Source organism: Notamacropus eugenii, chromosome 2 (assembly GCF_028372415.1).
Source record: "Notamacropus eugenii isolate mMacEug1 chromosome 2, mMacEug1.pri_v2, whole genome shotgun sequence".
NCBI classification, from domain to species: Eukaryota; Metazoa; Chordata; class Mammalia; order Diprotodontia; family Macropodidae; genus Notamacropus; species Notamacropus eugenii.
In genome coordinates, this window is record NC_092873.1 from 78,776,625 (window position 1) to 78,913,288 (window position 136,664).

The following is a 136,664-nucleotide window of genomic DNA, read 5'->3' on the forward strand; positions in this document are numbered from 1 at the left end:
TTCTTGACAAAGCTACTGGAGTGATTTGCTATTTTCTTCTCCAGTTCATTTTACAGATGAAGAAAATGAGGCAAATAGGGATAAGAAATTTGTTCTGCATCACCCAGTTTGAGGTCACATTTGAACTCAGGTCTTTCTGATTCCAGGCCCTATGCTTTATCTACTGTGCTACCAAGTTGCCCACAACAACAATGTTACCTCTGTGAAAATACAAAGTCTTCTATCTCTCATTGAAAGCCCTTCACAGTCTGGTTCAAGTCAGATACATTTCAATTATTCCCCTTCACATACTCTACATTCTAGAAAAACTGACCTCTTTGCTGTTTCCAATATACAACATTCCATCTTCTGCCTCTGTATCTTTGCCCAGACTACATTTCATGTCTGAAAAGCTCTATCTCTGCTTCCTGGGATCCCTAGTTCTACCTTCAAAGGTTGGCCCAAGTGCTACCTCCTACTGAAGGCTTTTCCTGATCTCCTCTTCTTTTAAAGGTTAGTATCTCAAACCTCCCAAATTATTTTCTGTTTTTATACCAATTGTATTATTCATTTACCTGTGTACCTATTGTTTTCCCAAGCTGAATGCAGCAAGCTCCTAGAGGGGACTGTTTTCTGTTAGTCTTTGGATCCTCTGGGCCTAGCAAATGCTTATGGAACATTGTTGTAACTCTAATGATCAAGTTCTGTCCCAAAGAGGGAAAAAATGCACTTCTCACCACTTTTGCCAGGTCTGGGACTATTGAGTGTGAAATATTGTATATACTATCCCTCTTGTCTGACATATTGCTTAGTTTAGCTGAACTACACTTAATACTTATTCTGTCTTTTTTATCCTTTCTGATATAAGAAAATTCTCCAAAAAAAAAAAAAAGATGTCAATAGAAAAATTTAAAGCACCAAAAAATACAAATGAAAATAAATGCCCATTGAATTAAATTGACTCTCAGGTTTCAAACTTGACTGACTAGAAAGATGATGGTGATCTCAACAGAAATAGAGACATATGAAGGAACATTAATGTTAGGATTAGATTATGACCAGACTATAAATTCCATTTCAGATATGCTGAATGTGAGATGCTTTTGAGACATCTAGGTAGAGATGTCCAGCAGGCAGTTAGTAATATCGGATTACTCAAGAGAGAGATTAGGTTTTATGGTTTTGTGATTTGTGTAAAGATAACAACTGAACCTATGAGAACTCACCAAGAAATAGTCTCTAGAGTAAAAAGGGTATCGAGTTCAGAACACCTAAGCTTAGGAGGTGGGCAATGATCCAAGAAAGGTGCCTGAGAAAGCAAGGTAAGAGAGCAGTATGACAGAAGCCAGAGGTTAGTAATGTCAACAATTTCCAAATAATTAAGTAGAATGAGACTGGGTAAAGACCATTGAATTTAGCAGCTGGAGAGAGCAATTTCAGTAGAGTGCTACTAGTTGGAAGCTGGGTTGTAAAGAGTTAAAGAGTGGAGGTAACTGAACATAAATGGCTAGTGCTAGACTTTTGGCTGTGAAAAGGAGACGATAAAGGGAGATAGCTTAAGGACTTGTCAAGATCAAGTGGAAGTTTAAGAATGGAGGACATTTAGAAATATTTATAAACACCAGGGAAGGAGCTATGGAAGATGAGAAAGAGATCAAGGGGGGCGAACAGTTCCCAGAGGAGAGGAACTCATTCAAGGGTCCAAGTAGAATGGGTAGCCTTGGCAAGAAGTGTCACTCTTTCTCAATAACTGAAATAAAGGAGCAAAGAACATAGGATGATGCAGAAGGGTTTTTGAGGTGTAAAATTCAGAGTTCATAGTATTTGATTTCGAAAAGAATAAAACCAACACATAGCAATGTAGGATATAGTTGAGATTTGACAGTTGAGGTTAGATTAAGCACAGTTGTGTGGCTTTCTCCAGAGGCATTCAGCAGCACAGGAGGATTAGTGGAGAAAGAAAGCTGTGGGTTGGGGAAATCTAAGCTTGGGTTTGGCAATATAGGAATAGCAAAAGAACAAAGCAAAGGATTTAATGGTAGAGGATAGCGTCTAGTTGAATTGGTCAATTCATTGTAAATACTAGAAGGAAGAGCAGTCTTCAGGCACAGCAATATGTTGGATTAAAAAAAAACAAGGAGATGGGAGAAACTAAATTTAAAGGTAAAAATGAGGAGTAGGCTTAGGAGTGAGGTAGAGGGATGGAAGGATAAAAGTTTATCATAAAAAAGAGGAATTAAAAATTCTGAATCATGAAGATAGCACAGTTATGGGTGATAATATCAAGACTAGAACTATCTCTGTAGTCAATGAAGTGGAGTAAAGGTATAATTCATAGGAGCTGATGTCGGGAAGCCTCTATAGTGGAGGAAATATCAGCATGTAAGCAAGGTTGTAGCGGTGTTTAGGTTGGCAAGGAAGATCCTGGGCCAGGTCATTCATTCTCCTTTCCTTTCTCTAGAATCTAGGAAATGACTACAATAAAAATCTAAAGTAATTAAAGACGGCTCGAACTTTAAAGAGAGGTTGCTGGCAATGGTGGCAATGCGAGAGTCTGGAAATGTCAGAGAGTGTGGTCATTCTCCATGTCTCAGTGTCACCAAGGGCATGAAAGAGCATCGAGTACCATAGAGGGTTGACAGAGGTACAGAGGCTTCTAGAGGGAGCCAGGTTTGTTAGTTACAGATGAGTGTACACCTGAAGAGCTCTAGACCAAAGGGGGCGTTTGTTAATATTGGAGCAGCGGTTCCTGGGGGTAAAGGAAGTTAACTGTGGAGTGGTAGGGCCGAGGTGGACAAAGGGGAGAGTATCTGGAGCGATATTAGTATCAGTACCTGAGTAAAAGAATTTTGGCTGCAGTAAACATTGACTGAATCACAGGGACAGGAGATGGAAAGGCAGAAGCTGGGAGTTTGCCAGAGATAGGATGGAGGAAGAGTCAGTTTTCAGCAACCCACCCCAAATCTACTGGGTCCTGAGGGTGACTGAGCATTCCACGAAGGGAGCAAGGGACAACTTCTCAGGATGGTCACTCCAAACCCTGAGGCGACAAGGACTGTAGGCAGTGGTTGTCAATCTCTGGAATGAATCCGGTTCCATCTAGCATGATTAATTTAGACAACTTCTGGTTCCTGGTTAACATTCTTCAGCTAACCGATGTTGACTGTCGAGCAGCGTCACTCCAGTCCGAAGGATTTATTTTTTGTTTTTATTTTTTATATTACGAGCTTCGGTGGCAGAGCATTCATTCTCCAGATCCGTCAATACCTCGTGCTCTCGTCTTCCAGGCAGCACCGCCTCGTCTCTAAGCTCCACCCCGAGGATCCCCACACCTGTTCCACGGTCCCAGTCTCCTTTCCCTCCATCTCCTGCGCACAGCTATCAAAGAGAAGTCCCCAGCCCCATTTGGAACGTGCAACCTCTCTCACGCATCCCGCTCCCGACTCCACAAAAGCAGCGCTGGGGTGCCTGGGCAGGGGGAAGGCGGATGGGGAATGGGGACCACGGAGGCGGCCGAAGCTGGGAGGACCAAAGGGGAGTGTCGGGGGCGCCACTCTGCCGGGCGTGGCGCGACTCCGGGAACCGCGTCCGCAGGTAGGGCAACGCGAGCACACAGAACCCAAGCCGCAGCTGCCTCTCCCTCCTCCGTAGCCAAGGACAACGGGGGAACTCGCGGAGCCCCGCCCCTCCCGGGGCCGGCAGGTGGCGGTTGGGGTATGACAGGTCGGTTTGATTTCCCGCGGCGGGTGGAAAGGGATGGAGCGGGGAAGGAAAAGGAGGGGGAGGGGAGAAAAGAAACTACCAGCCAATGGTAGTGGACCCACTGGAGCCACGTGGTCCAGTTCGGTGGGCGGGGCCAAGACAGGGCTACAGTCCTGGGTGCGAGGGAAACGGGCTCACGTGCGAAGCCTGGGGGTGGGACGGGTCGGGATTAGCGCGTGGGCTGGGCTTGTTGGTCCTCTGTAGGCTGGGGGGCGGGGAAGAGGGAGTCTTCACGGAGTCTCTCCTCACACCTCGGCTTGGCTTGGCCTCCGGCAGCGGCGAGGAGCGGGGAGGGGGAGTGGTGCGAGGGAGAGGCTCGGGGCGCGAGGACCGGGCGGGGAGGCGGGGCGCTAGCGGGCCGGGCGAGAGTGGGAGCGCGCGGGCGGGGGGGAGGGGCCGGGGCGGAGGAGGAGGAGGAGGAGGAGGAGGTGGAGGAGGCGGCGGCAACGGAGGCGGTGGGGGCCGGTACCGGACCCGGCGGGATGAGCGAGGCGGAGACGGCGGCAGCTGCCCCGGCGGCGGATGCGGCGGGGGTCGGGGTGGTGTCGCCCGGGGGTGACCTGCAGAAATCCGGCGTTGGAGGTGGCGGGATGGGAGGGGGAGTGGGAGCCGCCCCCGCCCCGCCCCCCGCCGGGATCCCCGCAGCTCCGGGCCCCGCAGCCCCAGGCGCCCCGACGACTGCAGCCCCAGGGACCCCCGCACCCCCCGCCCGGAGCCAGGCGGACAAACCGGTGCTGGGTGAGGGGGCCGGTTCTGGGGGCCTAACACCTGAGGGGGCCACGGGAGGAAGCTCTGGTTGGATGGGTAGAGCTAAGGGTGCAGGTGAATGAGGGGCCAAGGTCAGGAAGAGGCGGCAGCCGGGTGAGCCCAGCCTCGGGGCAAGGCGGAGCCCCATTGAAGGACCCGGGCGAGGCAGCTAGACTCAGGAAGCGCTCGGGGACCTTGTCCCCTAGGTGGGGGACACTGGCAGGGGAGGGGCAGCGTTGACTGTGAGGGAGGTACCTTGGAATTGAACGTGATGAAATTTAGGAGCTCTATGGAGCATGAGGTCGGGTTATTTGGAAGTTCAAAGAAGTAGAATTGGTTGGGGGATAGATTAAGTTCCCTGAAGCTGAGCAGGTGTGGCTGTCCTGCTGAGAATAGTTTAGGAGTGGGGCTGGACTTTGATGTGTGCTCAGAACCGATTGAGCCTAACTCCATCTCTCTTCCCCTGCCCTATTCTCCCTATTTGGACCTCCCCCCTGGCAGCAACCCAAGTTCTGGGCACTGTCAAATGGTTCAACGTCCGAAATGGTTATGGATTCATCAACAGGTACCTAAGGCAGGGAAGGGGTGGGGATGTCCTCTAAAACTGGGCTGACTGTGTGGTTGGAGGATCCATAACTTCATCCAGACCCTTTTTTGAGGCACATGGTTGCCTCAAATGTCAGCTGAAGCTGATTTGAACGTCTTTAACCACTGCACAAATACCACGCCCTTATATGGAAGATGAAGCCTTCCCTAGTTGAGCCCTCTCTTCCCGTTTTATCCTACAGCAGAGAGTTAATTCTCTAGGAATCCACCAACTTGGCTGCAAGTCTGCCACACCCCCTTGGAATTGCCCAGTTGCCTCTTATTTGCCGTGCCTTCGAGGCAGGATAAGTGTGAAGAGCTTTTCCTACTCTCGGAGCGGGGCGGGAAGATCTCCACCTCCCTTCAATTTCCTCTCGGAGGTGTTCCTTTCCCCTCTTCAGTAATCCTTAGAAGGAAAGATTGGCTCAGTATTAATTCTAGGATACACCTTCCTTCCTATCAGGTGGAAACAGGAGGTTATCTACTCCGCCGCCTTTGAAACTTCAGTTAAGACTCTGAATGTTAAATATAAAGGAAAGTCAAAAGTGAGGTCTCCCCCAGTAGGCTCTCCACCAACATCGGCTCCCTGCCCGGTTTGTCTCTCGGGAAGATCCCAGGCAGCCTCTTAGCAGTCTGACCTTTGGCAAACTCAGCTGCTTTAGTGTCTGAAACATCCAGTCTTTGGGAAGGCATTAGAGATAGGGTATGTTAGGATTATGGCAAGGATAGGGGTAGACAATGGATGAGTATTTCTACTTCTTCACTTAAATCTCCCTCCAACTTGTTCTCACCAGGGTTTCCAGTCAAGTGGGAATGTCCTGACCCTAGGAACTGGGATCCATCCACAGATCTGGAGTCAGGGTTGGGGGTAGAGGGGGCCCAGTGGCCTCTTGGTGAGGGTTCCTGGCTCTTTGTCTCCCCTTCCCAAACCTGTTCTGCATCTCCTGTTCCACCTCCCCCACCTTTCTCCCTCCTTCTGCAAGGAAGAAGGAAGGAGGTAGAGTGGAATTTTCCAACCACTTTGAAAAGGGGAGGAGGAACAGCTTCACCCAGCACCACCCAGTTCTTGAGTTGCCCCTGGGTGTAGAAGGTGGGGCAGAAGCAAGCAGAGAGCTGTCCCATTTCTTGGGCGCCTTGGCAGGTTCAAGGTGCCTTTGCCAGTTTCCCACAAGGCTAGTTTTCTCACCTGGGTTCTAGATTTGTGCCCTTCCTCTCTCTGGCCACACCTTGACCTGACTTTACCCTTTCCCACCTGGAGTCCCTGACAGCTGCTGATACTCTCTTAATGCCTGCCGGGACCATCCCTCCCTTTAAAAAAAAAACAACAACAAAAAACAACCTCTTTCAGAAGTACTGGGTAAGAAAGTAACAGTTAACTGGTTAGGAAGAGGGAAGTCATATTTGGACTATGCCCCCAAAATCCCAAACATCGATTCCGCCCCCCCTAATGATGCCCCTTCCCATTTCACAGGAATGACACCAAGGAGGATGTCTTTGTCCACCAGGTAAGAGTCAGGCTTGCTTCTCAGGTAGGATCTAAGGATACAAGACAAGGATCATTTCCTATTCTGAATGTCACTTAATGAACATCTCTACTTGTTTAGTCTTAACATCCTCAGAATGGGAATCTGTGCTATGGCAATCCTAAAAAGGCTATTACTATTGCCTACAATCCCATTATGCCCCATCTGTGACAAGTGCCTGAAATAACTATCATTAGTCACTTTTAAAGCATCAAAAGCTTCTGTTAATTCACAGTAACCTGTTAGAAATGGGTAGAGCCTGTTAGTAGGAATAGGGACTGGGCCTGTGATTGAATTGGAATAGGGAACTGCATCTCTCAATGTGAGTCAGTACCTTCTCTTCAACTTATAATCATATTTACCTAGAGCACTGAGAAGTTAAGGGGCTTTCCCAGGATCACACAACCAGTATGTGTCAGAGTCTGGACATGAGCTCAGGTCTTTCTCACTTTTGAGTTCAGCTCTCTATCCACACTTGCCTCTCATGCCCTTAATGTGGCATAAATTAGTTGCTCAGGTTAGCTACCAGGTCAGTAATATTTTAACTGATGAGGAAAAATGACCTAAATCAAGTTGATAAATTTGGGGAATAGAATGGATACGAAAACAAACTTTGTCTAATTCTGAATCTTACCATAGCTATACCTATATTCTGTTGTAAGTTGCTATGTCTTCCTCTCACACAGAATCAAATTTCCCTAATGGGAAATCCCTAAGGATGTCTGGGTGGGGAGGTAGGTTTGAACAGCAAGATACTAAGGTCCCTAGTCTTACATGTAAGCCTTTGGTCTACGTTGGGCAAATCCTTCTCCTTGCCCCCAAAATAACTGAATATGTAGTTTATTGAGCATTAAGAAAATGAGTATTTGCTATTAATGGGTAAAAGATATCTGTGTCTTCCTGTCTTGTCCCAGCACTACTCACTGCTTTTTCCCCAACCAGACAGCCATTAAAAGAAACAACCCTCGGAAGTTTCTGCGCAGTGTTGGGGATGGGGAAACAGTGGAGTTTGATGTCGTGGAAGGAGAGAAGGTTTGGGGGATTTGTGGAGGGGCATGGAAGACCATGGAAGATTAAGGATTAAGGGAAGGGTAATCCTGGGCCTCAGAACCTCATGAGGTTATTATCTATCCCACTTTCTGTCCCTTCTTCCAGTCTAGAAGGTATGGGGGCTGCCTCAGTGGATTACTCCCAGTCAGGAGTTGGGATGCTAGAGAAGAGGTTCTAAATTCATTTTAGTGCCCTCTGAGGGCCCTAAAGAAAAAGAATAGAAGCCCTAAGAAAAGAGTAAGAAGTCAGTGACATGTTCTGAGTGGGTCATGTGGGGTGGGCAGAGGGGAGTTGGAGTTGGGAAAGAGTTCTGATTTTTTCCATCCCAGGGTGCAGAAGCTGCTAATGTGACTGGTCCAGGGGGGGTACCAGTGAAGGGCAGTCGCTATGCTCCCAACCGACGCCGTTTTCGTAGATTTATTCCCCGGCCACGCCCAGCTGCACCCCCACCCCTGGTGGCAGAGGCCCCTACAGGGGTAGCAGAGCCAGGTAGTGAAGGGGAACGGGTTGAGGACCCCACTCAGCGACCTCGACGCCGCCGCCCACCCCCCTTCTTTTACCGAAGACGTTTTGTTAGGGGCCCTCGCCCCTCCAACCAGCAGCAGCCTATGGAGGTGAGAGGTTTGTGTTGCTGGTATCCCTAGAGGGCAAAGGCCTAGAAGGAGGAAGCCAAGAACTAGGTAGTGCCATGGCTGTAGGAGAAAAGTAAGATATTAAAAGGGATCATCGGATCATAGTTTTTTGAACCAGAAGAGACCTCAGAGATCACTGAGTCCTACTCCCAATGACTTTCCTGTGGTCACACAGATAGTGTCTGAGGCAGAATTTGATCCAGTGTTTCTATTCACTAAACTACTTATAAGAAAAACATGGTGGGGGGAGGGAGGGGAAGGAGAAGGGAGAGAAAAGTTGCTTGGGTCTTTGTGTGGAACTGTTGTGTCAAACAGGCTAAGCTAAGGGTGTCTTGGTTCTAGAAAGTGGAACCCGACCCCAGCTTTATATATTTTGAAAATTCACAAATCCATTTTGTTATATCTTAAGGGTACTGATGGGGTAGAACCCAAAGACCCAGCCCCCTTAGAAGGGGACCAGCAGCAGGGAGATGAACGGGCACCTCCACCCAGATTCCGACCCAGATATCGAAGGTAAGCATACCTCCCCCTTTCTCAGCTATAATATCTAAAAATTGATTTGTACGTAGCCATGTCCATGAGCCCCTTTCCTCTTCTACAGTTACTACTAGTTTTCTTAAAAGTGGACATTGAGCTCTAAGAAAAGCAATAAATGACTGAGATTAGGGGTAGGAAATTTGGAGGCAGTGTGCCTATCTTCTAAGGATACAAAACTTAAGAGCAGGATACCTAGCTCTGAAGAGGTTGGAGCAAGCCAAAACTGTGGGCCTGAGCTCATGACTTGTGGCTTATTAGCAACTGTATGTCCTTTCCAAGGCAGAACCAAGTGGGTTGGAAAACCAAAGGGCTAAAGTGGGGGGTGGCAGGCAGGAAGAATGCCAACCTAATCTTGATATGATTTTTCTCCCCAATGCCCAGGCCTTTCCGTCCTCGGCCTCCACAGCAGCCTACCACAGAAGGTGGAGATGGAGAGACCAAACCCAGCCAGGGTCCCACAGATGGCTCAAGGCCTGAGCCCCAGCGCCCCCGAAATCGGCCTTACTTTCAACGTAGGAGGCAACAGCCTCCTGGTCCCCGGCAGACTACAGCCCCTGAGGTCAGGCCTAGGGAAAATTAAACTATGTGTGGGGTAGTGGTTATGAAAATAGGAAGGAGAAAGCTGAAACCAGCCCTCTCCCATGTCCTTCTCCATGCAGGCTGATAACAAAGAGCCAGTACCCCCGGGCCCACCCCCTGCAGGTGCCCCTACCCATCAGGAGACCCCAGCAGAGGCAGTCAAGCCCATGCCACCTCCTGCGGACACACCTTCCCAGCCCCGATTGGAACCACAGCACCAGCTTGTGGATGTGAATTTTGGGCAGGTGAAGGATGGGGGGACCTGGGGGATAGGATTGGGGGAGTTAGGTAGACTTGGGCAACAGGGAGTAGAGAACAGGTAAGAGTGGGTCGTGATTAGGCATTGTAGCTATATAGATACACTTCTTCTCACTTCTAACTATTCTTTGCTCTTCAGACCTCAATCCCTATAACCAGTGGGGACTCCCCTACCACCTTACTGGAGTGATTCCAACTAGGGGGACAACTAGAGCAGCTATCTGGTTGAGTATCCCAGTGTCTGAAGCCATATGGAAAGCCTAGGGTGGGGGTTGGAGGGAGTGGGAGTTACATCTTCAAATATTCTTCAAGACCTTCATTTTTCTCTTCGATTTGTTTCTCTTCCTTAGGTATCTGCCGACTTTTTCCAACTGCTCCTTCCCTGTCTCCTACCCCCCCTCCAAAGCAAATCCATGACATTGAAACAGCAGCCTTCACCCTGTCCCTCCTTCCCAGGACCCAGGAGGGTAGAACAACTTTTTAATTTGGTTCAACCCCCCCACCCCTACCCCCAAGGGTGGAAGGAAGGGAGTACATCCTTTGTCCACTGGAGCCAGATCTCCCTTCCCCCCCACCCTAGTTTATTTTTTGGGTCTTCTCCCTTCCTCACCCCAAACTCTGAAGCCATTTGGTGAAATGTCATGTGCCACCTGAGCCTCCAGTAAAAAAAAAAAAAAATTTGCACAGCTGTCCATGTTTTTGCCTCTACTCTGTTCTCAGAACCAGAACCTAGGGTGATGAGTTAGTATTTGAGTGATCAATGAGTGTGTGGGAATATTGGTCCCGTGGGGGTGGGGCAGTCTACTTGGTGGGTGTACAAACTATTGCTATGAGGCTAGAGCATGCTTCAGGATCAAAAGAAGGCTTGTGAGAGTCAGAAGAATTAAAGGAACAGAGGAGAGAGGATGGGGCAGACACTAACAGAAGTCTCAAGGTTGTCTCAAGATTGAGAAAGAGTCAGCTCTAATTCTGTATTGCTTTAAAGAAGTAGCACACTTGCCTTTTATACAGTGACCTTTATATATACATTAAATATAATCTGTTTTGTTTTTTCTACACAAACATATAAAAATGTTCTAAGGCTCCAATCAGCCTTTTTATTACACCAACAGAAGCCTCCACTTTTTTCTTTTTTTGGTCAGGAGCTCCAAGGGCTACCTGTACAAAATCCACTTCAGGGTGAGAGTGAGTTCAGTGGGAGACAATGCCCCAACTTAAGTGGGAATCCACAAAGGAGAAAGACCTACTGGCATATTTGGGCTGATATTCCCCAAAGGACAGAATAAAGGGAGGTGTGTTCCCCACCAATCTCCCCAAAATGCAGAATGAAAGGAGGTATCTATTTCTTCTAGAGCTCTCTCCCACTATGTGCACAATCTTCTCAAAGGACAGAATGGAGTGAAGGGAGGTATCTCCCCCAGAATTCTCCCCACTATATGCACAGTCTCCCCAAATGACAGAATGAAAAGAGTGAACAGTACCTTCTCTAGAGCTTTCTCAGCATGAGAATTCCCCCACTGCCTACCACCCATTTATTTGACTTTGTCAGGTGGTATGTGAGGGGTAATCTGCTAGTATGAAGTCAAGAGGGGATGCTAATTTAGGGAGCTGGGCCTTAGACTTCTTCCTCTTTAGGAAGGTAGGACACTTATATTATTCTTTCCCACCTGGAAAAGTTAGTTTTAAGGGATCTCTGTTATTCCCCTTCTTTGAAGCAGGAGGGAGCTAAGGATAAAGGGAAGGACCAGGGAACCCTTAGGGGTGAGGAGGTTGGGGGTAGAGCCCTGCCTATATTTACACCCAAAACCCAGCCACTATAGATAAATAATCCAAGAGATTCACACTAAAGGGAACTGGTTTGGGGAGGAGGGGGGATTCAAGTCATGAATTTATCCCCCAATACCACCAGACCTAAGATATTCCTTCCTGCCCTTGAGAGGGTTGGAAAGGGAAACTTAAAGTGCTTTGGGGAGGAGGAGAGTTCAATTAAGGGAGAAGAAGGGGAAAGGTGTACTTGTCACCTTCCACCCCACCTCTCAGTCATTCTCATCTGGTCCCAGGTATTCAAGTTCTGTGCTGGGTTTCACCTCCTGTTCCAGCAGTGATGGGGTCCGTCGAAAGGCTGCAGATATCTGGTCAAATGTTCGGCCCCGAGTTTCTGGCACCTTCAAGTAGGTGAAGAGGAAGAAGCCAAGCAGGAGGACAGCAAAGAGGAGGAAGACATAAGGGCCACAGGCATCCTAGAGCAAAGGTAAGGAAGAAGGAGCTAGCTTAGGAGAAGGGTGGCAGCAACCCACCGGATTGATTACTAGCTTAGGTAGGGTGGTGGGCCTCATAAGGATGGGGAAGGAGGGCTACCAACAGCAGGTTCGAAGTTTATTTTAGGGAGGGGAGTAGGCGTTATAGAAAAGAGGATTTGAATTGAGAGCAAAGATCCATTGTTTATTTAAATACATTTAATTCAAAGAATAATTACTCATAAAAAATTGCATTTCTTCCCCTTGACTTGACTTTTTCTGAGCACTCCCTAGTCTGGGAATCTCCCTTTGCTGTACCACTAGGCTGAGAAAATCCTTGGTCAACAATAGGAGGCCTTCAAGTAAAGGCTGAATGACTATTTGTTAGCTGTGTTGTAGAGAGGATCCTTGTTTAGGTATAAATTGGACTAGATAGCCTCTGAAGCCTTTTCCAACAATTTATATTCTATAAATAGGAAACAGACACAAAAGGAGTCTATACACGTCTATGCACATGTATGAATATATATGTATAAATATACATACATATGTGATTGTGTATATACATACACATGTGTGTTTCCCATCAGTTAAGTCTTGAGTTTTTATGTATTTGGGGATCAGGTGATAGCAGGGGAGCAGGCAGGGAGATGGAGAGAACAGAAAACACAAAACAAGAGGTTAGGGTATCTCTTCCCTACACTGCAGTTAATGATCTGATGGGAAAATCTCTACCTGGAATTCACCTGTGGGGTATGGTATGTATATGACAAGTTAGCGAAGGAAGGACTTACCGCAATATACTGGAAGCTCATACCCACGATGAAATTACATGTCCAGTTGGAGAAGCCAGCCAGAGCCATAGCAGCTGGTCGGGGTCCCTGACCAAAGAGTTCAGCCACAATGAACCACGGGATAGGACCTGGGCCAATCTCAAAGAAAGCCACAAATCCAAAGATGGCTATCATACTGGCATAGCTCATGGCAGGAACCCTTTCCTGAGAGGTAAGGATGACAGAGACAATCCATTTACATCTTGCATGCTCTTCTGCATCTTCCAGCTCCTCAAATATTTTTGTACAGAGAAAACCTACAACTTGCAGTCCTGGGCTACCAACTGCCCCTAGGTAAGAAATTCCTTGGATCCTTTAGAGAGATGATAGCTCCAAAAGCCATCCCAATGAGAACTGAGGGAAATACAAATTAGAGCCACATCTGGGTCAGCTAGTTCCCTCAATACGCAGCAAATCTCCTAAGGGCATCTGAGGAGCAGAATCTGTCTATTGGGATACACAGGAACTCTGTTCCCCAATAGTTCCTGGGGAATCCCTGCGGGCTAGGAAGTAGGAAAGTTCTGGAAGTGCTGAAAGTTGTAATTCAAACTTTCCTCAAAGCCTTGTTATACTACTCCTAACCTCGGATGAAAATGATAAATTCAAGCAACCACAGGGCAAGTACCCCCACAGCTATGGAGAGATGACTGTCTCGGAGACTACTGAGTTCCCTCGCTTCTGGGAAGTCTAAGGAAAGCACAGGATTGACGATGATGACATCCCCTTTCTGGGACCATGGAGATTGTCTCAGGAATAGCATTGCTGTGCACTCCCTCCCCCTCCTTTGGGAACAGGGCTTCACAGGCATTTCCTAAATGTGGTGACTCTCCCCAGAAGTGGATATTGACATTTCTCCACCCCTCCCCCCACCTAGCCCAAGGTCATCACCAGCAGGAGAAGAGCCACAGTCATCAAGATAGCACATCCACACATTCCAGCCAGGCCCAAGAGATGTAGTGTCCGACGCCCAGCCCGTTCCACTAGAAATACCTAGGAGGGGGGAACAAAGCAAGAGGCCTGAAGCTTGGGTCTCTGAGTAGACAGTTTAAATGGAGGAAGGGATGAAGGAGAAAGGGAAGAAAGTCCAGACAATGAGAATAGAACAAGGAGCAGCTCATTCAAGCTCGATGCTTGTATATCCTGGGGATATAAAAGGACTCAAGGGCAAAAGATCTACCTGGATCCCACATCAGTACACTTACCGAGACCAAAGTGAAAGCTGCGTTGACCACGCCTGCTCCAATGGTGGCATATGCTGGCTGTCCTACCCCTGCTGACTCAAAGATGCTAGTTGAATAGTAGAAAACCTGGGTGTAGAGGAGAAGGAAATGGAAAAAGGATGAGAAGCCTTCTTCTTTTCTATTAACCAGTTTATATTATCCTAGTTTTCTGATCCCTCTATCTAGTATGTCTCTGTGTGGCTGCCCATTTAATAATTTAGTTTTCTTCCTTGACACAAACACAAATACCCTCCCCTTAACATCCCCCCACCCCCAAAGGCTTTTTGTCCAAAAGTTTTAGCTCCTCTATCATCCCCATTCCTCTTTCAAATCTGTATATTCTCTAGTCTACTTGTTTCTGGTTCCATGACCTGGCATTGTCCCACCTCAAACCCCATTTCTCTATGTATCTCCATTCCTTCACGTTTCTATCCCTAGCCCTCTCCCCAGGGTACCTAGTCCTTGGGATACATCCTTACAGCATTGATCCCTGACAGCTGCTGGCTGAGTTGCAACACAATGGCAACGACTAAGGGCTGCCGATGGGTCCGGCTGTGGAGAAGCTGGAGCAAGGAAAGGGGCTGCTCCCGTTCTAGCTGGCGTTTCTCCTCCTTCAGCTCTGCTAGTGCTCCAGATACATCTGCCCATCCAGTCAGTTGCTTCAGACCTGGAAAGGGGATTGAGGAGCTAGCACTGGAGGATAAATTCCTGGGTCCTTAACAAAAGCAGGGACTTAAGAGACTCAGGGACATAGAGAAGGGGGTATAAAAACTTGAATGAGATCCTGAGGGAAAACAGTTGGGAAGTGGTAGGTCAGATGCATGGGATTTAGAGTTTGGGTCCCTTTGTCACTGGAAAGAGGGAGTGTCTTACTTTTTCTGGCAGGTCCTTCGAGGTTACGTATGATATAAAGGTATCGGGGGCTCTCTGGGCAGAAGGGCAATAGTACCAGCTGAAGGAGGGTAGGAAGCACAGTCAAGCTCATCAGCAGTGGCCACAATGTCTCTGTTCCCAGCATGGAATCTAAGCCCAGGACCTGGGGGAGGAGAGGCAAGGAGAAAGAGAGAGGATGTGAGATGAAACTTATTTCTCCTTCCCCTATCCCTATCCTATACTCCACCTCTTTTCTGCCGGCTCTGCCTTTCCATCTCCCCAAGACTCTCCTTTTATCTACATTTCAATCCCCCCAATAAGGACAAAGGGTAAAAACTGATTACCTGGGCTACCAGGATGCCAATGACTATGGCCAGCTGATTGAGGGTTCCTAAAGCTCCCCGAAGGTGAGTTGGAGCAATCTCCCCTACATACATGGGGACCAATCCTGATGTCAGCCCTGGTGAAACAGGAGAAAGATCATAGGAGAGACCTAAAATTCCATATCCACCATGCCCATACCTCCAGATTCTTAGGCTGGGAGGCAAATTTAAATTCCTCCAAATGACTGGGCAGGAGGGTTCCCAGTGAATACCTGAAAAGGCGCCAATAAGAAATCGTCCAAGAATGAGCATCTCATAAGAGGCAGCTGCCTTGGCCAAGCCCATGAGTGCTCCTCCCAGAAGAGCCACAACATTATTGACCATCATGGCACGCTTCCTATAGGTGTCAGACATAGAAACCCAGAAAGAGAGATGGTAAGTGGGGAGAAGTGAGGGGTGGTGGTGGAAATTACCCATGTTGTGACTCCATCCCCATTCTCTCCACTCCTAGCAAAATCTCCCTTTTCCCACACTCCCCCTTACTTTAGCCCCTGGTACCTGCCCAACCACTGGGAGATGATGCCAATGAGGAAGGAGGAGATCATGCCACCCACAGAGAAGATGGCAACAGAGAGAGCCCAGAGAGTGGTGAGGGTGCCTGGGGGGATGGATCTGGGGGCCTCAGGGCCTTGACGTGCCAGCCATGTTTCATTGTAACTTTGTTCAATCACCTGAAGAGAAGGCAATAAGACTGATAAATTTCCTTTAGAACCTCCACTCATTTACCCCACTCTTATCCCAAATGCGCTTCAGGAGAGTCCCTTCTGTGAATGGCCCTCTGTTTTTCAAGTTTTCCAAGTATCACATTTTCCGATTTCTATCTCTAAAAGGATCTTATCCCCTCTTCCAAATCTTTTCGGATAGCATCCATCTAAAACCCTCCCTCTACTCTTCCCTCTGGGACCCAGGTAGCCCTCTTCAACCCCGTCAGTGCCATAATATCCAGGCCCCTCACCTTCTGTGGGGCATTGATAACTCCAATGTTGTAGCCAAACTGGAGGGAGCCAAGCACAGCAGAGAATACTGCAAGGATCAGAGTTCCTGTCACCCGCTGTTGTGGAGGGTCCCCCTCCTAGAGAGTGAACAAGCAACATCAAGGACCCAGAATTCTGAGCTTACCATTTTTAAGCTAACCTTCCACCCCCAGGCTCATAACTGGGGCACTGAATGAAGTAAACTGGGCCATATTAGGAATCTAATTCAGATCCCAGTGTAAACAGGAGGAACAGATGGAATCTACCCACCCCCACACATATGGGAACTTAGAAATTCACTCTAGCCTTGAAACAAGCCCCTCCCCCCCACCAGGGAAAAACTGAAAGGCTGGACAAATGGGTTCTTGACCAGGATAAAACTGGTCAGGGGTAAGAGCAGTGGGGGGCTATAAAACCATTTTCCTCTGTGACTATCTCCTATCACCTCTTGGTAGCCCAGATCCCAAACCTTCTTCGGATCCTGGCACCTTGAGCCTCTTATCTTTTTGCCACCCTCCCAGTAATCAAAGTAACTTATAGACCTTTTCTACTGAAGAGGTTGAAGAGGATAGTTCTAATAAGGTCATCTAGGTCACTGAAATAAGACTTAAAGGAAAGAATTTCAGCTCCCTCCTCTTGCAGAGGCCCCCCCTCTTCAGTAGGAGAATAAGCCAGAGATTTGCTGGGGGCAGGGGAGGGGGGTACCCAGAGGAGTCAGGCGGGAAGGTGGTGGTGAGGGTGGAGGTTGGCAGGGTAGATCCTGGCAGCACAGACTGTCTCTCCAGTGGAAACCTGAGCTGGAAGCTGGGGGAAGGGGGGCGCCTTATGACACTCCCCCCCTTCCCCTCCCCCTCTCTAACTGTGGAGCCAAAGGGAAAGTTCAGAGACCTGGAGAGAAGCCAGGTGTGTGTGTGTGTGTGTGTGTGTATGTGTGTGTGTGTGTGTGTGTGTGTGTGTGTGTTGGGGGGCGGGGATAGGGACTTGCTTGAAGGAAACTAGCCAAGAGGAACAGGACAGAGCAATTACAACTCAAATGCCCTGACTGATCAAGACCCCAGATGTCCAGGCCTCCCATCCCCCAAATGACTCAGAATATGACATGCCAGACAGTGATCCTGCATGTTCATCTCTAACTCCCCCCTCCCCCAAACACATGATGGGACCATGGGTGTCACAGACAGTGGCATCAATCACACCAGGGACGTTGACCTGGAGACACAGAGAAAGGCATGTACTGGTGCTCGAGCTATCTTTCCGATATGACCGCGCGTTCTATACTCGAACAGGAGCCCCGTGTCTCCACATCTGAGACTTGACGCCTTTCCATAAGACACTCCCCACCCCCACTCTGCCTTCTAGATTCGGTTTTTGACAGATGCCTACCGAACCCCTCCCCTCGAATCTCCCTTCTCACAGTGGTGAAACCTTGAAGTCACGGGATTGCTCAGCTGTGGTATAAATAGCCAGAAGCCCCTATCGACCCCTCCTTCGCCCAGCACCACCCCCTACTCACCACAGTCCCAGAGTCTCACGCAACCCGCTCCACCCCGCACATGCATGCACACACACTCGGTAGGAAAAGGGGGAACCTAGAGAAAATCCCTCCCAGCCCAATTCCCAGAACGCCAGTTTTCCCTACCTCGGACCAGATCTGCTGAAACCCCGACGGCATCTCTGTGACGACGAAGAGCGAAGAAACTTGGAGGTGGGGAGAGGGTCTAGGAATAGCAGAAAAGAATTGGAAATAGAACTGGGAGTCCGGGGAGAAGTTGGATGAATTGGAGAGAAGTCGGGAGCAAAAAAGGATGACTGGAGATAGACTGGGGGAAATAGGGGAAAGGAACTGGCGAAAATTTGGAAGGAGGGAATTGGGGAGAGAAGAAAGGGGAAGGTGAATGGGAACACCAGGAGGCGAACCCGGAGTAGAGCTGGAGAGGAGCGGGGAACCGGGTATCTATCTTACCCCGGCACAGGGGAGAGACCCGGCGAACCCCCCCACTCCCCACCGAATCCTAGAGTCCCCATCCCCTCCAACAAACCACGCCCCCATACATTAGCCACGCCCTCTCGCAACACCCATTGGCTGAGATCCCATACTCCCCCCAAAGTCACGATCCTCCCAGGAGGTCCAAAGAAACTCCGCCTTCCTCAGAGAGTCCAAGGGGAGGAGCTCGGGGAAAGTCAAGAACCACTAAAATGAAGGGCGTTCGCTGCTGTGCCCATTGGATGCGGGCCATGAGAGCCGTCCAGGGAGACACACCTCCCCAGCTCGGGTCTTCCCCTCCACTCAGAAAGACCCAAAGTAACTGGGAGAAAGCGGTCCCGGAGAAGGAGGGGTCACGCTGCCCGTGGGTGTCCATTGGCTTAGGTTCTTTTGTAACCACACCCCTCCCGACTTGGGCTAGGGACCCATCTCCTACCTCCACTCCTCAGGCGCCCCCCGCCTCCTGCTTGCGTGCTGGTTGGGGAAACGCACAAGGGGTGGAGAGCGGAACTCGTGGGGGTTTTTGAAGGGAAAGGGCCTAGGTGGATGGAGACCACCCGAACGACCGTGTCCCGGGTGGGGTGGACAGAGCTGGGCGGAGCAGAAAAGGACGCGTGCCGAGGAGGGATTCCTGGGTCCGGGGGTGGAGTGGCAATGGCCTGAAGTAACCCTCATTAGATATATTTTTAGCTCCTGCCTTGGGAGCCGTCAAATGTCAGGTCCCGAGAGTAACTCCTCGTCCCAGGTCGAGATGGAGGCGGCCAGGGTAGCAGGACAGGGAATTTAAAGGGCCGTCATTGCTCCATGCTTCTCAAAGGAAGGAGGGGCTGAAGAGGTATTGCTCATTGTCTCTCTAGTCCCATAGTCTCAGTTAATAAATATTTGTTAAAAGCCTAGCTTCCCTGGTATCTCCTAGTAGAGGGAAAAGCTCAGGTCCCGGAGCCAGGGGCCTCAGAGCCAATCCTGCTTCTGATGCTCACTACCTGTGTGATCTGGGCAAATAACTTAACCTCCCTGTCTCTTAACTTTCTCATCCGTAAAATGGCTGGGGCGGGGGCAGAATAGGGGTGTGTGTGAGTGGGGGGGAGATTACACAGCTGCAGCCTCGGATGGCCCTTCCAGCTCTGGAGCTTTGATTTTAGGATTCTTTCCATTTATGTCCCTCTTTGGGTGTTACTCAGACCCCTCCCCCACCCTGTCCTGTTCTTTCGCTGCCCGTCTTTAGTTTGTTAGCTCCCTCTCCTTGTGCCGGTCACGCTGTAGGGCCCTTCCCCCAAGGGCAGCTGCTCGGAGGTGGTGACCAGGGTAGGACGGGCGGAAGAGTGAGCAGCAGGAGGGACAGGTGGCCGTGGTGAGCCATCAGGTCACCATCCCGTGGAGGACAGCAGAGCCGATCTACACGTGACATGCAGGCACTGGGGGCCTGAAAAAGCAGAGGCACACTCATGTCGACAGAAATAGGCACAAAAAGGGGCACAGGGACAGAGATAAAGGGTCCCCTCCAAACTGACTCAACCGCTTGGCTCCTGCCTTTCCCACTGCCTGGAGTCTGAGGCTCAAGCTTTCATCTTCTGGTCTCCAAAAGCCAACGTTTACTCAGTTTGGTGATAGTGTGGAGGAGGGAAGAGAGATATATACCCCACGTTGGGTCACCGTAGTCATGTCATTGGGGTACAGTTTGCTGACTCTCTACATCCATGAGGAGAGGGGGAGTGTGTGGTGGAGAATTCTGTCTCTAAAAAAAGTGTGTGGGGAGGAAAGAAATGGGGACAGACGCAGCAGTAGTGACACCTGGAGGGAAGAGAAAGAACTGAATAAGGAATTAAGGTCAGAAAGGTTAGGGGCTTGATTCTGGAGAGCCTTGAATGTTAAATAGCGTTTGGCCCCCATGAACTTTCTATGTGTCCTCAGTTTTTTCATCTGTGAAATGTAGAAGTGAAACTAGATTGTCTCTACCATTTCTTCTAGCTCTGATATCCTATGGGTCTAGCCCCACAATTCTGATTGTTTTAGGTTCAGGGGAGCATCAGCAACCTGTAAATCCCATCCAGTTGCTTGGGACCCTGAGGACTTTCTTGGATTGTTGTGTGGAGCTGCTATCATCTGGTTTTTTTCTGTACATAGTGCCCTCTCCAGAGATACTCCCCAACTGGGCCATTGGTCCCTAGAGGATTGAAAGACCCCTACTTGGTTGACTATTTCTCCTAGAAAGGAGAAAAGGGAGCTAATAGTAGATGACCTTCACTGAACTTTTTTCAGTAAAGTAGGTAAGGATTTTTGGTAAGAGAGGAAAGGGATGTTTATAGAATTTAAGGGTTTAAGAGTATAGAAGGTATAACCACTGTTAGAAGTGTGATGGGAAACCAGTTCAGGAAGGATGAAAAGATTATCATACAAATAACGCTCATTTGAAGCTAGGTAATATAAATTTGCATTGGACTCCATCAGCATAAACATTGGAACAGGAATGAAGCCTGATGATTGGGTAAACACAAGATTGGCAAGAGTCAAAAGAAGTTCACAGGACAATGGAAAAGGGCTTGAAGGATGGATATTTGAACTGGATAATTATAGGGTCAAGAGTGTAAAAACAGGTGATGGACTGGAGGAGCTGTAGTGAGGATGTAAGAAGATGTTTAGGAGGAGTGAGACAGAGGGCGAGATTATGATCAGAGGGTAATTTTAGAGCTCAGAATCATAAAGCTAGCACAACTGTGGCTGATCTATCCCTGGTTGAGGAAGAAATAAGGAAGATGGAAGAAGCCATGGGAGCTGAGTTGGATGATGATTTGGCAGACCAATGTGTTGCAAGATACTATATGTATATGAAGTCCCCAAGTATAAGGAGAGCACGAGGGCTGGAGAGGAAGGCTGTATGCCAGGTACTGAATTATTTGATAAAGGGAAAAGTGACCTAGATGCAGGTGGTTGACTGCAACTTTAATCTGAAGAGAATGATATAGTGAACCTTAAAAAAAAAGAGAAGTTAGTGATGGTGGCTGAGAGAAGGTTCTAGATGACAGTAAGTAAGGGACAAAGAAACTGGGTGGCCAGGAATTTAGACTCTTCTGGAAGGAGCCATGTTTTGGAAAAGATGTAAGAGGAGATTGAGGACAAGTGGCTTGCTAATGATAGGACAGGCTATACAAAGCATGCAATGGAACTGGAGAGGAAAGGAGGATTAAGACTGGGGAGGGAGATGGCTGAGTTATGTGTTGATGAGAGATTCAAGAGAGGTTTTATCTTATCAGATGGAGACTCTGAATCATAGGCATAAGGGGCAGGGAGATAATTTGTTCCCAACCTTCAGGGCCCTGTGATGCTGTTTTCTCACTGTCAAACCAGGGAGCATGGGTTAGAGGTGGTAAGAAGATTGGACTGGGTAGCATCTGAGTCCATAAATACCTGGTAATTAGCTGCCCTGAAGGCCTACTGAACACACACAGTGCCAGTTGTTTGAAACTATGTACCTGATGAAATCTTAACAATGAGAGACTTGGTATTGGAGCACTTGGTTCTATTAGTCTGAGGTGTTATTTTTCTCATGACATTTGATGAAATGGGAAAGAGTGGGTGGTGTCTGTACTTGTGGCAGCAGATCTAATGGCCAAAAGACCTCCAAATTCAGTTTCTCAGAGGTATGTTGGAACTCCCCCTTTCTGGAGAGGGCTGAGTCTTGTGAATCCGATGATGGCAAAAGGAGGAGAAGGTGCTGAGTCATGGACCTTGGTGTCAGTGGTGGCCTCCCCTGGTCTGGGTACTTGGGGCTTACAGAGGCCGAGATGTTGTTTTCTTCAACAGTATTGGCCAGCATATGGCCACCTGTGTGGCCACCACCAGTCTAGGTGTTTAGTAGCTATTGAAGAAGAGAAGGTGAAAGCTTGAGACTCAGGGTTTCAGGCAGTGGGGAAGAAAAGAGACCAATGGAGAAGATGAAGGAACGGAGACGAGAGCACCATGTCATTGGAGCTGATGAAGTAAGGGGGTTTCAATAAGAAAAGGGTGCCTAAATTTTTTAAAGGAAGCAGAGAGGTCAAAAAGGAGAATTGAGAAATCCAAGAAAAAGGAGAAGTATGGGGGGTGGGGGTGGAGAAGGGATGATATTTCCTAAGGCACTTACCTCTCAATGACTTTGGGAAGTAAGGTATGGAAAACTATCCCTGTTTTCCTGAAAAGGAAGACAAAACTCATTGACATTAAGTGATGTGTCTGGTAAAATACAAGGGCTAAAATTCAAATGTGGGTTTTCTGATTTTTAAATCTAATGTTTTTTCACTCTTCTACTCATTCTACTAAGAAACAGGAGGGAGTAGTGAATGTATGTATGTATACACATACATGTGTATGTGTGTGTGTGTGTGTGTGTGTGTATAAAAGATATTGGGAGGTAGACTTGGGTGGATAGAGGAGAAAAAGATGGTATAAGAAATGGTAAGAAAAAATTAGAAGAAAGCTGTAGGAAAATATGAGATGAGAAAATAGAGAGATGATAAGAGTACTAATAGTGGAAATTGGGGGAAATGAGCTGAGACATGGGGTGGGGCAGGGATCCAAGAGAAACTGAGAAAAAATTTGTGAGTTGGGAATAAGTGTAAAAATAGGGACATTATCTGCAAACAGATGGGGAAGGGAAAGAAAATAAGCATTTACATAGGGCCTACAAGTTTTGTTACAACTGTTAAGAACAAGCATCTATATAGTACCTACTATTTTGGGATTAACACAGGCACTATGTTAAGCAATTTACAAATATTATCTCATTTGATCCTCATGGAGAAGTAGGTGCTATTATTATCCCTATTTTAAGATAAGGAAACTGAGGCAGGCAGAAATTAAGTGACTTACCCAGAGTCACTCAACTAGCAAGTATCTGAGTCCAGATTTGAACTTGGGTCTTCCTGACTCTAGGCACAGTGTTCTAGTCACTGCACCACCAATTTCCTCTATGGAATAGTATGCTGTAGAGGAACAGGGCTGGAGAGGAGAGGAGAGACATGAGTCAGAGACAGGATCAGATGTGAGATAGGAAAAGAATAAAGGAACCCCAAAATTGAAGGTTATCAATGAGAAAGAGTTGGGAGAGAAATATGGGATGAGAGATAAAATAGATAATGAGAATAGAAGAGAAAAAGATGGGAGAGACATGGCATAGTGGAAAGAGTACTCTGTGTATCCAATTTTAACATTAAATGTTGTAAGTTCCTTGAGGGTGGGACTGTTTTTTGTTTTTATTTCATCTTTGTAAACCCCATGCCTAGCCCAGAGCCTTGTACATAGCAGGATCTTATACATAATAAGCATTTAATAAGTGATTATCCCAAAGACATTCAAAAAAAGCAAAGGACGTATTTCTACAAAAATATTTAAAGTAGCTCTTTTTGTGATAGCTAGGAATTGGAAATCAAAGGGATGCCCATCAACTGGGGAATGGCTAAGCAAGCTGTGGTATATGGTTGTAATGGAATATTACTGTGCTATAAGAAATGACAAATAAGATGATTTCAGAAAAACCTGGACTTACATGATCTGATGCATAATGAAGTGAACAGAACCACAAGAACACTGTATGCAGTAACAGCAATACTGTTTGATGAAGAATTGTGAATGATATAGCCATTCTCAGCAACACAAAGAGCTAAGACAATCCCTAAGGACTAATGATGAAGCATACTATCCACCTCCAAAGAAAGAATCGATATTGTTTGAATACGAAGTGAAGTATGCTTTTTTCACTTTCTTTCATTTTTTTCTTTTATTCAGGTCTTCTTGTACATAATGACTAATACAGAAATGTTTTACATAATTGCACATGTATAATTTATATCTGATTGTTTACTATCTCAGGGAGGGAGGGATAGAATTTGTAACACAAAACTTCAAATAAAAATGTTTTTTTAAAAGGTGTTTGTTGAATTGAATTTATAGTCAAGGTCTGACTCCTATCCCTGCCACTTTCTAACTATATGACCTTGAGAAAATTACTTGATGAAGATAAAGGATTTGGACTCTTGAGGACTTTCCCAGATGCAAATCCTATGATCTTATATGAGAGACAGAAGAATTATGGTGGAAGCAAAAGAAAGACTGGAAAGATGGATGAGGGAGAAAGGTAGAAAAGATTAAGAGGCTAGGAGATAAGAAAAGTATGGAAAGAAAGAGAGGAAATGTAGAAACAAAAAGAGAGGAAATAGGAAAGAGAATTGGATTAAGGAAAGCATTTGTGTTGGAGATATGGGGAGTCCCCATAGCGCTTCTAATCTGTACCAAATATTCAATTGCTTGTGTCCTGTATTGTGTTAATATATGTTGATTATGTCCCCATACCTAACTAGATTGTAAATTCCCTGAGGATAATGGCTATATTTTGGATCTTTAGTATAATATGTATGCACAACTGGCAGTTAATTATAGATAGTACCTATGTTACAAAAGGGTTTCTAAAGTTCAGCATACTCTTTACCCTTAGGAACATTATTGTTGTATATTATGGCCACAAATGTTTATTGACCTCTTAGATGAAAATAATGAGCTCATCATAACAGCACACACATTTACACAGCACTTTGAGGTTCACAAAGCTCTCTCCACCCACCCACTCCCGATAATTAATTCTGGGAGGCTGAAAATGCACTTATTTATTACCCTTTTACAGATGAAGAAACCAGTTTTGAAAGAGATTAGATGACTTCCTCATGCAGCAAGTAGTAGAATTGAGGTAAGAACTCAGGTCCTTGGGCTCTAAATGCATTTCCATTTCTTTTTTTTTTTTTTAATTTAACTTTTAACATTTATTTTCACAAAGTTTTGGGTTACAAATTTGCTCCCCTTTTCTCCCCTCCCCCCCCCAAACCCAAGCATTCTAATTGCCCCTGTGACCTATCTGCTCTCTCTTCTATCCTCCCTCTCTGCCCTTGTCTCCGTCTTCTCTTTTGTCCTGTAGGGCCAGATAGCTTTCTTTACCCCTTAACCTGTATTTCTTATTTCCTAGTGGTAAGAACATTACAGTTGATCCTAACACTTTGAGTTCCAACTTCTTTAGCTCCCTCCCTCTCCACCCCTTCCCTTTGGAGGACAAGCAATTCAATATAGGCCAAATCTGTGCAGTTTTGCAAATGATTTCCATAATAGTTGTGTTGCATAGGACTAACTATATTTCCCTCCATCCTATCCTGTCCCCCATTACTTCAATTCTCTTATGATCCTTTCCCTCCCCATGAATGTCGACCTCGGATTGCATTCTCCTCCCCATGCCCTCCCCTCCCCCCCACCCTGCTTGTGCCCTTGTCCCCCACTCTCCTGTATTGTGAGATAGATTTTCCTATCAAAATGAGTGTGCATTTTGTTCTTTCCTTTAGTGGAATGTGATGAGAGTTGACCTCATGATTTTCTCTCGCCTCCCCTCTTTATCCCTCCACTAATAAGTCTTTGCTTGCCTCTTTTATAAGAGATAATTTGCCCCATTCAATTTCTCCCTTTCTCCTCCCAATATTTCTCTCTCACTGCTTGATTTCATTTTTTTTTTAAGATATGATCCCATCCTCTTCAATTCACTCTGTGCACTCTATCTCTATGTATATGTGCATGTGTGCATGTGTGTGTGTGTACTCCCACCCAGTACCCAGATACTGAAATGTTTCAAGAGTTACAAATATTGTCTTTCCATGTAGGAATGTAAACAGTTCAACTTTAGTAAGTCCCTTATGACTTCTCTTTGCTGTTCACCTTTTCATGGTTCTCTTCATTCTTGTGTTAGAAAGTCAAATTTTCTTTCCAGCTCTGGTCTTTTCATCAAGAAAATTTGAAAATCCTCTATTTCATTGAAAGACCATTTTTTCTCCTGAAGTATTATACTCAGTTTTGCTGAGTAAGTGATTCTTGGTTTTAGTCCTAGTTCCTTTGACTTCTGGAATATCCTATTCTATTCCCTTCGATCCCTTAATGTAGAGGGTGCTAGATCTTGTGTTATCCTGATTGTATTTCCACAATACTTGAATTGTTTCTTTCTAGCTGCTTGCAATATTTTCTCTTTCACCTGGGAATTCTGGAATTTGGCCACAATGTTCCTAGGAGTTTCTCTTTTTGGATCTCTTTCATGCGGTGTTCTGTGGATTCCTTGAATATTTATTTTGCCCTCTGGTTCTAGAATCTCAGGGCAGTTTTCCTTGATAATTTCATGGAAGATGATGTCTAGGCTCTTCTTTTGATCATGGTTTTCAGGTAGTCCCAGAATTTTTACATTGTCTCTCCTGAATCTATTTTCCAGGTCAGTTGTTTTTCCAAAAAGATATTTCACATTATCTTCCATTTTTCCAGTCTTCTCACTATGTTCTGTGATATCTGTCTTTCTCATAAAGTCCTTAGCGTCCATCTGTGCCATTCTAGTTTTGAAAGAACTATTTTCTTCAGTGAGCTTTTGAATCTCCTTTTCCATTTGGCTAATTCTGCTTTTGAAAGCATTCTTCTCCTCATTGGCTTTTTGAACCTCTTTTGCCAATTGAGTTAGGCTAATTTTCAAGGTGTTAATTTCTTCAACATTTTTTTGGTTCTTCTTTAGCAGGGAGCTGATCTGCTTTTCATGCTTCTCTTTCATCCCTCTCATTTCTCTTCCCAGTTTTTCCTCCACCTCTCTAACTTGATTTTCAAAATTCTTTTTGAGCTCTTCCATGGCCTGAGCCCATTGGGTGGGCTGGGACACAGAATCCTTGATTTCTGTGTCTTTGTCTGATGGTAAGCATTGTTCTTCCTCATCAGAAAGGAAGGGAGGAAATGTCTGTTCTCCCAGAAAGTAGCCATCAATAGTTTTATTTCTTTTCCCTTTTCGGGGCATTCTCCCCAGCCAGTGACTTGACCTCTGAATATTCTCCTCACACCCACCTTGCCTCCTCGTCCTCCCAGCCAGCGTTTGGGAACTGAGATTCAAATGCTGCTTCCCGCCTTAGGGCTTTTGGCAGGGGCAGGGCTGCTATTCAGTGTGAGAATTAAGTTCAGGTGGTCAGGTCGGGGCAGGGCCTCCTCTCAGGCTCAGTTCCCTCAGGGGGTTTATGTACAGACCTTCCACAATGGATCCAGGCTCCTGCCTGCTTGGGGAGCCCCTGTCTGCAACCACCTCTCAGCTTCTATCTCCCGGGGGGGGGGCCCGAGCCATGGGGGCACCCCACTCCCCTCTCAACCTGCCAAAGAGACTCTCTCACTGACCCCCGTCACCTGTGGGTGGAGGGGCTTGTGCCGCCGGTGGAGATCCCGTCCCTGAAGCCTGTTCGGATCTGTACCTCTCGGAGCCGCGGCCGCCACAGGTCTGGGCTGGGCTCTGCATCTGCAGTGCGAGGGACCTTTTGCGAGAGGTTTGCAGGTCCCTCTGTGGGTGGAGAGACCAGCGTGGCCACTGGAGATCCCGTCCCTGAAGCCCGCTCGGATGTTTTCCTCTCGGTGCCGCGGCCGTGGCAGGGCTGCACTCAGCTCCCAGTCCCGGCGCCCAGTCCGCAGCACGAAGGACCCCCCCGCCAGAGGTTTGCAGGTCCCTCTGTGGGTGGAGGGACCCGCGTGGCCACTGGAGATCCCGTCCCCGTAGCCCGCTCGGATCTTTTCCTCACGGTGTCGCGGCCGCTGCAGGGCTGCCCTCTGCTCCCAGTCCCGGCGCCCAGTCCGCAGCGGGAAGGACCCGCCGCCAGAGGTTTGCAGGTCTCTCCAGAACAGAAATCTCCCTCGCTCCAATATTCCATGGCCTCTGGGTGCAGAATTCACCGTGAGTTGGTCCCCTCTAGCCGTTCTGTGGGTTGTGCGTTCGGAGCTATGTGTATGTGCATCTTTCTACTCCGCCATCTTGGCTCCGCCCCCTGCATTTCCATTTCTACACTATCCTACTGTACTGTCATATTGTTGTTGTGCTAGGAATTAAGCAATATAGTAAAATATAAAAATTGAATTCTAGAATCCTAGAGTTAAAAAAGAGATCATTTAGTTTAGTTCCTATTTGAATTAGGAATCGCCTCCTAATTATAACATCATGATAGATTTTGGGGGGAGGGGCATCTCAAAACCTGGTGTATGAAGTAAAGCAAATTTAATTCAAGGAGTTTCCTGAAAGGCTTTACAAGATTATTGAACTAGTTTCTTTTTTCATCTGATATGACTTTGAAACCTGTAGCTTTCCTTTTTCCATGATAATGGTCTAGCACTAATACTACTCTGGTTTATCAGACATGATTAAAGTGATTTTGGGCTTCCAAAAGGAATGAAGAGAGAGATTTTCCAGAGATAATCAGGCATGAATTGGAAGAGAGAATAGAAAGAGAAAGATGGTAAAGGTGATGGGTTTGTATGAGCATCACTATTATCAGATGTCCACTACTGGTATAGAGGAGATTCTGAGCAGGGTACAAATTGAAATTGAAGATTTATACAGATGATGAGGACCCTCAGATGTTCCTATTTGAGTACAAAATTATGCCGGTTGCTTCAAACCTCATATCATCAAAGTCTCCTGAATGTGATTCATAACACTCAAAAATATCTATGGTCCAGAAATGCAATTTGGTTTGACAGCCTCATTGATTGGTACATATACCTTGGATAGGCACTACAAATGGACAGTGGGTAGGACTCAGCATTAACCACAAGAAGGAAAGTAAACTGGACTGTCTATGGGAAGTTGCAAAGCTCCTTTCATGACACAATTGTCTCTCTGAAATAAAGGTCTAGATTTCTAATATCACTATTCTACCAGTCTTATTGTATGGCTGCAATATATGAAACACTTCGGTCTCTAAAGAATTAAAATGGATTATCACTAAAAGCAAAATGGAGAAGTACACAACAAATAAGGAAATAAGAGGAGTCAGAGTAAAGGATGCTATCAAAGAAATGTATGATTGAAAAAGAATGTACACTGGTCATAAATGGTAATGTAGTGCAATGGAAAGAGGTCTAGATTTGGATTCAGAGGTCCTGTGTTCAAATCTCATCTTTCTATATCTGTGACTTTGACAAAGATGCTTAATCAGCTTTTTCAACTGTAAAATAAGAGGCTTAGATTAGATGGCTCCTGAGGTCTTCTCCAGCTCTGGATCTATGATTCTTTGAATCCATGTGAGCCCAGGCACTGTCAAGAGAAAATAAAGAGTACCCCCAATATATAGGGTGGGGCCCCCTATGAAAAATTTATGAGAAGAGTCACACTAGATGGGCTGGCTTAGATGGATTGCCATTCTTGAATATGGTAAGATCACAGACTCGTTTGAATTTTAGCATATATGTGTGAGAAAAGATTTTGGATGTGGAGTTAATTGAACTGTAATTGGCAAAAGACAAAGTGTAATATCCTATAGATCCCCTGAGAGGGGAAAAGAAAGGTATTGAGAATAGAAGTTGGGTCAGTCAGCTCCCAATAACAATCATCAGGATGGTTACACAGTCCAAGGATAGCTTGGTTATTCTTTGTCTGTGATAGAGGTGGAAACTTTTGTATGTAAGGAAGGCTTAAAAATTAGGCATTCAAAATTTTAAGGAAGTGACTTTTCTTGTCATAACTAGAGACACAGGAGAGAATAAGATCAGAAGACAAAAGGCAAAAAAGGGTACGATTGAAAGAAAGGGGAGAAAGTGAAGGATGAAGATCAGAACAGGAAATGAGAAGGATAAAGTAAGAGGGAGGTGATTAGCAAAGATTAGAAAAGAAGATGAGAAGGGAAATAGAGAGACAGAAAGAAAGATAGATATGGGAGGAAGAGATGATTGAGAGACAGGAAGAAAAAGGACAGAAATGGGGAAGACAGAAAGCATGAGGCTGAGAGCTATCAAAAAAGACGGGAAAAGAAATAGAATAGAGAGATGTAAGAGAGAGACCTGAGAAGAGAAATTAAAAGAGTGAAATGGAAATGGAAAGAAAGATAAAAGAATGATGGAAAGAGAGATATGGATAGCAAGACTGAGGAGAAGAGAAAAGAAAGGGATAGTCACTCAGAAACTAGCAATCTTGGAATAACTTCTGATGTTTTCTTTTTCCATATGCTATATATCCAATCAGCTGCCAAATTCTCTTGATTCTGTCTTTGAAATCTCTTTACTTTCATATGTTTTTCCTCTATACTGCAGTCAAACTCTATCTTTTCTTGCTTAGGCTATCATAATAGTCTCACAATTGGTCTTTCTCCAATTTGATGTACCACCATAGTCAGATCATTCTTTCATACCCCAAAACTTTGGTAATTCTCCACTGTCCAAGGAATAAAGTATAAACTCCTTATCTTGGTATTAAAGTTCCTCTACAACCCCAAACTTTACAGTCATATCATACTTTACATTTTCTGTCCTTTTACAGTACAACTTAACCATTGTCTGAATGGACTTCCAAAATAAAGAAGCTGCTCAATCTGAAGAGATCCCTCCCTTTCCAGCACAGGTCAGGACTCACCTCACATGAAGTCTTCCCAGTAAGAAACTCCTTAGATTTCTCAGAGCACTTTCTCTGGACTTTTCCAATTCATTTAATGTATCCTTCTTATAATTATGTTGATGCTCCTACACTCCATTAGATTGTAAACTCCTTGAAAGTGGGTCTGTTTCATGTTTATTGTTTTATCTTCAGCAATATGCTTTGGAATTTAATAGGTATATGTTGAATTGAAAATGAAACTGAAAGAAGAGTGATGGAGAAGACAGATATAAAAGGAAGGGAAACAAATGAGAGAAAAGGGAAGACAAATGGAAAGAATGAGATTGGAGAAAGTGAGGATAGGAAGAGATCTGGAAAGAGAAGTATAAGATATCTAGGTTAAAGAAACAATGGAAAGAAAAATAAACAATATAGAAGAGAGATGGAGAAAGGCTAAGTTATCACAGGCAGGATAATGGGGAAAGAAATGAAGAGAGATTGGGGAGAAAACTATATAGAGAATATAGGAGGGGAGAATGATAGAAAGAGATAGGAAATGAAGGGAAAGAAGTGGAACAAGACATGAGGAAGAGATGGAGAGGAATTGGGGAGAGATATAAGACAGAAAGAAATGAACAAGAGATTGGGAATAAGAGGGAAAAGATGGAGAGAGGGGGAGAGATATGAAATAGGGGTAATATGGGGTAGAAATACAGACAGGAAAGATAGAAGACAAAGATTGATAGGAAGATAGGGGAAAGAGATGCTGAGAGAGATGAGGAAGGGAAAGTTAGAGTGAAAGAGCTCTTCATAAATGTGATAAATTATTATGGAGCCAGGGGCCACCACTGGGAGATGGGAATGGAATGTACATGACAGGAGTTAAGGTCTTATGATGAAGTCCAGAGATAGGAATGAATATTTGGGAGGGGAAAAGGGGTTATAGTAGAAAGAATTGACATGGGGTAGAGACTGAAAGAAGGGGATGCAAGGGAGCAATGAGGAGTGAAAGCAATACCATAATTATTTATTAAGTTCCTATTGTGAACAAAGGATTGTTACAAGGCACTAAAAGGTCTAGCAGCTGGAAGGAAACTCAAGAGACCATGTGGTCATTTTACAGATAGGAAACAAAAGTCCAGAAGGGTTGTTAAGTGGCTTATCCAAAGTCATACAGGTAGTAATGATCAGAGCTGGGATTTGAACCCCAGCCAGGGGCCACGCTCTTGCTACCTACCAAGCTTTCCTCCTCCAAGCAAATTTGAGCTAAAACATGGTCCCTATCGATATTTTGGAGCTTTCTCTAGGTAGGGTATGAGATAGGAGCATACCATAAGTATGAGCTTTTATATACCGGATAGACAGACAGAGAAATGCAGAGCAGAAAGGAGGAGTTCAGGACAGGTAGACTTGCTTGCACTAGGAGGAGCTGGTTCTCCATCCCTTTCCCACTGGGTGGCACCAGGGGCGCCGGTGTCCAGGGACAATTTGCTTGGGTGAGGCCGAACTAGGCTTTAGAGCCAAACGAAAGGGGGTGGGGGAGGGGAAGAGGAAGGAGAGGTCAGACAGTGTGTGGAGGGACCACAGGTGACTCAGGGAAAATGGGAAGGAAAATCTCAGGTAGTCAAAAGTCCTCCCTTCCCTGAGGAGCCTCAGAGACCCTCAGGTTGTTCCCTGCTTTCAGATCCTCCAGATGAGAAGTGGCACATCCCAGGGTTCCAGACTCCGTACTCCACTGTCTCACCTGTGCAGGTGTGTGTCTGGGGGACTTCCGGTCTAGATGACTGTCCCTTTCTGTGACGTCAAGTCACCTTCTCCAGTACCTCTTGGCCACGCCCCTGTCCCTCTCCCCTTCCACTCTCCTCCCCCTTCCCCCTCAGGGTCTTATAAACAGGTGCTCTAGCTGCACCTGTCCCATCCACCCTAGAGCTTAGCTGCCATTCTGGACCGCATTGCTCTGGAACTGAATTGTAGCCCGGCAGCCACTCCAACTGACTGAAGGCTGCGGCAGCTGTGGGAACGGAACTTTGGGGGGGGGGGGGGGCTTTTTTACCGGCCAGGTGAACTGAACTAGCTACTCTAGTTGGAAGTCTCTAGAGACCCGGGGACCAACCTCTGCCGTTTGGCCCGATAGGCTTGCTCACCTTTTGTTTGGGTAGGGTTGGCAGCAGCGCTAGAACGCCCCGGAGGCCCCTAAAAACAAAGCGTGGGCATTGGGGAGTTCTACCTTCTACCCTAGAGTACCTTTCCTTTTGTCTGACCTAGGGACTGGGGGAAGGGGAGCGGCGACCTCCTTTTTTTTTTTTTTTTTTTTTTTTTGTCTCCTGGTCCCGCCTTTCCACCTACCCTGCTCACCTAGGGTCCCCCATCTGCCCCGCCCCACCCCGGGAGAAGTCTCTTCTGTTTACTGTAGGGTGTTCAAAAGGAGAAAATAATTATAAAATTGTAAAGGCTCTGACCATAGAAGTACTTTTTCAGGATTCTCTCAGAAAACACCGCCAAGTAGGGGAGTGAGGGGTACTTTGTAAAAAGTTGCCCCAAAGACTTTTTTTCGTTTATTGTAGGATCTTCTTTTTTTGGGGGGTGGGGAGGATGGCAAACTCTGGTCTTCAGCTGTTGGGATTCGCCTTGGCCGCTCTGGGGTTGGTGGGATTGATAGCCTGCACTGCGATCCCTCAGTGGCAGATGAGCTCCTATGCTGGAGACAACATCATTACTGCCCAGGCGATGTACAAGGGGCTATGGATGGAATGCGTCAGCCAGAGCACCGGCGTCATCAGCTGCAAGATGTACGACTCAGTCCTCGCTCTGTCTGGTGAGGCTGGGGAGCACCTGTCACTTGAGTTCCGACGGGAGATGGTGGGAGGAAAGGGCGGGAAGTGAAGGTGCTGGGGGTGAATGGGGAGGGGATCTAGGTTCTCGGAGGGAGAGCCACAATGGGAGAAGTTTAGAGGTCTAGAGGCTAACGGCTCACTTGAGGTCTTTCTGGTTGAGGGAGAAGTTGGAGGGAAGTTGGGATGTACGTGAAGGAGGTCGAGGTGAGGAGGAGGGAAGAAAGCTGAGGTAGGTGGGGATGGGGATATCTGAAGTTAACGAAGCCTAGGTGGCCTGGGTGGGGGGGAAGATCCTGTGTTCAAGGAGGGAACGAAATTACGCGCGCTTACCAGAAGGGGAAAAGTTTAAGACCCTCTCCCTTCCACTTTCCGATTTCTCGCCTTTCCCCTCCTCATCTGGCCCCACTCGCTATAAAACTTCTTTGAGTTAGATGTCCCTCCAGCTCCTCACCTATCCACCTCCAGTCTTTCTTTCTCCTCCATTAAGTGAAGGCTCTTAGAGGCCACTGAGAGGAGAGGGACCAGAAAGTGAAGGGATTAGGGTGGTTTGCAGTGTGAGAAGTTTGAGGACTGAAGGGATGGAGAGTGCTTGTGTTTCTTTGCGTCCCAACAAGGGTAGGGGCAGAGGGAAATCCTGAGGGGACATCGGCAAACTAGAGCGCAACAGGAAAACTGGGGGCCGGAATGCCCGAGTCTCCGGGAGACTCGGGGCCTGCAGCCACAGTCTCTAATCTTATCTCCCTGATTAGCTATAGTAACTAGCACCCGAGGCTGCTGATAGTAAGGCCGAAGGGAGGTCAAAGGGAGGTTCGGCACTCGGAGCCTGAGCCAGGTTGGGCTTCGGGGTCTTTGGAGGGGCTATCTCTGTTTCCCGAAGCCGCTCCCCCGGGCAGTTTCACCGAAACTTGGGCGCCCCGGGCGTTGTCCATGAGCTGAGGCGAGGCTCCTCGGGCGGGGCGAGGCCGGGACTGAACAGGAAGGCTCAGGTGCGGGAAGAGGAAGCAGGAATGGAGGAGAGAGAAGGATCAGGCTACTGCTGGCTCGCCCCAGGATGAGGGGAGAGTTGAGGGGCCTCTCCTCAGGCCTGAGTATGTGGACGAAATTGGGACTGGTGGTTTAGATACTGAAGTAAGGGATGAGGATTAGGTTTGCGAGATGGTTGAAAGATGAGCCACTCCCGAAGGGTACAGGGGTCAGTGGGAGGGGAAGGAAGACAACTGCTCGGTATAGAGGAAGCTGGGATACTTGCATCCCGAGAAGAAATGAGGCCCTTGGCCTCCTAAGTATTTCTTCTGTTCGATAAAGTGCCTTACTTAGGTGTAATAAGGTCTCATAGTGGATCCAAGAAGTAGAACTACAAAGACATACAACAGATCTTGCCCTTTAGGAACCTCGGGTGGTTGCTGTGAGGAAAGTTCTAAATCAGTAAGCATTATAGAAACTATAAATATGTACTGTTAATTAACTACAACCCAACAGTGAGGGGAAGGCATGAACACAGTTACAAAACGGACAATAGGTATTCAAATAAGAGATACGGACAAAGTGCTACTGAATAGGGAGAGCTTACTTGAACACCTTCTGGAGCCAGGACTGAAGAGGGGTCTTGAAGGAAAGGAAGGTAGAAATGGGATTCCATCTCAAATCCAGTCAAGGAAGAGAAAAGAGTAGTCAGACAGAAGAGAGGACAAAACTGGATGAATAATCAGTCCCCTTTGGCAGACCACTAGAGTATATTTAGTGTAATAAGGTTGGAGTCAGATATTACAGATAACCTTGCACTGGAAGCAGAAATTTATTCCGTGTGGACAGAGAAAAACTGATGATTTTTGAGTAGACAATGTGATCCGAGTGGGCCACTGAAAAATATTAACTTGGCACCTGAATAAAAAATGGATTTGAGAAAGGGAAAGATTCCAAGTATAGACTAGTGAGGACACAGATTATTAAACTGTCCAGGTCAGAGGGTAAGGGCCTAACCTACAGTGGTAGCAGTGTATATGAAGAAGACTAGGTGCGAAAAATATTGGAGTAGAATTGTCAGAATTTGGAGACTGTTTGGGGTGGGGAGGTTTTTTAAGGGAAAGGTGATGAATTTTACTTAAAACACATATGGAGTTTGAAGTATTAGTAGGAATCCAGGTATAACTGTCCAGCAGACAGTTAGAAATAATGGCTTTGGAGCCATTGTGTCAAGCCCCACCCTTTGACCTCCCTTCTACCTTACTATCTGCAACCTCAGGTGCTAGTTACTGTAGCATTAGTAGATGGAATTTCCTCACCTGGAGAGCACTCTACTAATAAATTATGGGTCTTGTTGCTCCCCCTAACTAAAAGCAATGACAATAAGCCTCCTTCCCTTTTCCAGCTCCCCTACAGGCCACCCGGGCCCTAATGGTGGTATCCATAGTTTTGGGCTTTCTGGCTATGATGGTGGCTGCCACGGGCATGAAGTGTACACGATGTGGGGGTGATGATAAGGTGAAAAAGGCTCGAATTGCCATGTCAGGTGGTATAGTCTTCATTGTGGCTGGTAAGTCGTCCTTGTCTCCCACCCCACACCCTAAGACTAAGTCTCCCCTCCCTGATGCCCTGTCTCCCCTCTCCTATCCCTGTTCACAGTCTAGTAGTATTGCTTTAGACCTGGGACTTTTTCCAGGCTCCCCTGGACAAATGACCTCTCATGATTTGTGAAGTAGGGTAGTTAGGTTAAGAGATTCACAGGATCATCTCTGAAACCATCATTCCTTTCTTGATCAGGTCTCGCTGCCCTCATTGCTTGTTCCTGGTATGGCCACCAAATTATATCAGATTTTTATAATCCGTTAGTCCCTATGAATACTAAGTAAGTATGAGACTCTTATCTGGGTACTTGGGGACATAACCAGGATCGGGGATTCATAGGAGTGTTACGGGAAGAATGATGCAGCCCTTACAGTTTACAGGCCAAATAACTGGATGCTTTTAATCATTAACTCCTCTACCTCTCTCCACAGGTATGAATTTGGTTCTGCCATATTCATCGGCTGGGCTGGTTCTGCCCTGGTTATCTTGGGGGGTGCACTCCTCTCTTGCTCTTGCCCAGTTAGGGAAAGCAAAGCAGGGTACCAGGCCCCGCGCTCCTACCCCAAGTCCAATTCTGCTAAGGAGTATGTTTGAAAGAGCTGGGCTTCCTACACATTCCCCCTTATCCCAGCTGCTGAAGGTTAGGGGACTGAAATGTAATTCAAGACAGGAAGAGTGGGTGGGGAGGAGACCAGAAGAGAAAAATCTGAGCCAGTGGGGAAGAAGGGAAGAGTTTTCCAGGCCCTTCTAAGTACTTTTGATGTAGACTCCTGGAAGACCAGGGGAATGGGGAAGGGGAGGTGGGAGGTAAAGTGTATGAGCTGTTCTTTTTGTATAATAATAAAGAAATTTGTGTTTTGGACCTTGGCTATTCTCCACTGGGGCCAGACATCTGATACCTGTCCTCTCTCATTCACTTCCATCCAGCCCCTGCTCTCCTTTTCCCAAGGTATTCAGCCTTTATTTCCATTTGAAGTTCTACACATTTAAAAATGTCAGCTACCTTCCATACCCATCCCAGTGCTTGCCTCATTCTTATGTCAACTCAGTACTTAATTCTTCTTAAGTTCTGAATTTTACTTTGGATCCAATTCCAAAACCTTTCCCCAGCCCTGCGCTCTCATATCTCATTCCTCACAAGATTTAGCTCTCATATATATTCTCATTTTCTAGCTTTCTATAAAAAGGCTTTTTTTTTTTGGTATGAAATTTCCTACTATAAGCAACCCATCCTACTTCTCTCCCTATGGAGCAGTTGCCCTACTGATATAAATGAAAATAGATGTGACAATAAAAGGATGAAGGTAAAAAGGTACCAGGGTGAATATATTCCAGTTCTAACAGGCCTTATGCAAATGCCAGGTAGATGCTATATGAGTTCAACATACACAATTCACCTTGATTCAATTAAACTTGTTGGGCCAAATCTGGCATTCTATTCGGTGAGTATGAGCCACAGGATGAGGGTGATTCCAGTGTCTCCTTTTCATTATACCCACAAGCCTTTCTCTTGAACCTGGCAGATTAATGAGAAGGGCAGTTCTAGTTAACGTTCCTAGGGTTTCTGGTCAGCATTTCCTTGGGCTTCCTTGTGGTGAAAAAAGAAGGCCCACTTTTAAAAGAATAACACTTATGTATAAAGCCATTTCGAGAGTACGTTTTCCCCTAATCATTGGTTTTTATAACTATTTAAGAATGTATCTACTTTTTTTCTATTTGAGAAGACCAGTTACTTTCCTGATCAATACTGAAGTTGAATATAACGAAAAACAAAATTTATTTTCAATTCTTTCTACAATAACTTCCATTTCTTTACTCTCTAATACAGACTGCTTTCCTTCAAAGAGACTCTAGTCCCTTTCCAGCTATAACTGTTTAAAGATACTATAATGTATTCATGAGTCACTTCAAGGGTCATTTTAACCATATCACTTTGTGGCTTACATATGGCTTTCAGAACCTAATCTACAAATTGAAATGTGACTATACTGTAGAGCTACAGGTAGTAGGTCAAGGTTAGTCAGGACTCAAAGTCAGTCCATCAGCACCATCAGATAACCAGGTAATTGTCTGAGTCTTCCAGGGAGGTAGTCATCAGAATTAGACCCATAAAACATATGTATGTAAGGTTGGTGGAAGAGACTAGGGCAGGATAAAGCAAGAATTGCTGCCTAAGGAGAAAAAAGGTACAGTGTTAGAATAAAGGGCTGTTCAAGTCTTTACACAGTGTACTCCTCCGGGGCTAATCCTTCAATCCCTTTTAATCTGGTGGTACCTGGAACATTGTTATGGGTATGTCATCTCCCCAACACGGTAGGAAGAAGAGTAATGGTTTTGCTAAAGCCTTTTCCCCCCTAGCGGCCACATAATGCAACAGGTATTTAATAAATAAATACCAGTCAGTCTGTGTTCAATTTTCACTATATCTGGAGCTTCCCAAGAAGGTGGTATAAGTGTTTGCTGTTGTTGTGTCTCTTTTTTTCCCAAGTAACCAGCCCAGGCTGCATTCCAAGAATTCTATGGTCGTGGGAGTAGGGAGGGGGGAGTGGGGAAAAGGTTGACAAACACAATGGAACTCTCATGAAGACTGAAAATTCCTTTTCCTCAGGTCTTGCTTACCCATCTCTGGGCAATGGGGGAGCCACTCCCCAGACATGTCACCAACTAGAAAAGGACTTTAGTCCCAACAGATGTTTAAGAGGTTAATTAGTAACTTTTACTTTAGTGAGCTAGGTGGTTTCGATGGAGAATGTTGGACTTGGAATCAGGAAGACCTGAGTTCAAAGCCAGCCTCAGACACTTACTAGCAGTCACTTAAACTCCCTCAACTCAGTTTGCTCATCTGGAAAATGGGGATCCTAGTAGCACCTACCTCACAGGATTCGTGTGAATTTCAAATGATTTAACATCTATAAAGAACTTTCCAAAATTTAAAGTACTATAAATGCCACCAATCATTAATTTAATTTCTCCACTGCTTGAGACCCAGATATCTATCCCTAACAGCCACAGTCTTACTCCCACAGTTCCAATTCTTCTTACTTTTCCAAACTGAACTGGAAGAGCAGGGCCAGGATATCTCAGGCTTCCCTTTTCTTCTGGGATAAGCAGAGGTTAAAGGGTAAATCTCATGGAGTCCACACCTATGGGAGCAGAGGACACTGAGAACTTGTCCCATCCTTTAGATTTAACCTTCCCACCCCCAAATTTTTTAATTCTCTATCTTCTAGGATATTACCCCTTACCTCTCCAGCCACCACCAATACTTCCTTAAGCTATCCCGGATCAAATACATGAACTTGCAGGAACTGAATATGTTCCATAGTCCTGGGGGTGAGAGCTTTCTTCAGTAGGACTAGGGATTTCTATACCAAAGTTGGGTAGGATGAAGAACTAATGAATCCAAATGAATCAGGAAGAAAAGGATTAAAAGAAGGGAAGAGAGGTACTTAGAACCCAACTGTGGCTGGCTGGTTCCACCTCTGGACTCCATCCTTTCTCAAATTCACTCTATTCCCCTACTTCATAACTATATAATTTCTACCGCTTCTTCCTCATTCTTGAAAGCTTCTCCTATCAAATTCTGGACTAACCTTTACCCTCATCCCCCAGGTACCAGCCCCGTTATCCCTTCCTTTCTCCTGTATTATCCTCAATATACATTCCTACTGCAGATACTGTCCTCTAGTTCTCTTCTTTTTTGGTAAACCTCCCAAAGACCCACCTTTGCCTTGTCACTTCAAACTAGGCCAGAATATATTCAAGGCACCCAAGGGTCCTGACCCACGAATGTTGTCACCTAGCAATCCTACCACACAAACTTGTCATAATCTGGAGAAAGGCAGGGTGAAAGGCAAACAATATATGAATGAATTGAGGGCTTTATGTAAATAAAGTAGGGTAGCTTAGGGCAAGGATTGAACTCAGAATAGGAGAAGAGAAAAACAGGGTGGACCAGGAAGAAGAGGCTAAGAGGAAGAAACAGAAGAATCAATAAAGGAATGGGAAGAGTGTTGTATACCAGGAAGAGGAACCCTTTTCAAACATATTTTTATTTCGTTAAATATTTCCCAATTACATTTAAAATTTAAAAAAACATTTAAAAAATTTTGAGTTTCAAATTTTCTACCTCCCTCCTGTCCCTCCCCCAACCCTTGGCCACTTTAATTAAACAAAAGTTTTTCAATTAAAGTGGGCATCCCTTGACTCACTTCTCAAAGAGGCCTATTCACTGAATGGGTGCTACCTCACTCAAAGGGAGAACCTTGAAAGGCTTTATTTAGCCTAAAAAGGCCAGGGTTTCCCATTGCATCCTGAGCTAGTCTAGTCATCCTGATGAACATCTGGCCACTGAATCCAGATGGCTCTGGAGGAGAAAGTGAGGTTGGTGATCTTGCACAGCCCTCCCTCATTCAAATCAAAGGCTACAGCAAGTCATATCATTATTTCCCTGATGGCATGGTCCTCTTCGAAAACGAAGGACATACGCAACTACAATCTCCACCCCTTGAGAAGGCAAGCAATATGATAGAAATTATACATGTGAAGTCATGCAAAACATAAAGAAGGACCCTATTCATGGTAAGCTGATTTGGGATGAAGTACTGGAATATAAGGAAGAAAGATGTTTCTCACCAAAATGGGCATGAGGTTCCCATGGCCCTGAGACCACAGAATCTGGAAGAAGAAGGAAGCTGCCAGGAGCAAGAAGCAACTGATGGCTAATCAAGTCCAAAGAAAAGGTGCAGAGATCAGATTTCTCTCCTCCAAAGAATGCTCTCAAGGCTTTAAAGTCTCACTCCCTGCACAGCACAAGTGGGTTTCTGAAGACATGTCGTAAAGAAGTTTACAAAAGAAGAATAGAAAATAACAAAAACCATTAAATTATGAACCTAAACACTAAAGAGCATTTCAATACCCAAGAACACAAAAGAATTCTCTGTGAAACCCCAAATCTCCATTTAATACTTCTTCCTTTAAAAAAAGCACATAAATTCTATAATATTATTTTCAAAATTGTCCTAAGCATCTGTGCTATTAAGCCTTCTTTCGCATACCTATTGCAAACCCCTACTGCCCTCCAACTTAAAAAGCCTTAACAAATAAGCAAAAACAAGCAAAATAAATCTACCTGCACAGGGGCCAAGTCAAAAAATGCATGTCTCTGTACCTTGTGTCCATCATCTCTGTTACGTGGGTAAAATATGGTTTAGTTTTTCCAGAGACAGGTTGATCACTGCTTTAATCAGAATTCTTAAGCATTTCAAAATTTTCTTTATAATCCTGTCATCCTTGTAATGTTCAATTCACTCTGCAGACATTGATATTACCCAAGATTTACTCAAATAGCCTCATAATTTCTTAAGAATGTAATAACATTCTCTTACATTTATACACTACAATTTGTTCAGTCAATCCCCAATTATCCAAGAGGAAATCTAAGATATCCCCTTATATTTATGTATCCTCTTTAATTCTCCCTTTAAAGAGCAGAAAGCTAGTTTTGCTTGTGACTATTCCCCACGCTATCCCCTATAGCCTTCCTCTTCCAATCATTCCCTTCCCCGATTCTAAGCTAGGTCTAGAACTTCTAAAACCACTAGGGAGCTCCCTTATCTGTAGACTGCCATACCTTTGTTAACCAATCAATCAAATCAAATTTAATGAAAGCCTATTAACCATCAGTACTGTGGTAGATACAAAAAAAAAAGCCAGAAAACAAAGAGGACACTGGAAGAAACAAGCTTCTTAAACATAATTTGAATTCAACAGCACCGAAAACTAAAATTTGTGCTATGTATTCTTAATGCAACAAGGAGAACAGAAAAGGGGGGGCAACTTCACAGGTTTGGACAGGGGTTCCAGTACCATCAGTCACAGAAATGGGGGAAAGGGGAAAGAGCATTCGGTAAGCATCTACTACATGCCAGGTGCTGCGCTACAGACTTTACAAATACAATCTTATTTGATCCTCACAACGACCCTATGAAGTGCTTATAGCGTCCCCACTTTACAAGGTGAGGGAACTGAGGGAGAAAGGAATTAATGGGGACGTTGTACAATGAAAAGTAAGAATACTAAGATAAACTGAATGAAATGGAGGGTACACATCAGGGAGCTGTGTAGGTAAGTGCAGCCAGTTACGCAGGGGGTCAAAAGACCTGGGCACAGGGAGCTTGGACTTGATTCACTAGGTGCAAGGTAGGCGTTGTAGGACAGTTTGGTAGAGTCTGGCTATGGCGTACAATTTTTTTTATTTATTTCTGTCTTGGGGTACCTGCCAGATCCTACCTGTTATTACTGTCTTAATACTTTCTTTTCCAAATCCTCCTTCAACAAATGAACAGGAGGGGCACTACTCACTCCACTTCTGTACTGCTTTTTCTCTCACCTGCAAAGAGTATCGGGGTTCAAACCTTCTTTGAATGCCTCTCACCCCAGGACTTGAACTCCCCTCCCTCTGCCAAAGCCACAGGTGAGCTTTCAGGAGAGTTCCCTAAGGTAGAGGTGGGGGAGTCCGGGCACGTGGGAGAGGGGCTACTCGTAACAAGAGGGTCAGCTCCAGCCCCCCCCCCTCCCTCCCTCCAGGCTTCAATACTAAAGCCGGTTTCTAGATCCGAGTCGAAAACCAAGCGCTGCGCCCGCAGTCCGGGCTCGGGAGCACCCTCCACCGCGCCTGCTGGCCGCTCGTTACCCGGCACCCCGACCTCGTGGAGGCCCCAGGGCGCCACCGGTCCGCAGCAGCCGTAGCACCGCCTTCCCGTACTCGGCTTCCTTCGGACGGGCTGGGCGCGCGTCGATGCCGTCACGGAAATCGGGGGCGCCTACGTGGGCGGGCCGTCCGCCTCACCGCCCCCACCCCCCTTCCCCGCCGTTCCCGAGGCCCGTCGGAGCCCGCATTATGACGTCACCGGTTAGCTTCGGCGCCGGAGGCAGTGCCCAGGCAGGACTGGGGCCCGGATCTGACTGTACAGTGATTCTTTTTAGGAACTTGAAATGGGGCCTGGGGTGGGGCGGGACTCAAGAATGAAAACTCAAACGTGCGGGGAAGTGTTGGAGGGATCCTCGAGCCTCCTCCCGGCTGTCCACGAACGGAAGTTACTAGAGGACAGAGTACAACCAAACGTAGAGCCTTAAGAACGAGTCGCCCGACTGTAGACCGCTACGCTTTCTTTGAGGGGGGGAGGGTGCACCTCAGTAGGTCACGCGGAAGGGCGTGAAAAGCCGTTGGGGGCAGTTAAGGTTAGGAGGTGGGAGGAGGGGCGGCGCGTGCGCACCGCACTACTGTATGCTAACAGGCCAGGATTTAGGCCACAGCCTGAGAATACGTCACTCCTCTAGTCCCGCGCGTTTCTCTGATTTCCGGCTCACTAGAAGTCGGGGGTGGAGGGTAGAGAAGGAACCAATCCCCTTCCACCGAGATCCACCACCCCCTCCCCCACCACAGTTCCTTTCCGGGGTCTGATTTTGTAGCTTCATTCAGGAGCTTGCGCAGTAAAACTGGATGGGAGGAGAGTGGGTCGATGACTCCGGATGTAGCCCCTACCACCATTCCTGGACGTGGGTGGGTCGCCGGAAGTGATGTCAGAAGGGAGGAGGAGGAAAAGGGGAGAGGGAGGACTCTGGGCGGTAAAATGGCGCCTGTCAGGCTCGGGGATGTGGCGGCAGAGGCAGCGGCCCTGCTTCCGAGCGGTTAAGGCATTCCCCCGAGTGTGGGGGGGGGGAGACCAGCTTCAGGCCCGCGCCTCATATTCCGTGGCTCCCCCTCCCCTCTTTCCGCTCTCTCTCTTTCTCCTTCCTCATTCCCAGCTCCTCGCGCCCTGCTCGTCCAGCCCTGCCCTTCCTCCCGCCGGCTTTCCTGCACTCAACCACCTAGTGCGCCTGCGTCGCGGGCTTCCCTCTTCTTTCCCCCCTCCCTTCCCCCCTCCCCATCTGCCCCCTTCCCTCTCCGTCCAAGGACCCTACCCTAAAATCTCGGGCCCCCGGTTATCGCGTATCTTCCCCCAGTCGTTTAGGGTGCGCCTCCCGCGAGTCCCGAAGGACTTGCCACATCCCTCCTCTTACTTCCTTGGGGATATTTCTCCCCTTTGGGGGGACCTCCTTGAGCTGCAGCCCCCTCTGACCTAGCTGTAGCTTTCTAGTGCTTAAACCCCATACCTTTCCCCTCCCAAGAGCGGGAGGGGGAAGGGGAGGCACTGCCCCCCGGGGGCCTGGCTGAGCCGGGCCCCGGGGCCCCCAGGGCCATCAGGGCCAGGGGCGTCGGGATGATGAGGACTCAATGTCTCCTGGGTCTGCGCACCTTCGTGGCCTTTGCTGCCAAACTCTGGAGCTTCTGCCTGTACCTTCTGCGGAGACAGGTCCGAACGGTGAGACTGGGGTGTCAGCAAGCCGGCTGGAGCTCTCCCCCCCCCGCTGGATTTTGGGGGGATCGGGAGAAGCAATCCGGAGTAATTGGTGGGCTACTCTCGTTGGGTCTAGGGCAGAGTTGGGTAAGCATGTATATTGTGAGATGGCCTGCTGGGGGAACCTCCACCCTTGAGCTGGTTGAGACTTTACTAGGGCAGTAATTTGAAGGAAGGGTCCTTCATAAAGAGCCCTGGTTACAAGGCCCCGAAATTTGTTTAAGGGGTAAGACTTATGGGGGAGGGTTCTATAAATAGACTGTAATTGTTTTTGAAGAAACTGATTTAAGTTTTACCTATCGATCTGGGTTGGTAGAGGGACTCTTGTGGAAATTTTGTGTATTCAAGCGGTCCTTAAGTTTCCACTAACCTTCTGTAACAAGAATTGAGTCACGTTTGCAAAGGGGAGGAGCCATTGTGAAGTTAGAATTGAAGGAGACCCTGTGGAAAAGGACCTGAAGTTTAGGCAAGAATATAAGGGTAAAGAGAACCTAGAATAACAGGGGAAACTTAAAAAACCTTTAGGAAAAGTCTGAAGTATGGAGGTGTGTGCAGCATTACATCTTGGTGAGTCTTCTGGGTGGTAGGATTCCTTACCTGTAAATCTTAGTTGGACTGAGTGATACTTTGAGTTGGACATCTTTTAGGGTGAAGCATGAATGACCCCTCAGCTGGAAGAACAAGAGAGAGAATGTGGACACACATCGGGAGGGAGGACCTAGTGAGCTGCCAGTGCTTCATGGAAATATTTGGATGAATTACCTTTCCCCTTAGGATAGAGTTTATTAGATTTTTACTCCCGAGAAAAATCCTCTAGGCAGGGAGAATTTAGTTGGGGGCTCAGAGGTAGAAGTAGAAGAGTTCCTAAGTTGGCCCCACAACTTTCATTGAAATTCCAAGTAAAACAAAACAGAGGCTATTAGGGGCATAGGGATGCCCCATCCTAAGAGAGGAAAGTTCCCCTGGATTTCACGGTGTATTGACCCATTCAGTTGGAGGCCATGGATTTAACCTTTGATTTCCTTGTCGTATCACAGGATACTGAAAGGGCTTCCACCATTATCCTTAAGGCCTAAGCCCTTGAACTTCTAAGTGGGGGAGCTAGGACTGGGAAAGAAAAGTAGGAGATAGGGAATTTGAGGGTGGGAGAATTCCTGGCTCTGTTACTTAATAGCTATATGACACCTCAGCAAATTCCTTAACTTCTCTGCCTCAATTTCCACATCCTGAAAATAGGGCTTCCTCACAGAATAGTGAAGAAAGATTTTTTGAATAGCTGCTATATAAATGTGAACCATTATTACTTTTGTTATCCTATCCCCACCACACTAGATTTATTTTCCTGCGATACCTTTCTGCTTGGCCTTGCCTTACATCCTCTTCCTGTTTTCAAATCTGTGCTTCATTTTATAGTGGTATAGGAGGAGGAATTCCAGTCTGTTTTGTTACCGGGGATAGGGACCTCCAAAATTACCTCCGGTTTTAGTGTACGTCCCAAAGCCAAGCAAGACTCCCAAGTCCTCCCATCTCCAGATAGCAGCTGCTTAGAGCATTTTCCTACGTGCTTAGCATATGCTGTCCAAGATAGTATAGGGTGCCTTAGCTGTCTTCTGTCCTGATCATGCCCTATCCTTGGGTGGAGAGAACAGAGGATGGGGAGATACCATAGAAATAGTGGGATAAGTCACTTGGATTTTTAGAAAACACTTGTGTCAAGAAGTCTAGGTACATATAGGAAGTATGATCTGGGCTCAGATAAATAAGGACAATCAATCCTAGAGGGCTTTGAACTTAGGGTAGGGTATTTGAGAGTTCTGGATTCAAATCCCACCTCCAGATTCAAACTTCACACTAGCTGTGTTAGACAAATCACTTAGCCCCTCAGAGCCTTAATTTCCTTATGTATATAAAGTGAGAGGGTGGATTCCAGCTCTACATCTGTGGTCCTATGAGAACTAGGAATTAGAAAGTATCATTTTGAGCAGGGGGACAGCAGAGGAGGAAGTTTGAGATTGGAGGGGAAGGGGATATGCATCTTTCTCAATTTTCCTTGAAAACAAATACTTTGGACTTTCTGATAACCAATCAAATCTGCCTGAAAAGTTGAGACTTTCAGCAATTAGACCGAGCACCTAGGGAGAGTTGCCTTGGGGGCCAAGGTCCTATGTAACCCATGACTCTTAGTGATGATGGAAGTGGACAGGTGGCTGGTTAAAATAGGCTTCATGGCCCTTGGCCTGGAGAACTTAACTGACCTGACAATCTCTGAATATACATAGGTTCAGGTGAGAAAAATCCTAGGGGACTGATCCTTCAGTCCTCAATCAGACGCTCACTCTCCCTCAGACCAGAAATTCCTCCCAGTCTTCAGCTCTTTTCCTCAGAAGAATAATCATGCCAGTTGACACTATTCAGGGATCAGAGATGCCAGTATCTAGCTCCATTTCAGTCTGCAATGATAAGACAATTTTAATTACAGCTATAAAATATCCTTTGGATCTAGTGAAGGCTGAACTTTATGGGTGCCTGGCTATTATTGGGGAAGGGCTTCCTCTTGTCAAAAGTTCTAATACTTCCTTCTTGTTGCTTCTAGATAATTCAGTATCAGACTGTTCGATATGACATCCTTCCTCTGTCCCCTGTTTCCCGAAACCGACTTGGTGAGTACCTGGGACCTTGAGAAATCATTGAAAGTTAAAAGTGAGAGTAGGATGGATGGAGCCTGAAAGTCATCTACTAGTAAATGTCTTGGAGAAGCCAAAGAACTCTGGAATAAAGTTTTCATCTCTTTTATTTTTTTTCTCTCTGCTTCTAGGCCAGGTAAAACGAAAGATTTTAGTACTGGATTTGGATGAAACTCTTATTCACTCCCACCATGATGGTGTCCTGAGGCCTACGGTTCGACCAGGAACACCTCCTGACTTCATCCTCAAGGTCTGAGGGTGAATGGGATGGATGAATATGCCACTACTCTGCCCTTTCCTCTCCATGTGCCCCCATCACCTTTTACTCTCCTTCAGTTCCTTCTCCTGGGGTTTTCTCTTCCCTGTCCCTTGGGACTGGGGTAAGCCTGGTAGGGCCTGGTAGGGAGGGGATGCTAGTAGGGCTTCCGCCCCCAGCCCCTCCTTGTCCCCCCCACAGGTCGTAATAGACAAACATCCTGTCCGTTTTTTTGTACATAAGAGGCCCCATGTGGACTTCTTCTTAGAAGTGGTAAGTCTTGGGGAGTTCAAGGGGATTGGGGGGCTGTTTTAGAAAAGAAAAAAGTAATTTTCAGAATCTAGGAGCTGTATGGGCTTGGGACTATTCAATGAGTGTTGGAATCTGGGGAGGGGGAGAATGGAAGTTAGTTATAAGTAGGCGACCTAGAGGAAAAGCAATATAGAAGTGATGGGAATTAATAGGAGTGGTTTTATTATTATTATATTATATTATTATTATTATTATTATATATTATTATTTTTATTATTATTCTTAAACTCTAACTGTGGTCATGAACTTCTGTTTATTTTTGAGCCTTCTGTCCTTACCCTTTTAAATTTGGTGGCAATTTTGATCTTTAAAAAGAATGAAAGACATAACCAGAGATATGAGCCTCTCAGTCTGTGATAGCTTTCCATTTCCTTCCCCTTCAGGTGAGCCAGTGGTATGAGTTGGTTGTATTTACAGCAAGCATGGAGATTTATGGTTCAGCTGTGGCTGACAAGTTGGACAATAGCCGGAGCATACTTAAGAGACGATACTACAGACAGGTAAGGGGCCTGTGTTCTCCATTTTTGAAGAAAATAGGTCTTGGGAGCCCAGATGTTACTGTCCTTGGTGGGGCCATATCTATAGAGGTCTTCAGTCAAGGAGATGAATTGCTAACACAGCCCCTTTCATTAGGTTAAAGGGCTAGGGAGGTGACTTCCCTCCCTTTTTCTCTACCACCATTCTATACCACCACCACCCACCCTCAATTCCCTGCCAGTCTCTCCTACCTAAGAATGTGAGAACAATAAAAGATCTGGGGCAGGTTGGGATTTGAAGAACCAGCCCCAGAGGGGGTCTGTCTCTTCTTAGCTAATGCCCTTGTCTACACCACCTCCCAGCACTGCACTTTGGAGTTGGGCAGCTACATCAAGGACCTCTCTGTGGTCCACAGTGACCTTTCCAGCATTGTGATCCTGGATAACTCCCCAGGAGCCTATAGGAGCCATCCAGGTACCAGGGGGAGGGGGAGAGGGTTAAGGAAGCCTAGAAAGTGACTGGGGGAGGTGTGGTGGGTTCTGTATTTGGTCCCTAACTGACTTGGATAAGTAGCCTCTATAAAATGGGCAGACTCATCCTTCCCTGCTCTTCTTCAGACAACTGTTAATAAGAATAAATCAGAAAGTTGTGTAAAAGCACACTTTGGGAGAGAGGCTTTTGTTTTTAATCTTGTACCAACAAGAGGTCCTAATTTATTGATATCTTTTGCTTAATACAGTGTGTATTCTCGCAGAGTTGCAAAATGTTCTAAATGCAATCAGGCAGGACACTTTTAAAAAGAGTACTGTGACAGATTCTTTTGTAAACTAAATTCTCTCAAATTTGTTTCACAAAGCTGCATTTTCAGATGTACCAATTTTAATAAATCATAATTTCTATAATCACATTAAACTGAGCTATAAAATACAGCTAATTTTTTGTATATTGAATAATGGATGTTGGGGAAAGAGGTAAATTGGAAAGACCACCGACCTTGGAATATTATCTCTTTGTTCAAACATTTAGTTGTCTAACCTAGAGTAAATCATTTAAACTCTGAGTCCTTTTTCTCATCTATGAAATAAAGGTGATGATGCATTGTCTGACAGGCTGGTTGGGAAGCAAATACTTGGTAGTTAATAGTTTTATCTTTTTAAGCTTGCTCAATCCTGTTTTTTTTTGATATTCTTACTTCTAGATAATGCCATCCCAATCAAGTCCTGGTTTAGTGATCCCAGTGACACAGCACTCCTCAACCTACTCCCTATGCTGGATGCTCTCAGGTGAGGCGGCCAGGGTTGGATACTTGGGTCTGGATACTGGAGAGGTGTAGTGGAATGCATGCTAGACTTAGAATTAGGAAAACCTGGGTTTAAATCTTACCTTTGACACTTGCAGCTCTGTGATTACAACAAGTCCTTTAACCTGCCATTTGTAAAATGGGGATAACGTATCTGTAGTACTTAAATTACTTCTGTTACGGATTCTGTTAGGATTGTTCTGTTACGATTGAATGAAATAATTTCTGTAAAGCACTTGGTAGACATTAACAACACTATATAAAATGTCTTTTGTTACTGTTGTTGTTATGTTCTTGAGGAAATTAGGGGCTGGAGGAAAAGGAGACCTAGGGATCCTGGATCCTTTGTCAGTGGGTGAATGTTTATCCCCTACTATTCCCTTCTTCCCCTACCCCAGGTTCACTGCCGACGTCCGCTCTGTGCTGAGCCGAAACCTTCACCAACATCGGCTCTGGTGACAGCCACTCCCCCCTACCCCCCCACGCACACAAATGGAGCGAGGGAAGGGAGGGAGAGCCTTTGGGCTGCTTGCTCCATCCCCAGCCCATTTCTGAGGACTGCCTGGCCTGGGCCATCTACACTCCACTTGGAGGCCAGATGGACATACAAGCCCAGATACTGAAACAGCCTCACCATGTTCACACACTCCCTGGAAACTCCAGGTTGGGATACAGACTGTGGCCTGGGAGGGCCAAAACAGCCCCCATGTCAGGGGTGAAAGACTGGTCAGAGGTAGGGAGAGACTGACCTGGGAGGGTCAGACAGATGCTAAACCAGCTCTGTTGTGATTTGATTTTTTTTTTTTAAAAACTCTTGTAAAAAACAGATCTAATTCTTCACTGCTACTCTGAGGGGTGGGTTTGGGAGGGGGACCCAAGGCTTTGTCCAGCCCTGATTTCTACCCTCCCTCTCGACATCTTGCCAACTCTTCCTCTCTTCCCTTCCCCACTTGTAACCGTCTTCTTCTGCCTCTTCCCAACCCAGGTCTTCCATTCCCATTGAACCATGCATTATAACTCTGAAATTGAAGCTGCCCAGGCCCCATCTCTGGGATCTTGGGAAAGACGGTGGGTGGGCCACTGGGAAAGGGTATCTACTGCCCCATCCTCTGCTGTTTGGGGAGGGGAAATACAAAGTTTGGGTGAAGACTGGTGGAGAGGAGCAATGAAAGGGGGAAGCTTATGTTTTGCCTGGATTGTCGAGGGAGACGCTAAGTTGCATCTGCACTAGGAAGGGGAGCTGGTCAGATTTAGAAGCGGTGGAGCGGAGGGAGCGTGGTTGTTTACGAGGGCCCTGCTCCCAGTAAGAGCTGAGCAGGACGGTCGGCACAGGCACGCAGGTTCTAGGCGGGCCTGCAGCCACAGGCTCCTCTCGGTCCTTTCGCCTTCATTGGCTCCCTTGTACATCAATTCCTCGCCGGATCTACTTCCACTTCCTTGTCACGTGACGTCTCCCTCCCCCACACCATTTCTATGACGCCTCACGCATCCCTAAATCCTGTGTTGACGTAGTTCGCCTCCCTCTTTCATTCTTCCTTTTGCGACCCTGGTGCCCCCCGGCTCCAGGGTTATGCGGGGTTCGCACTCCATGTTAATCCCGGGGGCCTTTCTGTTTTCCGACCTCCGTCTCCCTTTTCCACCTTGGCACTATTTTGTTTTGATGTCAGCAAACTCCCCTGCGTAGCACCACGCTTCGTGAATCCGCTCGTCGTAACTGTCTCCATTTCCTTTCGGGATCCCTAGTGGTTAAAAAGTCTGCGTCTGCTCACACCCCCATGGCGTCTGAAATCTGAACTATAGTCGCCTTCACCGTGCGCATCGGGACAGCGAATCCGTTGCCGTAATTTCGTAAATCCGTTCCGAAGCGGTTACTCCAGTGGCGTAAGAAGGAGGCGAGGAGGGCGGTTCTTACGCCCGCCGCGTAGGAGGCTCCGCCCCCCCTGCGCCGTTGGCGTATGCCGGGCGACTGGGCGGCTCCCAGTGGGGCCGGGGGAAGCGGGGCGGAGTTGGTGAATAGGGAAGTGGCGCAGGTCGCAGAGATCGCTCCGCCGAGTGAGATCACCCGCCCGGCCGTCTGTCTCCGTCGCCGCTGCCCCCCGCCCCGGCCCCGTCCGCCCCCCCCTCCCCCGCTCCCCTCAGCCCATCCCGGCCCGGTCCCTGGGAGGATGAAGTTCGTTTACAAGGAGGAGCACCCGTTCGAGAAGCGCCGCTCTGAAGGCGAGAAGATCCGCAAGAAGTATCCCGACCGGGTCCCGGTGAGGCGGGGCGCGGCGGGGCAGGGCGGACGTTATACTCTCCGTGGCGGAGCCAGGCTGTGCATGTCGGGACGACCGGAGAGGGGGCGCCCCGCGGGGCACCTGGGGATGCGCAGGGTTTGGGCTGCGGGAGGCCTGAGGCTGCGGGGCCTTCCCGGGCAGGGAAGGGAATTCCCCCATCTGTGGAGGCAGCGCTGGAGAGCTGGGAAGGGAGGCGGGGGAGGTGTTAGTTTGGGGGTGTGGTTTAGGAGACGAGAATGAGGCAGAGGTTCAGGAGCCGAGTTTCTAAGAAGGAGAGCTAGATTTTAGGGCATTGGTGGGAGTAGGAGTTGGTGCCGGTGTGAGTACCTGTTTCACACAGACTTCCAAGGGATGAACAGGGAATAGGAATACTAGTACATCTATTCACAAAGCTGTACTTTCTCTATTCTAAGACAGAAATTGTTCTAGAGAGCATCTGGGTTCTGATAGGATCACTACAAGGGTTCCTGTGGAGGATTATTGGCTATTGGACACCTGGGATATAGAATCTCAGTTAAAAGGGACCTCTGAATTCAACTTGTTCCTGAACAGAAATTCCATCTGCAATTTAACATATTTATTACTTCTGACACTTGGTCATTTAACTTTTGCTCCTTCAAAGGGAGATTAACTCCTTTCCACTTTTGGATGCTAATTGCTAGGAAGCCTAGAGAAAAAATGGGGTCAGAGGGTCCTTTTAGTGGTAAGGCACCTCCAGTGTCAGGGTTCCAAGAGTAAATCTATAAAGGGAGCCAGGATCAAACTCCAGAATCTGTTTGTGGGAAAGCTGTGGAGTGAGGGGAGGAAAAGTGGGAGAGGAAAGGACTGACCTGGAGGGAACATCCATACTACCCTAATAGCCTTTTGACCTATGTATGTGCCCTCTCTCTCTTCCCCCAGGTGATTGTGGAGAAGGCTCCTAAGGCCCGGATAGGTGACCTGGACAAGAAGAAATACCTGGTGCCTTCTGATCTCACAGGTGGGAACTACTGAATAAGCTGATCCATGGTGGTGGCACTGGTGGGCAGGGAGATGGTAGGCTGGAGTGAATTCCAGTTAGAGGCACAAATAGACAACTCCTTTCTATAAGTCCCTGAGGCCTTACTCTGATCTCTAGTGTGATTTTAGTTTGCTACAATCACTCCTCCCAACATTCCTTATAGTTGGTCAGTTCTACTTCTTGATCCGGAAGCGAATTCACCTCCGAGCAGAGGACGCCCTATTTTTCTTTGTCAACAATGTCATTCCACCCACCAGCGCCACCATGGGTCAGCTTTACCAGGTATGAAGAGAGGGGGGGGTAGTGGGAAAAAAAACCATGGAAGGGCTTTAAAGATTAAACAGCTCCTTTTCTAGCTCTGGTATCATTGCTGAGAAAATACCCGCAGTGGTTGGGTAACTAGTTGGCTTCCCTCTCAACTCTGGCCCTAATCCTTAGAAGTTAATAGGAAATTTTGATTGCCAAAAGGGTGGACAGGAAAGGTTAATTATGTCTTGTGGCTAGAGCAGTCATTAGCTATTCCTTTCCTGAGTCCTTTGTTTCAGCAACTGTTGGTAGGTGTAATTCTGACCAATTTTCCTGGAGCAGGCTGGGTTGTATGGGTCTCTGTGGAACTTGACCTACTCACGGGGAGATTACCTTCGTGCCAACATTGTCCCCCTACCCCTAGGAACATCACGAAGAAGACTTCTTTCTATACATTGCCTACAGCGACGAAAGTGTCTATGGTCTGTGAAGCTGCCTGCCACCCCTGGGTAGGGGGGCCCTTCTCTACGAAGAGTGAGGGTTCCCCTGGCTCTTCCTCTCCTTACCCTCTAACCATCCCATTCTCCTCAGTTTCTTATCCCTGCTGGAAGACAAACACCATCACCTCTTGTCAACGCCCGCAATTTGCAATGTTTAAGACTCTCTTCCGCTCAGCCCATAGTGGCTGGGGTTGGGAAGGGCAAGGGTAGAGGAGAGCCCCCCCCCCCCCATGTCTCTATTTTCTTTTTTTCTCCCTTGGATCTAAACCTTTTCTGCCCCTTCCTCTCTCCCCGCCCACCCTCCCCCAAGCTCTTCTTGGTTGTCATTTCCCATTTTCTTTTTGTCTCACTCACTGATTGTTTCGGTTTCTGTTCCCTCCCAGATTCCCCAAGGGACTTGTTGGGTTCCTACAATTCCTCCCCTCCCCTCCACCCCCTTCATCTTCCCTTCCGTGGGGTTGGGGTGGAGGGTCGGGAGTGGGCTGGGGGTGGAGAAGATCAATAAAGAAACCACCAACTTAACTGCTTTGCTGCCTGCCCTTTTTCTGCTCTTCGTCGTGGGGCCATGAAGGGAAAAGTGGGACCATCTTCACCTGCCTCCTTTATGCTCGTCACTGTGGGAAGGATGGGTCCATTCCTTTACCGTGGAAGTAGTTCAAAGATAATATTGTTACTTCCACCTTTAACTAAGAAGTGTTAGAATACTTCTGTGTGGGAAGGGGCCCTTGCCTATTATACCTGACCAAAAGGTAAAGCGCTTTAGCCCGACCTAAGTAAGACGGCAATCATACGTCCCAGCAGTCTTTGCTTCCGTCTGATCGGAAGCGCCCTTGAGTAGTGGTGAAGAAGTAGCTAGGAGAGGCGGTAAGGTGGCCGGAAACGATGTTTCTCTCTTCCTTTCTCCTTACGGTCCCGCCCAGCCTACAGTTCCCGGCAGCCCATGCGGTCCGTTTTCCCCCACCCACCCCCAATCCTTTAGCTCCTCCTTTCCCCGCCACTGGAGGGGGAGGAGAAAGCGGTGCGCCTGTGCAGACACTAGGGCTGCTGGGAATTGTAGTAACACTGGCCTTTGCTGTCCACGTAAAGCTACATAAACCAGGACTACGCACCCCGTGGTGCATTGCGCGCTGGAGGCGGAGGGCGGAGAGGAAGGGGGGAGGGGAGGAGTAGGGAGCAGGCGGCAGGCGACGCGGGGGGGTGGGGGGGGGGTCCGGTCCGGGAGTGCGGGAGGCGGCAGGAGGCAGGCGGTTCAACCACAGGGGAAAGAGGAGCTCGGGAGAAGACAGGGTAGCGAGACGGCACCCGAACTTGGGCTGGGGTTAGGGCTGAGACAGTCTTGGGAGGGTGGAAGATTGTAGAGGCACCGGAGACAGCACCGGGAGTCTGGGGGTGGGGGGTGGGGGGGGGAGGGGCGGTGCGGTGGCGATGCTGGAAGCCATGGCGGAGCCCAGCCCCGAAGGTGAGCCTGGGGACCCGGAGTTGGGGACTGGGAAACTTGGGGGGCGGGGAGCCCCGTAGGGGGCCCGGGGGAAGGGGTGATGAGTTGGGATACCAGGACCGGGAAGCGGAGGCTGAAGGAACTGGAGGGAGAGGTCGGACGTTCGGAGGGGGCGAGGGAGGGCCGGTGGACTGGGCCGGAACGGGGGAGCTGGGCAGCTTGTGAGGAACGGCCTTTTGGAGCTGCTTTTCGGGCAGGGAGGGGACTTGCTGTGGATCTGGGTGCAGTTTGGGGTTCAAGAATGGGAAGTGACTGCGAAACAGGATAAAATTGAGGGGTGCGGAGTCAGATAATTTGGGGGGCTTGTGGATCCAGGTTATTTGGGGGGACGGCCGGGAGGAGAAAGGATGGGGAACTGCTGCGGGGGAGGGGTGCTGTGGAACTGGGTAACTGCTGGGGGGGGGGGGGTGGCTGTGGAGTCAGGGAGCTGCTGGGGGAGGGGAAGGGTGGCTGGGGAGCTGGAACCAGGGAGTTGGTTGGTGGAATTGGAAGAGCCATGAGGACCGGGAACTGGAGTCTTGTCCTGGAGTTAGTAAGAAGGGGGCACTTTGGCTGGGAGAAAAATGGGCAGGAGGGAGCGGCAGAAGAGGCAGAAGAGGCTGGAAACGGAGGAGCCTGAGGGCTGGCCTCCCTCTTCTTCCTCTCCTCTCTCTCCCCCCACCCCCTCCCGGCTGAGAAGCCAGAGACTGGGAGAAGGTTGAAGGGAGTGGAGAGTTTTGGGGTGTGAAAGTATTGTGCCTGGGGGTAGTGACAGAATATGGACAGTATAAACTGGAGATCTGCAAATTAGAGAATAGGGTCCTGAGAACTCTAATTGAGTGGGGGGGTGGGGGGAGGGGAGCCGCATGTCCAGGCCTGAGAACCAGGTCTTGAGAATTGATGATGAGGAGGGGTGTAATAAAGCCAGATTAAACCTGAGAACTTTGAGGAGTGGGAACAAGGGATTCTGCATGAACTGGCCAGAAAAGAGAATCCAGAGACTAGAGTGGTGGGGCACAGGACCTGATGGTGTGTGGGAGTGTCCCAACCAAAGGGATTGGGAATGGGAGCCCAGAATAAAGGGCAAAGGAGGAGCCAGGGGCCCTTGGGACCACGAAGGGTAACAGTGGAAAGAAGTAGAGTAGAACCTGGAGAAACATCAACATGGGAGGGCACATGTAAACCATTGCACTCTGAGAAGACTGGGCACTGGAACAAGGAAGATTAGCTAGGAAGAAAGTGGGAGCACAATCACTCATGCCTCCTGTGGGAAGGGAGGGAGGAAAGAGAGGTGGGGGGTCCTTCAAGAGTAACAACGTTTGGGGAAAGAAGCATGTACATTTTTCCAGTACCTTGACTCAGGGCTTTTATTGATTTTTTCAGATCTTCCTCCAAACCTGAAGCCAGAGGCCCAGGTGAGATTTCCCTTCCTACTTCAACCCAAACTTTCTTTAGGGAACCAGACATGTAAGATTCCCCCAGATCTCTACTCCTTCTACCTCTTTTCAGGGGAACTTTGCTTTTGGACCACTGTTCCCTTTGAAAATCCAGGTGTCTGATTCCTTCTTTTTCTGTAGCCCCCTGAAAAACGAAGGCGAACAATTGAGGATTTCAACAAATTTTGCAGTTTTGTCTTGGCATATGCCGGCTACATTCCCTCCAGCAAAGAGGTAGGGGCAATGATCTTAAGGATGGGATGTGAAGGATTTGGGTGAGGGCAAAGGGAGGGAAGGCTATTGTATAAGATTTAGGGAGATTGAAGGGGTAAAGGGGAGTTTAAGGGTAGTTATGGAAATAAATCTAGAAGGTCTATGAAGAAAAAAATGTGGTTTTTTTTTTCGCGTTGGGCGATGTGATAGGATGGAGAATCAAAGGATATCAAAAATGGAGAAGTTATGGGGGTTCAAGAGAATTAGAATTAATGGAGATAAAGTTAATGTAGGCAGTTGCAGGAGGAAGGGACAAGTTAGGGAACTAGGACAATTGGGGAATGATGGTTTTGTTTGTTATTTTGGGTGTGCCAGAAAAGTTTTTGAGAGTCTTGGGGGCACTCTTGGGATCTTGTGGAGGTAAGGTTGAAGATATCTGTGGTTGCATTTAGTGTCATGAGGCCTTGGCTCAAATCCTGTCCAAGATAATTGCTATCGATGATCATAAGCATCTATAAAATCGGGATGACACTTAAACTGTCTGCTTGACAAGGTTGTAAGGAAGTCCATTTGCAAACCTTAAAAGTTCTGTGTACTGTCTGGTTATTATTATTAGAATTACGGTTAGGATAATAGATCATGGGGGGGAGATATGGGTTCTAGTGACAAAAGACACTTCATGGAGATGTTTGGAGACTGCTTAGTTTAGGGGCTGAATTGTTGGCATTTATAGGGAGGTAGGTGGGTTGGTTAGATAATCTGAATTGGTTGGGCTTGGAGAAGTTAACTGTGTGCAAGAGACCCAGGGTATTAGATGACTGCTGTAGTACCCGGTTGTGGTTAAGTCTGATGTGTCTTGCAAGTGTGGGAAATGGAGTTGGAATTTTGTTGAAAGGGGGCACCAACACTTAACCCTCCCTTCCCACCCACCCCTAGGAAAGTGACTGGCCAGCCTCTGGCTCTAGTTCACCATTTCGGGGAGAGAGTGCTGCAGATAGTGATGGCTGGGATTCAGCCCCTTCAGACCTTCGAACCATCCAGACTTTTGTCAAAAAGGCTAAATCTTCTAAGAGGAGGGCTGCTCAAGCAGGTCCCCCTCCACCAGGGCCCACCTTCCCTCGACTGCAGGCCTCTGACAATGCTACACTGCTTGAGAAGATGAAGCTTAAGGACTCTCTCTTTGATCTGGATGGACCCAAAGTGGCACCCCCTCTGGTCCCCGCACCCCCAACACATGTCCCTCGGCCCCCTACTACCCTCACCCCTGTCATTGCTTCCCAGGAGGATCTCCCTCAACCCTCCCGAAAAAAGGACCGAAAGAACCGAAAATTGGGGCCAGGAGGGGGAGGAAGCTTTGGAGTGCTTCGGAGACCTCGATCAGCTCCTGCAGATGGTGAGAAGAGGTCAAGAATAAAGAAGAGTAAGAAACGAAAGTTGAAAAAGCCGGAAAGGGGGGATCGACCCCCCCCTTCTGGGCCCCCTCGGGCTCTTCCCAGTGACACAGACTCTGAAGAAGAGGAAGAGGAGGAGGAGGAGGAGGAAGATGAAATGGTAGCAGTGACAACAGCAGTAGCAGGCAGTTGTGGGGGTGAGGCCCCAGCTTCTGCACTCCCTCCACCCCCTGAGGCTCCCCGGCCCTTCACCTCAACCCCCCCAGGAGGAATCCCTGCTGAGAGTGAAGCCAAGGAAGTGGGGAGCACAGAGACAAGCCAGGATGGGGATGGGAGCTCCAGTGAGGGTGAAATGCGGGTAATGGATGAGGACATCATGGTAGAATCAGGTAAGAAGGGTGTTTGAGGGAAGTACTCTGGGGAGTAGGGGTGGGAAGACAGAAGAACATACACTTTTGTCCCTGAAGGGAGTGGGTTCTTTGGGATGGAGGGGGGAATGCTTGAAATTCTCTAGACTGTGAGTCTTCAGCAGAAATCTGATCACAACCATCCCTTCTCTCAGGTGATGACTCATGGGACTTGATCACCTGTTATTGCCAGAAGCCCTTTGCAGGGAGGCCCATGATTGAGTGCAGTTTGTGTGGAACATGGATCCATCTTTCATGTGCTAAGATTAAGAAGACCAATGTCCCTGACATATTTTACTGCCAGAAGTGCAAGGAGTTGCGGCCAGAGGCCCGGCGGTCTGGTGGTCTCTCCAAGCCTGGAGAGCCCTAGGACCCATCCAAACTTTTCTTACTTCAAGTCGGAACTCTTCACAGACATCATCAACTGAGACGGGGTCCCAATGTTGCCACTGATCCATTGGGATTTGAACACTGTCCCATGATGGGGTGGGGATTCTCAAGGAAGGCTTACTTGGGAATGAATGGGTCTTTCCCTAAAGACTTTAGGACTTGAATTTTGACCCATTGAACAGGAAGATGCCCCTGTTCCTAAGATTCCCTACTTCATCCCTTCACTGTTCTGCCAGTTGACCCTGCTCACTCCCATATCCACCAGCCCAGACTTAGGGCTGGAATCAGGGTGGGGTGAGGCAGTTGTCTATACCTCTAGTGTAATATAGCATTGCCCACCCCTTTCTTCTGTCATTTGTTTGGACCCTTGCCTTTTATTTTCTCAAACCTCTTCCCCCATTTCTTTCCTTCTGAAAACCTTTTGGCTCAGGTGGCCTAAAGGAACGTAACACATGGGTCTCTTGTCTTTTGTGGGGGACAGGTGATATTTCCATCATCTCCCCACTTCTTTGTTTTAATAATATTGGCCAGCTGCTTGTACATACCGCGTGTTTGTAAATAAAACAGTGGGCTCTTTTGTGTTTATAGCCCTGTGACCCTTGTCCTTTCCTTCTTGGAAGATATGTATCTGATGGAGAAAAGGAGGGAAAGCAAGGCTAAGCGATCGTGTTCTTCCCCCCAAAATGCTGAGGTCTAGCCCGTGTCCAGCCCTCTAAGGTCTCCTGGTTTAGACACTCGAACGTAAGCCTTTGGACCATAAGTGAGAAAGTTCCCAGTAGCCGGCTCCGAGTGAGTGTCTGTTCTTCGGGGCTGGGGGGCATGGTGAGGATGTGTGGGGACAGAGGTGTAAGAAGAGGGCTGGTCTGTGAAGGAAGGTGTTTTCTTGGTCCCCGGACGATGGTGAGAGCTGGAGGTAATTTTAGGGGCGGGCCCCGGCTGGGGATTGGGAGAGGGAAGATGAGGGAAGAGTGAGGGGGTGGGAGTTTTCGGGGGAAGGGACGGCAGCACCGTGGGTGGGCAGAGGCTGGGGAGTCCTCACGTGACCGAGGGGAGCTGAGGAGCCGGAAGTGAGGCGTACCGTGTCACGTGAGGGGGCGGCAGTGGGAAGTGTGTGGCGTGGGGCTGGGTGGGAGGGAGGGGACGCCGGGAGGGCGTCCACTTCGGAGGTGTAAGCGGGCCGGGCTCCGCCCCCTCCCCCTCCCCTAGCCTGCCCGGGATGGCTGGCTGGGCTGAGCGGCCGTGTGCGCAGGCGCGGCGGCCGCGGCGGCTGGGCCGGGGCTGGTGGGAGCGGGGAGAGGAGAGGGGAGCTCGGAGGCGGGGAGGGCGACGCGGGCCAGACCATGGCGGGCAGCGGCGCCGCTGGGCTCGGCGGGGCCGGCGAGACCAAGGTGATCTACCATCTGGACGAGGAGGAGACGCCGTACCTGGTCAAGATCCCGGTCCCGGCCGAGCGCATCACCCTGGGAGACTTTAAGAGCGTCCTGCAGCGCCCCGCCGGGGCCAAGTACTACTTCAAGTCAATGGACCAGGACTTCGGGTGAGCGCGGGGCGCGGGGCCCAGGGCCCGGCCGCGGCCGGGAGGCGTGGCGGGGCCCGGGGCCGCAGCCCTGGGCGTGGATGCCGCTCGGGAGGCCGGGGGGAGAAGTAGAAGGCTTCGTGCCGCTTTGGACCGTCGGAAAATCAGACCGAACCTTATTTTGCAGATGTGGAAACTGAGGCACTGAGAGGTTAAGTGGCTTTGCCCAGTTACACAGATAGTCAATGTCAGAGCCAGAATTAGAACCCAGGTCTCTAGACGTGCAGTCAGGCTCTTCCCACTGACTTCTGGGTGACGAGGTTGGCACTGCTTTTGTCACACTTAAAACAAAAAGTGATAAATGAAGGTAAGCCATCCTTCTGATGACGAGGATAGTGCTGGGGACTGAGTGTGCTGGGCCGTGTCTCCTCGTCCTGACGGAGAGAATCCTGGGCTGTTAGTGAGGTGCCCCGAAAGGCCAGTGGTGGAGGGTGTGCAGTTAGGGGACAAAGTCAGTGTGATCTCCTGGAGGAGGTGTGGATCAAAGAGACCTACAGAGGGAAGGAAGACTAGGAAATTTGGGCATTGCAGGATTGGTGGGTCTGTCTCTTTGCATTCTATGAAATCTTGCGCTGGGGAAAGGAAAAAGGGAGAGTTGTCATTCCTTTGAAGTTTGGGGTGGAATGGGGAGGGTAGTTTCCACCCTGATGGGAGAGACACAGCCCTCACCCTTGGCCAGTCTGATAGAGTGCTCACCTAGACGCATGCAGAAATCCAGGTGCAGATGGTATATATTTGGGAGGATTTCTAGACATGGATCAGAGGGAAGGGGAAAGAAAAACATTCACTGACTGGACAGAGCTTCAGACAGGAGTGCTGGTAGGTAATAGTGGAATGAAAGCTGGGGGTAAATGAGATCAGTCAAGACTCCCATTGGAACAGAATTAGGAAATTAGGAAGAGTTGTAGATTTGGGAAGTAAGGGGGACACATCTCTGCAAAGACTTGATGTCTGGAGAAGGTAAAGCAGGGGCAAAAGAAAGGGGGACCATGTTTACCCAACTGGGGTAGAGAGACCTTAAGGTTAGACAAATAGTTTAAGGAGATTGGGTGAGCTTGGGGGGGTTACTCTTGAAAGTTAAGCTAAGAAGTTTCAAGTAAACGCAAGAAACATTTAAAACTCCTGCCAGGTTCTTAGGTTGAAAAGAAAAGGAAAAGGAAGTAAGTAGGAAGAATTACTAGGTAGGGGGATTCCTAGAGGGAGATGAGGAGTTGGGCTGTTATTAACTTGAGGGAGTGAGGAGGGGAAATGCTAACTGTCTTTAAAAGACCCCCCCTAATGCCCCACATTAGGAGGGGCTCAAAAAGAAGGCTGAAATGTTCAAAGGCAGAACCTTTGAAACAGCCTTATTTCATCTAGCACTGTTGACTTTGTTCTCATCTCCTTGCAGCGTGGTGAAGGAAGAGATTTCAGATGACAATGCCCGATTGCCTTGCTTCAATGGGAGAGTGGTCTCTTGGGTAAGGTGGCTTGAGGGGAATGAGGGGACCCTCATTCTTCCACATTAGCATCCCCACCAGTTTCCTTAAAAGGAACGCCTCCTCACCACTCTGCTCTTGCCCCTGCCTCGCTTTCAGATTTTTCCTATTCCCTTCCCTCAGAACAACTTTTCAGTCTCATAAACCCCAGTTTACCATTCTATGTGACTCTCAAGATTCTTTTCTTTGAGTTTCTAGGTTTTGTTTTTCTATCTTGGGTCCCCTTCCAGGTTCTCCTTATCATCTCCATCTTCTTCTCCCTCCCTCCTAGAATCATTTCCCCACCGGAACTTTTACCCTGTTCTTACCTTTCCTAAAAGTCCTTTTTCATCCCTGTTCCCCACCTCTGTAGCTTGTGTCCTCAGATAACCCACAGCCAGAGAATGCTCCCCCAGCCCCTGAACCTCGGGCAGAACCCTCATCTCCACCCCCACCACTGCCTCCCCTCCCTCCTGAAAGGACTAGCGGCATTGGGGACTCAAGGCCTCCATCCTTCCAGTGAGTACTGGGGAGCCTTGTTGGTGATGGGAGGGAGAGAAAAGATCAGCTTCTAGTTAGATTCTGGGGCTGGCTGATCATCATTGCTTTTAGGAGGAATCCCATCATCATTACCTTTTTCCCTGACCCCATTCCTTTTCTAGCCCTAATGTATCGAGCAGCCGAGAGAACCTGGAACCTGAGACAGAAACCGAGTCAGTAATATCACTGAGACGGGAGCGGTCCAGGAGAAGAGAGAGCATTGATCATGTTGGTAAGGGCAGTCACACTCCTAAATTCTGAGAAAAGGAGGCATGGTTTGTGCAGTATGCACATTCTGGGTCCAAAAGGAGATAGGAGCAGTGAAAGATGGGCAGGGGAGAACCAGGGACATAGGGTGCTAGACTTTGGATCTCCCTGGAGCAGAAGTCCAGCCACCTATATCCATACATCTTACTAAGGTGGGGGCCATCGGCCTAGTGGTTCTTCCCGCCTGGAGCGACACCTGGCTGGCTATGAGAGCTCCTCTACTCTACTAACTAGTGAACTGGAGAACACCAGCCTGGGAGATTCAGATGAGGATGATACCATGAGCAGGTATGTCTTATATCTCCCTTTCCATTCTGTCCCCACACTCCTTACTCCCCTCCTCACCTGAAGCTGATGTGATTCCTCTTTCTGCTTACCTTAGATCTCTGTTTTTCTTTGCCCACATTATCCCTGTTAGGTTTAGTAGCTCCACGGAGCAGAGCAGTGCCTCCCGACTCCTAAAGAGACACCGTCGGAGGAGGAAACAGCGACCACCTCGACTGGAGAGGGTGATGTGGCCAGACATCTCTGAGGGAGTCTCTGAGGGGAACTAATGGGTAGAACTGGGAAATCTTGGAGAAACTGGGTCTGCATAAGACCTGGTGAAATGGAGGAATAGAGAGGAGATGGGGATAAGGATAATAGAGCTGGACACCTTATTTCCAGAAAGGAATGAAACTTCCTCACTGTCCTTACTTCCTCCCCATCACAGACCTCATCCTTCAGCAGTGTAACAGATTCCACCATGTCTCTCAACATCATCACCGTCACACTCAATATGGGTATGGGGGCAGTTGGAAGCCTGGGACCCTAGGATGGGAGGAGGTTGTGTATGGGAGGCCGATTGCTGGGACTTAAGTAGTGGTGATTTATTGGGGCTTGTGCATCTGGGTCTCTAGGGGATGGGGAATCAAACTGCCAAACAAAATGCCTCCACAGAGAAGTACAATTTCCTGGGCATCTCCATTGTGGGCCAAAGCAATGAACGTGGCGATGGCGGCATCTACATTGGCTCCATCATGAAGGGTGGTGCTGTGGCTGCAGATGGGCGAATTGAACCAGGGGACATGCTACTGCAGGTGTGCATAGTAGCACAGGTTTTCCCCCTTCCTTGGGGCCCTCAGCCTCCCTCTCACCTTGATTCTCTTGACCCCTCCCTCCCCAGGTGAATGACATGAACTTTGAGAACATGAGTAATGATGATGCTGTACGGGTGCTGAGAGAGATTGTTCACAAGCCTGGGTGAGGCACAGAACCAGACCTCATGCTATTTGTGTCTTCTCAGCTTTTTCCTGTGGTACTTCCTCTCACCTCTGCCCACCTGGCTATTCCTTCCCCCACCTCATCTCTCCTCTCCTTCCTTTTTCAATATCCCCTTCTCCTAAAGTCCTCCTTTCTTCCCTTCCTTCCTCCCATTTGTTCTAATTTCCCATTCTAGCACCACTCTCAACTGCCTTATTCCATGTTCTGTCCTTTCTTGACACTATCATCTAGCCTGCTAATAACCAACCCTTCCTCCATTACAGGCCCATTGTGTTAACAGTGGCCAAGTGCTGGGATCCTTCACCTCAGGCCTACTTCACACTCCCCCGAAGTGAGTTATCTCTTGTGTTTGGGGAGGAGGGGACATAAAACCAATGGCTTAAGGAGACTAAGAGAATCCTAGATCTTTGGGGGAAAAGGAAGCTGAGGAGTTGTGGGGTATATCTACTCAAAGGGGAGGTAGGTCCAATGCCTGGGTCTGGAAAGTGGAGCGATCCAGTTCTGACCTTCTTTTGTATCCTTCATTCTTCTCTCTTTCCCCCCCACTCCCCCAGATGAGCCAATCCAGCCTATCGACCCTGCTGCCTGGGTCTCACATTCAGCAGCACTCACTGGTGCCTTCCCTGCCTACCCAGGGTCTTCTTCCATGAGCACCATCACCTCGGGCTCCTCCCTGCCTGATGGTAAGGCCCTACCCTGCGGTGCTATGCTCCCCAGCAAGGAAAGACAAGGCCTCCCTGAAGGATAGAATGGCCACCTCTTTCCTCAGCTTATTGTCTTCCTCCCAGGAGAGAGGTGGATCATGTTCCTTGTCCTCAGTGAGCACATTTTTTTTCTTAGGGTGTGAAGGGCGTAGCCTCTCTATACACACAGACATGGCGTCTGTGACCAAAGCCATGGCAGCTCCTGAGTCTGGGCTGGAGGTCCGGGACCGAATGTGGCTCAAGATAACTATCCCCAATGCCTTTCTGGGTGAGGAGGGCTAACATAAGGGCAGGGCTGAGGCCAACTAGGGGAGTTGGGGTTCATGTGTCTCTTTGTGATACCCTTCTGTATCATTGTCTGCAACAGGCTCAGATGTGGTGGACTGGCTTTACCACCATGTGGAGGGGTTCCCTGAGCGTCGGGAGGCCAGGAAATACGCCAGCGGGTTGCTCAAGGCAGGCCTCATTCGGCACACAGTCAACAAGATCACCTTTTCTGAACAGTGTTATTATGTTTTCGGGGACCTCAGCGGGGGCTGTGAAAGCTGTAAGACATTCCTTCCTTTCCCACTTCCTAACCTGGGAGCCTTCAACCCTCCCTAATTGAGAAGCCCTGCCTTGACTTTTATCCCTCATAGACAGACCACAAGCCTCATTCTCTGTCATTCAGGATTGGGGGGAGATAAATGTAAAGGGCAGGGAATGTTGGACACAGAGGCCTGGCTTTGAGTCCTAGCTCTGCTCACTCAGTTCTGTCTGACCATGTGTAAATTATGAGGCCAGTTTCCTTGTTTCTAAAAATAAGATCTTTTGCAGCTCTAACTCCTATGGAAACCGATTCTTCCCTTGTCAAAGGGGCCTTGAGAAACTTTGACTTGCAAAACAATTCTCTTCCCTTGGTTCCAACCATACCAGTTCTAAGTTGCCCTTGAAAAAACCAGCTCTCCCTTGCAGAGGCTGAAGATCTTAGATTCTTGAACTAGACTGTTCTCTCCCTCCCTTCAGACCTTGTGAACCTGTCTCTGAATGATAATGATGGATCAAGTGGAGCTTCTGACCAGGACACCCTGGCTCCCCTGCCTGGGGCCACACCCTGGCCCCTGCTGCCTACTTTCTCCTACCAGTACCCAGCCCCACATCCCTACAGCCCCCAGCCCCCCCCTTACCATGAGCTCTCATCCTATAGCTATGGAGGGGGCAGTGCTGGCAGCCAGCATAGTGAGGGTAAGTTGCATATCAAATGGGCTTGGGGTGACTGGGTAGATAGAAGCCAGGGAGCTAGAGAACAAGCACAGATGGGACTAGAAGGGGGACGTTGGGTGTTTCTATGAATATGCCAAGTACTCTCACCCCTCTTCCCAGGAAGCCGGAGCAGTGGATCTACACGCAGTGATGGGGGAATAGGACGGACTGGGAGACCAGAAGATCGAGGCCCAGAATCCAAGTCAGGCAGTGGCAGTGAATCAGAGCCATCAAGCCGTGGTGGCAGCCTTCACTGGGGTGGGGATTCGACCGATGCCACCCCTCCTCCACCCAGGGGTCTAGGTGGGGGTGGCAGCAGCCTTCGTTCTCACCCTAATCTCCATCCTTATGGACCACCCCCTGGTGTGGCCCTACCCTATAATCCCATGATGGTGGTTATGATGCCTCCTCCACCACCCCCAGCAGTTCAACCTCCTGGGGCACCTCCTGTTCGTGACCTGGGCTCTGTACCACCTGAGCTAACTGCCAGCCGACAGAGCTTCCACCTGGCCATGGGCAACCCTAGTGAGTTTTTTGTGGATGTCATGTAGGACTTTTGCTATCACTTGACCAGAGTTTTCTTGTATGATCTGTGTCTTGATTTTAATTCCTAGCATGTGAGTAGCCCTTCCCCCTCACATTTCTGTAGCCAGGAGTCACTTTTTGCCATTCATTGGGTGTTTTCAGGTCCAACGTGAGTTTTTGTGACTTAACCCAGCCAAGGAGTTGCTACCACCAGCAGTGCCTGATCTGACCCTCTTCATAGGGTTCCAGGAGATTTTATATAATGAACTTTTTTTAGGGGGGGTAGGGGAAAAGATACATTTTTCTTATACTTTTTGATACTTAAAAAAGATATTTTTCTCAAATGAAGTAGCCCTATGACAATCCCTCTCCATCTTCTTTATCTTTACCCTAATGGTTGGGGAGTAGGAAAGGGTTGGGATGTTTTGGGGACCCTATTTCCACCTGCCTTTAGAATTGAGGAACCCCAAAGCAAGGGCTCCATAGCTGCCTACATTGCTATTTATTTTAGATTTTTGTGTATAAAACCCTAAATAAAGCAATAGATGGGAATTTCCTATTGACTGGCCATTTTCTTGGTAAGGCAGATCTCTAGCTTCAAGAAGGGCATGGGATTTGGAGAGGCATCTCACACAAGATTTTCCATGTTAAAAATCTTTACTTTTTTGTGGAGGAGAAATTCACCCATTGTCAAGGCAGAAATAAAGACTTTTGAGCTCCTCCCTAGTGAGAGGAGATAAATAGGCCTGGCCACTTCAGGTCCCTTAAAGCCATCCCCTTTCTCAAGGGCCTGGCTAGTGTGAGGTAGGGATGAAATTAGAAACCTGGCTTTGGCCAAAGAAAAGGCACATATAGGGTAGTGTGGAAAAGGCCGAGAATGCTCAGAAGCCAAGGGGATTGCTGGTAACCACACCTCCCTTTTCCACCATTGCCTGAGAGATGCCCTTAAAGTTGCGAAAGAGCTGGGGCTGTTTGGGGTCTGACTGCAGTCTGGCTGTGGTCTCCTGGATCCGGGCTGCTGCCTAGAAGAAAACATAGGGATGAAGAGGGTAGGGTCATTGTTCCTTCCCTAAGCCCCATGCTCTTACAACCCTCAGTCCTCATATACCTCCATACACCAGGTGTCACAGAGCATCTTCTCATGTTGGGCTGTGGGGTGGCCCTCACTCAGAGAGCGGGAGGCCCTGAAATGTGAGAGAGGCGATAAAAACATAGGATGGAATAGGCCCACCTTACACCATGCCCCAGACTTGGCTGGCCTCTTCTTACCTGGAAAGTACCACCACCATGGCATAAAGGTCGATGGCACTGTCTGCTAATCGATGCAGGAGGAATTGCTCATCTGGAGGAGAGAGAGGGAGTATTTGTGAAAAGATAAGGGCACTTGGAGGGGGCTGGAGGAATAGTCTTGGTGTCTTACTTACTGACAATCTCCTTCCTGTACTTGATCAACTTGGCCTCTACTACTGTGGCAAATTGTTCCAGAGCTCCTACTGCCTAGAAGAGGGGGAAGATGCAGAAGGGGTCAGAGGAGTCCACACAAACCCCCAAATTCCCAGCCACTATCATCCCTGTAACTTAAGTCCCCTACTCACCAACTCACCACTCTGAGTCAGATCTGGGTGGACAACCCCGCTCAGACTTAGGCCACTGCCTAGACCTGCCCGGCTGGAGGAGGAATACCATAAGGCAACTTAACTTCTCAAGTCCTAAGCCTCCCCCTATTACCTTCAGCTGAGTTCTACTTCCTTACCGCCTGATCTGCTTCCCTGCCTCTCCTAGCAGAAGGCCAGCATTTCCAAAAGGATTTTTCAAAGCCTTACCAAGACTAGTGAGTTCCTTTCCCTTGTCCTGTTTGGGGCAGAGGGGGAAATATATAATGAGACCCTACATTCAGACCACTCCAATACCTCTTCTCCCTAAGTCTTCCCTCTCTCACCATACAGCCCTGAAGGGCCACAAACAGCCTCAGAATGTCATTTGTCCCTTCAAAGATCCGGAAGATACGAAGATCTCGAAGCACCTTTTCCACACCTGGTTCCTAGAGACAAGAAAGTGGGGCAGTGTCAGAATGCTGGGGACCATTTCCTCCCACTCCTACAACCACCCTAATTTGTCCACAATCAGGGCCTGGTCATGGCTTCAGGCCATCTCCACCCATAGACCCCTATGGGGTGAGTCAGGGATGTCCACCTTCATAAAGCCCATGCCACCCATGATCTGGATACACTCATCTGTCACTGTCCATGCCGCTTCCTGAGGGTAGAGAGACAACAGAGGTAGAGTTAGAGCCAGTTACACTCTATCCATGCCCATTCTATGCCTTAGCCCTGCTAACGCATCTTCCACACCCATCTCAGCCCTTACACCCTAGTGGACCCTCTTTTCCCCTCCTTTCCATTCCTCCTCAACCAGCACATCTCAGGGACTTACCGAGCCAAAGATTTTGCTGATGGCCGCCTCTATCTGAAAGTCCTTAAATCCCTGGTCCATGTTGGAGCTCACCATGTAAGCCATAGACTGAGACAATAAGGTTGGGGGTGGGAGAGAAGAGACCAGGTTCATCTCTGAAATTTCCCAAACCAAACAATATTTAACCTGTCTACTCCCTACCTCCTCAAAAAAATAAATAAACCCCATTAAAAAAAAATACTAGTCTTTCCAATGTCTGGGGACAAATCAAATTATAATTGCCAGGGGGTAGTAGGCAATTTTAGACCCATATAAATCAGCATAGTAGGGTTTATTGAGAATTGTATTTAACTTCCAAAGATCTAGTGAAAGGTATATCCCTCAAAGTTGCCTTTCTAACCCTGCAGAATCACCAACTCATCTGTCTGCACATTAGAATAACCAGAATACAAGTTTACAGGACTAGGGCCATTCACCATTTCAAAAGCCTGTCTTAGACTCTTGTCCATGGCTTTACAAAACAGGAGGGGATTGATCCATGAAGGACAATCTCATCAACCTTTAGACTCAATATCCTCAGCAAATTCAATTCTACTTGGCACAATTCAGGATGCAGGTCTAAGGAGTGGCTAAGGCTGGCTAGCCTACAGTGTCCAAGGAAGGGAAGAGGTACATGCCCTGAAGTCTTTGAAATAGAGAGCCTCTTACCTCAGTCACATACTGCAATACAGCCATCCGAGCCAGCTTCTCCTGGATTAACCCGAAGTTGTGGATTTTCTCCCCAAATTGTGTGCGATTGGCAGCATGGTCCACCTGGGACAAAGATATAGTGCACTGGGATCCTAAAGGACAATTACATATACACCAGGTCTCACCCTGACCCTTCTCTGGACCTGTCCACTTATTCTTCCAAACCAGAAGATTAAGGGATGAGATCTTATGAACAGGCAGAAAGTCTCTTACTATGGAGATCAGGTTATACAGAGACAGTGGCACTGTGGACAGAATACTGGACCTGGAGTCAGCAAGACCTGAATTCAAATCCAGCCTCAGATATTCATTAGCTTTGTGACCCCAAGCAAGTCAGTTAACCTCTGTCTGCCTCAGTTTCCTTAAGTGTAAAATGGAGGCCATAATAACAGCTACCTCTCAGGGCTCTCATAAGGATCCAATGGGATGGTATTTGTAAAAGTGCTCAGCACACTATCTGGACACGGTAAGTGCTGTGCTATAGAAATGCTTATTTCCCTTTCCCCTTCACGCTAAAACTGCATCCAGAGTCACACACAAGAAAGCCAGAGCTGATTCTAGGTATTGGGCCCTTGAGCCAGGGCAGAATTGGGAGTAGAGGGCCAACGAAAGATCGGATTATCAGGAAGATCCATTCAAATTAGACCTAAAAGGAACATTTTGACAGACTTGAAGGGACAGAAAACACCTGGACAAACTGGCAGACCATGGATACCAGGGGCACTTACTGCTTTGGCAATGACGCTCCTCATGGTGCCAGCAAGGGCAGCGGCCATGCCAAACCTTCCATTGTTGAGGATGTGCATTGCAACTTTGAATCCACCTCCCAGTTCCCCCAGCACATTCTCTGCAGGCACCTGCACCCCATCGAAATACACCTCTGCTGTGTTGGAAGCCTTGATTCCCATCTTCTGCTCGCCAGGCCCACTACATGGGTACAGGATGAGAAAATGGGAAGTGACAGACTAGAAAAAGTAGGGGAACCATCTTTTGGGGACAAAACTATATATAGGCCCCTGCAGAAAAGGGGCTGAATTCTATAACTCCCAGAAAGAGATTGGTGATGGGGCTGGGTAAACAGTATTCATTCTCAGCATGTTGAGGGGACAGTTCCAGCTTACCTATTATGCTGAAACTACCACTTCTCATATGCTTAAAAAGGAGAAACTGGCCCTGAGTCCCCAGGTCCCACTACGTTTTATTTTCCCAACCCTGTCCTCTTACCCCACTCTTTTTCCCTATCTCTACCCCCAACACACTCACCTAGTGACTCCTCCAAAACTCCTTTCTACCACGAAAGCTGTGATCTTTTCTTTCACTGCCCCACTAGATGCATCCTTCACTGGTGTCTTGGCAAATACTGTGAAGATCTCTGCCAGACCCCCATTACTGTGGAAGGGCAGAAAGGCATAGGATCAAGATAAAGGGAGTAGAGGGAGAGATGGAGTAGAGGGGAGAGAGATGATCCAAGGGAAGAGGGGAGCCAGGTACAGTATAAGATGGAGGAGGATAGAGAAATGGGGCCTAGCCAAAGTGGATGGGGTTCATCACCTAATCCACAGCTTGCTGCCATTTAGGGTATAGTACTTTCCACAGGAGCTGGGCACAGCTGTACTTCGAATGGAAGCTGCGTCAGATCCACTTGAGGGTTCTGTTAGACAAAAAGCTGCCAAGTTCTCTCCTGTCAGGGGAGAAGGAGAGAGGTCATAATGGAAAAAGGACCATGTCACCCCACTCCAAATCCCAATATGCCCTTAGTCCCTAGCCCCAACCCCTAGTAACTCCCTCATCAAGCCCCTCATCCTTTCACAGTTACCTTACTTCATCCTAGCAGTCACCAATGGTTTTAGTGTTACTTCCAAACTGTCAACAGTCCTATGTACCCTCTTGCTACCCAGACCTCTTCACCCAGTAATATCCAACCTCTGACCCCTTCAAATTACAGTGACCCCCTCTTCCACCCCAAAGATGAGTTTCTGGCTGTTTGTGGTAGCTAACTCTAGGGAAGGTTATTAAACCTCTCATTCTAGCTGAACAAATTTTGAACCCTTCTGTTGGCTTCACCTACCAGATGCCAGTTTGGGGAGATATTTCTTCTTCTGGGCATCAGTGCCAAAGAGCAGAATACCTTTGAAACCGATGGACTGATGGGCCCCCAGAACAATGCCCACAGCAAGGTCATGCATCCCTACAATCTCCACAAGGCGGGCATACTGGGAGGAAAGTGACTGAGCCTTAGCTTAAGTTTGCCTGGGACTGGCAACCAAAGATTATATTTCTTGTCCTCTCCAACCCAGAGTAGCCAGGCCACAAGGGGTAGGTAGAAGATGAATCTGATTTGGCTTATACTTGTGAAAGTATGTTTAAAGCTAGCTGGAATGTTCAGAAAGAAGAGAGAGATGAGTTCTATGCAACATAACTAATGTAAAAATGTGTTTCATAAGAATGTATGTGTAGAACCATATAAGATTTCATGCCATCTCAGGGAGGGAGGGGGAGAAAATTTAAAACTTATGGGAGTGTTGAAAACTGAAAACAAATACATTAATTAAATTTAAAAAAAGAGAGAGAGATGAGGCTTCTGAGAAGAGTCTCCATATGGATATAGTGGCCTGGGGATCCCTGGGAAGGGTTGGGAAAAGGGAACTCAAGTCCTTCCCAGATCAAAACCTATGCTCCTATGACCTTAGTTTAAACACAGAAAAGACTGACACTCCAGGCTAAGAAGGACCTTAAGGAATAGAAGAGAGATTTAAGGCAATGAGGAGAGGGGTAACTGTGGGAGGTACCTCTTCCCTCTGCTTTGGGTCATGAGCTTCTGCATTACTGGACCATTTCCAGGGATCATGTTCCCTGTTAACCATCCTCTCTCAGCATCTGGTCTCAATGGTAAAAAAGACTCACAAAGCCCCTTCCTAAGGAGAGTCTCCCCTTAGGAAAAAGAGAAGGCATATGGACAGAAAAGCTATCTGTAAGACAGTGTGGCAGTCTTTAGAGGCACAGAAGAAAAGAGGTCATAGTGATATGGAGGATAATATAGAGATGTGGAGGATCTAGGGAATGGGAGGCTCTGACTTAAAGTTGGGTTAGGGATAGATAGGGTAGAAAGTCTTACCTGAGTGTTACAAAGTCCCACACCACCCAGCTCAGAAGGCACTTGGAGCCCAAAGACTCCCAATTCCTTTAGCCCCTGCATGGTGGAGTCCTCCACCTTTTCTAGACTGTCATTCTTGGCAGGATCATTCACCTCCTACATATAAGAGAGAAAAACACAAGATTAGAAAATCTTAAACATTGGAGAAGGCCTCCGAGGCCATCTAAGCCAATTCAAATTTGTATACCAGAATCCCCTCAACAACACCCCAGCATATATAACATGTTGAATTTTCTACAAACTTACAAAAACATGCTACTTGTAATAGAGATTTGCAGTTTCATATATAAATCCTCTTTTTCTGGCAGCTAACCATCCCTATTTCCTTCAACTATATTTTTATGATGTGGCTTCCTGTCCTGTCCTCTCAAATCCCCCCACTCACCACCTTCTGGTTTTACTCCAACTTGTTAATGTCCTTCCTAAAACACAGCATCTAGAACTAAATATTAAATTCCAGATGTTGACTGACTTAGGGTAGAACATAGCAGGGCCTCCCTGGTTCTAGATGCTATGTTTCCTACTCTTCTATCTTAGGATCAGATTTGATTTAGGCCTCCATATTTCCCCTGGTAACTAGGACTGAGTTAACTAAAGCCTTCAGATCTTTTCATACAAACTGTTTCTGGCCATGTTTCTCTTCATTCTATCCTCATGAAGCTGACTCTTTGAACCCAACTGTGGGACATAACAATTTCCTCTATCAAATGTCATCCTAGATTTAGTCCCTCTTTCCAGCCTATTGGGAACTTTTTGGATCCTCATTTTGTTACTCAGTATGTTAGCTGCACCTCCCTGATTCAACTTATCCACAAATTTGGTAAGCCTTGTGTAAATCACTAATAAAAACATGATGGCAACCACCCTCCCCACCATCTAGTCACCCCCATCCACAGCCCTCACCTCAAAGAATCGAGACACAGGCCCCACCAGCTCTTTCAGAAACTGCATCTGCTCCTCCTTCAGCACTATAAGGATCAGGAGATCAGTTAGATTGGATATCACCCTAAGAAAGCTGACCTTCTTCCTCTACCTGCCACCTATCAGAGGAATACAGTCTACCTGAAGGGAATGGAAACACCTGCTCTGTCGTAAGTTGTCCTTTAAACATCCCGACAGCAAATGACTTGGACTCCTAGGACAGGAAGAGAGGGGATATGTCAGGAAGTTGAATGGAAGGGGAAATATTCCCCCATTAGTAGCCCCACTCCCCCTCCATCACTCAACTCAGGTGGTACCTACCACCACACTGGGGCTACCTTTGTCCTCTGCTGAGGCTATTGAGGAACCTGAACCTGTTTTGTCCAATACCACCTATGGAGAAGGGAAGGATGAAGAAAACACTGGGAGCTGTAGGGAACAAGGAAGCTATGGCCTCTCAGGGTCCTTCTGACTCTCTTTCTGTGTCCCTGTGCAGGGAGAACTACAAGATGAGAGGGTTCCAGGGGCAGGGAGGGGAGTTTCTAAGAAGGGATAGGTGGGGCAATGTACGTTCTGTAACCTTTAACCTAATTTCTTCCCCGTGACCTTTCCCCCAATTTCAGGGCCACATAGAGAAGCAGGTGACTTGGAAGAACAGTTTGATGTCAACAGGCAGCCAGGGGGAGTCCCCAACCTCACCCCAGCCCAGCCTGGCCAAGCAGGCTCTCCAACCTTACCTCTGTGGCCCTGTCGGTGTAGTGACGAGCAGCCTTCATGCCCAAAAGTGAACAGCTCTGGGGGCTGGGCAAGGGTGCAGGGCGATTAGCTTTGGCACCCCTTCACACTACCCCCCCCCCAAATTCCCAACTGTCACTCTGTCCCATGCTAACTCCACACTGCCCTCCCCCGCAGTGCCTCAGAACCAGGGGTTCCTGCCCCACCTTCCTCAGACCCCTTCTCTCTCATCACTCACCTGGCCCTCCCCTGCCTCAGCATCTGGAGCCCCACTCTGTGGACCATCCCCACAGCCTGCATCTTGATGTTCTGCCTGGCCTGTGCCTCTCAAAGAACTCCTCTCTTGACTTTGACCTTCCACTTCTCCTCCCTCTCCCGATACATAGATTTGCCCAGCTCCTGCCCTGCCCTACCCCTGACTCATCACCCAGAATACAACTGGGGAAGGGAGGTGGGGTTTATTGCACCCAAGGCATGCTGGGATGTGTGGTTCTTAGATCCTCTCCCCATTCCCCCTGGGCTCTTCTTGCCTTAATAGTGGATTCAAGTGTACCCCTTGGTCCCCTTCTCTCAGCTTTCCATTAAGGCCTCGATCTATGTCTTGCAAGGTCAGGAGATGATGAGATGGGGCTGGAGAGAAGGAAAAAAAGCTAAATTTAGAGGGATATAGTTTAGACCTGAGAGAGGATATTCTAGTTGGTTGGAGATAAAAAGAGAAAATCTAGGCTGAGAGTTTTCTTGTCTGAGAGGCTTGGTCAGATGTGTTTTATATTCAGTCTTGTGTCTTGAAGCCACCCCATTCACAGACAGACAGACAGACAGACAGACACACTCACACACACACATAGTGGGAATTAGTAGAATTATAAGTATGTATGTGTACAGGCTCCAAATACCTCCTTCTCACATACCACCCCCTTCAGACATAAGAAGTCCCTATGACTTTTAGAATTGCCATCTAAAACTCTTTGGGTTAAAAGGAAGGCAAGAGGTCATTTCAGCATGGCTACCACAAAAGCTCTGCACATATCTATCATCTTAGGGATTTCTAGGGTCTTCTTAGTCCAACTGTGGAGATCATCTTTTCTACAGAGACAGACCAATCATGGGAACTGGAGATGGAAATGAGAAGACAGTATTAGGAAGTTCCCATAAGCAACATCTTCTCCTCACCGCGCAACCCATTTTCTTCCAGCCCTAAATGAATGTCTTTCCTGAATCTAATCTGAATCTCTTTTGCTGTATCTCCACATGAGTCAGGTCTAAGGGGCAAAGTGATCCTCATTCCTTGTTCTTTCTGTTGCAGCCTCCTCCAGAGAGGACCTACCTTTTACCTTCTCTTCTTTTCCCCACTAAGGGGGACATCCATAATGTCATAAATATACCTGGTGGGGGCTCAGTAGACTGAGAGAGCACTTCTAACAAGGGAGCTGGGATGCCTAAGGATCTGGGAAAGAGAAATTACATTACTTAACAATCTGGGCGGGTGGAGAAGGGGGCTTAACTCAAATCCTGATGGATTAGGGAGATTAAAATGACAGAGAGAGATGCCAAGGGAACCAGGAGGTTAGAGACAGGGGTTCTGGAGGGGAGGTTTTGGAGTTCTAAGGGTCTGTAGAAGCTTGGAACATGGGATTCCTCTATCGATGACTGGGGTGAGAGGGACAGAGGGGTAGAGAAGGATTGGGAAGAGATGTGCATGTATTTCTCTAGGTGTCTTTCTCGGTGTTTCCACCCCAATAATCCTGTCTTCATCTCTCCAGTCCCTAGATCGGCCCTTTGGCTTCTGGCTCCCCCACTCTTGCAGTGGGCACCTCATCTCCTTGCAGTGCTGCACAGTGACCTCTTCCAGGCTCTGCTGGGTAAGTAGAAGAGGGACTGAAACTACTGGATCCCTGGGAGGGTTGATTAGGGGGAAGGGGTGATAGCGGTGGTGCTATTCAGAATAGTATCTAAGGAAAGCCAGGGCACGTAGAACTAGATGACTGGGCAACTCCCACTTGTTCCTCATAGATATCCTGGATTATTATGAAGCTGCTGTCTGTGATCATCTGGTAAGGGCCTTGGGGCAAGGGTCTCAATACCTTTATCCTTAAGGGAAATCTGTTTGTGAGGGAAGTTGGGTGTGGCAACAGAAGGAAAAGAAATATTGGAATGAAACTGGAGCAAGAAACTTCAGTTCTAGGGTAGGAGTGCAAAGCCCTGCGTCCTGAAGCCAGAGATGCCATTGGCTGAATATCTGGGTTCCATCCTACAATATTTTCCTCTTACATTCCTCCCTTAGTCTTTCTGCTTGTCACATTTCTGGCCCTACAGAGTCCTGGTTATAGCCACATTTCCTCCCTGCCTCCTCAAAACCACCCCAAAGGGAAGCCAAGGCCATCAGTTCCCCCAGTGCAGGCAGCCAGGGACTCAGAATCCTGCTCCTAATCCCTCTTTATCTCCCTCTCCTCCTCCCCCCTTTTGCCTCAAGAATATTTCAGGGTCCCCTCCCACTCACAGGTGCTCCCCACCATACCATTGCCCCTGCCAAGAAATCCAGTCAGTTACTTTATTTTTCTTTCCTCTGCCTTCATCCTTTTCTCTCAACATCTCTATGCCTTTCTTCTTGCGTCTCCGTGACTCTGACTGTGCCTGTTTTTCTGGCTGTGACCTGTGTATGTTTCTCTCTTTGTCCTCATCCGTATGTGTGTGTCTGTGACTCTGCCTTCATCTCCTCCTTCATCTCCATCCTCATCCCCGTGTATCCGGGCTCCCCCAAGCACTGAAGGAGTTAACCTCCCTTGCTTCCCCCCCCATCCCTTGCTCCCTCCCTCCCTTCCTCCCCCCTCTTCCTCTCTCCTCTCTCGCCTTCCCTTCTCAGCTCCTTGCTCCCTTGGCCGTGGCTGCCGCCTCCAACCCCCCCTTCCCATTCCCCCTTTCCCAGCTGCCAAGAGAGACCCTCCCTAGCCTCTCTCTCAAGACCCCCCCCATCCCAGCTTCTCCCACCCCTTCTTCCCCTCCCCCTCCCACCCCAGCTCATGTCTCAGCCTCCGGCCCCTGGGGCTTCAAGCCCCTTGCGCCCCCACCCTTCCTGAGATTGGGGTGGGTACCCCCCAAGCTCTCTGCCTTCTATTCGGGGGACCACCTTTTGGGGCCCCTCTTCCCCTCCCTCCCACGCTTCCCCTCTCTTTCTCTTCTCCCTCTCCCTTCCTCCCCTCCTCACCCCTCCCCCCACCCGCCCCCCCAAAAAAAGTGGGGTACGGAGGGGGGAGGGGGGAGAGTTGGCTGAAGGGGGAATGAGATCCTAATGAAGTCAGAGCCCCCCACACGCCACAGCGTCCAGCCCCCCAAACATGGACTGTCTCTGTATCGTGACAACCAAGGTAAGCAGGATATTGGGGGGGTGTGGAGAAAGGGGTGTCAAAAGGCTGATATCTAAGGGGAACAGAGTTTGTAGAGAGGTACCAGGTAGGCCTTATCTGGAGCCTAGGGTCCATTAGGGAAAGATCAGTAGAAGTAGGGTGCTTAGGATTTGTCTCCCCGGATTGGGGAAACACAGGCATATAGATAATGCAGGGAAGACTGGAGGCAGCCATGGGGCACCCTGGAGTGATTCCCCAAGTGTCTATATGGAGCACAAATGTGGGGGGGGTTCTGTGGCTTGGGGGGAGCCTGGCAGTTTGGAATTTGCGGGGGACATGGGGGATGCTTATCTTGGGGGAAGCCTGGCTCATACTGGAAGAGAAGTTCATGTTTTAGGGGTGGAGGGGTCTTCAGGGTGGGAGAAGGCAGGCTTGATTTTAGGGACTCTAGGTCAATTTTGGGGGAGAATGAGAGGCCTCGAGAGATACTCTTGGGTTTGGGGGAATTGCTTAAAGCTCATTGGAAGAATATTACCACAATTTGAGGCCATACTTATTTTGGGGGATCACTCAGTATGAGGGTGACTGGGAGTAGTAAAGGTTCAGTGGGTCAAGGCCTGAGACTGGGAACCATTTTAAAGAACCAATCTAGAGGAGGTTAAGATTTGGGGTGCTATCTCACTGGGTCCCCAACTCTAGGACAAGGAGAAATCTAAGAATCTGAGATGGGCTTACAGGAATTGGCTGATTTGGGGCATCATGCGGGTGATGAATTTGGGAGACCCTCAAGCAGGTGTTCTCACTCCTCCTTTGCCTTTGCCCATTCACTTTGCTCTAGCTCTCACTCCTGTCCCCAGCAGGAGAGAGAGGGGAGAGAAAAGCAGATGGAAAGACAAACTCCAGACCTGCTCAACCAGGCTCTTAAGGGGGAGGGATGTGAAGGACACCCTGGATTTGGAGGGTGACCCCCCCCCCCCCCAGACCAAGGAAAGGATCTAGGCCTTAAGGAGTTGAATGGGGCTTGGGATGGAGGCAAACTGAAGGTAGGCAGAATGAGGGGGAGTAGTAGAATAGAAGGGGACTGGGGGCGGTGGGGGAAACTGGGGGAGTCAGAGAGAAAGCTGAATGTGGAGGGGCCAGTCTGTGAAAGGCAGAATGGCCTGGGTGGTGGTGGTGGGGGAAGGACACCTGGCTTCCTCATGGGAGAATCTGAGATTTGGGGGTTAGATGCCTCTGTAGAGGGTTAGGCAGGTAGCTGGCTGGGAGGGTGGGGAATAGGAGGGACAGGAAGTGTTGGCTGGGGGAAGCAGGGTCTGGGTGAGTCATAGGATGGGGAAGGGGTTATATTTAGTGGGAGCTACAGCATCTAGGGGGAAGGCTACTCACATATCCCACCATATGCACATGGATGTTCATGTGCACATGCTGGCATAGAGTTGGGCCTCAGGAAGATACAGGATATGGGAAGGACTTCATGGAAACCAAGCCTGGATGCCTCTTAGTCTTAGCATCTGCTATCCCACCTCACACCTTTACCTTTCCCCCCACATATTTTTTGGGGGCCTTTCTCTGGGGATCTTATCCTGGATTCATTGTTTTCCTGTTTCTGCCACTTTTTTTTTCTGTTTGTCTTTGTGTCTCAGGGCCATGTTTTATGTCCTTGATGTCCCCCCCACCTCCCCTCATCTTGTTCTCATGTTTCTCCTGCCATATTCTCCCTTCTGTGTCTCTCAGTCTTCCCCCTTTCCCCCCTCTGCCCTTTCCCAGGGCCAGCACTTTGGGGACACAGGAGGGAAAGGCCTGAGCAAACAAGGGACACTTGAGGACATGCTTCCTTCTCTCCCCCTCCCCTTCCCCTCTTTCCCTCCCCCTATGCCTCCCTTGGTGATGTTTCCTATAGATACAGGCAAAAGGAAAGATCTATATTGAGGTGTTGGGTACAAACCCTTTCTGAGAGCATGGGAAAATAGGCATGAGAGAAGAAAGAGGAGGAAACCTGGGCTTGTAAGATGTTCACTAAGTCCAGGGAAACAGCCTCCCTTTATTCTGATCTAGAACTGAGCCAACAGCCAAGAACGTTGGTGCCATAGGGTCCCTACAGAGAGGAGGAAGGGAGATTGGACACATAGGTGGCTCAGGGGAAAACAGGAGATTTCTTTGCCTCGAAAACTTTTCAGCGCTGGTGAAGGTGGGACTCCAACTCCCATGAGTCCCTGGGGTAGAAGGCCCCTAAGTACACTAGAACTGTCGCCCTGGGCCCTGTCGGGAGTCGTAGTCCCGGCCAGTCCACGGGCTCCGGGGTAGAACAGGGGAGGCCGGCAGGGGACGCTGTGTCCCAGCACTCTTCGGCTTGTGCTGAGTACACTGGCTCCTCGCCCTGTGGAGGCCTTTACCTCTGGTTCTCTCCCATAGTCTATTTACCCTGACGCCGGTTTCCATCTCTTGTTTCTATCTCCTAGTCTGTCTGTCTGTCTGTCTGTCTGTCTTGTCTGTCTCTCCCGCCCCCGCCCCCAACCCACTTGCCTCCCCCTTCCACCTCCTAGTTCCACCTCCTATTTCCCTGCGCTGGCGCCGTTGCCATGGTAACCGGCGACGACTAGAGCGGCTTGGCAGGCTGGCGGGCGGGGCCCACGGAGGTTGGGGGCGCGAGCACGGGGGCGGGGCCGTGGGGGAGGGGGCGGTTGACTTTGGCCAGAGACCCGGACGCGAAGCAGTTAAACCCTCCGGGCGGCCCTAATTGGGCAACTCGGGCACGCCGGGGGCGGAGTCGGACCGGCCACCAGCCCTTGCTTATTGGCCGAGATGGGCGGGGCGGGGTTGGAACGGGGGATGGTGGGGGTGAGGCCGTGGGAGCGAATGGGGATGGAGGCGTGGCCTCATGGAGGGTGGTGGGCGGGGCACTGGAGGCCGAGTTAGCCGCCTAAGGGGCGGGGTTGGCCCAGGAGGAGGCGTGGCTGGGTCCTAATTAGAGAAACTTGGAGGCGGTGGGCTTCAGGGCAGCTGAGGGCAGTAGGGTCTTTGGGAGAGGCACTCCGGCAGTGGGAGGCCTCACGCCTGGGCTACCTAAGATGGAGGTCTGTTCAGATCGAATCAGACACCCCTCCCACCTATCTCGTGTCCCTGGGAGACGGTTGTCAAGGCAATGGCAAAGTCCTTGATTGCCGCGTTGCTAGGCAACAGGAAACGGAAAATGGAGGGAAAAAAGGAAATGGGGGTGGGGTGGGAGGCTGGAAAGAATGTTGCCCCCTGCTGGAGAACTGGGAAGTTTGTACGATTTTCCCCGCTTCCCCTTTCATCCCCAGATCGTGGACCCAAAGATCCTGATTCCCCCAAGCAGCCATCACTTTCAGGAATTCATGTCTTCTTTCATTCAGAAGCTTTTCTCTTTCAGGGAAGGAAGGAAATTGGGGCCAGGGTTGACACTTTGGTCCACGAGGAAAGCCGAGCAAGGGGGATGAGAGATACAGGGTATGGCTGGGTACAGTATATCTTGGGCATAATCGATTAGCTGGAAGCTTGACTATTGTCTGAAATTTAGTGGTTCATTTTTAAGGTGGGTAAGAAAAGATTATTCGGGGAGGGCAGGACCCCAGAAATCCAGGAGAGGACCCTGTCCTTTTAGGGTGCCCTTCCCTGTGTTACATTTTTCCTGACTTGGGTTTTGGGGCATCAATGAAGTTTAAGGGCATCTATTAGATTAAAAAAGTCATCCAGACCAATATTTGAAGCTTAAAAAACAGTGGGAGCCCTGGGTGTCCTTTTGGGGTCTGTGGCTAACTATATCGATGGTGGTGAGTAAAAAACCGATATGATGGCGCCAGATTTTGACAGATGCCTCTGCTCTGAGGCATTTGAGAGACACCAGAAAGCAATTTTTTAAACCAGAAAGCAAATTTAAAGTAATTGAGTCTGAGGGACCTGGAAAATCTGGGGTTCAATGGGAAGTGTTTTGGACAACTCCCTTGGAATCTGATGGCAGTTTTGGGCATTTCAAAAGGTTTGGAGAAACGACAGCTATCCATTTGAGGCATTCACTGAAGGTGAACTTCTGGGATTTGAGAGCATGTGTAGCTTTTGTTACTAAATTTTGGAGGAGGCAGAGGGCTTTAAGGATGTTTCCTTTTAGGGATCAGGGGAAAGTGTTGAAACTAATCAAAGGCAAATATAACACCACTCTCTTCCCCCAGTCTGTCCCCAATATGGAGGGGAATTGTATAAGTAAGGGGTATATATCTCTAGAAGTTTAGGAACAAAGGGGGAGAGTTTGGAAATGTCCCTGAAATTCACTTTTGAGGGAGTCTTGGGGGAGGGGCAACTGGATTGCAGTTGTAAAGGAGGAAGTACCTCTATATTAGAAAAGAGTTAAAGTCTCTGTAAGGCAGTTAATGATAAGTTGCTTTGTACCCTGAGTTAAAGTAGGTGATTTTGTATTAGAAAGTTGGAAACGGGCCTTTCACAGAATTCAGATAAGAAAGTCCCCCAACACCCTGGGGACCCGAATTTGGAATTTACAAGGGTCCTTGATTAAATTACAATGCAATTTATTATACTCTGGGTGTTACACTACGGGTGACTAATTCTGTGCTATATTGGGGAGGGAAGACTCTCGGGTTCTAAGAAAGCTGAGGAAAATTTGATGGGCATGGATGGCTTGAGAGACCTGGAGTTTTTTGAGGGAAGCTAAACGTGGAAGGATTAGCCCTTGCTACTGGACCTGGGATTTCATTGCTGTAGGGGCCTCCCACCCCGCCTGCAGACCCCGCACGTGCTCCGCAATTGTAAATTGGCCCTGGGCAGCAGGGGGTCTGACTTAGACAGGGTCACACAGCTTCACGTGCCAGGGCTGGCCATCCACTGGCGCTGCCTCTGGCAGTTTGGAGGTCACTCTCCATTTGAGGTTTCCCTGGGCAGAAAAACTTATTTTGGGCAGGGGGAGCTAGCGGGTGATGGGTCTGGGGGTTCAGCAGTGGTGCGGGGCCGCAGAGAGGCTGGTTCAGGACCCGTGGACCAGCTGTGCCCGGGAGGGAGGTTTCTGGAGACTGCTCGGAGATGGAGGGGGGGGGAAGGAGCGGACCAGAGAGGACTGCGGGGGCAAGTTCTGAGGATGTGTGGACTTGGGGCGGAGTTGAATAGGGGCGCCCAACGGAAGCAGCAGCCTGGGGGACCCGCAGCCGGGAAGGCAGGAGGGGAGCGCTTGGCTCCGGGGGGGGTCTCTCCTCACTCCTCTCCCTCCCCCCCCCATGACGCTCTCCCGCACTGCGCAGGCGCTGCTCTCCCCCCTCCTCTCCGGCCGCAGCCTCCAGTTGCCGGCGCCGCAGCCCCCGCCCCTCCCCCTACCCTGGGACCCCCCCCCCCCTAATATCCCACTCACCCTTCCCCCATTATCCCCCTCCCCTCCTCCATGTCGGCTCGGAACAGATTCGCCTCCATGTGTCTCTGCGTGGTACGTGCGGCGGGGTATGGGCTCCCGGCCCCCCTCCCATTTTCACGACCCCCACCCCGAATCTCGGGGTGCAAGCTTCAAGAGCATCCCTTCCCCTCTACTGGGCACAGGGTCCCGAGGGTGGACGTTCCTTGGGGATTCTGCCCTCATTTGCTTTCCTTTCATGCCTGGGGGGCTGGGGAGGAGGGTCCCAAGGGATGTGAACCACAGAGCCCCCTTTTCACGTCCTTTTCAGTTTTTATCTAGAGTCTAATGGGGGGAGGGGGTGTAAACATCTGCCCTGGGCCTCAGAGATGGTGAACCCCAGTGGGATTGGAGCAGTGACCCTCCCCCCATCCTGTTGTACTTCCTTGGCATCTATATTTTTTGGATTCAAACCATAACCCCAGATTCATATGCGTGGCCTGAGGGGTGAAGGGTCTCAAGGAGAAAGAGCAACAAGGTCCTCTCTCCCACTCTTGTTGCCCCTATCCTCCAGTAATTTGAGGATTCCAGCCAACCCTCCCCGCCTCTTGGTAAGGGTGAGTTTCAGAGAAATGAGAGCAATGTCCATTTTTTAAACTGCTTCTTGGTATTGGGGGCATAAAGGCTTCCCTCCTACTCCCATATTCACTGCACTTCACTGAGGCTTCAGGAATGGACTTCCTCTTCCTTTCACCCCAGATGAACAGGCATTTTTTCTTCCTGTTCCCCCTATTTTTTTAGCCTCGTATATCCTCAAATTCTCTGGGTACTGAATGTTGTCACCAACCTCCTTTCTTCATTTATCTCCAGTGTTGACATTTTGAAGGGTAGTGTATTCCCCAGTCCTAGACGCTTCCTTCCCTTAGGCTGTTCTATTCCTGGGGTTGAGGTGAGGACTGCAGAGATAAAAGTTTCTAACCCCTTCCCCCCATCCCCTACTCCTCAGTTTTAGAAGGCATCTTTGGAGTATAGTTCTCATACTCAGTTTACAAGATTTTAGACAGTTCCTTTTGTTTTTGCAGCACCTAATGATAAACAAAGATGAATTAAATCTTATGGTCCTATAAAGCTTCCTCCCCTTTTCTGTTCTCTTATTTTAACTGTACCCCAAATATTTTCATGGGAGAGGAGTATTATCAAACCAGACATTTTGGGGATAGTTAAGATTAATAATTCAGTCGTGGAGGGAATATTTTTAAAATGGTTTGAGAGATTTGTTACCCACACATTTTTCCATTCACTTACCTAAAGATTTTTGGTGTATGCAACTGGAGCTGGGGTATTTTCTTGGAGTTGAGTATCCTTCCTAAGTCTCAGTCTGTGGTCCAGACTGTACTGAGCTTTTATGACTGGAACTTTTCTGCACGATTCCCCCAAATTATTTGAATGTTCCCTATTTCTAATTTATCAGAAGATTGATTTTTTTTTTTTATTCCCTTCATGGCATGTCCCCAGATTTGGTGCTCAACTATAGCACTCCCTAAAATTCTCAAAACCATATCTCAGTATATTGAAACTGTCTGAATAAGGGCACTTTAGCTTCCTTATTCTCTAGTTACACCCTAAAAAATCGTGAGATGCTTCTCAACAGGAAATGAATGACATCTTATCCCTTTCTTTTTTCCTTTCCAATGTATCCTAAACTTTATTGAGATTCAGCTTTTCTTTATCATTTCCTGAAAACTTTTCCCAGGAGGAGGATGCTTGGTCCTCCGAATACACTTACCCTCAGATTTACTCAGGAACCTAACCCCAGAGTCTGAAAGTATTTGAGCTTGGGGATCAAAGGACACCCAAAGAGCTTGGGGAGGCTGCTTCTTAGGAAGGGGAATTAATCCAGTCCAGTGGAATCATTCATGACCAGATCTGCCCAGTTCACATATTGGATGACCCAGAGGTAGGATGTCTCAGAATTAGGGAGGACCAGATAGAACCTTTCACCACCTTTGTGAGTACAATCAATGAGAACTACAGTGAGGGACAGGGAGAATAGAATTGAAAGGAAGAAAAGTTGGGGAGGGCAGAGCCGGGGCAGAGGAAAATGGGGAAAAGAGAACACTATACCCTCCCCACACATACATACATACTTATCTCCATCTTTTCCCTTCCCCTGTCTCTACCTCCAGTTAGTTTGATGTCCTCCTTTAAACTAGAGAATGGAAAAAGAATAAGAGTCTGATGGGAGGATATTGATTCTTCTCAAAGGTCCTTTTCAACTCTTTTCCCAGCCTTCACACTCCTAGCCCATAAGTAGCCCAAGCTGAATCCAGTTGTCCTATAGACTTGGGTCTATGCTCCTCGTTCTCTATTGCCATTTTTCTCTTAACCCTTTCCCAGGAATAGCAGGATTGGTTGATCCCACAACTGAGGCTGTGGGTGGGGGTGAAGAGGTACAGGGAGTGTGTTGTTGGGGAGAGCCGTTTTAATGCCTGGGTCTGAATCTGTGACCTTTGCAACCGAAGAGTAAAAGTGATGCTGGTTGGGGAGTGCTATTACATACTTCCTATCTGGAATGTTGGGTGTCTTAGAGCTGTGAATGACTCCTAGCTTTGGACTTGCAAAGTGGGCAAGGAAATGTTAGTGTGATCTGAGAATGGAGAGAAAGGCTCTTTGAGCTGTAGGAGATGGAGGCAGAGAGGAGAGATTTGTATCAGTGAACAAGGGCTGGAGAAGCTGGAATATTAGGGGCAAAGAGGGAGCATGGGATTAGGTAATAATCAATAAACTTTAAGTTCCTGCAAGATGGGACTTTAGCATAAGTGACTAAAAGCATAATTTAGGACATGGGGGGCTGAGAACTCAGCATAGGGGCATGATTGAAGACTGAATTGGAAGGGGGGGACTGTAAGAACTGAGAAAATGGGGATTGAGGACTGAGAGGCTGGTGAAATGAATTTAGAATAAGGAGGCTGAAGACCTGGAAGGTTGAGGGACTGGGGACTGAAAACAAGATTTAGGGAGTGGGAGACTTGGAAAGAGGAAAATCTGAGAACTGTATACAAAGAGATTATAAGACTGAGGGAGTAGGGACCAGCCCTAAGGAATAGTTGAAGAATTAAAGGGTTACTGAGAAGATGAGAAACATTTCAATTCAGTAAACATTTAAGTGCCTACTGTGTACCAGGCACATAGTATAATGATAGAAGGCTGAAAGAATGGGAAACTGGAGACTGAGAGGATAGTAAGTTGAATATTGAGATGAGGAGCTAAGGAAATGAGAGAACTGTAAGAACTGAGGAAATAGAAGGAATTGGGGGCTGAGGATGAGGGATGGAAGGCTGGAAAACCAGGAACTGAGGGAATGGGAAACAGGACTTAAGGGATGGCGATGTTAAGGCAATTGGGAACTGAGAAGATGAGAAACGGAAGGTGGGACACTGAGGATTTGGGGGACTGAGGACTGATAAAGGGGTGACGACACGGAGAGGGTTGGAAAGAAGTACCTGAGGAGGTGAAAAAATAGTTCGGAGAAGTGGACAGTGGAACTGGAAACTGCGAGGGGCAGAGAGAGTTGTGCATCGAGAACAGAGGGAAAGATGGCTCAATGTTTGAGGGAAGATGCTGAGGGAAGGTTTGGGGTGTGGACACTTGTACGTGCCTGGGCTGGCTAGGAGCAATTAGATCTGGGTGGAGGGAGGCCAGCAGGAGGGAGTGGGACGAGGAAAGACTGGGGAATCCCAGGTACCTGGAACTGCCCTGTTACCTTCACCTTCCCTCCCCCTCATTCCCAGAAATACCGCTATCAAGATGAAGACACGCCCCCTCTGGAACACAGCCCGGCCCACCTTCCCAACCAGGTAAACGCCCCCGAGCTGGTGCACGTGTCGGAGAGGAACTTGTCCCATCTCGAGGCCGTCAGTGGGGTCGTGGGCCACGCCCACCTCTCCCCGCTCAAGGTAGGAGACCCAGGTGGCCCCCTCCCCCGTCCCTTGGAGCTTTGGAGCCGCTGCCACCCCCCCCAAGGGCCGGTACGGGGGAAGAGAGCCAGGGTGGGGGTCGGGGATGGGAGAGGCGGCTTCCTGGGTCATGGGGAGAGCAGCGGACTCTGGAGCTAGACAAGGAAGGGAAATGGAAGTTAGGGCTTCTGGTTCCCCAGAAGGGGAGAACCCTCCCAAGTGAGGTAGAAGAGTTGTCTCGTTCACATTAGGTCTTCCCGTGCCACAACCCCCACCAACACACACAGAGGCAGCACAGACTCCATAACTTATTAATGCTTCCATTAATGCTTTATCAACTCCATTTCAGTTTGGCAGAGCCTTTTCTTCCTTCTTTCTTCATTTCTCCCTTCCTTTCTTCCTTCTCTAAGATTTTCTAACTGTGTTCCTTGTCTTAATGTACCTCTATCCCTCTCTCTAGTCCATATCCTGTGTCTTTGTCTGTCTCTCTCATTTTTTAGCCTGTTTCTGTCTCTTTCCACCATTGTCTCAGTTTTGTTACCCTTTTCTATCTCTGTCTCTTTCTTCTTCTCCTCAAACTTCCTGCCCTGTTTTTCCTCCATTCATACTCTCCCTTTCTCACTCCCCTCCTAGGTGCCTGCTGCTATATTTTCCTTTCCCTCCTGCAAAGTTCCTTCCCCTTTCCTGATCTACATTTCTCAAATTCTCAGACTGTATCTCCAGTCCTCAACTCCCCTGGACCCCCATGCCTTGTATTAGTCAGGCTGGGAGCACTGGAGGTGGGGGTAGCAGGATCCAAACAGCCCTACTCTCTTTTCCTACCTTTTCTATCTATTGGTGTGTTTGTCTCAAGGAGGAAGAAGTCTCTCATAATTGTTGGGCTCAACCCCCTAATCTAGTAAAAGGGTATTTTGTGTCTCACAGGAACTCTAATCTCATACCATACCCCCGGTTTCTCCATCGCTTCTCCCTTCTTCTATCTGCCTATGTCATGTCAGATGATACAGACTAGGGGTAGTGGATGATTGAAGGTTCATGCTGATGCATTCCAGTGGGTTGGTTGTTAGAGGAAAGAAGGTACTGGGGACTGGGAGGAAGGTGGTGGTATGCTAAGTTTATGGAAAGGGTGTTTTATCTGTTTGTTTTATACAATCAGGTTTAAATGACTTGCCCAGGTTCACACAGCCAGTAACTGTCAAGTGTCTGAGGTCACATTTGAATTCAGGTCCTCCCGACTCCGGGGCTGTGCTCTCTCTGCTGCTAAACACCATTCAAGGAAGGAGCTGAGCCTGAAGTAGGGGAACCTGAAGAAAGGATAACTGGATGAGACTAATCCCAGGGAGCTGGAGGGAAATAGATCATCATAGTATCATAGACAGTAGAAGGAACCCCAGAGGCCATCCAGTTCAAACTGGTCCTTCCCCCCCCCCACACACTTTACAGATGAGGAAGTGGAGGTTAAGTGACTTGCCCAAGGTCACATAGCTAGTACATTGAAATCCTACTCAGGATTTGAACTTAGATCTTCCTGACTGTTAAGACCAGCATTCTGCCCACTATACCACCTTGCTGTCTTAGAGGGGTGAAGGGCAGGAAGTGGCAAGGGTCAGGAAGACAGGGAGTCTAGTAGAGGTGTAGAGTTTTGGGTCTTTGGTATTGGGAAGTCAGAGACAAGAGTAGTAGGGAAGGGAAAGACTCAGGGAAAAGAGAATTGGGATGCTGTGAGAAGGATGAGGGCAAGGTTATTGCAGAATTTGCTTCTGTTGAGAATAGCTAGGATTAGGAATGGGAGCTGGTAGAGGGAGATGGAAAGGATTTAGCTGGGAGATGAGATGCTACATGTTACCCCTCTTCTTTCCCTTAATTATAAAAGGAAGCACTTTGTGGGTCTGGGCAGAAGTTAATATAGAAGGGCATGGAAAATAGGATGGGGCTACTTGGCTGAATGGAGCCAATTAGGTAACTGAGAAGGAATTATATTGGAAGGAGTATGTAAAAGGTTAAGGAGTTAGAGGGAAGGAGGGATTGTGAGTGCAGGTTAGGTAATCGCTGTAAGGGATAGGGATAAAGGTTTGGGAGAGCAGGACATGGGGATGGACAACTAAGGACACAAGTATATAGGAGATTCAAGGGTTAGGAGAGCAAAAGATGGGGCAGAGGGAAAAATAGGAATTTAGAGTAAGGGAGCCAATGGCATGGAGGTGGGAAGATGGATGTGTTTGGGTTGGGGGTTAGAGATCTAGGGTAGATGATAAGAAAGAAAAATGGAATAAGAAATGGGGAATAGAAGGCTGGGATTATGGGATGAGAGTTTAGGAGTAGAGGGTATGAGATGTGAGATAGAGATATAAGTTGGAAAATGAATGGGAGATGGAGAATATAGAGGATGGAAGAAGGGAATGTAAATGAATAATGGGAACACAGGGATAATGGATAGAGATGGAGGATGGGGATGAATGGTGGACCACAGGAAATACTACTGGGTGGGAACCTCGGAGATGGGGATCATATGGAGGCTATAAGAAGACTTGACAATAGATGGGGTAGGAGCTAGCTTGAGGAGATCCAGGAGATGTGCACTAGGGTTTGGGCAAAAAACAGAAGACAATAGAGGAAGCACTCAGTCTTCTTCCTTCCTTCGTCTCAGTTGTGGGTGCAGGTCCTCCCTCCCCCTTGACACCCCGAGGCCTTACCTTGAAGAAGAGTGACATCAGGGAGAAATTTAGCTCCACTTTCTTCCTGTGTTAACTCTTTCCTTGATAGAGCAGGGAGAAACCATCTGAGCAAGAACTGGGATGTCTTTTACCATCCTCCCTGTTCCACAGGAGCTGGGGAGGGATTGGGAGAGAGATGGGGAGGAGGGCACGAGTGAAGATAGGACTGAAAAAGATTCGAGATGTGTTATTTCAGATCCTGGGCATGAGAGATACAGCTGTGGAAGGGAGAGGGCACTCCAAAGGAGCCTCCTTTGAGACTAATTGTTTGTTCCCCTCTCATGCTCATTGCTTCGATAACAGTTAGTAATATGGCACTGCCAAACCCACGGGGACGGAGTGACCCTGGGTCCCCAAAGGGAAGGGGTGTGATTAAGGGAAAGAAATTTGGAGGAATTGAGGATTCAAGGGAAGACACCTGGAAATCCTTGGATTCCTGAGAGATAGTTGGAAAGGGGACATTGTAAGTAATGTCTTGTCTCTGAGACCCTGGTTGTATATCAATGTGTGTAGTATGAGAAATTCTCTTCTGTTCCCCTATGCTTGTTCAGCCTTACCCTCCATCCTTTGTTCTCCTTATATAACTTTTCCCCTCCCTCTCTCCTTTAAAAGCTACTTCTTGTGGATACATTATCTCCCTTCACCAACTAGCAGCCATACACAAACAACGCACACATATGTAGGTGCACACATACAAGTGCACAGACTACCTTAAGTGTTGGAGTGAGAGAACCAAGACTCCCTTGAGACCCTCTAATCTCCCTATCCTTTTTTGGAGTTTTTAGATATTCAAGGACTTCTAGAATCTGTCAACCAGATGGACATTTCTTGAGGGTTCCCTGAGGGAAGTGAGGAAATGAGAGCTTAAAAGCCAATGAAGGGAAAAATACCTGGGCCCATGAACAGATCTGAGGCTGTGGAAACTGGAAGAAGAGCTGGGCTAGTGGGGACCCTCCCCTCTGCCCCAGCACAAACACTCTCTGGGGTCAAGGCTTATGGTATTTTCTTCTTTCTCTCCCACAGGCAAACTCTCCCCCCGTGATTGTGAATACAGATACTCTTGAAGCCCCTGGATATGTGAGTTGGTCAGATTTAGGGGACAGGGACCTTGGGAGGGTTAGGTAGGTAGGTAGAGAGGAGAACTAGGAAGTGGAGAAAACCTAATGAGGAGGTACAAATGGAGAGGGAAAGGGAGTAGGGTTGCAGGTTACTAAGGCAGGAATGTCTGTCTCACTGTTTTGTGTTTCTGGCCTGTGTTGGAGCTGCAGGTGAACGGGACAGAAGGGGAGATGGAGTATGAGGAGATCACCCTGGAGCGGGTGAGTAAGTGCCCCTATTCTCTCTAGCTCCATCTTATTCATGCTTTTCAGACTCTTTCTTTGCTTCTTTCTCTGATTTCACTGTTTCAGCCCTCTAATTCTCTTACCTGCTAACAGCCCCTCACCTCCTAGCTCTTGTTCCTTCCTTTTTCCCCAATTCCCTTGCTCCAGGCACCCCACCCCTCCTTTTGCCCCTGTATCTTTATTCCTATTGATTTTATGGAGAGGACTCTACCAATGGAACAAGGCAGAGGTAGGAGCTGCTGATTCTTTCTCCCCTTACTCCCCTCCACCCAGGGTAACTCAGGCCTGGGCTTCAGCATCGCAGGTGGCACCGACAACCCACACATTGGCGATGACCCATCCATTTTCATCACCAAGATCATTCCTGGGGGTGCTGCAGCACAGGATGGCCGACTCAGGTGTGGAGGCCTGGATGCCTGGGTCTCTGAGGGAGAGGGGACTGGGGGCTGTGGAGCTAAGGCCCTGAGAGGAAATATATATTCAGGAGGAATGGGGGGGGGGCGGGGAAGAATCACAAATCCTAATGCTTGAGTCCCTAAGGAGAATACGGGTACTGGTGGGGGAGGGGGAAACCAAAGTTTGAAGGTCCCTGCTTCGCTGTCCTCTCAGGGTCAACGACAGCATCCTGTTTGTCAATGAGGTGGACGTGAGGGAGGTGACACACTCGGCTGCTGTGGAAGCCCTGAAGGAAGCAGGCTCCATTGTCCGTCTCTATGTCATGCGTCGGAAGCCCCCCGCCGAGAAGCTCATGGAGATCAAGCTCATCAAGGGACCGAAAGGTGCTCATTGACTTGTCACTGTGCCTCTCTTCAAGGACAGTGGCCCCCCGGTTCTCTCCTGTGCCTTGGCTCTCCCTGCTGTTCCTGCTCTCTCAGCTCCAACTCCTGGCTCTCTTCCCTTCCCTCTCCAGGGCTCGGCTTCAGTATCGCAGGCGGCGTGGGGAACCAGCACATCCCGGGAGATAATAGCATCTATGTAACAAAGATCATTGAGGGTGGGGCTGCCCACAAAGATGGACGGCTGCAGATTGGGGACAAAATCCTGGCTGTGAGTTCCCCTTTCCCCTAGCACCCACAAGCCTGACTGTGATCAGACAGGCCTTTCCTGGCTCCTCCAGTTCAGTGCCTGCTATCCTCTGATCTGGTCCCTCTCTTTGTTCTCCCCTTTCTAGGTGAACAGTGTAGGGCTGGAGGACGTGATGCATGAAGATGCTGTGGCTGCCCTGAAGAACACATATGATGTCGTCTACTTGAAAGTGGCCAAACCTAGCAACACCTATCTGAGTGATAGCTACGCCCCACCTGACATTACCACTTGTGAGAGCCCCCCCGCCTGACATCACCCCTTATGAGAGTCTCCTGTGTAGCCCAACATCACCCTCTGCCCCCTCCCAACTCTGCAATCTCTCCCTGTGAGAATCCCTAATATACCTGCTTTTACCTGTAAGAATCTTCCAGACCCTGACATCATTCCCTGGGAAGCAGCCCAACATGACTGCCTGTGAATGCATCCTTTTCAGTTCCCTTGACATCACCTTTTATGAGAATCTCTCCTTCTCCAAATCCCTTGATAACACAGCTTGTAAAACTCCCCCTCAAAATCTATAATCTAAATACCAAGAGGCTCCCCAGGGTGGTGAAATAGGATGGGGGTGGGGGGCTTCCCTTCCCTGAACCACCTGCCAGGCCTCACGTCTATGTCTCTCCCCAGCCTATTCCCAGCACTTGGACAATGAGATCAGCCACAGTAGCTACCTGGGCACTGATTACCCACCAGCCATGACACCCACCTCCCCCCGTCGATACTCCCCGGTGGCCAAAGAGCTGCTGGGAGAGGAGGATATTCCTAGGTGGGGAAAGACCAGATACCTGGAATCCTGAGTGAAACTGAAGTTGGGAGGTGGGGAGAAAAAAGGAAGGGTCTTGGGGCCAGAATCTTGAGTACCTAGAGGAGCAGGGGAATTCGGATGGGCACTGATGATTGAGAAGTCCTAGGAGATGACTAGGTTGTGTGGTTGTGACCCCTGTACCCTCCATCCCTACAGGGAGCCACGCCGGATTGTGATCCATCGGGGCTCCACAGGCTTAGGGTTCAATATCGTTGGGGGTGAAGATGGTGAAGGCATCTTCATCTCCTTCATTCTTGCTGGGGGTCCAGCTGACCTCAGTGGAGAGCTTCGCAAGGGGGACCAAATTCTCTCGGTGAGGGCATCAACTACCCCATCCAATGAAGCTCCTGGTTGTTAAAGAGGAAGTGCTTTGGGAACCCATGAATCCTGTAACCTAATCATCCTTACAGACTCTGTAGCAGATACATAAGACTCTACTTTCCATCTCAGTTTGACACCAAGGCTCCCTGGTAATAGACCCTGGAAGTCCAGCCCTATCCCTGAGGCCAAACTCTGAGGTCCATAGGGATCTTTCTGGCAATATGACCTAGTTAGACCCGAGTGACCTTCATCCAATCCCTCTCTCTCCTCAGGTCAATGGTGTGGATCTTCGAAATGCTACCCACGAACAAGCTGCTATTGCACTGAAGAATGCCGGCCAGACTGTCACTATCATTGCTCAGTACAAACCAGAAGGTAATCATTCAGGAATGATAGAAAGCTAAGGAGGTGACTCAGGTCATGCCAATGAAAGGAACAGAAAAGAAGAGCTGGGGTGGATTGGGAGGTATATATATAAGTGACTGTCTTTGGACGAGGCCACAGGGGCATCAGCCTGTGACAGAGAGAATTCTCCTCTTTTCTCAGAGTACAGTCGATTTGAGGCCAAAATCCATGACTTGCGGGAACAGCTAATGAACAGCAGCTTGGGTTCTGGGACTGCCTCTCTTCGGAGTAACCCCAAACGAGGCTTTTATATCAGGTCAGAGTTTGGTCCTTTTTCTTCATCTACACCCCCTTCACCCTTTCATCCGTCATAATTTCATATCATTATTTCCCATGCCCTAGCTGTTTTCTTGTCCCTCTGTCTTCACGCTTCCTCCTGCTTTCATCTTCATTGCAACAATAGGCACTTCGCTGGCTTTCATTTCCCTTAAGGGCTGGGCTTTCGGGGGTGGCATTCCAGGGAAAGGAAACCTGAGCAGAGGCACGGAATGCCTGGCTCAACCTCAGTCAGGGAAGCATCAGAGCTGGGATAGCTGAAATGGTCTGGCTTCTCCTTCTACCATGTGAGGCTGCTCTGTCTTCTTCACGTTTGTACAGTTTTCAAAGCACTTTAAAATGTATCATTTTATTGAGTTCTCACAACAATCCTGTGAGCTCAGTAGTATAAAAGCTATTTTCCCCATTTTGTAGATGAAGAAACCAAGACCCCAAAAGATGATGTGACTTGCCCAAGGTCATACAGCTGTAGCCCCCCCTTCATGCAAGCCTGTTTCCACTCTTCCACATTGTCTCTCCATCTACCTTCCTGTCCCAGTCACCTGTGTTCTGATACCAGATCATAGCCCAGGCTCCATTTTCTCTTTCTAGTTTTTCATCCTTTCTTCCTTCTTCTGTAATTTATTCACCCATCCTTTCACTATCTCTCATTCCCCTGGCCATTCTTCCTGTTCCCCGCATCCCTTTCACTTCCTCAGGAACCCTCCTGGGGCTCTCTCATCTTACCACTCTCTCACACTGCCCTTGTTCTCTCACCCCAACGCTCTTTCCAGTCCCTCGTAATTATCTATCATTGCTTCCATTAACCACCCTGCCCCAACCCTCTCTTCCTATGATTGTCCAGCTGTCTATCCAAACATTTTCAGCTGGAGCTTAAGCTAGGTGGCATAGTGGATGGGATGCCAGACTTTGATTCAGGAAAAGCTGATCATCAGGCAAATCTACTCCTCAGGCTCAGTTTCCTCATCTGTAAAATGGGGATGCTAATAATAAAGGGTTTCATAGGGCTTCTCTGAGAATCAAATGAGATAATGTGTAAAGAACTTTGTAAACCTTAAAGCACTAACGCAAGCGCTAGCCATTGTTGCCCTCATTCCCCTAATCTGCTGATTTACTTGTATCCCACTAGACTCTCTGCTTATTTTCCAGTAAGTGTGTGGTGAGACCATGACCTCTCTTCTAACCTTCTCCAAACCCAAACAGGGCCTTGTTTGACTATGACAAAACCAAGGACTGTGGCTTCCTGAGCCAGGCTCTGAGTTTCCGTTTTGGGGATGTATTGCATGTGATCGATGCTGGTGATGAGGAATGGTGGCAGGCACGGCGTGTCCAGCCAGATGGTGAGACCGATGACATTGGCTTCATCCCTAGTAAACGGAGGTGAGTGAAGGTCCTCAGCTGACCTCAGCAAATCTGAGAATGCAGATTTTCCTGTTGGACAGATAACCCTTAGTGAAGGAAATCATAACCTTTGAACTCTTCAAAGTGGAATTCTCCCAAGCTCCTTTGTGGGTCCATAACATTCATGAGTCTTAAAGGCAGGCAGCTTCTCATTCAGAAGAGCATAGACTTCAGGGATCGTTGGATGTTGTAATATTTAGAGGCCTGAATACGGATCAAAAGGAAAGGGACCAGAAGGGACCATTTTCTATCTATTCAGAGTCTCTTCAGGATTTTTGGAAATTGGAAGCCTAGGAAAAAGGGGACAGTTTCCTACTTCTGGAGGTCAGAGGTCTAGGGAGTTATTTGAAGGGAGAGGTTAAAGTACTTATATATTCCTTTAACTCGAATTATGCCCCACAGGGTCGAGCGCCGGGAATGGTCAAGGTTAAAGGCCAAGGTGAGCTTGGAGAAAGGATGGGGAATGCTGAGCCTGTGAGAAGTGAAAAGTTTAAGAAAATAAAGCTTTTGGGGAGTGGAGGAGCTAAGGAGGAGGAATCCAGTGACCTCTCTCCCATTTTTTTCTTAGGACTGGGGTTCTAGCTCAGGATCTCAAGGTGGGTATGTCTCAAATGATGGGCTTAAATGAGGCCAGGGGTTGTAAGGTGGGTGGGAGTGGGGACAGTGGAGAGTTGGGAAGGAGGCATATCACACACCCATCTACCTTTTTTAGGTCGAGAAGACACAGTGCTGAGCTATGAGACAGTGACACAGATGGAAGGTGAAGTCTGTATTCTTTCCCATACACAGTCTCCTTTGAAAGTCTTCCTTTGGCCTCTCTTCAGCCTCTTCTCTTCACCTATTGTCCTGATTCTGTCCCCTTACCATAAGATTTCTTTTAACTCTGAAGATTTCTTTTAACTCTGACTCTGCATCTCCTTTCTCAGTGCACTATGCTCGCCCCATCATCATTCTTGGCCCAACCAAGGATAGGGCCAATGACGACCTCCTCTCTGAGTTCCCTGACAAATTTGGATCCTGTGTTCCCCGTGAGTGACTGGGCTGAGGGTGTTGGAAGTGGGGAAGCAGTATGGTATAGCCTCCAAAGATCTCCTTTCCAAATGAGCTAGTATGCCACATAATCTTTTGCCCAAGGAATGAATTGCCCCAAAAGTTGTTGGGAATTATATAGTCCGTAATCACGTGATAGCTAGGGACCAGGAAGGTGAGGGATTGCTGGAGACCATATTATCCCAAACCCTTGAATGACAGCAGCATTCTCAAGCCAGTGAGTCATTTGCCCCAAGAAATGCTGGGAATTATACTTGTCTCCCAATCTCCTACCCTCCCTACTGTCACCCCACCTCAGACAAGCTGGCTGCACAGTGAGGCCACAGAGGGTTTGGATTTTTAAGTTCCATGAAGGCAGGCCATGCAGTGGGAGGAACGGTGACTAGATTTCAGGTTGGGGTGGGGGCCTTCCTGGCAGATACAACGCGGCCAAAGCGGGAGTATGAGGTGGATGGCCGGGATTACCACTTTGTGTCATCGAGAGAGAAAATGGAGAAGGACATCCAGGCTCACAAGTTCATTGAGGCCGGCCAATACAACAGCCACCTCTATGGGACCAGCGTCCAGTCTGTACGAGAGGTGGCTGAACAGGTACCGCCCTGGGGCCTGGGCTCCGCAAGTGTCCCTTTTCCCCCCACACCTCCCCCAGCCCATCGCCTTCCTCTAGCTCTCTCGCTCTAACTGTTCTCTTTCTGTCTCTTTCCCCTGCTGGGTCTTGACTCCTTATCCTGCTCCTCTGTCTGATCCCACCCCCCACCTGCTGTGCTCCCTCATCTCCTGCTGTCCCCCAACTCCTTTGGTATGTTTTTGCCTGTTTTTCTTTCTATGTCTCCCCCTTATCCCTCCTCCTATTCTTGTGCCCTATTTCCTTTTTTTCCATCTGGTTGGTCTCTGCTTTATTTCTTCCCTTTCCTGGCTTTGCAACCTAACTCTCTCCTACATCTGCCCTCATTCTCTCTGACTGGCTGGCCTTTCTCCCTTTCAATCTCTCTCTGTTTTTTCCTTTGTCTTTCTTTCTCTACAATTTTGGGGTCTCTGCCTCTTTTTTTCTGTGTGTTTGTATGACCCATACCCATTCTTTTACTCGCTCTCTGCTTTCTCTCTCTCTTTTTGGCATCGTGTGGATACCTGTCGATGGTTCCTCCCTCTCCCATCTGCCCTCCTGTTCCCATTCCTCCTCCCTCCCATCTCTGCTCCTCCTTTCCCCATCTGCCTGCCTTCTTTGCCGTCTGTCTCTTCTTGTTTCTCCATCTGTCTGTCCTCTGTCCATTCTCCCTCTTCTTTGTCTCCTTCCCCTTCACTTTGCCTGCATACCTGTTCTATCCATCCATCTGTTCTCTCTCCTTCTTCCTATTTCTGCTCCCTCATCTTCCTCCCACCCTCTTGCTCCCTGTCCCTGTCTGTCTGTCCTTCCCCCTTTCTCTGTCATTGTCTTTTTTCTCCATTCTCTCCCTCTGTTCCCTCTGTCTGTGTTTCTTTCTCCTCATCCTTGTTTTACCTATTTGTACTCCTTTTTCCTTTGCTCTCTCTGTCATTTAATCTATCATTATTTATCCTCTACCTCCTCTATTTCTCTATATACGTTTTCTGTTCTTTCCTCCCTTTGTCTTTACTCCTCCATACTTTCTCCTTATTCACTTGTCTTTCTTCTCCTTCCATGTTCTCTCCCCCTCCGTACTTGGGTGCTTCTGTCTTCTCCTGCCCCACTCTCTCTGTCCCCACCTATGCACCCTACTGTCCTCTCCCTTCCCCCCCCCCCCCGCTGCCCCCCAGGGAAAGCACTGTATCCTTGACGTCTCGGCCAATGCCGTGCGGCGGCTGCAGGCGGCCCACCTGCACCCTATTGCCATCTTCATCAGACCTCGATCCCTGGAGAACATCCTGTGAGTACTGTCCAAGCCTCCAGGGGACAAGATGGGGGAGGGGTGTGTGAATCAGGGCATCCTCACATGCCTAATCACCGATGTCTCGGTTCCCTGCACTGCCTGGTTCCTACCCAACATCTTACTACGCAGACATAAAGACACACCAAGTGGTGGCGAGATAATTCAAGTCAATGTCAAGTTTCCAGGGAACTTTTTCTGAGGAGCAGTGTTGTCACTTGGGAATAAGGCTGTGGACCTAAGACCCTGCCTCACTCAATTCCATGAAATGCCCGTTTTTTTAGTTCTCCTTGTTCTTTCCCTAAGGATGGGAGAAGGGGTCCCAAATGCTGCTAGGAGTTATATAGTCCTGTCTGTAACCCCCTTGTTACTCCCTGTAAGCTTCAACTTCTTTCCAGTTTCGTTAGCCTGCAGAGGGAGTCAGAGAAGTGTCTGGCAGGGTAGACAGCAGGAGGACAAACAACAGCTCTTCTCTGAAACCATATGTAAAGTAAGCCTGACCATGACTGAGCAGGAAGACTTCTTCCAACTTTCCTCCTCTACCAAATAATTTTTTTCTAAAACTATTTAAGATTTCGAGGCTTGTTCTCATTAATAGCAAGTCTTTGTAGAAAGTCCCATTTTCCTTTGAGAATGATTGTGATTGTTACAGCCTTAACTTCTTTTGGGAGATCCCTAGATCTGCAATACTTTTTTTTGATACTGGTAGGTATTTTCTTTGATTGACTCATCTCTCCTACTTTAGTTCATGAATTGGAGCTTTGAGTCCTGATGCACTTTTGAGGGCAAGTGATGAACCTGCATCATCTAGATCTCTTGTGTTGACTTCTACCTCTCTAGATTTTGGGGGTTCAGAATATGGGATCTTAAGGGCCCTCTCTGGCATTTCAGGGTCTTATAGCCCCTGGACTTGGGCTATCCTGGTTTTTCAGCCATGGCAGTCATTACTCATTGTGCTTCCAAGGTCCCTAACCTGGAGCTTTCTCAGAAAAGCCTTCAGCTTTTACCACATTAGGACATAGAGCCTTGTGTGTCATATGTGTCTCTGTCCTGGACCCAAGTGCTTCTGGGATTTTAACTCCCACAGTGACACCAGAGAGATGAGGTTCTGGAAAGATTTTTGTTTGGTTGGGTTTTTTGGAGGGTATTCCTTCGATGTAGGGGCCCTGGCTCCAGAGGCTGCTGAGATGATCACTTTTGTTCATGGCTGTCCCACTTTCCCCCAGACACATTCCAAAGGCACCTCAGCTCCTTACCTACTGATTTATGCTTTTGTCACTGAGAGGGCTGGGGTCCTTACTGTCTCATTTGTCTTGCCCATCTTCTCTCCCTAGAGAAATTAACAAGCGGATAACAGAAGATCAGGCCCGAAAAGCCTTTGACAGAGCCACCAAGCTGGAGCAGGAGTTCACAGAGTGTTTTTCAGGTATGTGGGGGAATGGGAAGAAAGAGATTGGGAATTTCTGGGGGAGAGTTGGAGACACTGAGAAACCGACAACACTCCTTATCTCTTTCCTTTCTTTTCACCCTTACAGCCATTGTGGAGGGTGAAACCTTTGAGGAGATATACCACAAAGTAAAACGTATCATTGAGGAGCTATCAGGGCCATATATTTGGGTCCCAGCCCGAGAGAGACTCTGATCCCTTGTGTACCACTGCAGCCTGGACTCACCTGCCCTCCAAGGCCCCTCAGCCTGGACTCACCTGTCCAAGTCCTTCTCCTCTTATTTATTTCCTTTATGACCCAACCCAGATGGGGGGGACTTCTCTGCATGTGCCCCGCCCCCCTGAGCTGGATGCCTGGGTCCCAGGAGCACAGAGAAGCTAGGGGAGCTGGACACTTGGATTCCTGATCCAGGAACCTCTCTCCTAAAAATCCCTCTCCCCTTACCCCCCACCCCCACACACTCCCAGGACCTGGGACACCTCAGCCATCCCTTCCTGCTTCTTCTCCCCCTTCACATTCCAGAATGCAAGGGGACTAGCACTTCTGGAGCAACCCAGGCTTGGGACCTGAGGGGCCACTAGGCTCGGCCTTCTCAGCTGAGGGAGAGGCTTGAGCTCACCAACATCCCAATTTCCCACATTCCCTTGATTTCTCTCAAGTTTCTTTTTTCTGTTCTCCATTTTTTTTCTTCTCAAAGGTGGTTTATTTTTTTGGGAAGGGTGTTGGGGGCAGTCACAGACCCCCCCCCCCAACCTTCCCCATGAATTTCCCCCTTTTTCTTGCTGGTTTGCATGAGTGGAAGGTCTAACTGTGGCTTTTTTTCTGGGATTTTTTGGGGAAGGGGGAGGGACAGGGTCTGGGGAGTAGGGTATATGGGAGGGGGTGGGGAGAGGGAAAAGGGGGGTGGGCCTTGGGGAGCTGGGGGAGATTAGATATGCTGCCGCCTTCTGCAATTTATTTTTTTTTTGAGAGAGCGAAAGGAAGAGACAGATACTTGAAAATGCTTGTGGCCTGATTATTTGGGAATAGAGGGGGGAAAGGGAGGTAAATAGGGTGGGTCTGGAAATACCCATATTTAACTAAGACTTTTACCATTGCAAGGGGGTTGGGACACTGATAGAAATAGGATATGAACCTGATGACAAATGGATATGAGCAAGATGGGTTGTTGTTAAAATGTCCAGAAGTGGGCAGAGAACTTTTGGAGATGGGACCCTAAATTAATATGAGGTTAGAGTGTCCAGCCAGAAGAGTGTTAGCTTCTGGAGGACAGGACTCAGTTTGTCTGACTCTTTCTCCAAAGCACTCAAGCCCCAAGCATACTGTGAGATTGGTGATATGATCCCTGCAAGATGTCTCCAGCAGTGCATCTTGGGGTGGCCAAAATTGCTAAAATCAGGGCAGATCATTTGACTAGAGTTACTAAAGTTGATCTTCATAAGAAGGAGTCAGTATGAAGGAGGTATCTCTAGCCAAATGGCATACTTAAAGTCAGTTAAAAGATCTATCAGCTTCCTATCTCTTATCCCTCCTGTCCTCAAATCCTCTAGGAGTTAAGGTCTTTCTCCCCCACTTGGGATACTAAAGGCAAGTCATTCTGAAAAAAGGTATAATTCAACATCCCCCTTCCTGGTACCTTCTTTTCCCCGGGGTCCTGATATCTGGGTCTTATGGTGAACATCTGATTTTGAGACTCTAATGTCAGCCTAATACTTCCATGGAGGCATACATGCAAATCTCTTCTGGGAAACCCACTTCCACTGGAGTCCTCCATTTAACTTTAGGCCTACTCTTAATCTCCACCTCCAATTCTCCCATTTCTTTGTGTCATAGTGAGAGGAAGAAACATAAAATGCCAGTTTTTAGGCCCTTTTAGTTCATTCTTCAATGTACCCCAGACCCCATTTCATCTGGCACCTCAACCAGGCTCCAACTAGGACTTAATCTCAAGTCTAAAAAATCTTTGGCAAAGAGAAGGATGCTTTCTGATTGCCTCTTTCATTAACTGTGGTTTCTGGTGACCTAGGGTTGACATTAAGCCTTCTGGGGAGTGAAGAGGCAGGTGAGAGATGGGGAAGCTTAATGTCCTGAGTTCTCAAGGAGAAGCCAGCCCCGAGGCAGGCAGCTTCTATGAACTAATTAGGGACATTTAGAGAAACCAGTTCTGGGAAATTCAAAATCAGGTAATGAAAAGGAGAAAGAGCCTCTTCCCCCCAAGGCCCATGGAATGCCTTCATCTTGAGCCACCCACCCCCAGTCACACTAATGGTCTGGAAAGATTTGGGATCCTGGCCTCCAGGTACAAAACTTTGTCCCTACTTCTAGGGAGAAGGGAGAAGGAGCCCCCTCTTCATCAATATGTGTTTGGAGATAGGCTGATTAGAACTGTGTCCCACCCCTTTTACCCATGTTCCAGTTCGATTCCTGTTTCTGTTTATCATCCAAAGTCCATGGAACCAGGGATGCTGAGGGAGGGACAGTGGAACACTGGGCATTCTTTAGGACTCTGCCCCTAAGGGATACCCTTCCCCCACTTCTACTCTCTTCACATAGACCTCTGCTTCTATTCACCCCCTAGTTCACTCTCTGGTATTGGGGCCTTGCCCCCAAGGGACCCAAGATCCCAAATCCTGGTAGGTTATAATACTGGGGAGGTGTGGGAAAATTATTTCAGGGTTCAAGAAGAGGTGGGCTGGGCAGAATCAGGCATGGGTAATGGATTTGGGGGGTGGAGAAGGCTGAGTCCTCCCTCTGCCCCTCACCCCAGCGGAATCCAGATTGGGGGACAAACATGGCAAAGGATTATCAAGACCTTCAGCACCTGGAGAGTGAAGACAATGTCCATCAGTTCAGTAAAGGTAACAACAGGGCTGTGGGAGGATGAAGGAGGGGAACAAGGAGCCCTAAAAATAGGGTCACCCTAGAATGTCCCTTACTCTCCCATTTATCTATTTTTGTCTTTATGTGTTTTTGCCTCGTTCTGTGTGTCTGTTTTTATGTTTCTCACTTTCAATTAAGCTTTAGTAAGCATCTGCTTTTATTTTTTATTTATCTATTAAGCTCATATATGTTCCTAGGTAAAGTTTTTTGCTTAGGAGAAATTTATGTGCAGCCCAAGCACCATACCCCTTATCTGTAGTGGGAACAAAGTTCTTTCAACACAAGAAGAGGCCGAGTCACCTCTTGGGGAAAGAACCTGATGTCTTGTCCCTTTCTCATGCCTTTCACTGGATCCCTCATGTCCTTGGTGTGAAGGACTTGGTGCAGGGGCAAGAGCCGTGGATCAGGGAAACTGTGATCATGTCTCAGCCCTGTTTCCAACTAGGCCAGTTCACTTCCTCTCTTTGGCTCTCAATTTCCTCATCTTTTAAATTAGATGTTTGTGCTAGAGGTCCCTCCAAGTCCTGAGGTCTTGTGATGGGAGAGAGAAAGTTCTCAATCTTAGTAACTCCTAGGCAGATGGGGAGACAACATGGAGGCAGCGTAGTGTAAAAAGAAAACTTGATTTGGGTTCAGAGAACTGGGTTCAATCTGAGCTTTGCCTCTTATGTTTGATCCTAGGCAAACTATTTAGCCTGCAGGGCTTCAGCTTCCTCAACTGTAAGATGAGAGGGTTGACTAAGCTCTCTGAGGTCTCTTCCAGCCCTGACATTTCTATGGTTCTTGCAAGTGAAAGAAATAATTCAAATCCTGACCCCACCACTTAGAACCAGTACGACTTGGCAAGTCACCTCATCTCTCCAGACCTCATCTCTTCTTTGTCAAATGAAAGTGTTACACTACTCTGAAGTCTCTTCTAGTTCTAAATCTATCATCACTTTGTCAAAGTCTCTGTCTCCCAGTTTCCCAAGGTGTGAAGGTTTATAGTACCAGACCCTTTGCTTATTTTATGATTAAAAAAATTTGTTTAAGGAATTTTCCTAGTTGTGATCCCAGATACTAGTAAACTACTGTCTTGGGGAGGGAAAGCAGCCATGACAAAGCAGTCTGAGAGCAGGGAAGTGATTGGAACAGGCAGTTGGACCAGGACCAGGGCCAGGTGTCCAATGTTCATTGGCTCAGGACATCTTTCATTTGAGCCCTGAACAGTTAGAAGCCAGAGAATTCCATCAGTCCAGTGTCAGAATGAGAAAAAAAAAATCAGGCTGTGTGCTGATAGCAGCATGACCAGGGGAAGAAGGCATCATGAAACATAAGCCTAGGGGCAGCTAGGTGGTACAGTGGATAGAGCACTTGTCCTGGTCAGGAGGATCTGAGTTTAAATTCAGCCTCAGACACCTACTAGCTATGTGAGGCTGGGCAAGTCACTTAACCTGAATTGCCTCAAAAAGAAGAAAGTAACCTAAACCTGATGTCTCTGACTCATGTTGGCCTCCAGAGATCAGAATCACACTATATAAGTCTGGGATGGGGTCCCAGAGGTCACATGTTCCAACTCGTAGCTATTGCAGCAACTTTTGCTCCTGGGGCAAGTGGAATGGAAAAGCCTCAATTCAACTGGAGGAGGGCAACAGTGGAGACACTTGGAGCAATGCAGAAGCATTGTTAGGGAGGTCTCTGTGGTGGGCAACAGGGAGCAGGGTGAGGCAGAAGAGCCTACTAGCACTGGTGAGAAGTGTGAATGATCTGGTAATTAGTCATTCTTGCCATTCAAGTGTCTCTATTTTAAAGCTCCAAATGTGTTGCCACATTACAGCACCTGGGACAAAGCCCCATTTGCCCAAAACCCAATAAGATTCTCTCTATGATTCTACACAAATGACCATCTTCTAGTGAGAAGTAGCTGCCTGTGTCCTGAGGGAGCCCATTCAACTTTTGTATAGCTCTTACTGGTTAGGAAGTTTTTCTTGCTAAGTCCTCTTGTCTGCAACTTCTATCTCCTAGAAGAACAAATCTAAGAATAAGGAAGGACAGCCAGTTATCACAGTGGACAAAGCATGAGACCTGGTGTCAGAACAACCTGAGTTTCCATCTGGCTTCAGACACTTCTTAGCTGTGTGACTGTGGGCAAATTACTCTCTGTGTCTCAGTTTCCTCATCTGTAAAGTAGGGATAATAATAGCATCCGTCTCCTAGGGTTGTTGTAAGGATCAAATGAGATTCCATGTAAAGTACAGCTTTAATGTTCCCCCCACTAAAAAAAAAATTTCTTCAGGCTAAACCTCTTTTGGCTAATCCATATGTGGTATGAACTTGAGATCCTTTACCCTCCTGGTCACCTTTCTCCAGACACTCTTCATCATATCAATATTCTTCTTAAAATGTGGCACTTGGTACTCTAGGTGTGACCTGACAAGGATAGTAGAGTACAGAGAGGCACCATCTTCTAAGATCACAGTGTTGACCCAAATGAAGCTATCAGTCTGCTAAAATTCCTAAATTGAATTATTGCCTACCCATGTCTTTCTCATCTTATATCCACCTATGGGGCTCATCTCATAGAGGATGGATGGGGGATGGCCCTGCCTGGGCCTACCCTCATCACCCCTGTAAAATTTCTATCAAATTTCATCTCACTAGATTTGGCCCAAACACAAATTCCTGGGGCACTCCCATATTTACTATTCTTACCTGACCTTCTTCCAAGTTGACAGTGAACCATTACTAATTCCTCTTTGGGTCCAGCCATTCAACTAATTATGAATCCAACAGGGGTGGGGAACCTGGGGCCTTGAGGCTACATGTCCATTTAGGTCCTCAAGTGCAGCTCTTTGATTGAATCCAAACTTCACAGACTAAAGTTTCCCTAAAGGGGGAAAGGGCTGTATTTGAGGACCTAGAGGGCCATATGTGGTCTTGAGGCCACAGATTCCCCACCCCTGCTAAACTGTGCTGTGGTTTAGCCCATGGGAGATCCCATCTTGATCATAAGTATAGAATGAGAAATGATCAAATACTCCATGGAAACCTAGGTTAATTATATCTACAGTGTTTCCATGATCTACTAGTCTAGTGACATTGTCAGCAAAGGAATTGACTTGTTCTTAAAGAAGTCACACAGGCTCTTTGTGATCGTTGCTTCCTTTTCACTAAATCTATCCTTTCACTAACACATCCTAGACTTTTGCCAGGAATTGTATTAAGCTCATTCACCAAAAGTCTTTATGGGTTTCTCTTTCTACTTTTGAAAATCAGGACAACACTCATCCTCCAGTCCCATGGTGCCTCTTCTGTTCTCATACCATTTGAAAAATCACTGACAGTGGCTCAGCAATGAGAACTTTTAGTTCTTTTAGGACCCTGGAATGTAGTTTATCTGTGACAGGCAACTTGAATTCAATCAAGGGCAGCTAGGAGCTTTCTTACTAGTTGTTCATTTATGGTAGTTTGGGGCTCTTTCATAGGTAGCCATTTTCGTTCTCTCCTTTCCAGGCCAAAGACAATTAATTCTCCAAGGAAGAGAAAAGATTAGCAAAATAAGAGATTAGCAGCTCTACCTTTCCTCCTTTGTGTGTTTGCTCTATCACCTGGGACAGCAGTCCTTTTTTTAATTCTTAGAAAAGTGGAATGGTGTCAGATTCAGATTCTGTTTCTTTGCATTAACTATTTTCATCCTAATCACCATAAGTCACAGTTCCATTCCTTATTCCTTTTCCATTCCCTATTCTACTTTCTGTTCCTAGTCTATTCCTTTTCCCCAACATAACTTTTCAAAAGCATTCCCTTTTTCTGTTTTCTATCACTTTTTTTTTTGACCAACCATAGATCATTCTGGGCTTTGATGCTCCTGACTACTACACAGGACTCTGTTGCCTTTTCTATTTTCTGTATGTGCTTTTTTGTTGATGATCTCCTCTGTGTCCCCATTAGTCTTCTTAGACAATTCCCCTTTCTTCCTTATCAAAATGGTGTTTTGTGTGTATCTTCAGAATTTCATTCTTGAGAGTTTCCTATTGCTCTGTAGCTAACTTCCCCTGTACAGTTTTAGGCCACGGAATCATACCTACACTCAATTCAGTTCAATTCCTATATGTCATTTCTTTGAACTCTGAAATTTACTCTCCCCAAATCTTAGATGCGTTTCAGACTGACTATGTTTGACTTGACTTTCCTTTGCTATCACAAACTTTGAGTTGGAGTAGAAACTTCCTCCAAAGATTTCCTTTCATTCCTACTTCAGGAAATAGTTTAAAACTTAAGAAGATGCAGTTTCATCATCAAGGACAGAACCAGTTCCTGCCATCTGGCTAAAGGATTTGCTTCAGGCAATTGGCTAACTCAGAGAAGATGGGTCAAGGTTGAAAGGCAGAGAGGGAGAGGGAGAACAGAATGAGAGGAAGAGGGAGAAGAAGAGAGAAGGAAAGGGAGAAGAAGCTTCCAGGAACCAAGACCACTGATAACTAAATCCAAGAGGGTGCTGTAGGTGACTTGCTAGAGTTTGTAGGTGACTGCTAAACTCTAATTTAGAAATAAAAACCTTTCTGAAATAGGGAGCCAGGAGAGGACTTCTGAAAGTCTATGACGAGAGGAGATGATAAGTTTATTGTATATCAGAAGCCCAGGAGAAGGATTCATACGGAAGGAGTGAACAAGCATACAAAAGGAACTGCCTGGCAAAGACCCATAGCTAAGAGTTTGGTGTCCACATTCTAGGACATTCTGAGACACACTAATAGCCAGACCAAATATGCCTCTGCAAGAAATGTATAACTGAGCCAATCTCCATCCCAGATAGGCTTGAAGTAGAGTATATATTCTGAAAGAAATGGGGTGAGCTAGGTAAGAGAGAAGAAACTAAAAAAGAACAAGGCCTAATTCTAAGACATTTGCATGAAAGGTCAAATGAAAAGAGGAGGCCTGCATAAACTTTAAGATTTCTAAGACCTCGTCCTCCCACCCAAAAAAAATTAGTTCGTGTATTTTTTCTAGAAAATAGGGTAAGAGAAAAGGGGTGGACTTTCTTCCACTTTCAAAGGCTAAGCTGGGTAGTGAATGTATCTCAGAGAGGAGATCTGATGTCAGTGTGAAACTAATAGGGTGGGATAGTGAAAAGAAGAGTGTTTTAAGTGACCTATTCCTTTCCTCCTGGTCTGACTTCCCCTGTAGAATTTTAGGCCATAGAAGCATACCAATTCTCAGTTCAGTTCTATCCGATTCATAGGTTCACAGCCTTATGAGGTTGAGGGAGGAAGAATTAGAAAGAGATGATTCTATGTTTACCTACATAGTTCCTTCTGGTTCCTTCTCCCCATCTCCATTTTGCTGGCCCTCACTTTGGATCCCAGTCCAGGTTCTTCTATATTACTGCTTTTTTGTCCCACAGGACCTCCCATTCTCCCAATTCTCCAGTGCTCCTTGAACTGACTTCTTCACTAACATATCCTCTCCCATTTTAGAGTCCCCTTCACCCCGGCCCATCCTCCAGCGTCTCTGCCCTCTTAATCGCCTCCTCCTGGTCTCCCTGGGAATCAGCTTCCTATTGGTAGTGATCGTCTCTGTGTTGGGATCTAAAAGTGAGTGATGGGAAAAGGACATGGCAACTAGGAAATAGCTGGGAGCAGAATCTTATGGGGTGCTTGGGAAGTCCAAGCACCCCATTAGATCCAGAGGGAAGTTTGGAGTAGTGAGGAGAACAAGAGGATAACAACTTAAGTAGGTGGTGGGGATAGGATGGATGGGACCACACAAAAGGGAAGGAGTTAGAGGAATGTCTGCAAAGGGCCTATAGTAGAGAAGGAGGGCACTGGACATCTGCATCACCTTTTCATTCCTAAACATCACCTTCTTAACAGATACACAGCTTTGGGGAGATCTACAGACACTTAAAGAAAATTTCACTAACTTCTCAGAGAAGATGGCGTCAGAGATCCAAGCATTAAATACCCAGGGTAAGGATGGGTTGTTGGTGACAGTCCCCAGGGCAGGATGTGGATCCCATGTCCAAGGAACCTGAACTTTTGTCTCCAACAGGACACAGTATGAGTGAGAAGGTGAAATCTTTGGAGGCTAAGCTACAGAAGCATCAAAAGGACAGGGAAGAAGGTTAGAGAAAGGAGATGGGCTGGACAGAGTGGCAGAACAAGGGGAGGAGAACCTCTCAGCTAAGTTATTGGGGCTGGAAATCATTAATTTCTAGTTACCCCAGAGACAGAAAGTAGGACTACATATTCACTGACTTCCTATCTGCCTCTCTTGCACATTCCAGATCTCTCTAGTTTCCTCTTCCATGAGCAGCGCATTTCAGCAGATTTTCGAACCCTGCATTGTCAGGTGATGATACTCCGAAGCAATGGTAAGGAGAGGGAAGACTTTAATATCCTTTGACCTTGCACGTACTCTAGGCCATTCTTCCTTTCCCCATGTTCCCTTCCTTGTCTGGACCTCCTGCCCCCATTCTCTGTTTTTCTCTTTTGCTCAGGTACCAGCAATACGACATGTTGCCCTCTTGGATGGTTGGAGTTTGAGGAGAGCTGCTACTGGTTTTCTCGCTCTGGGAAACCCTGGACTGAGGCTGAGAAATACTGTCAGATGGAGAATTCACACCTGGTTGTCATAAACTCTTGGAGTGAACAGGTAAGCGCTAGGGTGTCCCACATTCCCAGATTCAACTGAATTATTCCATTCACCAGACATTTACTGAGTACCTACTGTGTGCCAGGCATAATGCTATATATGATGAAAATAAAAAGAATGAAACAGCCCTTGCTCTCAAGGGGCTCATATTCTAGATGGGAAAGGGTTGTGGATACAACACAGATAAGTAAATACGGTGTCATTTAGGTGAAGAGGACATCTAGGCACCAGGGAGGGGATGGACTTGGACAAATGTTTATTGCCTTAATCTTCTAACCCCATCTCTACTACCTCCAACCCAGAGCTTTGTTATTCATCACACTTCACCTGTGTCTACTTGGATAGGCCTCAATGACTTAGAAGGCACCTGGAAATGGGTGGATGGGACAAGCTATGACTCTAACATCAAGTGAGTATCTCCTCATTCCTCCTCTGAAATGAAAGGGTTGGACTAGACAATTCTGATGTCCTGTTTAGTTCTATGTGTCTAAGTCCTCCTGTAGACTCAGCTCCATTCCAACTCAATAGATTACTCTATCAAATATTAGTGCCTGACTCTTAGGCTTCCAGTCTCTATCTCTCTCAGGGACCAATTCCCTCTGCTCCCCCTTTCTCAGCAATTCCCTTCTCAAATTGTCTTTTCCTATCCCCTGTAACACAGGGAAACATCTACCCTTGTCTTCTTTGGAGTTGGGTTACCCTTAGCTGGGGACCTCTCAGGGCCTTGAAATCCTGGGAGACATGGGGCTATTTCCATCTCCTTTAGGAACTGGATGCCATCCCAGCCAGACAACTGGCATGGGCATGGGCTAGGAGGAGGTGAGGACTGTGTCCACTTACACTCTGATGGAGGCTGGAATGATGACGTCTGTCAGCGCCCCTATCGCTGGGTCTGTGAGTTGACATTAAAAAAAGCTACCTAGGAGCCCAGCAGGAATATACACCACTTCCATCCAGGAATCAACTTGGAGCAGCCCAGAAACCAAGGGAAATAATCCAGAATTCCAGAAATCTTCTAGAATCACCCTTAGAAGCAATTGTGCTTTAAGTAACCTAGCAATATCAGGTTTCCTTGGAATCTTTCTAGCTCACTAGAGCCTCCTTGAAAGATTATGAGTTCATGTGTTGGAGGTCAAACAGAAATTAAAGTGAACTCCCCAAACTTCTCTTCTGTGTGTGATTGGGGAAAGGGGGATGGAGAGGGCAGAAAAAAGAGGGTGGAGAATCCCAATGCTAGGATAAATATGGGAGACAAGAGGAAGCAGTCAATTGTAGATTTCTCAGATAATGGCCTGAAGTCCTATAAAAGCAAACTTGATGTAGGATCATAAAATGTTTGAATTTTTAGGCCCTTAGAGATCATCCCCCTCATCTTTAAGATTTGGAAACTGAGGCTCAGAGAAGGTAATGAATTTTCTGAGGTTGCATAGCAAGTTAGTGATTGAATTTCAAAACCAAGTCATCTGACTCCAAATCCATATCTTTTCCGTTATATATGCTGTCTTGTTACAGACTTGTTCAGAAACTGTAAGCACGAATCTCTTGTTCTGGCTATGCTTTCTCTCATACCCTCTAACTCATTGGTTGCAGCAAGGGAGTCAGAATATTCCTTGCTCCAAATTACTACTTCCAGATTCTTTCTCTACCTGTTCACTCAACAACTTCTCCTCCTTTGAGGGTCATCTATCTCAAATTTATCACCCAAAATTTTGGCTATTATTTATTGACCCCTAAAACATTTTCCTTCTTTCTCCATGAGTTCAGTGCCTGACTTTCCAATTTTATGCCTCCATACTAGGGGACTTTAACTTGTATGTTATTGTTGTTTAGTCATTTTTTTCAGTTGTATCCAACTTGTTGTAACCCCATTGTCTTGAGCTTTTCTTGGCAAAGTTACTGGAGTGGTTTGCGATGTCATTCTCTGGTTCATTTTATAGATGAGGAAATTGAGACAAACGGGGTTAAGTGACTTGCCCAGGGTCACACAGCTAGTGAGGCCAGATTTGACCTCAGGCCTTCCTGACTTCAGGCCCAAGTACTCTGTCCACTGGGTCACCCAGCTGCCCTTCAACATATATGTTGATACCCTATATATTGAGACCTGTATATTTGATACTTAAATACCCTCATTTCCCAGTTCTTCAATTTGCTCAATTCTCATGAACTCCTTCCACTCCACTTCAGCTAGATCTAGAGATGGTCAGTCATATGCTTGAAGGTTCCATCACCCACAAGTATTCTAGTTAACATGTTTAAACTCAAATTCCTTTATTTGGTTAAAATCTTTTCTTTTATTCCATCTTTCCCTATACCTCACAACTCCTATGCTTCATCCTCTTCTGAACCTCCCATCCCTCATTTTCCCCCATCCTTTACCCCTGCACTACATTCATACTTTCTCTTTTCTAACTCAATCCCAAGCGAACCTTTTCAAATCTCCACTACTCTCTACTCTCAAATCCCTGACTCTTTGTCCTATAACCAATTGATCCCATGTTGATGAACCCCAACCTACGATTATTTTCACCATCTTTCTCCTTTGCTCCTATTCACATATTGCGAACTGATTTATAGGGAATCACAAAATCTACAAATTTATGTTCTCCAGTCTCAACTGGGTCTTCACTTGCAGCAAGGCAATCATTCTGCTTCTTAGCCAAGTTATTTTCCGCAAGAACTGTTTCAAACTTTCTCATATCTCCTCAAGCCTCCCATGACACCTCCTGCAACCCTCTCAGCTACAGAACTAAACTGGAAACATTGAGCATTATTTGCTTGAAAGCTCCCCCTTCTCCTCTTCCCATCTTCTGAAATCATTTAGGAATCTTCCTCCACTATTTTGTCTTTTATTCTACTGCCCTCCTCCTTGCCAAAGCCAAGTCCTTTTTATTCACCTTTCATCCCAATCCCTCCAAACTTCTCTTATCAGACTGTTCCACTTTCTCTGTTATTTTTACTCTCTCCCTGTCTTCTTCCCTACTGCCTACAAACATGTTCATGTAAACCCAATCTTTAAAAAAAATCCTTACTTGATCCTATTGTAAGGGTATGTATATTGGGGAGGGGGAGGGAGCTCAATCAGATCCATCAATTGATCAATCACTAATCACAGCATCCTGATGACAAAATGGTTGAGAACACCTCTAATGCGTTTATGAATCAGTCAATCCATTGTAGTGATCTAAATGTGAACCATCTAGTTAATGAGGTTTAGGAGCAGAAATACTTTTTAGCCATTTGATGATATATGACATGTAGGATATATATAACATATGATAAGAGCTATTATTATGTAACACATTGAGGTTTACAAAACCAATTGCAGATATTGTTTTATCTGAATGGTTCTGGGGGGTAGATCTTATTATTACCCCTGTTTTATAGACCAGGAAGCTGAGGCAGACAGAGTTTGAGTGACCTGAGTGACAAGGTCACACAACTGTTAAGTATCTGAGACTGGATTAGAATTCAGGTCTTCCTGACTCCAGAAGCAGAGCTCTATTCCCTATACTATCTAGCTATAACAGAAATAGATTGGGATTGGCTAAAGAGATTCCCCAACCCCACCCCCAACCCTAAGCTCTTCCCTGTTTTCTCCTCTAGGTTGGCCAGACTTCTTGAGTTCTGAGCTTGCTTATGATTTTATATAAAATCCCTCACAGAGTGGTAATCAGTCTCTTTAGTTTCCTTAATTAATCCCAAACACTTTACACATTTTGTCCTATTTGATCCTCACAATAACCCTGATAGGTTATTATTCTCATTTTACAATTGAGGAAACTGAGGCAGACAAAGGTTAAGTGATTTGCCCAGGGATACACAATTACTGGCTTCACTGGAACTCAGGTCGTCCTGACCTGCCTAGTGCTCTATCCAATGTACCCCCTCATTTCTTCTTGAGGATTCTAGGATCTATTTTTTCAACCTTAGTCTTCCTCCTGAGCTACAATCCCACAGCACCAACTGCCTTTTATTTTATTTTTTAATAGTATGTTCTTTTTTCCCAATCATATGTCAAGACAATTTTTAGCATTCATTTTTACAAGATTTTGAGTTCCAAATTTTTCTCCCTCTCCTCCCCTCTTCCTAAAATGGTAGGAATTTGATATAGGTTATGTATGTGCAATTATGTAAAACATATTTCCATATTAGTCACAGTTATGAGGAAAGAAACAGATCAAAAGGGAAAAAATGCAAAAACAGTAACTTAAAAAAGTATGGTTCGATCTGCATTCTGAGTCCGTCAGTTCTTTATCTGGTTGGTGGATAGTGTTTTTCCGTCATGAGTCCTTTGTACTTGTCTTGGATCATTGTGTTGCTGAGAAAAGCTAAGTCATTCATAGTCAATCATCACACAATATAGCTGATACTATGTACGATGTTTTCCTAATTCTGTTCATTTTACTTTGTATCAGTTCATATAAGTCTTTCCAGGTTTTTTTTTGAAATCTACCTGCTCATCATTTCTTATTGCATAATACTATTCCATTACATTCATATACTACAACTTGTTCAGTCACTTCCCAATTGATGGGAGTAATATTTCACCACCACGGAAAGGAAAACTATACATATTTTTGCAAAAATAGATCCTTTTCCCTTTTTTATAATCTCTCTGAGTTATAGACCTAGTAGGGGTGTGTGTTTGTCATTCGTTGCCAAAGAAGACCATACCATCAGAGAAATAATGACATGTCTTGCACTTGACTTTGTTTTGAGTGAGGGAGGGCTGTGCAGCCTCACTTCTCCTCCAGAGCCATCTGAATCCAGTGACCAGATATTCGTCAGGATGACTGGGGATGATCTATGATGAGGCAATTGGGTTTAAGTGACTTGCCCAAGGTCACACAGCTAGTGAGTATCAAGTGTCTGAAGTAAGATTTGAATTCAGGTCCTCCTGACTCCTGCACTGATGCTCTATCCACTGCACCACTTAACTGCCCCCTAGTAGGGGTATTGCTGGATCAAAGGAGATGCAGTTTGCTTGCCCTTTGGGCATACCAACTGCCTTTTAGATACCTCAAACTAGATGTCCCATAGGTATCTCAAATGCAATATGAACTCATTATCTACTCCCACCCCCTCCTCCTTCACTCCTCAAATTTCCTTTTTAGGGCCCAAGGGTACCCAGTTACCCCACTTACCAAGGCCTGTAACACCAACATCTTCAACACTTTACACATACTCAGTATATTCATTGAGTTGTCAAATCTTATCTGTGCCTTTACAAATATCTTTTGTGCATATCTCCTTTTCTCAACTCATACAGCCACTTGCACTTGGTTCAGGCCTTCATCTCCACTCACTTGGACTATTGCAAGAGGCTTCTAATTGATTTCCTTGCCATATCTTTCTTTTCACCCCAATCCTTCCTCCACTCAATGGCTGAAGTGATTTCTATAAACCATAGGTCTTCCCATCTCATTCCCTTGCCCCCAACTTAACTAGCTCCAAAGCTCCCTATGACCTCTAGGGCCAAATATAGTGTCTTCTGTCTGTCATTTAAACTCTTCATAATCTGGCCCCTTTCTACCATTTTAGTTTCTTACAGTTTATTCCTCTCCATGCACTATATGCTCCACACATACTGGACAACTCGAAAGAGATAATATTTGTAAAACCCTTAGCACAATGCCTGGCACATAGTATCTGCTTAATAAATGATCTGCATGCTCTCTCCCCAAACTGCCTTTAATTGCACACAGCCCTCTGTCTCCTATCTCTGTGCCTTTGAAAGGATTGTACTACATGCCTGACGTGTCCTGCTCTCTCCCCTCAGTTTCTTCATTTCCCTTATCCTGCACTGCCCTCTTGGGCTTTCCAGGTTCTTCATCTTGGTTTAGGTCTAGGTAAGTACAGTCTTACCTCTGGGTTGAGCTCCTAGTGGACAGATAGTTACTGGCCCCAGCCACATCCCTGCTTATCCCAGGTCTGAGTCTGCGGGCTGAATCCTCTCTCATCTCAACAGGCCACTGCACCATTCTCCTCTGGTCTCCAGAAAAAGACTCTTCAATCTGCCCAAGGGAGAATAAGGGAAAAGTTGTTGCTTGAGGCCTGGGAAGTTTCTGCTTGTTTACCTAGTCTTCTTTCTTCTATGGAGACTTTCATTCTTTTTTGCCCAGGCTAATCCATGAGGTCCAGAATCCCATGGTTTTTTCTTCTCTCTGCTTTTTTTTTGGAGGGGGGAGGGTATCATGCAAATTAACAATAAAATTGCTTTGGTTTTTGACAAGCCCTCAGATAGACTCTCTCTCTCCCTTCTTCTCTCCTTCCTTCTTTGTCTCTGTCTCTCCCTTCCTCTCTGTCTCTATCTCTCCCTCCCTCAGATACCACCATTCCACCTTCAGTCCTACCGTTTACAGAAACCAGTTTCTTTTTGAGAATACTTGACTGATACAGAGACCTGATACAATTGTAAAGAAACAAGGAATTGAAAACGTGTTCAGTGATTACCAGTTTAGAACAGGAGATGGAAGCCTGGGGTTTTAACCATCGTGGTTCTAGGCATACAGGAAGCTACTACCGTCCATCTTCTTGCTCTTGCATCTTTCTCTCCACAGCCAGAGTGACTGGTTCTCAGTCTTCCCCTCTCCCAGTCACCCACAATGTTGTGGCAAAGGAACCCCATCTGACTTCAAATGCATTGCTTGCCTCTTTTCTCCCACAATACTTTGCTTGTCACTTTTCTTTCTTCTCTGGGGTTAAAAATTTTGCAGTCTCTTGCAAAACCAACTACAGGGACCCTAACATGTGAAACTACACAGCTGAACATCAAAATAAGCATCATTACTTAACAGTACAAAGATTATTCATGCAGCATCCCAGATAATGATCTCAGAGTGCCATTCATAGCAAAGAGACAGGTAAAACATATTTGACAGGATATTTCAATGACTACAGGTTTGAATTACATATAGGATATACTATGTGCACATCACAGCAATTTGTCAATACCCAAAGAATACAACTATGTGTAACAACAACGCAAAGGAAAAGCATGAATAGCTTGTAGAATAACAAAATATGTAAAAAACCCCCAAAACCCAGCTGTAAATGTGCAAACAAAAAAGCATCAAGGCTATACATGGGAAATAGACTAACATAGCTACAGTGCTAGAACAAAAGCAATCAGATGGGAACTTAAAAACAATAAAATATATTCAAAACTTGTGCTGATAATATGATACATCCATCAATATCCAATAACCTTCAAAGCAGGTATTACATAACTAATAATAAGTATTGTCTTCAGGCTCTACTTGCAATGATTTCCCCAATTTTCCCTGTAACACCGTCAGTCCAGCCACTTATTTAAGAAATCTAAGAAAACTTCTGTCTTGGGTCCTGCTAACCTATCTTCCCCTCAGCTAGTTGAGGATATGGGCTAGTCAGAGTCCTTATTAGAATTGTAGACCTGCATTACCAAATCTATACTTGTGAAAGGCCCAGGTAGGTTGACAATATGACTACATGTGGGTTGTGTTTATAAAATGGGAGTCCCTACAACTGAAGTTCTAGGCAGAAAAATCAATAGTTTTTCTATGGTTTCTATCTTCTCTAATTTGAATTAATCGTTGGGTTACAGTCTTCTTCACTTGAAGTGTCTGAAATGACTGATTCTCACCATCTTTGCACTATTGGCAGGCTGTGGTGGGAGCAATATTTGCCATCTAGGCCAGGTTAGTTTTTCCTTAAAGGGTATTAAAGCTGTTCCTTAGAGTTAATTGGTTCAGGGGAGTAAGGTTTAGGCTGTTTAATGTGGCTTCCTGGTCAGCCTAAGTACAAAAGCTAGCTCATGAGAAGATAGGAATGGTTTCCTCCTTAGGTTTAATCAGCCCATCAGCATGGCCAGCGAAGGGGCCATTGATCCAACTGAATCAATGTTGTCGTATCCTTGCTGAGTATGCCTTCCATGTTAACTATTAGATCAGGGGTTGGAAAACTATGACAAGGCTGAGAGTCAAATCAACCTGCCATTATGAGGGGGAAAACAAGACAGCAGGAGCCAGATTTGGCCTTCTTCCCTACCTGTGGTTTGCCGACCTCTTGGTTAATGGTCACCAAGTGAAATGGGCCCGGCTTATAAGCGATGATGGTTTAAAGTATTGTATTGGAATAACCTTGTGAAAGTAGGGGAAAAAACAGAAAAGACCTGGTTTCCATGTTTCTGGTGGTGTCTTTGGCAACATTTGCCAAATACTGTCGGGTGTCCATTCAGCAGTTAGGGATGCATGAATCAATAAACTACTCAATCAATCAATTGATGAAAAAGCATTTCTTAAATACTAACTATAGTAAGTATGGTATTGGAGATATGAAGAAAGCAAAAATAGTTCCTGCATTCAAGGAGCTCACATTTTATTTAAATTTGAATTTCGTTGTTTTTTCCAATTAGCAAGCATTCATTTTCTCTTTCTTTCACTTCCTTTTCCCTCCCCTCCCACTAGAACTAAAACATTGAACTCCCCACTCAAAAAAAAACAAAGAAAAACCTCATAGCAGGTATGCATAGTCAAGCAAAACTAATCACCACATTGACCATATCCAAAAATGTATCTCATTTTTATTTTAAATCCATCTCCCCTTTGTCTTTTTTCTTCTTCTTTTTTCCTTTCTCCCCCTCCAAATTTATTAATTTATTCGTTTTCAGTTTTCTTTCTTTAACAGATTTTTTATGTTGAATAGAAGAATTAAAATAAATAAGAAAAACCATAAAACAAAACAAAACATAATACAAAAGTATTCTGTGATTCAATCCCATAGTTCTTTCATCTGGATGTGGAAGGCGTTTTGCCTCAAAAGTCCATTGGGAGTTTTTTAGGTCCTTGCTTTGCTATGAAGGACTAAGTGTACCAGAAAAATTCCTCACACACTGTGGTTGTTGCTGTGTACAAAGCTCTCCTGGTTCTGTTCCTTTCACTCAGCATCAGTTCATATAAGTCTTTCCAGGCCCCTCTGAAGTCTTCCTATTCATCATTTCTCATAGCACAATAGTATTCCATTACTTTCCTATACAACTTGTTCAGCCATTTCCCAATTGATGAGCATCCCCTTGATTTCCAGTTTTTGGCCACCACAAAGGGAGCTGCTATAAATATTTTTGTACATGTGGGATCCTTTCCCATTTCTATGATCTCTTCGGGGTAGAGTCCCAGAAACAATATTGCTGGGTCAAAGGTCATGTACATTTTTGTAGCCATTTGGGCATAGTTCCAAATTGCTCTCCAGAATGGTTGCATCAGTTCATAGTTCCACCAACAATGAATTAGTGTTCCAACTCTTCCACATCTTCTCCAACATTTATCATCTTCCTGTTTTGTCATGTTAACCAATCTGATAAGTGTGATGTGGTACCTCAGAGCTGTTTTGAATGCATCTCTCTAATCAATAGTGATTTAGAGCATTTTTTTCCATCTTCCCTTTGGCAGGAGATAGGGAGTATTATTCATCTTTAGTCCTCTGGAGTCTTGATTTCTCATTTCATTGATCAGAGTTCTAAAGTTTTTAGACCACACTTTGTATGCCATTTCTCAAAAGTTGGATACCTCTTAACTTCCAGTTCTTTTCTACCACAAAAAGAACTGCTACACATATTTTCATACATCTGGATCTTTTAACACTTTTCATTCATCCCTGAGGGTTATGTGGCTGGGAGGCAGTATCACTGGATCAAAGGGTATGTCAATGGGCTAATGACTTTTGGGGTATAGCTTCAAATTATTTTCCAGAATGGCTGGACCAGTTTACCTCTCCCTCAATATTATGCTAATGTGACTTTTCCTGAAGCATCTCATACATTTTTTGTTTTCCTTTTTTTCGGTCAAATATGACAATTTCATGACGATGAAGCAGAACTTCAGAGTTGCTTTAATTTGAAGTTCTTTAACTCTTAGTGATTCAGAACATTTTTTCATATGGCTATTGATAGTTTGAATTTCTTCCTTTTAAAATACATGTTCATATGTATTGGGAATGGTTCTTGTTCTTAAAAATTGAATCAGTTCCTTGTATATATTGGATATGAGATCTTTATCAGAATAACTAGCTGCAAAGATTCTTCTCCACTGTCCTTAGTTAAATAATATTATGTCAATTTTATGTGGACCCCATCAGATGGCTCAGCTGATGTAAGCTCTTTATGCATAGGATGCTAAGGAGTCTGCTTCTGGAAGAATTGTGAAGTTGTGTAAAGGGAAGAGCCTTAGAAAGAATGTGTACCATGTATAGACATTCTGCATTTGATTTCCTTTAGCTACTCACATGGGTTGGGAAGAGCCTTTTTAACTGGTTACCTATCAACTATTGGCATCTTCAAAAAGCTTAACAGTTCCTTCTTCTTTTGCCTTAGTTGCTCTTGAGGGGGATTTGGGAATTTTGGTGACTCTTCCACTCAAAACACCCAGTGAAAGACCATGCTGAAAGGAGAGCTTCCTTGGGGCTGTCTCCCCTCTGATGTCATGTGGCCCCTGATAAATTGATTGTTTTGTCTTTGTATTTGTTAGAGAGAAGGTAGTCTCCACAACTTTGGGGGATCAAAAGATCTAGAGGGGTTCTTTGCATCTCAGAGATCCAAAGTCCAAGAGTTTTGCAGCCAGCTCAGCACTGATGCCCCAAAGAACAAAGAGCAAAAAAAAAAAAGTAACCTTCTGGACCCATTCTAATGAAAGCTGAAACAAGGATTCATCTGGCAGTAATGTTGCCTCTAAACATGAACTTTGTAGGATACTATACAGGAATTGAACTAAATTCTGAGAGTACTCTCCCAGAAGAAAAACCCAGAATGGTGTAGGGCAGAGTATTCCTTAGGAGTATTGGCAGAAATGCTTGTGCTTTGTTCTTACTATACTTTTTAAGTGAATACATTATACCCCTTCCTTCCTTCCTTCTTTCCTTCCTTCCTCCCTCCCTCCCTTCCTCCCTCCTTCCTTCCTTCCTTCTTTCCTTTTTAGTGTTTAACATTGACTTTCATAAGATTTTGAGTTTTAAATTTTCTTTAAATTTAAAAAATTTTCTCCCCCTCCTTTCCCTCCTCCCTCCCCAAGAGGGCATATGTCTGATGTAATCACATCCAACATATTTTCACATTAGTCACATTGTAAAGAAAACTTAGAACCAATGGGAGGAACGAGGAGAAAGAGGAAACAAAACAATAAAAAAAAAGGCAAATGGTATGCTTCAGTCTCTATTCAGACTCCATAAATCTTTCTCTTGGATGCGGATAGCATTTTCCATCATGAGTCTTTTGGAATTGTCTTAGATCCTTCCATTACTGAGAAGAGCTAAGTCTATCAAAGTTAGTCATCACACACTGTGACTGTTATTATGTACAATGTTCTGGTTCTGCTCCCCTCACCCAGCAACAGTTCATATAAGTCTTTCCACATTTTTCTGAAGTCCTGCTCATCATTTCTTATAGCACATTACAATCATATATCATAACTTATTCAATCATTCCCCAATTGATGGGTATTCACTCAATTTCCAATTCTTGGCCACCACAAAAAGAGCTGCTATAAATATTTTTGTACATGTGGGTCCTTTTCCCATTTGTGTGATCTCTTTGGCATACAGACCTAGAAGTAGTATTGCTGGATCAAAAGTTATGCACAGGCCTTTGGGCATAGTTCCAAATTGCTCTCCAGAGTGGTTGGATCAGTTCAAGACTCCACCAACAATGCATTAGTGTTCCAATTTTCCCACATCTTCTCCAATATTTATTATTTTCCTGTTTTGTCAGATGAGCTAATCTGATGAGTGTGATATGGTACCTCAGAGTTGTTTTGATTTGCATTTCTCTAATCAATAGTGATTTAGAACATTTTTTCATACTTTGTCTTTCTAAAAGCTAACTGATGCATTACATGGAACTGGGGTGCTAGTCATGCCCTTAACAATGGGGAGAACACACTTGGGGATGCGGCTTACACTTATGATGTTAGAGGAGACACTCCTCAGGGTTACTTACTGGATCCTTAATAAGAGATGTTGCAGACCCAGCTCTGGGAGTGGGACATATTCCCTACATTTATGCAAGGACAACTGTCCATTTTTGTTATTCTCTCTGCCCCTTATTTGGTCATGAATTCTTCTCTACCCATAGAGACAACAGGTAATTTTTTTCTTGCTCCTCTAATTTGCTTGTGATATAATCTTTTGTATCTAAGTCACATTATCTGTTGGACATTTATCTTGATACAGTTGTGAGGTGTTGGTCTGAACTTAATTTTTGCTAAACCTTGTCCAGTTTTCTCTTTTTTATTTAAGTTATTTGACTTGTTTTCAGTGTTTGACAATCACTTCTATATATCTTAGATTTTTCTCACTCTCTCCCCCTCATTCCTCCTTCTCTCCCCACTCCTTCCCTGAGATGGCATACAATTTTATACAAGTTCTACACGTACATTCCTATTAAGTGCATGTTGCATGTAAGAATTAAAATGAATGAGAGAAACCATAAAACAAAACAAACATAACATAATACAAAAGAAAGTGGCCTGTTTCTACCTGTGATACAATTCGATGGTTCTTTCTCTGGATGTGGAAGGCAATTTGCCTCAAGAGTCCACTGGAAATTTTTAAGTCCATGCATTTCAATGAAGTACTAGGTCTACCAGGAAAATTACTCACACACTGTGGTTGTTGCTGTGTACAAAGCTCTCCTGGTTCTGTTCCTTTCACTCAGCATCAGTTCATATAAGTCCTTCCAGGCCCCTCCGAAGTCTTCCTGTTCATCATTTCTTATAGCACAATAGTATTCCATTACTTTGCTATACCACAACTTGTTCAGCCATTCCCCAATTGATGGGCATCCCCTTGATTTCCAGTTTTTGGCCACCACAAAGGGAGCTGCTATAAATATTTTTGTACATGTGGGACCCTTTCCCATTTCTATGATCTCTTCAGGGTAGAGTCCCAGAAACGATATTGCTGGGTCAAAGGTCATGCACATTTTCGTAGCCCTTTGGGCATAGTTCCAAATTGCTTTCCAGAATGGCTGGATCAGCTCACAGCTCCACCAACAATGAATTAGTGTTCTAACTCTTCCACATCTTTTCCAACATTTATCATCTTCCTGTTTTGTCACAGTAACCAATCTGATAAGTGTGATGTGGTACTTCAGAGTTGTTTAGATTTGCATCTCTCTAATCAATAGTGATTTGGAGCATTTTTTTCATATGATTTAATTTCTTCTTCTGAAAATTCCCTGTTCACATCCTTTGACCATTTATCAATTGGGTAATGACTTGTATTCTTGAACATTTGACTCAGTTCTCCACATATTTTAGAAATGAGACTTTTATCACACCCACTAATTGCAAAAATTCTTTCCCGGTTTTCTGCTTCCCTCCTAATCTTAGTTGCATTGGCTTTGTTTGTGCAAAAACTTTTCAGTTTAATGTAATCAAAATTATCCATTTTGCACTTCATAATGTTCTCTGTCTCTTGTTGCATCATAAATTTCTCCATTCTCCATAAATCTGGCAAATACACTATTCTTTGCTTCCCTAATTTGTTTGTAGTGTCAGTCTTTATACCTAGATCATGAATCCATTTGGACTTTATTCTTGTATATGGTGTGAGGCATTGTTCTATGCCCAGTTTCCACTACACTGTTATCCAGTCTTCCCAGCAATTTTTGTCAAACAGTGAGTTCCTATCCCAGAAGCTGGGGTCCTTGGGTTTATCAAACCACAGATTGCTACATTCATTGATTACTGTGTCTTGAGTACCTAACCTATTCCATTGGTCTACTACCCCTCTGTTTCTTTGCCAGTACCAAGTGGTTTTGATGATTGCTGCTCAAATACAATTTGAGATCTGGTAGGGCTAAGCCACCTTCCCTAGCATTTCTTTTCATTAGTTCCCTTGATATTCTGTTGTCCAGCTTTCTTAGCAGTTTTCATCAGCACCCACTAATTGGAGTCTTTGGGTGTTTTGAATACTATGAGACTAATGTTTGTTTTCTTTTGTGTGGTGTGTACCTAATCTTGTCTTTTTCCAATCAGATATTTCACATTATCTTCCATTTTTCCATTCTTCTGGCTTTGTTCTGTGATTTCTTGCTTTCTCATAAAGTCCTTAGCCTCCATCTGTGCCATTCTAATTTTGAAAGAACTATTTTCTTCAATGAGCTTTTGAATCTCCTTTTCCATTTGGCTAATTCTGCTTTTGAAAGCATTCTTCTCCTCACTGGCTTTTTGAACCTCTTTTGCCAATTGAGTAAGGCTAGTTTTCAAGGTGTTATTTTCTTCAACATTTTTTTGGGTCTCCTTTAGCAGGGAGTTGATTTGCTGTTCATGCTTTGACTTCATGTCTCTCATTTCTCTTCCCAGCTTTTCCTCCACCTCTCTAACTTGACTTTCAAAATTCTTTTTGAGCTCTTCCATGGCCTGAGCCCACTGGGTGGGCTGGGACACAGAAGCCTTGATTTCTGTGTCTTTGCCTGATGGTAAGCATTGTTCTTCCTCATCAGAAAGGAAGGGAGGAAATGCCTGTTCACCAAGAAAGTAACCTTCTATAGTCTTATTTCTTTTCCCTTTTCTGGGCATTTTCCCAGCCAGTGACTTGACCTCTGAATATTTTCCTCACACCCACCTCGCCTCCTGATCCTCCCAGCCAGCGTTTGGGGTCTGAGATTCAAATGCTGCTTCCAGCCTCAGGGCTTTGGGCGGGGGCAGGGCTGCTATTCAGTGTGAGATTAAGTTCAGATGCTCAGGTCAGGGCAGGGCCGCCTCTCAGGCTCAGTTCCCTCAGGGAGTTCATGCACAGACCTTCAACAATGGAGCCAGGCTCCTGCCTGCTTGGGGAGCCCCAGTCTGCTGCCGCCCCTCAGCTTCTGTCTCCTGAGGGGGCCCGAGCCATGGGGGCACCCCACTCCCCCCTCGATCCGCCAAAGAGACTCTCTCACCGACCGCCATCACCTGTGGGTGGAGGGACTTGTGCCACCGCTGGAGATCCCGTCCCTGAAGCCTGCTCGGATCTGTTCCTCTTGGTGCCGCGGCCGCGGCAGGGCTGTACTCAGCTCCCAGTCCCGGCGCCCAGTCCGCAGCGTGAAGGACCTTTTGCGAGAGGTTTGCAGGTCTCTCCGGAACAGAAATCTCCCTCACTCCAATGTTCTGTGGCCTCTGGGTGCAGAATTCGCCGTGAGTTACTTCTTTGTAGTTGTTCTATGGGTTGTGGGTTCAGAGCTATGTGTATGTGCGTCTTTCTACTCCGCCATCTTGGCTCCGCCCCTCCTAATCTTGTCTTTTTAAAAAATTTTCTCACTAAAATTTTTTTAACATTCTTTTTTAAAGTTTTGAGTCCCAAATTCTCCCCCTCCCTCCAGCACCTTTCCTCCCCATTGTCTTGAAGAAGGCAAACAATATGATATAGATTTCCTACCTGTCTATCCTCTGTATCGTCTAGCTGTCTTTCTATTTCCTATCCAGCTCTGAACTCTTTCTGGACTTCTTAGGACTTCTACATTATGTCCCCTAATCCTACTCCTTTGGACTTCTTCATCATACCCTGTGCTGAGTACTTCGTCTCCCTTCCTGTTATGAGCACATATAAATGTGTTTTCTTCTCTCATAAGAATATACATTTCTTGAAGTCAAAAACTGTCTTTCTCTTTTGTATTGTATCCCTAGGCCTTAGCACACTGCCTGCAAGTAGTAGGTGGTTAATAAATGTTTATTGATTGACTGACTAAATGGAAACCAGAGTACTATCACATGCAGACTCAGTCAACATGTAGATTGGTTTTGCTGAACTACTTTTCTTTGCTTTTTTAAATCTTATTACAAAGTCATGGCCAAATGAGAAACAGAGAGATTCACAGGAGGTAAAATGGACAATTTTGATCACATAAAATTAAAAAGGTTTTGCACAAACAAAACCAATGTAACTAAAACTAGAAGAGAAGCAGGAAATTGGGGGAAAGGGAAAATATTTACAGTAAGTTTCTACATAAAGGTTTCATTTCTAAGATGTGTAGGTAACTGAGTAAAATTTATAAGAATAAGATCCATTTCCCATTTGATAAATGATCAAAGGCTATGAAGAAACAGTTTTTGGAGGAAATCCATATTTTCAATGGCCATATGAGAAAATGCTCCAAATCACTAATAACCAGAGAAATGTAAATTAAAACAATGTTAAGAGCCAAGATGGCTGAGTAAGCAGAAAGTTGATCTCACTATCACTTACCAACCTCTAAAAACCCAGAAAATATCATCCCAGGAAAAATTCTGGGACAATGGCGCTAGAAGAAAAATGATGAGGAGCATTTTTATTAGCCCAAGAGTCTTGGGGGACCAATGGAAAGGTCCCTTTTGCTCTGGTGCAAGGGAAGTGCAGTCCAGGACTGGAGATGTCCCAGCAAGCCAGTGGCAAGCCCTACTTCAGCAAACCAGTGGGAGATCTTGAGCCCCAGGGTGGCAGAGCAGGTGATTGCCAACATTAGGATCCCCTTATGCCCTGTCACATTCAGGGGAACTAGCAGACTCCAGATAAGAGAACAACCACATGTGTCAGTGGGCAGGCATCCTCCAGTAGCTGACTTCCTATGCTTCAGGGCAGCTCCCAGGTGAACAGGCATCCTCTAATGGCCAGATTCCCGGCCCCACACTGTGAGCTTCAGTATAACCCTGGGAAATGCAGAAAAACCCCACATGGACTCAGCACATGCCAGACACCAGTGCTAGGATCCCAGCTCAGCACTAGATAAGCTGCCAGACCCCCTACAGCCTCCAGCTGCCAGCACCTCAGGCTCCAGCACACAAAGACAGTGACTAGGGCCCTGGCCCCCAGCACAAGAAACTTGGGACAGTGTCCCCTGTACTCCAACAGGAGAGTTCAACTTTAAAAGTCAGGAAATAGACAAAAACCATGAGCAAAAAGCAGAAATGGACACTGACCATAGATTCTTTCTGTGGGGACAGGTAAGATCAAAACACAAATTCAGAAGGGGACAATGCTGTCAATATATCTACATCCAAAACCTCAAAGAGGAATATGAATTGGTCTCACACCCAGAAAGCCTTCTTGGAAGAGTTCAAGAATGATTTTAAAAGTCAAATAAGAGAGGTTGAGTGCATGGAACCAGGAGGAGCAGGACCAAGCAGGTTTCGGGGACAGAATCCCCAGTGGCAGCGCAGAATCCCTCAACCCACAGGTACCAAAGGTCAATGAGAGGGTTTTTTCAGCTGGCCAAGAAAGGGGTAGGGTGTCCCCATAGCTCTGGCCTCAGGCAGTGGCAACAGAGGCAGCAGTGGGCAGGGGCTCCCAAGGCAGGCAGCAGCCCACATCCATTGTTGAAATCCTCATCATAAAGCTCCTGGGGGAATTGAACAGCTGATCTGAATCTCAGTCCCCAGTGCTGGCGTGACAGAACTGGAGGTGAAGTGGTTGTAGAGAGGAAACTACTACTTTCAGATTCTGGGCAGAAAAGTTTTCTGGTTGCTCCCAGTGTACAGGCTTGATTGTGCCACCTTGGAGGAACTGAGATCTTACAGATTCCCAAAGTATACCCTACTCTTGACAAAGGACCCAAAAGTCAATTAACTTGTTGGGAAAATGCCCAAAAAAGGGAAAAAAAATAAGACTATAGAAGATTACTTTCTTGGTGAACAGATATCTTCTCCCATCCTTTTGGATGAGAAAGAACAATGTTTACCATCAGGGAAAGACATAAAAGTCAAGGCTTCTGTATCCCAAACAACCAAAATAAATATTCAGTGGTCTCAGGCCATGGAGGAACTCAAAAAGTATTTAGAAAATCAAGTAAGAGAGGCGGAGGAAAAATTGGGAAGAGAAATGAAAGAAATGCAAGAAAATCGTGAAAAGCGAGTCAATAACTTGCTAAAGGAGATCCAAAAAAATGCTGAAGAAAATAACACCTTGAAAAATAGGCTAACTCAATTGACAAAAGTGGTTCAAAAAGCCAATGAGGAGAAGAATGCTTTAAAAAGCAGAATTAGCCAAATGGAAAAGGAGGTTCAAAAGCTCACTGAAGAAAATAGTTCTTTAAAAATTAGAGTGGAACAGATGGAGGCTAATGACTTTATGAGAAACCAAGAAATTACAAAACAAAACCAAAAGAATGAAAAAATGGAAGAAAATATGAAATATCTCATTGGAAAAACAACTGACCTGGAAAATAGATCTAGGAGAGACAATTTAAAAATTATGGGACTACCTGAAAGCCATGATCAAAAAAGAGCCTAGACATCATCTTTTATGAAATTATCAAGGAAAACTGCCCTGATATTCTAGAATCAGAGGGCAAAGTAAATATTGAAAGAATTCATCAATCACCTCCTGAAAGAGATCCAAAAATAGAAATTCCTAGGAACATTGTAGCCAAATTCCATAGTTCCCAGGTCAAGGAGAAAATATTGCAAGCAGCTAGAAAGAAACAATTTGAGTACTGTAGAAATACAATCAGGATAGCACAAGATCTAGCAACTTCTACATTAAGGGATTGAAGGGCTTGGAATATAATATTCCAGAAGTCAAAGGAACTAGGATTAAAACCAAGAATCAACTACCCAGCAAAACTGAGTTTAATACTTCAGGGGAAAAAATGGTCTTTCAATGAAATAGAGGACTTTCAAGCATTCTTGATGAGAAGACCACAGCTGAATAGAAAATTTGACTTTCAAACACAAGAATCAAGAGAACATTAAAAGGTAAACAGGAAAGAAAAATCATAAGGGACTTACTAAAGTTGAACTGTTTACATTCCTACATGGAAAGACAATATTTATAACTCTTGAAACTTTTTTCAGTATCTGGGTAGTTGGTGGGATTATACACACACACACACACAGAGCAGAGGGTGAGTTGAATAGGAAGGGATCACATCTAAAAAATAAAATTAAGGGATGAGAGAGTAATATATTGGGAGGAGAAAGGGAGAAATGGGATGGGGCAAATTATCTCTCAGAAAAGAGGCAAGAAAAAGACTTTTCAATGGAGGGAAAAAGTTGGGAGCTGAAAGGGAAAATGTGAAGCTTACTCTCATCACATTTGACTCAAGGAAGGAATCAACTGCACACTCATTTTGGTATGAAAATCTATCTTACAATACAAGAAAGTGGGGGAGAAGGGGATAAGCAGGGTTGGGGAGATGATGGAATGGAGGGCAAATGGGAAGAGGGAGCCATTAGAAGTGAAGAGTCTTGGGGAGGGACAAGGTCAAAAGAGAAAACAGAAGAAATAGGGGGCAGAATAGGATGGAGGGAAATATAGTTAGTACTATACAACATGACTATTATGGAAGTCATTTGCAAAACTACACATATATAACCTATATTGAATTGCTTGTGTTCTCAGTGGGAATGGGTGGGGAGGGAGGAAGGAAGACAAGTCGGAACTCAAAATTTTAGAAACAAATGTTGAGAATTGTTTTTGCAAGCAACTGGGAAATAAGAAATACAGGTAATGGGGTATAGAAATTTATCTTGCCCTACAAAACAAGAGAGAAGTTGGGGATAGGGGAAGGGAGGAGTGTTAGAAAGGGGGGAAGATTGGTGGAATGGGTAATCAGAATGCTCGGTGTTTTGAGGTGGGGTGAGGGGAGAGATGGGGAGAAAATCTGGATCTCAAAATTTTGTGGAAATGAATGTTGAAAACTTAAAATAAATAAATAAAATTTTTTACAAAGAAAGAAAGAGTGAAAAAAAATTAAAAAAAGAAAGTAGAATGGACCAGATGGAAAAAGAGGTACAAAATCTAACTGAAGAAAACAATTTGTTAAAAATTAAAATTGGGCAAGTGGAAACTAATAACTCTATGAGACATCAAGAACTAGTCAAACAAAGTCAAAAGAATGAAAAAATTAGAAGAAAATGTAAAATACCTCTTTGGAAAAGCAACTGACCTGGAAAATAGATCCAAGAGAGATAACTGAAGAATTATTGGTCTACCTGAAAGTCACGATAAAAAAAAAAAAAGTCTGGACAGCATCTTCCAAGAAATCATCAAGGAAAACTAACCTGAGGTCTAAGAACCAGAGGGCAAAATGGTCATCAAAATAATCCACTGATCACCTCCTGAAAGAGATCCCAAAATGAAAATGCCAAGGAATATTGTAGCAAACTCCAGAATTATCAGGTCAAGGAGAAAATAAGCCACATTCAGGATTACATAGCACCTTGAAGCTTCTACATTAAAAGATCTGAGGGCTTGGAATATGATACTCCATAAGGCAAAGGAGTTTGGATCACAACCAAGGTTCAACTACCTAATAAAATTGAGCACACAATCTTTCAAGGGAGGAGTTGGACATTCAATGAAATGGGGGACCTCCAAATTTTTCTGATGAAAAATCCAGAGCTGAACACAAAATTTAATCTCTAAACACAAGACTCAAGAGAAGCATAAAAAGGTAAAAAGGAAAAGAAAAAAAACAAACATGTTATTCAATAAGGTTAAACTGTTTACATCCGTAAATATGGGAAGATGTATCTTTATTATGACAGTTAGAAGAGTTATATATAGACAGAGAGTGTGGATATAAGTTGAGTTTGATGTGACAATAAAGGGGTGAAAAAATTGACTGGAAGAAGAGGAAAGGAGGAAGTAGAAAAGGGTAAATTACATCACATGAATGATGCAAAGACCTGTTACAGTAAAGGGAAAGAAGAGAGAGAGGAGAGTATTGTTTGAACCTTACTCTCATAGGATTTGGTTCAAAAAGGGAATATCATGCATGCTTAATTGGGCATAGGAATCTATCTTACTGTATAGGAAGTAGGAAGAAAAAGGGGGAAGAAAAGGGAGGGGTCGATAGAAGGGAGGACAGAAAGTAAGGAAGAAGTTGTAGGGGAAGGAGGAAGGAAAAGGGAGAGGAACTGATAGAAGGGAAGACAGATTGCAGGAGGCAGTGGTCAGAAGTAAAACACAGGTGAGGAGGAAAAGAGATAAAGGAGAGAGAAAAACATAAACAGGATGAAAAATAGGATGGAAAGAAAGACACAGTTAGTAATCATAACTGTGAATGGGAATGTGAGTGGGATGAACTCTCCCATAAAACAGAAGTGAACAGCAAAGTGGATTAAAAACCATAATCCCACAACAAGAAACACATTTGAAGCAGAGAGACACACACAGAGTAAAGATAAAAGTCTGGAGCAGAATATATTATGCTTCAGCTGAAGTAAAAAAAAAAAAAAAAGCAGGGGTAGCAATCCTGACTTCAGACAAAGCACAAGCAAAAATAGATCTAATTAAAATGAATAAGGAAGGAAACTACATCCTGCCAAAAGGTAGCATAGACAATGAAGTAAAAACAATACTAAGCATATATGCACCAAGTGGTATATAGCATCCAAATTCTTAGAGAAGTTAAGTGAGTTACAGGAAGAAATAGACAACAAAACTATACTAGTGAAGGACCTTAACTTCTTCCTCTCAGAGCTAGACAAATCTAACCACAAAATAAACAAGAAAGAAATTAAGAAGGTGAAAAGATCTTAGAAAAGTTAGATATGATAGAACTCTGAAGAAAATTGAATGAAGATAGAAAGGAATATACCTTTTTCTCAACAGTACATGGCACCCGCACACAAATTGACCTTGTACTAGGACATAAAAGTCTCACAATACAATGTAGAAAGGCAGAAATGCAATAAAAATTACATGTAAAAAATAGCCATGGAAAGATAGACTAAAAGTTAATTGGAAATAAAATAATCTAATTCTAAAGAACAAGTGGGCCAAACAACAAATCATAGAAACAATCAATAGCTTCATCCAAGAGAAGGATAATAATGAGACAACATACCAAAACTTATGGGACAGCCAAAGCAGTTCTTCAGGGAATTTTCATGTCTCTGAATGCTTACATGAATACAATAAAAAAAAAAAGGGAGATCAATGAATTGGGCATGGAATTTAAAAAGCTAGAAAAAGAACAAATTAAAAATCCCTTATTAAATACCAAATTAGAAATTTTGAAAACCAAAGGAGAGATCAATAAAATTGTAATTAAGAAAATTGCTTAATTAATAAATATGACTAAGAATTGGTTTTATGGGGGGAAAAGATAAACCTTTGGTTAATTTGATTTAAAACAAAAGAAAGAAAACAAATTATCAGTCTTAAAAATGAAAAGTGTGAATTCACCACCAATGAAGAAGAAATTAAAACAACAGTTAGAGCTACTTTGCCCAACTGGATGCCAATAAATTTGACAACCTTAGTGAAAATGGATGACTATTTTTAAAAATGTAAATTGCCCAGATTAACAGAAGAGGAAATAAAGTACTTAAATAACCCCATTTCAGAAAAAGAAATTGAACAAGCCATCAGTGAACTCCCTAAGAAAAATATCTCCAGGACCAGATGGATTTACAAGTGAATTCTATCAAACATTTAAAGAACAATTAATTCCAATACTATATAAACTATTTGGGATAATAGGGGATGAAGGAGTCCTACCAAATTCTTTTTATGATACAAATATAGTGCTGATCCCTAAATCAAGAAGAACCAAAAGAGAGAAAAAAATATTATAGACCAATATTCCTAAATTAGCAAAGAGATTATAGCAACTTATCACAAAGATAATACACTATGACCAGGTAGAATTTATACCAGAAATTCAAGGCTAGTTCATTAGGAAAACTAATAGCATAATTGACCATATCAATGACAAAACTAACAGAAACTACATGATTATCTCAATAGATGCAGAAAAAGCTTTTGACAAAATAAAACACTCATTCCTATTAAAAACACAAGAGAGCATAGGAATAAATGGAGAGTTCCTTAAAATGATAAGTAGCACCTGTCTAAAACCATCAGCAAGCATTATATGTAATGGGGATAAGCTAGAAGCATCTCCATTAAGATCAGGGGTGAAAGAAGGATGTCTATTATCACCATTGTTATTCAATATTGTACTAGAAATGTTAGCTTTAGCAAGACAAGAAAAAGAAATTGAAGAAGAAATAAAGAAGAAACAAAGCTGTCATTCTTTCCAGATGATATGATAGTATACTTAGAGAGTCTTAGAGGATGTAGTAAAAAAAAAAAAACCTACTTGAAATAATAAACAGCTTTAGCAAAGTTGCAGAATATAAAATAAATTCACATAAATCATTGGCATTTCCATATATTACTAATAAAGTTCAACAGTAAGAGAAATTCTATTTAAAGTTACTGTAGACATTATAAAATATTTGGTAGTCTACCTGCCAAGATAAACCCAGGAACTATATGAACACAGTTACAAAACACTTTTCATACAAATAAAGCCAGACCTAAATAATTGGAAAAACATCAGTTGCTTGTGAGTAGGCTGAGATAATATTATAAAAATGACAATTCTACCTAAATTAATTTACTTATTCAGTACCATATCAAACTACCAAAAATTGTTTTCTAGAGTTAGAAAAAAAATAACAAAATTCATCTGGAAAAACAAGAGGTCCAGAATATCAAGGGAATTAATGAAAAGAAATGCAAGGGAAGCCATACCAGATTGCATTATAAAACAGCAATCATCAAAAATGCTTGGTACTGGCTAAGAAATAGAGAAGTGGATCAATGGAATAGGTTAGATACACAAGACACAGTAGTCAACGACTATAGTAATCTATTGTTTGATAAACTCAAAGATTCCAGCTTCTGGGGTAAGAACTCACTATTTAATAAAAAGTGCTGTGAAAACTGGAAAAGATCATGGCAGAAACTAGGCATAGAGAGACATCTTACACCATACACTAAGATAAAATCAAAATGGGTACACGATTTAGAAGGCTATAAGAAAACTGGGAGAGCAAGGAATTGTTTATCTGTCAGATTTATGGAGAATAGAAGAATTTATGACCAAACAAAAGATAGGGAACATTATGAAATGAAAAATGGATAATTTTGACTACATTAAATTGAAAAGTTTCTGCGCAAACAAAGCCAATGCAACCAAGATTAGAAGGGAAGCAGAAAGCTGGAAAACAATTTTTATAACCAGTGTCTCTGATAAAGTCCTCATTTTTAAAACACATAGAGAACTGAGTCAAATGTTTAAGAATACAAGTTATTTCCCAATTGATAAATGGTCAAAGGCATAAACAGGCAGTTTTCAGATGAAGAAATTAAAATTATCTATAGTCATATGAAAAAATATTCTAAATCACTATTGATTGGAAAAATGCAAATCAAAAGAACTCTGAGGTACCATATCACACATCAGATTGGTTAAACTGACAAAATAGGAAAATGATAAATGTTGGAGAAGATATGGGAGAATTGGAACACTAATGTATTGTTGGTGGAGTTGTGAACTGATCCAAACATTCTGGAGAGCAATTTGGCCCAAAGGCCTGTGCATAACCTTTGACCCAGCAATACCACTTCTAGGTCTATATCCCAAAAAGATTATAAAAATGGGAAAATATATAAATATATGTATAAAATAAATTTATAGCAGTTCTTTTTGTGGTGGCCAAGAATTGGAAATTGAGGGGATGCCCATCAGTTAGGGAATGGTTGAGCAAGTTGTGGTATATGAATGTAATGGAATATGGTTGTGCTATAAGAGATGACGAGAAGGCAGACTTGAGAAAAACCTGGAAAGATTTACATGAACTGATACTGAGTGAAGTAAGCAGAATGAGGAGAACATTATACACAGTAACAGCCACAGTGTGTGATGACTGACTTTGATAGATTTAGCTCTTCTCAGCAATGCAAGGATCTAAGGACAACTCCAAAAAACATGATGGAAAATACTCTCCACATCCAGAGTAAGAACTTTGGATTCTGAACGCAGATTGAAGTAGACAATTTGCTCTTTGTTGTTGTTTCTTCTTTGTCATGTTTCTCCCATTGGTTCTAATTCTTCTTTACAACATGACTAATGTGAAAATGTTTAATATGATTATATATGTATAGCCTATATCAGATTGCATTCTGTCTTGAGGAGAAGGGAGGGGAGGGAATGGGAGAAAATTTAGAACTCAAAATCTTATGGAAGTGAAAGTTGAAAACTAAAAAACAAAACAAAATAATATTAAGGTACCACCTCATATCCATCAGATTGGCTAAGATGACAAAAACGGGAAATGACAAATCCTGGAGGGACTTTGCAAAAACAAATATTGTAACACACTATTGGTAGAGCTGTAAACTACCCAACCATTCTGGAAAGCAACTTGGAACTATACTCCCAAAACTATTAAATTGAATATCCTTTGACCTAGTGATGCTGCTACTAGGTCTGTGCCCCAAAGAAAGAAGAAAGAGGTAAAGGATGCATATGTTTAAAAATATTTATGGCAGTTCTTTTTGGGGTTGCAAAGACTTGAAAACTGAGAAGATCCTTATTAACTGGGGAATGACCAAACAAGTCATGGTATATGAATGTGATGGAAGATATACTGTAACAGGGGTGGGGAACCTGTAACCTCGAGTCCACATATGTGTTTTTAGGTCCTCAAGTGTGGCCCTTTGACTAAATTCAAAGAAAAAATCCCCTTAATGAATTTGTTCCGTAAAAGTCATATTCGATCAAAAGGCCGTACCCAAGGACCTAGAAGGACACATGTGGCCTTGAGGCCATAGGTTCTCCACCCCTGTGCTATAAAAAAATAGTAAAGGGAACGATTTCAGAAAAACCTGGAGAAACTTGTATGGATTAATATAAAGTGAAATGAGAAGAAGCAAGAGAACAACGTATACAACATCAACATTATTATAAAGATAATCAAATTTGAAAGACTTAGAAACTCTGATCAACACAATGTCCAAACAGGATTTCAAAGGACTTCTGATGAAATATGCTAGCCACCCACAGGTAAGAGGACATGGAGTAAGAAAGTAGATTGAAGTATATTTTTTTTTCCTTTTTTCTTTTGACATAGCTAAAATGGGAATTTGTTTTGCAAGACTCTACATATTTTAATGGGTTTATCTTTCTTACCTTCTGAGGAAGAAGAAGAGAGTTTAGAAATGAAAATAAAATTGAATTTTGAAAAATTTTTGTTACAAGGGCAGGCTCACTGTGTAGAAGAGAGAGAAATAATATAAATATTCAGAAATGATGTAAACAAAGAAAAATTAAATATTCTTGTATACAGGTAGTGGCAAAATCCTCATAAAGCATCAGGAAGATAGCATAACCCCAATATTATGTTAGCCAGACAATAACTGGACCTTTTTCCTTGCAATATTTAGAAGTTATATTTTCATAGTATTTTTATCTAATGTCCTTGGTCTAATCTGAATGAAAAACCTTATTAGTCTTTTTAAAAAATTATCAGTGCAAAGGAGATGATGTTCTACTGTGTTTTTTTTTACATTTCATATTTATCAAAGGCCTAAAAGTTCCTGGATTCAATCAAGGTCAGGAAGGCATTCTCTCTGCCATAGATCAAGGTGGGGATCAGATTAAGAGTAAAACTTTATTTTAAATTTTATTTTAATTCAGTTAAGAAGATTATCTCTTGAGTTCAAAGGAATATTCCTTTGTTAGCTCCTGGTTTCAAATCCTGCCTCTAGTACTTACTACCTGTGTAATTCTGGGCAAGTCACTCAACTTGTCTGGAGTTTAGCTTCCTAATCAGAAAAATAAAGTTGCTGGTCTAGATCAACAGTGTCAAATTCAAAAGTGTCAAATTCAAATAGAAACTGGGGGGGGGGGGGGGAAACCACTAAACCGTACATAAAGATCCCTGAATGTTGACATGTATTGACATATGTATGCATTATGTGTATTTATTAAAACACCAATACATTAAAATCAGATAGGAACTACATTTTAACTGGTTGTAGGTTGCACACCAGAGTGCTGTGGACCACATGTTTGACCCCTACTGTCTAGATGACTTCTAAGGTCGGGCTTCAGCTCTAAAACCTGTGATCTCGTGACCTTCAACCCTTCTGGTATGGAGAAATATCCCACGTGAATGAACTAGGACTGATATTAGTTCACATTTTGTGAACTTGCAACATGAGCCACTAGCCAGATGTTTGTATAGTTTGTATATTTGTTAGCTATGATCCTGAGGTTGCTGGTAAAAGATTAAGATTTCATTTAAGTGTTCTTTTTGATTTCACTGATCTAACAAGTGTGCTGATAATTAATAAATAAAAAGTGCTGGAATGTGGACAGGGCATTGGCCTGCCAAACACTGTTCCGCAGCATTCCATATGCTTGGAACAGGTACAGAAGGAGACCTTCCATATTTGCCCTGTGCTGTTCCAGATTCCATTTGTGTATGTCTCTGTTACTGTTACCAAGATGTCATTGATTGGTGGTGATGGGCATTAATTCTTTTTTATTATCTTATGAGTCCTAATCAATGACCTGCCAGCGTTCTTCTCCTTTCTTACGTGCATAACGCACGCGCGCGCACACACACACAAATAAAACAAAATTATAAACACACAGAACAGGTCATTAGACCTAGAAGGCACTTTCAACATCATTTGGCTCAGCCAATCCTCTCTATCATAGGCCTCATTCAGGTTGATCTGGTAGCTTCAGTTAGATGGTGATGATAAAAATAATAACCACTATTTGTACAGCACTTACCACACGCCAAG

General features: G+C 46.0%; 10 protein-coding genes and 1 long non-coding RNA gene across 26 annotated transcripts; 8 read left to right on the top strand and 3 right to left on the bottom strand.

Annotated features, from left to right (window-relative positions):
- Nucleotides 1-3,183: 3,183 nt before the first annotated feature.
- Nucleotides 3,184-10,341, top strand: YBX2 (Y-box binding protein 2). Of its 4 annotated transcripts, none has more exons than XM_072641247.1 (10): nt 3,184-3,702; nt 4,990-5,053; nt 6,545-6,578; nt 7,539-7,628; nt 7,976-8,260; nt 8,688-8,791; nt 9,197-9,374; nt 9,475-9,624; nt 9,792-9,876; nt 10,003-10,341. In XM_072641247.1, the coding sequence occupies exons 1-9, from the start codon at nt 3,474-3,476 to the stop codon at nt 9,840-9,842; spliced, it is 1,185 nt and encodes a 394-aa protein (XP_072497348.1). In that variant the 5' UTR covers nt 3,184-3,473; the 3' UTR covers nt 9,843-9,876; nt 10,003-10,341. The 4 variants fall into 4 exon arrangements, with proteins under 4 accessions (XP_072497348.1, XP_072497350.1, XP_072497347.1 ...); XM_072641246.1 differs by lacking the exon at nt 3,184-3,702 and adding an exon at nt 3,878-4,479; XM_072641249.1 differs by lacking the exon at nt 9,475-9,624.
- Nucleotides 10,342-10,653: 312 nt separating this feature from the next.
- Nucleotides 10,654-18,729, bottom strand: SLC2A4 (solute carrier family 2 member 4). 3 transcript variants are annotated; one of them, XM_072641245.1, is made up of 12 exons: nt 18,593-18,729; nt 17,812-17,890; nt 16,154-16,270; nt 15,697-15,869; nt 15,411-15,535; nt 15,160-15,275; nt 14,816-14,978; nt 14,422-14,609; nt 13,925-14,029; nt 13,611-13,712; nt 12,684-12,887; nt 10,654-11,892 (listed from the first exon to the last, which is right to left on the bottom strand). In XM_072641245.1, the coding sequence occupies exons 2-12, from the start codon at nt 17,842-17,844 to the stop codon at nt 11,689-11,691; spliced, it is 1,530 nt and encodes a 509-aa protein (XP_072497346.1). In that variant the 5' UTR covers nt 17,845-17,890; nt 18,593-18,729; the 3' UTR covers nt 10,654-11,688. The 3 variants fall into 3 exon arrangements, with proteins under 3 accessions (XP_072497346.1, XP_072497345.1, XP_072497344.1); XM_072641244.1 differs by lacking the exon at nt 18,593-18,729 and adding an exon at nt 18,225-18,243; XM_072641243.1 differs by lacking the exon at nt 18,593-18,729 and adding an exon at nt 18,136-18,191.
- Nucleotides 18,730-32,437: 13,708 nt separating this feature from the next.
- CLDN7 (claudin 7) lies at nt 32,438-36,787 on the top strand. Its single transcript, XM_072641266.1, has 4 exons — nt 32,438-33,341; nt 35,729-35,893; nt 36,121-36,205; nt 36,357-36,787. The coding sequence occupies exons 1-4, from the start codon at nt 33,119-33,121 to the stop codon at nt 36,517-36,519; spliced, it is 636 nt and encodes a 211-aa protein (XP_072497367.1). The 5' UTR covers nt 32,438-33,118; the 3' UTR covers nt 36,520-36,787.
- Nucleotides 36,788-37,685: 898 nt separating this feature from the next.
- LOC140525671 (uncharacterized) lies at nt 37,686-42,316 on the bottom strand. The gene is made up of 4 exons (XR_011974086.1): nt 42,217-42,316; nt 40,561-40,748; nt 38,968-39,068; nt 37,686-38,096 (listed from the first exon to the last, which is right to left on the bottom strand). It is a non-coding gene; the product is annotated as an uncharacterized lncRNA (long non-coding RNA).
- A 1,192-nt stretch (nt 42,317-43,508) lies between these two features.
- Nucleotides 43,509-50,182, top strand: CTDNEP1 (CTD nuclear envelope phosphatase 1). Of its 2 annotated transcripts, XM_072641264.1 has the most exons (8): nt 43,509-44,291; nt 46,921-46,987; nt 47,143-47,261; nt 47,469-47,540; nt 47,963-48,079; nt 48,419-48,530; nt 49,255-49,339; nt 49,755-50,182. In XM_072641264.1, exons 1-8 carry the CDS (start codon nt 44,190-44,192, stop codon nt 49,813-49,815), a joined length of 735 nt encoding a protein of 244 aa, XP_072497365.1. In that variant the 5' UTR covers nt 43,509-44,189; the 3' UTR covers nt 49,816-50,182. The 2 variants fall into 2 exon arrangements, with proteins under 2 accessions (XP_072497365.1, XP_072497366.1); XM_072641265.1 differs by lacking the exon at nt 47,469-47,540 and having other exon boundaries at nt 43,532-44,291.
- A 644-nt stretch (nt 50,183-50,826) lies between these two features.
- On the top strand, nt 50,827-53,900 carry GABARAP (GABA type A receptor-associated protein). Its single transcript, XM_072641267.1, has 4 exons — nt 50,827-51,611; nt 52,533-52,611; nt 52,796-52,914; nt 53,303-53,900. The coding sequence occupies exons 1-4, from the start codon at nt 51,312-51,314 to the stop codon at nt 53,366-53,368; spliced, it is 564 nt and encodes a 187-aa protein (XP_072497368.1). The 5' UTR covers nt 50,827-51,311; the 3' UTR covers nt 53,369-53,900.
- Nucleotides 53,901-54,759: 859 nt separating this feature from the next.
- PHF23 (PHD finger protein 23) lies at nt 54,760-59,279 on the top strand. The gene is made up of 5 exons (XM_072641262.1): nt 54,760-54,837; nt 56,239-56,270; nt 56,433-56,525; nt 57,441-58,284; nt 58,458-59,279. Exons 1-5 carry the CDS (start codon nt 54,804-54,806, stop codon nt 58,670-58,672), a joined length of 1,218 nt encoding a protein of 405 aa, XP_072497363.1. The 5' UTR covers nt 54,760-54,803; the 3' UTR covers nt 58,673-59,279.
- Nucleotides 59,280-59,928: 649 nt separating this feature from the next.
- Nucleotides 59,929-66,818, top strand: DVL2 (dishevelled segment polarity protein 2). Its single transcript, XM_072641261.1, has 15 exons — nt 59,929-60,229; nt 61,659-61,728; nt 62,099-62,244; nt 62,388-62,497; nt 62,685-62,820; nt 62,951-63,041; nt 63,245-63,314; nt 63,472-63,611; nt 63,698-63,774; nt 64,059-64,126; nt 64,350-64,478; nt 64,636-64,767; nt 64,867-65,046; nt 65,505-65,723; nt 65,862-66,818. The coding sequence occupies exons 1-15, from the start codon at nt 60,033-60,035 to the stop codon at nt 66,290-66,292; spliced, it is 2,196 nt and encodes a 731-aa protein (XP_072497362.1). The 5' UTR covers nt 59,929-60,032; the 3' UTR covers nt 66,293-66,818.
- An 86-nt stretch (nt 66,819-66,904) lies between these two features.
- Nucleotides 66,905-74,678, bottom strand: ACADVL (acyl-CoA dehydrogenase very long chain). 3 transcript variants are annotated; one of them, XM_072641258.1, is made up of 20 exons: nt 74,477-74,678; nt 74,241-74,304; nt 73,825-73,896; nt 73,645-73,717; nt 73,486-73,550; nt 72,544-72,678; nt 71,497-71,641; nt 70,980-71,109; nt 70,692-70,817; nt 70,157-70,355; nt 69,387-69,491; nt 68,700-68,786; nt 68,460-68,522; nt 68,206-68,307; nt 68,020-68,117; nt 67,862-67,934; nt 67,691-67,763; nt 67,536-67,608; nt 67,375-67,450; nt 66,905-67,288 (listed from the first exon to the last, which is right to left on the bottom strand). In XM_072641258.1, the coding sequence occupies exons 1-20, from the start codon at nt 74,536-74,538 to the stop codon at nt 67,148-67,150; spliced, it is 1,962 nt and encodes a 653-aa protein (XP_072497359.1). In that variant the 5' UTR covers nt 74,539-74,678; the 3' UTR covers nt 66,905-67,147. The 3 variants fall into 3 exon arrangements, with proteins under 3 accessions (XP_072497359.1, XP_072497361.1, XP_072497360.1); XM_072641260.1 differs by having other exon boundaries at nt 73,842-73,896; nt 74,477-74,669; XM_072641259.1 differs by lacking the exon at nt 73,825-73,896.
- A 2,408-nt stretch (nt 74,679-77,086) lies between these two features.
- DLG4 (discs large MAGUK scaffold protein 4) lies at nt 77,087-100,615 on the top strand. Of its 8 annotated transcripts, none has more exons than XM_072641255.1 (21): nt 77,087-77,603; nt 86,721-86,786; nt 90,623-90,676; nt 90,868-90,918; nt 91,216-91,340; nt 91,552-91,721; nt 91,853-91,989; nt 92,114-92,258; nt 92,653-92,791; nt 92,987-93,143; nt 93,424-93,526; nt 93,698-93,812; nt 95,036-95,212; nt 95,636-95,672; nt 95,802-95,829; nt 95,946-95,993; nt 96,160-96,261; nt 96,702-96,874; nt 98,057-98,166; nt 99,501-99,592; nt 99,702-100,615. In XM_072641255.1, exons 1-21 carry the CDS (start codon nt 77,574-77,576, stop codon nt 99,806-99,808), a joined length of 2,166 nt encoding a protein of 721 aa, XP_072497356.1. In that variant the 5' UTR covers nt 77,087-77,573; the 3' UTR covers nt 99,809-100,615. The 8 variants fall into 8 exon arrangements, with proteins under 8 accessions (XP_072497356.1, XP_072497353.1, XP_072497354.1 ...); XM_072641252.1 differs by having other exon boundaries at nt 77,451-77,603; nt 86,721-86,885; nt 90,859-90,918; XM_072641253.1 differs by having other exon boundaries at nt 77,451-77,603; nt 86,721-86,885.
- A 1,458-nt stretch (nt 100,616-102,073) lies between these two features.
- Nucleotides 102,074-110,293, top strand: ASGR1 (asialoglycoprotein receptor 1). Its single transcript, XM_072641263.1, has 9 exons — nt 102,074-102,247; nt 102,382-102,472; nt 107,951-108,067; nt 108,347-108,442; nt 108,525-108,596; nt 108,760-108,846; nt 108,973-109,127; nt 109,430-109,536; nt 109,894-110,293. The coding sequence occupies exons 2-9, from the start codon at nt 102,406-102,408 to the stop codon at nt 110,048-110,050; spliced, it is 858 nt and encodes a 285-aa protein (XP_072497364.1). The 5' UTR covers nt 102,074-102,247; nt 102,382-102,405; the 3' UTR covers nt 110,051-110,293.
- The last annotated feature ends 26,371 nt before the right edge of the window (nt 110,294-136,664 follow it).

Bases quoted from the DNA above. Each gene is read 5' to 3' on its own strand.
- ACADVL (XM_072641258.1), bottom strand. From the start codon at position 74,538: ATGCAGGCTGTGGGGATGGTCCACAGAGTGGGGCTCCAGATGCTGAGG. The intron at 73,718-73,824 runs GTAGGTACCACC...TTCCTGTCCTAG, and splicing joins AAGGTAGCCCCAGTGTGGTG to GAGTCCAAGTCATTTGCTGT. The intron at 71,110-71,496 runs GTAGGTGAAGCC...CTCCCCTGACAG, and splicing joins TCTCCCCAAACTGGCATCTG to GAGAGAACTTGGCAGCTTTT.
- SLC2A4 (XM_072641245.1), bottom strand. From the start codon at position 17,844: ATGCCGTCGGGGTTTCAGCAGATCTGGTCCGAG. The intron at 15,870-16,153 runs GTGAGGGGCCTG...CCTTCTCTTCAG, and splicing joins TTATCAATGCCCCACAGAAG to GTGATTGAACAAAGTTACAA. The intron at 12,888-13,610 runs GTGATGACCTTG...CTTACCTCTCAG, and splicing joins CTGTGGCTCTTCTCCTGCTG to GAAAGGGTTCCTGCCATGAG.
- CTDNEP1 (XM_072641264.1), top strand. From the start codon at position 44,190: ATGATGAGGACTCAATGTCTCCTGGGTCTGCGCACCTTCGTGGCCTTT. The intron at 44,292-46,920 runs GTGAGACTGGGG...TGTTGCTTCTAG, and splicing joins TGCGGAGACAGGTCCGAACG to ATAATTCAGTATCAGACTGT. The intron at 49,340-49,754 runs GTGAGGCGGCCA...CCCCTACCCCAG, and splicing joins CCTATGCTGGATGCTCTCAG to GTTCACTGCCGACGTCCGCT.
- DLG4 (XM_072641252.1), top strand. From the start codon at position 77,574: ATGGACTGTCTCTGTATCGTGACAACCAAG. The intron at 96,262-96,701 runs GTGAGTGACTGG...CCTTCCTGGCAG, and splicing joins ATTTGGATCCTGTGTTCCCC to ATACAACGCGGCCAAAGCGG. The intron at 99,593-99,701 runs GTATGTGGGGGA...TCACCCTTACAG, and splicing joins GTTCACAGAGTGTTTTTCAG to CCATTGTGGAGGGTGAAACC.
- DVL2 (XM_072641261.1), top strand. From the start codon at position 60,033: ATGGCGGGCAGCGGCGCCGCTGGGCTCGGCGGGGCCGGCGAGACCAAG. The intron at 63,042-63,244 runs GTGATGTGGCCA...TCCCCATCACAG, and splicing joins GACCACCTCGACTGGAGAGG to ACCTCATCCTTCAGCAGTGT. The intron at 65,724-65,861 runs GTAAGTTGCATA...CCCTCTTCCCAG, and splicing joins TGGCAGCCAGCATAGTGAGG to GAAGCCGGAGCAGTGGATCT.
- YBX2 (XM_072641246.1), top strand. From the start codon at position 4,224: ATGAGCGAGGCGGAGACGGCGGCAGCTGCCCCGGCGGCGGATGCGGCG. The intron at 5,054-6,544 runs GTACCTAAGGCA...CCCATTTCACAG, and splicing joins GGTTATGGATTCATCAACAG to GAATGACACCAAGGAGGATG. The intron at 7,629-7,975 runs GTTTGGGGGATT...TTTCCATCCCAG, and splicing joins ATGTCGTGGAAGGAGAGAAG to GGTGCAGAAGCTGCTAATGT.
- ASGR1 (XM_072641263.1), top strand. From the start codon at position 102,406: ATGGCAAAGGATTATCAAGACCTTCAGCACCTGGAGAGTGAAGACAAT. The intron at 102,473-107,950 runs GTAACAACAGGG...CTCCCATTTTAG, and splicing joins TGTCCATCAGTTCAGTAAAG to AGTCCCCTTCACCCCGGCCC. The intron at 109,128-109,429 runs GTAAGCGCTAGG...CCTCCAACCCAG, and splicing joins TAAACTCTTGGAGTGAACAG to AGCTTTGTTATTCATCACAC.
- PHF23 (XM_072641262.1), top strand. From the start codon at position 54,804: ATGCTGGAAGCCATGGCGGAGCCCAGCCCCGAAG. The intron at 56,526-57,440 runs GTAGGGGCAATG...ACCCACCCCTAG, and splicing joins ACATTCCCTCCAGCAAAGAG to GAAAGTGACTGGCCAGCCTC. The intron at 58,285-58,457 runs GTAAGAAGGGTG...CCCTTCTCTCAG, and splicing joins GGACATCATGGTAGAATCAG to GTGATGACTCATGGGACTTG.
- CLDN7 (XM_072641266.1), top strand. From the start codon at position 33,119: ATGGCAAACTCTGGTCTTCAGCTGTTGGGATTCGCCTTGGCCGCTCTG. The intron at 35,894-36,120 runs GTAAGTCGTCCT...TTTCTTGATCAG, and splicing joins TATAGTCTTCATTGTGGCTG to GTCTCGCTGCCCTCATTGCT. The intron at 36,206-36,356 runs GTAAGTATGAGA...CTCTCTCCACAG, and splicing joins TTAGTCCCTATGAATACTAA to GTATGAATTTGGTTCTGCCA.
- GABARAP (XM_072641267.1), top strand. From the start codon at position 51,312: ATGCCGGGCGACTGGGCGGCTCCCAGTGGGGCCGGGGGAAGCGGGGCG. The intron at 52,612-52,795 runs GTGGGAACTACT...CATTCCTTATAG, and splicing joins GGTGCCTTCTGATCTCACAG to TTGGTCAGTTCTACTTCTTG. The intron at 52,915-53,302 runs GTATGAAGAGAG...CCCTACCCCTAG, and splicing joins CCATGGGTCAGCTTTACCAG to GAACATCACGAAGAAGACTT.